The sequence below is a fragment of the Natator depressus genome, chromosome 3 (assembly GCF_965152275.1).
Source record: "Natator depressus isolate rNatDep1 chromosome 3, rNatDep2.hap1, whole genome shotgun sequence".
Classification (NCBI taxonomy): Eukaryota; Metazoa; Chordata; order Testudines; family Cheloniidae; genus Natator; species Natator depressus.
This window is the reverse complement of record NC_134236.1, coordinates 130,235,397-130,357,292: the sequence shown is the minus strand read 5'-3', so window position 1 is coordinate 130,357,292 and position 121,896 is coordinate 130,235,397. Positions and strand designations below refer to the sequence as shown.

The following is a 121,896-nucleotide window of genomic DNA, read 5'->3' as shown; positions in this document are numbered from 1 at the left end:
ATCCTCAAAAGGTATTTAGGCTCCTAACTAAATCAGTGGAAATTAGGAGCCTAAATATCTTTTGAGGATCTGGGTCTTGCTTTTACATTTCTAATTTGCACAAATGAAAATAAGATTTCCCTGCCTAACAGGGGTCTTATGAGGCTTAAGTCATTAATGTATGTCATGTGCTGTGAGAACCTAGGATGAAAGGTGACTTAGAAGTGCCTGAGTCTCTAATATTTAGGGATATTTTCTCTGCAGTATCTGTGCCTTGACATCTCCACCCCCAACCCCCTCTCTCTAGATGGGAAAGTAGAAGATGATCAAGTTGGAAAGCAATGCAAATGGGAATCTTATATTTAGTTTAATCAAAATGTTAAATTGTGGAAATTAATTGAAAATTCTCTCAAGGTAAATTTCATGGGAGATTGAGTTAGCGCAGACCCCTGGTCTGACATAAGTGGGTGGCGTTCTTTAGATGACAGTGCTGAGGTTGTGCATGTGTCTGGGTTTGTGTTAATCAGATTCTGGACTTCATAATTTCCCAAATTAAATTCCTCACTTTATTCAATTAGCATTTTAAAGATTATTTGCACTGCTTCCATCTCTGATGATGCAGAATATTACATGCATCTTTAGCTGATGTCACTGTCAAAAGGTATGTGGAGAACAGAGAACAGGGAAGCATTATGGCTGCTTGGAGAGTTCTCAGATCATGATGGCAAAATGTAAACAAGGGAATTCTGGAAAAATGATCCTTTTCCTAGAGCTGCTCAAGTATGTGAGATAATAGCAACCAAGATTGACTGGCCTAGAAGAAAACGGCTATGCTACCACTGCAGCTAATGGCTATTCCCCTCTAGCACATTAAATGGCCCTACAATTTTCTTTCATGAAAAGAGTTTAACTTCTGTAGAAAATGTTGACTTTGTTTTCACTATTAAAACACCTAAAAACCAAATACTTTTTTGATGCAGAAATGCTGCCATGGTGTCTCATGGCATCATTCTTCTCTATGGGGCATTTTCCCCTGCTGGACTACATCCCTCATGCAGTGTCTTTGCCAGGAGCTCCCATAATTAACCATGGTGGCTCAGCAAGAGGAGAAACTTTAATTCATCATGCGAAATATAGGATAGTCTCTCTGGCTAGACTATAGAGGAGAATGGGGGCATAAGGCACCATGATGGCATTTCCTAATTGAAATGTTCAGTTCTCAGCTAGAAGTTTTTGCTGTTCCCCAGACCCCCCCCTCCCCCAACGTCCCAAGAAGTCAAATTTCTGTGGAAAACTTTGATGAAAATTAAACTTTTCCAATGTTTTGAATTTTCCCATGGGGGGAGGGGGTGGGGGAGTGCAGAATTCTGACTAGCTTTACTGCTAAGCTAGTGACCTCACAGAGAGGCATGAACCTTCACGTCAGCCCAACAAGGGAGAGGTGAGGAGCTAGTGACATTACATAAGCTTTGAGGGATGAAGCGCAGCCTGTTACTGTACTTTGTATGGGACAAACCTTCTGTACAGTAGTAAGGCAATCAGGAGTATGGGGACAAAATAAAATCTTCCTTCATGGATTAGAATTCCATATAGATGTAGGAGCTCAGGATTTGGCCCTTGTCCACAGTCTAATCACCATCTCCATGCATTTTTCTTCCTGAGTTGTCTCCTGCATGGGGGGAGAAGCAGGGGTTCCGCTCTTTGTGGGACGGTGTGTGGAGCTGGCCCACGCGTCCTGAGGATCCCAGGCAGTGGGATACTTGGGCTGTCTGTATGGAAGCTGTGTGCCATTGCTGCTTCCTTAATCCCAGCGTTCTGGTACCCGAAGACATGCTGACACAGGGCTCATGCAGTCAGTGGTGGCCCTTGGTGCTCCTCTTAAAGGGAAGTTGTGGTAGCTGGTGTTCAATGATAATACAGATGAGCTAGTATTTTTCCATGAAAAAAATCTGGGGGGGTAGTGAGGAGACAATGTGAGTCCCTCTGTTCCCTTGTTTCCTTCTCAGGTCCTTGGATGTCAGGGAAAGTCCTTGGGACAGCGGGAAAATGAGGCTGTGGAGATGGCCAAGTCCCCTTCCCATGGAAGAGGGGTGCGATCTTTGTGCAGGCCTCTAGGGAATGATTAGGCCCTCTGTTACTCATCTCTTTCTCAGGTAAAGATCCCATGGAGTTCAGTGAGTTTTGCCTGAGCAAAGACTGAATAAGGATGTCAGGCTTTGGGTCATAATCATTTTAAAGTGAGAGCATGGAGTACGGCTGGTGGGATTCTGTTGATCACCTTTCAAATAGGAGACAGGAAATGCTACCAACTGTTTCCATCTCTTTCCCTGCCCCCCCCCCAAACCATTAAAGAATGAGGCACAAAGAAGCAGCCAGTAATATTTTGACTGTATTTCAAAGTTGCTGATTGTAAACAAACTTTGTTGAAGAAATAAAATCACATGACAAGATTTCAGAGTGAGACTATAAATCCAATTTGTTGTTGTTGCCACACTTCACATTTTGGACCTCAGAATTTAGCTCATGGTGTACAAAATTTGTAAAAACTTATTGCAAGCATGCCTTTGTGTAGAACAAAAACCATTGTCACAAAAATAGTTTCCCGCCACACTGAGAAATGCAGCTGTGGGCCTTACCATGCATAGGGGCCACACACACGTTGTCTGAAAGATGTGTCTATTATAAAATTGCTCTGAGAAGTTTCAAACCAAAGAGAACAAACCACGCTGTATGTTTAATCAACGGTCTTTACAGTTTCAACAGAACTCTAGTTTTGGGAGAAAATGGAAGTTTGCAACTAAAATGCAATCGTTTGTGAGCACAGCCTGACAACAGTGGTGTACCAACTGCACTTACAGAACTATGGACTATCCTTGTGTTCTGTACAGTCACTTCATTTGATGGAATGTAAGTTGCACAGGTTAAAAAAAAAATACCAATAAGGAATTATAGCTTGAAGGACTCCCTTGAAGAATCTCTATTGTTCCCATTACTACAATGTTGTTGTTCTTAATTCTCATCTTCAAACTATCCTAAGAGACTCAGTGGTGTTGTGACTCTGAGACCTATAATCGCTCTGCCTTTCTAGTCCAAACAGAGGCATAGAGTGCCACCCCTGATGGCGTCATTGTAGCTAGAGCAGCTGGATGCCTGGCTGTGTCAGAGAGATGAATCCCTGGCTTTTCTATTTAAATATGGGAGCGATAATGGGGTTGGGAAAGGGCCACAATATAAAACAGAAGGGTAGGTCATAGAGCTGAACAGCTGGGATCTCTCTGCCCTCCCAGCCTCTAATCCTTTCATCTGATCTCCTCCCAATGCAGCAATGGGCTGCTTGTATTGCTTTTCACATCATTCTTTCTGGATTCTATTGATGATTTCCCTATAGGGGGAGCCAGATCCATCCTAGGTGTGACTCCATCGTTGACATCAGTAGCCCTACAACAGGCGATGAGTTGAGCCTAACGCTTTTAGTGTGCCCTTTTTTTTTCTTTAATAGTCAACATTTCTTCTCACTCTACTAATGTATTTTTATCTCTGTATTCCCCCTACCAGATTCAAAGTTAGCTGGTAAATTGGAGAGTATGACCCAAGAATAACTAAACCAAGTTGTAAAATTAATTCCAACTGAATAATCAAGTCACGTGCAACTTGTTGACCATCAAATAAGTAACGTCCCTCAGTGTTGTGGTAAGGTGTGAGCTGCTCTTTAATCACTTTTTGCACATACTTGGACACAGATTAATTGGAGGACAACACCACAAAGTTACTTTGACAGCAAGTGGGTTGGGATTTGGGATAGATGACCCCAGTGTGACTGTCTTGACTCCAAGACAAGTCAAGCTCCAACTTGACTGTCTTGAGGCTTTTTGTTCTTTGCCCTTTGAGACCCGTGAATACAGGACAAAATGATCTGCATAAAACTGTTTATTCAGGAGGAGTCTGAACACTCTCACATGTGGAGATAGATGCAGCAGAAATGTTGAACCTCTGAGCCTCTTGGAATACCCATGGCCTCACACTGGCCTCGTCTGTCCCCCTGTCCTTGTAGGACTGAGTGTGACTCCTTCTAGAGCACCTGGCATGGCCAGGACATGACACGGGTTTGAGTGTCACTAGGCACCCTTCCACCACCTGCTAATCCAGGAAGCTTGGAACCCCAACACTGATCTCTCGGTTCCTTGTTCCCTCCACCAGTTACCATGTCCTCCTTTAGACCAGCAAGCTCCAGGAGTTAGATTTCTTACGTCTACAATCAGGTTGTCCATCCCAATCCCATACTTTTTAACAAAGGGCCGTGTTCACAGTAACACTAAATGACTAATTCTGCAGAGTGATGTTTACATTGTGACATTTTGACACTACACATTGTATGAACCACCTTGACATCTAATACAAGTGGTTATTACTCCATAAGAGTGCTATTGATATATTACCTTTTTGATCTTGTTACGATAGTTTCAATAGAGCTGCTGAGGACTACATGGGCGTACAACAGACTATGTCAAGGTCCCATCTGGCAGCAGTCATATTTATGGGAAATACTGCTGCCTCAAAAAGTGCATTGGTGGATGTGATCCCTCTGATCTCTCTCTTGTCTTGGGAAGCACTGTTGGAGCTAGGCAGGCAGTACCTTCCCAGTGACTGTGGTAAGTATGGTCTTTGCCAATTTTTTTAAAAAGATCAAAGTAAAACAGGGTATCATTTGCAAAGTAACATAATAAAAACATAGATGGTCAACTCTGTCTGGCCTCTCACCTTCCAGAATTAACTACTGCTCTAGAGAGGTGTATATCAAGAACTAGTAGGATGATTTAATGTGATCCAAGGGCATATAACAGCTGAAATGAAGAAAAGTCTCTCTTTATTTTCTTATCAGGAAAAGCTTCCTAATGGGAGCTCTGTTAGCATACAGACCAGTTTCCCAAGCAACAAGGAGGAAACCCTAATGACTGGAACATTTTAAAATTAGATCAGCTAAAGTGCACCAATTCTACACTGTTCCCCAAGGAATAGATGATCTAACAGGGCCTTTCCATCTCTAGGTTTTAATGATCCCATGAACAAAAAACAGGGAGGGCTAAGGTTAGGTTAAGGTTTAAGGTTACATCCTAACCTGGACAAGGAGAAATGTAGTAAGGAGAACTGTAAATAGGATTACATCTGAGCAGATGATAGACTGATATTTGCAAAGATCCCTATTCAAAGGCAGGCCAAATATATACATATTTTAAGCTACAACAAAGCTGCTTTGCTCTGTAAATGTTGTTGGCTCTTTGGAGCTCAGACTTAGATGAGCTTTTGGCTCCATGGGAATTCCATAGCAGAGAAGGATGGGAGATTTATTTAACCTAGACTTTTTTTATTTTTTACTAGAGATAATTGTTAGTAACTGTTTCTATTATTGGCTGGGTTGCACTACATTGTACGTTGTTCACTGGATTACAGACCCTCTCTTTCTCTCCCTGCTCTGGGCTCCCCCAGTCAAGTCAGTAGGTTTCCTCCAAAGTTCATTGAATTCAATGGGAATCTTTCCAGTGACTGCAGTGGGCTTTGGCTGAGGCTTACAATGCATTGTGAGAAATGAAATGAGTAAGGTGACTGAGTCATGTGGTCTCTACTCCAGAGGGGAAGGCCGGTTTTGTTAAGTTCCTTTCATTTATTTTTCTAGTTTAGAAAAATACATCTAGTTTGACCTCTGGGCCTATGAATAAAAACTATAAATCTCTTTAAAAATCACATGCAGTCCTAAGGACTGGGAGTTGGGAGAATCACCTCCACTTCCCAGCTCTACCACAGACTTTCTCGTGTGACTGTGGGTAAATCACTTACCCTCTCTGTGTCTGTTTTCCCCATTTGTAAATGGGGGGTGTTGATACTTCTTGCCCCCTTCACAGGGGTTCAGTGAGGGCTAATTAATGTTCATATTCTAAAGTACTTCAAGATCCTTAGATGGAAGGCATTACAGAAGTGCAAAATGTTATTACAGTGCAATATATTCCCGAAACCACCACTAAAATCAGCTCCTGACATGACCCATATCTAAAGGAAGCATAGAATTGCCCTAAGAGAGGCCTCATTACCTGCCAACTCAAGAAAGCACCCATTAGGTAGATGTTAGAAGAACAAACCTCTGTCCTAAAAGGAGCAAAGTAAGGGTTGCTGGAGGTCAGGAATGAAAATGCTGGTTTTGAGTCAGTGCCTTTGTGTAACCGTGGAAACAGAGAAATGTCTTTCTGTCCTTTGTGAGATGTATAAGAAACTAAAAATGATATCACTGAATCAATTATTTAGTGACACTGAGAAATCTGGGTTCTTAAAATATCTGTTAATGAAAAAGAGAGAGAGACCGGGATTAAGAGAGATACTTAGACAGAACGTAGCCAGAACCACTGAGCAAAAAAGAAAACGGGAGAGATGTCTTTAAATCTTTCCTTTTCTTTTCAAGTGCACAAACGGGCTGAGATAAAAAGCAATCGGGTCAGAGTTCCAGTGAGCCCTTACAATATTTTTCCACGGTGGCACAAGCTATAATACAACACTATTTGACACTGGCTTTTAGCTTCAGTGAACGTTATATAAATGTTGCACGCTGTAATGAGCCTTTTTTCAAATACTTGTCTTGACAGGACATGAAAACTCCTTGGAAGAGGTGCTGTGCATAGAATGTTGTCTGCATATCCCACTGTCTGACTTTAATTCTTTGAAGCAGTCTGCATACTGCGGTGAACAAAGAATTTCCAATGCTAGGAATTGCACACTGAATGAAAACAAATTTAACAGAAGAGGGACAACTTTCCCTCCCCTGATTTGCTCCACTTTCAATGTCCCCTTCTGAGAGGTAGAGAGAAGCTGATCTCAGGTAGTTTGCATTTCCCTCAGTTTTTAATTAATGCTGAGCTTTAAGGTCTTTACCCAGAATGGCTTGAGGATACTTAACCATACCCAATCTCATGGTACAAGCCATCACACAAACCATGTTTACACAATGTCACTGGCATCCCATGCTCGTACAAGGTCGTCAACAGTGTTCTTGTAATACTCTGACACTTAGCCCTTTGCTTTTATTGATTTCTGAAACTAAGGAACAGCCATGTATTTCTGTGGTCGGGTGCGGGAAATTGCAAAATCTAATATACAGCAAGACTATGAGGTCTGAACTGCTGTGGACACTAAATTGTTTTAACCAAGAAAAGGTTTTTGTAATATTTAAAGAGAAACTGTGAGATGCTTTTTAACAACAACAAAACCCCACAATATTCCCCATCCTTCCTCCTGCCAGATAAATATAATGGGAAAGATATTGTGGATCGGTCATTTTATTGGCATAGGCTAAGTTTTACTTTGGTGAATTTTGCTTGTAGGCTGTGAAACCTAGCTTTTAGTCATTTTATACAGGGTTGGGTGGGGGTATTTTGTTTTGGGTTTTTTTTTTTTTTGGCTTATTCTTTTATTGAACGTCTAGGCATCTTAAGGAAGCCAGTTCAAGGTCGTGGGAGATGCTTAGGGGAGGGAGTGGGGGACTGAAACTCATTGCAAAGCAATACTTTGCTTCTGTCTGTTTCCCTCCTTTATGCAGGAGGGGAAAAAAATATAATTCCCTATAATAATCAGCTAGCCACTGTGTAATCGGTCCGTCAACACCAAATCAAGGGAGAACTACTCAGGAGCCAATCCCTGAGGTAAAACTAGTACCTGGTAAAATTTTGGCTCATGCAATCTGTATCGTGAGCAGAACAAACCTGTGGAAAACTATTTTCCAACTATTTATTTATTTATTTATTTAAAAAGGTAGTTTCTGTAGTAGATGGGCCTGATCCACTGAAGTCACTGGAAAGACTGATGGTTTTGCATCAGACCCTGTGTTAGGCCCAAGCTCTGAGAGAATAGATGTAACGCATCTAGTTGGTCTGGGGCTTACTACTATAAAGTGCTGAGGACCTCCTGTGAGGTGCGGAAATCCCTTAGCTACCACTGATATCAGTGAGAGTTGGGAAGCTCAGATCCTTATGGGAGATACTCAGCATGTTGCAGATGACACTAAACTGGGAGGAGAGGTAGATACGCTGGAGGGTAGGGATAGGATACAGAAGGCCCTAGACAAATTAGAGGATTGGGCCAAAAGAAATCTGATGAGGTTCAACAAGGACAAGTGCGGAGTCCTGCACTTAGAACGGAAGAATCCCATGCACCGCTACAAACTAGGGACCGAATGGCTCGGCAGCAGTTCTGCAAAAAAGGACCGAGGGGTTACAGTGGATGAGAAGCTGGATATGAGTCAACAGTGTGCCCTTGTTGCCAAGAAGGCCAATGGCATTTTGGGATGTATATGTAGGGGCATTGCAAGCAGATTGAGGGACATGATCATTCCCCTCCATTTGACATTGGTGAGGCCTCATCTGGAGTACTGTGTCCAGTTTTGGGCCCCACACTACAAGAAGGATGTGGAAAAATTGGAAAACGTCCAGCAGAGGGCAACAAAAATGATTAGGTGACTGGAACACATGACTTATGAGGAGAGGCTGAGGGAACTAGGATTGTTTAGTCTACAGAAGAGAAGAATGAGGGGGGATTTGATAGCTGCTTTCAACTACCTGAAAGGGGGTTCCAAAGAGGATGGCTCTAGGCTGTTCTCAGTGGTAGCAGATGACAGAACGAGGAGTAATGGTCTCAAGTTGCAGTGGGGGAGGTTTAGGTTGGATATTAGGAAAAACTTTTTCACTAGGAGGGTGGTGAAACACTGGAATGAGTTACCTAGGGAGGTGGAGGAATCTCCTTCCTTAGAAGTCTTTAAGATCAGGCTTGACAAAGCCCTGGCTAGGATGATGTAGTTGGGGATTGGTCTCTTTGAGCAGGGGATTGGACCAGATGACCTCCTGAGGTCCCTTCCAACCCTGATATTCTATGTTGGAGGATTGAGCCCATCCTTTCTCAGCAATGTTCTTACACTGCAGACAAAGGAAGGAAGGTTGCTCTGATCAGACGGTTGCTATGGGAAAGCTGTCTGTTTATGAAAGTTCCAACCAGATCTCATCCCCATGTTCTTTCCTTGGTAATTCTAGCTATGTAACTAGCACCAACTCTTCAGAATAAATTTTGGCAAAATTTTGAAGTTACAGGGCACAATGAGCATGTCAACTACTCTTTACATGATCATTTAGCCAACCATGTTCGAAAAATGTTGGCCTAAAGTCAGGCATCACGATGAGGGGCTGGATTTTCAGAGGTTGAGAGTGGTGGGTTCTGAGCACTTCTGAAAATTTATTTCTGTGCTGTGCTTTAGGCAACCTATTTGAATATTTTGGTCTTTGAGATAGATTGATAGAGTGCTAATAAATACCACCTATTTCTGCCAACTACGGCGTAGTATTAGGTAAACCGACTACCTCAATTTCTATGGGGCTAAGCCTGGTTTCCCTGCAAACAAAACAGGTCTTAATCTCTTTGGGGGTCTACAACCAACAGTACCACATGATGGTGCTCTGATGTGATAACACTAGAAAGCAAATTCATGCTGTGACACACAGATGTTTTTGCTGCTATGTGATGAAACTGTTAAAACCACTGCACTTTGAAAGGCCATATGTAAAGCCAATGTTGTAATGTAAATGTAGGGTTGTGCTGACAATGAGTAGGGAATGAAGTGGCACCACTGGGCATGGCCTGTCATATCACAAAACTCTTACTACTGTTAGATTGAAATACAGTGCCAGCCTGGATCAGACCCAAGGTCCATCTAGTCCAGTAGCCTGTCCCTGGTAGTAGACAATACCAGATGTCTCAGAGCAAAGTGTAAGAACCCCATAGTAAGAAAACATGGGATAATCTAATTTCCATTAAGATTTCATCCTAATCCTTAATTAGAGATTGGTGTAAAGCCTGAGCATGAGGTTCTATATCCCTTCCAATACTCTTTTTGTTTGCATTAACTTTTCTACCTCTATATTCTTGTCTTATCCCTGAGCATCCAATTGCTCCTTTGTTCCATTTTATTACATAGAAAATGCATGGTCTTGTGTTATGATGTCCCTATACAACACAGGAACTAATTGGTCCAGTGTGGCTCTAGGCCTGATAATGAAGAGGAATGTTCTGCTAAAAACTTTTGGATGCAGGTGACTCTCCATGTGCAGATCTTCCTCCTACACAGACCTGGGCATGTGTCTGTCTTCCCAGAGGGCTGAGAGTGGATTTAGAGATCACCGTGAGGAGGGGGAGGATAATGGGGGGACATGCATTTTCCCCTTTCAGCCCCATAGGGCTTCCATGCAAAAAGCAGAATGCCTTTTTGTAAGGTCCCCACACCTGTTAGCAACCCCTTTCATGGTGGGGTGGGAGAGGAGCATGTGTGAGAAATATCCTCACAGCATTGATCTACTGGACTCGCATAGCCTGGTAGTTGGAAAGGGGGAGGAATTGAGGAGGTCTCAGAGGCTAGGCACACATCTGGTGAGGTCTGGATGCCAAGCATCCTGCTGCGTTTGAGGGTTGGGTGGGAAAAAGCAAACTCCACTATGCAGTGGAAGAATTTGGCAGAAACAGACAGTTTCACCCCCCAGCCCAAGGGAATGATCTTGTCCATATTTGGCTTCTAAATTGTATCACCCCGCCCCTGCTAGAGCCTTACTAACCATTTATTGCTTCTTATAACCTTGCTGGCAATTATGGGGCACAAGCAAGATAACTCAGTTTCAAAATTCTTCTACGTCTCTCGGAATGCCAGGGGGAAAGAAGTGTTTTCCAATTGACGTTTATCTTTCCCCATTTATGCCCCATGGACAGTGAATTTAGGCTGTTCAAACCCACATTCTCTTTATGGCCTGTTTCACTGAAAGGGTCTCCTATACTAGGAGGAGGCAGTTGTGTTCTGGGACACAAATAGTGGAAAATTAAAAACAAACCCTTCTGAACTAATGAAAACCTCTCTCCGGTCAAGTAAAGTTTGTGTGAAACTCCCCCCGCCCCAAATCCAAATTTTGGAACAACTACTTGTGCCCCATAAAAAAACGAGCAATGACTAGCACATAAAACTCCCATCAAAGTCAGAGAGCTTTTCTATTGCCTTCAGTGGGAGTTGGCCCAAACCATCCACAAAGAGAAGTTGCATATTATTTGTACCCTGTAAATTAGTGCATTCCCATATGTTCTACCATACTAAAGTTTTAACTGTAGTATGTCTTCTAGTTTACTGGGTTGTGGGTTTAATCAGTCGATAATAATGTGATGAAGAAAGAGCAGTATTTTACTCCAGTGCTGGGGTTTTGCCTCCTGCTATCAGATCTTTCTCTCCTTTTGCTTTCCCCATTGAAGTGTCCTGGTGGCAGCGAACCCAGTATTGTGTTGAAAACATTCAGCCAAGCAGTCTTGTCAATACTGGGCATTGGCACCAGGCTGCACTAATTCTTAACAGTTCTAGCTTCCAGAGAGTCCCTCAGAACAAGGAAAGCATTTGGGTTTTGTTCTGCTTCAGTGAGGTCAATGTCTGGTTGCACCTGAACTGTTTTTTACAATGACACACTATTTTTCTAAACATATAATTTGCAAAACTACAGCTACTGTGACGCATCTCAAATTCTAAGAAGGATTCCTACAGAACACCCAACAGTGAAAACACAAAACGCACTGCTATCGGTGAACAATTTTTTCTTGCCAAAAGTGTGTTAATAGGAAATGAAGAACTAAGATGAAAAATGTCTTGATATTTAAAAAAAAAAAAAGGGGGGGGGGAATGAAAAATATCCATAGAAATTTAAGTAAAACAGTCCATTAAGGTAGATCTTAAGCAACACTTAGAAGAACCTGAAGCTACAACTGAAATGAAGGAAAATCTAGTTGTTTTAGTTGTTACACTCTGAGATGTCTCACCCTGCACGCAATATGGAAGCTATGGTGGCAGTCAGTATGATCATTTATTTGTGAAACTTTATGTATCAATTCAGCTTTCCCCATGATTTTTAAAATTTCACTCAGACCTTTTTTTAAAAGGTTTGCCAATATGATTAATTTTCCCCTAAACTTTTTATTCCTGTACTGCAATCTGATTGCCTTAACACTTATTTAAAAAAAAAAAAAAAAAAAAAAAAAAAAAAAAAAAAAAAGCTCTTAACTGTTACTCAGTCTTGGCTGTCTTTGCTTGTTACAGGTCAATCTGTCAATATGTGTGTGAAGAACATATAAATCTGTTTCTCTTTAACCATGTCATGATTCCTTACAAGGTGTCAGACACTGTCATCCATGACACATAGCTTGTCCCAGAGTTAAAGAACTCCAGACAAGGCAGAGTTTTTGTAATGCCCACCTAGGACCACTGAGCTACATCCCTTTGTGGCAAGCTCGTGGTGAGCCCTATGGAAGCCTTACGAGATGACCCTGTTCAACAGATATGGCAGACAAATGGCTACTAACTTAAATCTTTTTGGATGGACAGGTACTCGCAGAGCATTCACAGATGCAGTTGTGTGTTGACTTTTCCTGTGGCTCTCTCTGTAGGACACTCAACAATCAGCTGCTACTTTTAACAACGTCTCCACCCCTCTACTGGCATCACTGTCATTTTCCTATAGGGAGCGGCATTGGTGATGTCATGACATATCCTGCTTTGACATTCCAGAGCTGTGGTCTCCTCTTCTGCTCCCCCTCCACCCCAGTCCTAAGCCACAAGGAATAATGCATCAATGAGAAGGTGAGGTGTCCTCCAAGCCCAGCAGCTCCTTTATAAGTCTCTCGCCAAACTGTGCCCGGCTGTACCTTTTCACATGATAGGCATCTGACATTTTGTACAGGATGTAGGCATTGTTTATGGCAATGCTGATGGTAAACCAGAACACTTGTTGCCAGGTCTTGTTTGGTTTATGAGAAATGAAATACCTATGAAAGGAGGAGAGAGGGAAGAGATAATCAACATTCAAACCCTTCTACGTGTGTCCTGCTGGGAGGTAAGAAAAGTGACCTCAGACATTCTGCAGGCCCAGGAGCTCTCATTGGGACACTATGCCAGCTGTTCATTGTTACTGTCTTAAGGGACATGTTCAACAATATGTTTGATAACTCTTTGTTGTAGTAGTTATGAGAGTCTCTAGTCTCCCTTTTTGATGCAATGTTTGGTTGTCTGTCTTGCATTTTTCTGCCCTCATCAGAAAGTCCCAACTCTAGGGTTGCCAATAGATCACATCATCAGGGCAAAAATGCACAATGGAAAAGGATGGAAAAGGCCTGTTTTGGTCACCTAGCAGTGCAGGATTGGTCACTTCAGTACCTTCAGTCTCCATCCAGTTTTCAGTGTGCCAAGTGGTGGAGCTTCCACCACTTCCCCTGGCAACCTATGCTGTAGCCAAATATATCTCACTTGCTGGAAACTTTTCCTGAGATTTAGCCTAAATTTCCCCTCAGTTAACTTCATACCATCAATCCTACTTCATTCCCTTGTACCACCCCAAATACTCATACACTGATGTTCACATCCTTCCCATACTTGTAGACTTGTGACTCCCACCCCATTATTCATTGGCTTGCCAATTTGTATTAACGAATCCGGTTAATCCCTCTGTCCCAATGATTTCTCTTCTCTAAACTTCCTCCAGTTGCTCAATATCTTTCTGGCAATGAGATGCCCCAAATGGAGTCCACTATTGCAGTAATATACAATATGGCAATATAAAGTTTGCCCCTCTCTCCCAAACAAGTTCCCCAAATAGTGCTCAGCAGGCAGCTCTTCCCCTTACAATACTCCACAATGAGGCATTTGGTCTAGATCCTCAAAGATATTTAGGTGCCGAACTCCCACTGAAATCAGTGGGAGTTAAGCACCTCAGTACCTGCTGTCCTAACTGCCAGAGAAAGTGGGTAAAGCTCTAAGAGCCGTGTTCTGGTTACAGTTTTCAAAACTGCTTCAGGTTCAGCACCAAATCACAACCAGGTCCACCAGCTAAAACAGCAAAAGCCAGAGGTCCAGATTTGCTGTACAGCACCAGCTGCTGTGAGCCTGGGGAAAGCTTATGGCTTAGTAAGCATTCTTTTCTTTGTTGAACCAAACCATGATGCAATTTGAATTTATCCAGAACCCATTTCCTTTGTTTTAAAAATGGCACATTTTACTGACTTCCTGTCTACTGAGAATCTGCATGTGTATTTGGAAGCAACAGACCTTAGGGATGGGGGGAGGGCCCAGTCAGTCACCTTGCGCATTGTCGTCTTTGTGCAGAACTGTTTCCTTAACCCTTATATTACTGAGACCTAATGCTAGGCTGGCGGTTGTATACAGCGATTAGGGGTGAGCTCCACAAAGGGACTTTGGTATTGCAACATCGAACACTATGGCATCTAACTTCTGGGCACCTAGAAAATCAGTGGAACAACCCTGTGATCCGCAAAACTGAGTTAAGCGCCTAGGCTCCCTATAAAAGGAATGGGGAGAGACCGGTGCCTAAGAATGTGATCCACAAAGCCAGCATGCTAGGTGGGGAATGGCCTAAGCTAGCCATTGGGAGATGCCAAGGGCAGGGGTGTGTGCTAAGCCTCAGGCAGAGGAGGGAATTGAATGTGGGGGTCTGATCTCCCAGGGGCATACTCTAACTACTGAACTAAAAGTTACAAGCTCACCGCCTCTTTCTTTGGCCGGATTTTGAATGGGACCCAATCCAATCGTGCTCAGAGGCTACCTATCCGATCAGGTCTCTCACATGACTTAGATGGCTGAACACTTGTCTTTCCCTGGTTTGTGACTTACTCTAGGGCTTAGGCAGATGCCTAGAGGAAGGTACCGGCCTGCATGCCCAGAGGCAGAAATTTAGGCGCCAATTGAGTTTAGGCATCTACAAGGTTCAGTGGAAGTTTTGTGGATGGCAGTGGACCCAAGACTGGGACTTAGCCAGCTCAACCTGCGACTTAAGCACCTAACGCCTTTCATGGATCCCACCCCATGTATAGATGTAATAAAATATAGCTCATAAAATGGCTGCCATAACTGTGCTTCACTGAATGCTATCTGCCAAAATACACCTGTGATCCAGTGTACGACCAGAAAGGAAATACATGGAAATGTCTATTTAGGGTCATCATCCAAGCTGAGCAAAAAGCGCTAACCAAACCGCCTAAATCGTGAAAAGTTTATTTTTAAAGAAATTTCACGTAGTCATGCAGCCTTAGCAAAATGGTCATGTAAATTTGCCAAGTGAGGCACAAAACCTACTCACGTACTCTTGCCATTAGGATTATCGGGGCAAAAAAAATGTTGCGAACCCACAGGAAGACAGCTACTTGTCCATGGCAAGAAAGCTTGTGTACAGCTGATTAAGGTGCTCTTAGCAGCACAGGTAAGGAACAGGATTTTTTAATGGCCTTTTAGGCAAATAATATCCCTTAAAAATCAAGAATACAAAAACAACCCCAGATAGGCAAGGAGGAAATTAAGAATCTGTGAAAGGACCTGCCCAGCTCCAGGGAAAGTGCAGAGGCTGCTAATTATGGAGAGTCCTGCAGCTGATGCTCACTAAGGGTAGACCTAGAGAAGGCAGCTATAGCAAAGAAACAGAATCTCTCTTGCTCTTGTAGTTATGACCTGGATCAAAGCTGCTGTAACTGGTGCCTGGGAGCAGCTGGATTATAGCATGGTGAAGCTGGTGACTGACAGGGTACTAGAAGGCAGTAGAAACACCTGGTAGTCTTAGGCTATGTCTACACTACCACTTATATCGCACATGGGTGTGAATATTCCACCCACTGGGCAACACAAGTTACACTGACCTAAGCGCTAGTGTGTCTCCCACCAACATAGCTTCTGCTGCTTGTGGAGGTGGTTTTATTATGCCAACAGGAGAACTCTCTCCCGTGAGCACTGAGTGTTCACCAGACGCGCTGGTTTGGCCCTAAACCCAAACTTTAGCCTAAACCTAATGTGGATCCACCACCACCTTGGTTCTTCTCTCTCAAATGGCTCTCCAGCTATGTCATTTAAATACTCCAAGGATGCAATTCTCCTGGTGTTTTGCCTGACGAATGGACAGACAGGAGTATTGCAGTGCTGTTTTGGATCTGGTCCAGCTTTGCTGAATTATGCAAGATGTGAAGCGGGGAGGAAAGGATATTCTGAGTTTAATCAGTACTGTTGTTCATGTCTAACTCCTACACAAATTCCCAAGATAATGGTCAGCAGTGCAGCTTGCTCCCCTTAGGAAAATCATATGCAAAGAAATAGAGCCTGCTTCCACTTGTTCTGAAGTCTGAGAGTTTTGCCATTGAATTTAATGAGGGCAGGATCGTGCTCCTAGTCTCTCCTCAAAATCCAAGAAAGGTTCAAATGTTCCAGTAACAGGGGATTCACCCACACACCATCCCACCCACTTACTTGCTGTATTTGTCGTCATATTTGCAGATATAGCTAAGATGAGCAGCAAAAGCTTCTACTGCCAACGGGCATGGGATCTCGCCACTTTTTCTCTTAATTATAACTCCTGCATCAATTACAAAAAACAAAACACAGCCGTTGAGTCTTAACTGTTGTGTTAGCATCAGTGTTACCCCCGATAATACCCTGTGTCTGAAAAGGGGATCTGAGATCAGCTACTTAGTCTGCCAGCACGAGCAAGACTCCATTAATCGTTAGAACTTCTATGCCGAAAATAAACCTTGTGGATCCTGAATTTGCTTTCCTTCTCCCACCCCTCTTCTCAGTCCAACTGGCACCTGGAAGATTGTATCATATACCTTGCTAGTAGTGTGCATGCCAAAGCAGCTGTGTGGAAGATGCAAGACAGGTTGGTTTAAAAAAAAAAAAGGGTCAAAACACAAACTTGAACTCTTTCCAGAGCTCCAACTATGGGCCCTTCATGGTGGGGCACCTGTTGGTCAGACTTCATGTGGTGGTGATTGCTTCTTGATGCACCATTATCTTGCTTCAGAGTAACAGCCGTGTTAGTCTGTATTCGTAAAAAGAAAAAAGAAAAGGAGTACTTGTGGCACCTTAGAGACTAACCAGTTTATTTGAGCATGAGCTTTCGTGAGCTACAGCTCACTTCATCGGAGTGAGCTGTAGCTCACGAAAGCTCATGCTCAAATAAACTGGTTAGTCTCTAAGGTGCCACAAGTACTCCTTTTCCATTATCTTGCTGACATGCTAAATCCGAACTTGCAAAAGTTCAGCTTTGATTCACTGGGACAGAATGCTGTGGGTTTGGATTCTGGTGTGTACTGTTTGTCTAGCCCTTCTTCATGGACTGTGACACTAGCAGGTACTGAAGAGCAATGGTTACCATGGGATGTGATGATCACCTCTGTTGCAGTTGTAAGCCTTAAGGTAGTGGGGTCTACAGGGAGCACTGCAAGCCAAGCAGCTGGTGCCAGACACAGCTGCAAACTGTCTTAGGCTGGTGTTATATGCTGCAGATACCACCTGCTCACCATGATTCATCCTTAGGGTGAGACACTTCCCCTCTTCCCAGCTGTACTGCCTCCACACTGTCTTTGCTACTGCATTTGTATCCAGATCTCTCTCACTCCTGCAAGGAAACTGATGAGACCAGTGGTCTGGAGAAGGGAAAGGTTCATGAAGCATGGTTAGAAGTCCAGTCCAAGCCTGCCTGGTGTGATGGGGTGAAGAGTCAGAGAAGCATTTGTAATTAATTTCCAGATGTCTTGTATGAAGTTTCTGCCGGAGGCACTTGTCTGTGCTCTGTTACCACTCCGTGCCCAAGGAAATGGGACTTGTGCTCATTTTGTAAATAAACCATACTAAGAAAATACTGGACTCCACGTCACTGAGTTCTGCTTCAAACAGGGACACTGACGCACCTGTTGCTGCTCAGCAAAGGGGCAATACAATTTGCCAGACAGCAGTAGGTTTGGGGGCCTCAAAGGTCATTTTCCTGTTTGTGTCAGATTTCTGCTCCAGAGTCTGGTATTTTCTCCATATACATTTAGGGTGGGATCCACAGAGGGACTAGGGTGTTGCAATCCTCAGCATCATGGCACCTAGAAAAAAATCACAGGAACACCACCATGCTCCATAAAGCTGAGGTAGGCGTTTATCTCACCCCATTCATTACACAGGGAGCCTAGGCACCTAAGAATGTGATCCACAAAAGCCAGCATGCTAGGTGGGGTGCAGTCTAAGTTAGCTAATGGGAAATACCAATGAGGGCTGGGTGCGAATCCCCGCCCCTCTCTTGGAGATAGGGGCCTCTATATGGACTGCAAGGAGCTGCCTAGCTCTGCTTCAGGATCCATGAACGGTAACCAGCCACCTCAAGTCAGGCGGCTTAGGCACCTAACTAATTTCTTGTGAGAATGAGGTAGGCGCCTGCCTCACTCCACACACAACACCCAGTGGTGGTAATGCCACCACCTACCCCATAATCTTTAGCCCAATGGTTAGAGCAGAGATGTGAGGAAAACCCAGGTTCAATTCCCCACTCCCTGCCAGAGGAGGAGAGAAGATTTGAACAGGGGTTTCCTGCCTCTCAGGAGCATTTGTAAACTACTGGCCTATTTGAACATGGGGCTCCCCCAATCTCAACCTGTTAAGGCTGTTTCACTGTGACTAAAGAATGATTAGAGGCAGGGGACGGGGCCTGGGGTCTCCTGCCTCCCAGGTGGATGCCTTAACCACTAGACTACACAACCATTCCCCCTCTTGTGTTCTCTCTGGCCCAATGATCGTTCCACTCTGGATAAATACTTAAATAGTCATGGGGCCAGAGAGTGAGAGCCTGGGTGTGAGTGAGGGAATGACTCTGTAGCCCTTTGCTTAGGGTACCCACCTGGGAGGTGGGGCTTCAAAGCCTGAGCCGTAACTTCCAAGCACTATCTACACAGCTATTACTACAGTGCTATCATGAGCTTCACTAGCACGGTCACTCTGGGCTGGGAGGCTCACTGCTGTGGGCTGCTTAGACATAACCCCAGCGACTCCAGGGACTAATGTCATCAGGCAGCTTTTTTCAGTTTTCACTCTGGCCGGACTAGCCCCTATGTTGACTGGCTGTTTGTTCCATCTCCCTCCCTCCCAGTCATGTCACCCTCACACCACCTTGCCTCCATGCTCCCCTTCTTCCTGCCTTCTCCCTGTCTTTGTCTTTCTGTTTAAATGTATCCCCTCCTAACTAAAATCCTCCCAAGGACCCACTTTTAAATCAAGATAGGATGTTTTGCTAAAAGGTCTGCTCTAGGAATGATTGTGGGGAAGTTCTCTGGCCTGTGCTATACAGGAAGTCAGACTGGATGATCAAAATGCTCCCTTCTGGCCTTGGAATCTATGAATCGCTCCTTGGGGGGAAAACTGTGGCACTAACATGCTGTTTGCAAACCATCATTCTGTTCTCTCTGCAGGTGTTTTCTATTCTTTTCCCTTAGGCTTTGTCTTTCTGGTGTATTTAAACTGTAAACTCTTCGAAGCAGGGACTGTCTCTCTCACTCTGTATGGTGCCTAGCACAATGGAACCCTGTTCTTCACTGTGTCCTAGGCACTATCCTAATTCCTCCTGGAAGGCAGCTCAGCTTGGCTGAGGTTACTGAGACACATAGGATTAAGGTGCCTTGTGCTTGGTCCCACTTTTAGTCACTGTCTCAGTTTGGATGAGATCCCAGAATCCTCCTGGCTCTCTGGTCTTTCCTGAATCTTCTAAACCATTAAATTACTTCATAAGACATCCAGACCAAAATCGTTACTCATGTTTTGATTACAGGCTTGAGAATTAAATTGCTTTGGCTAGAAGTCCAGTTCCCTCCATTGTCTTTGACAAGTCCCTTATGACACCCTACTTGGCAGGCCCTGTTTTGAATGTAAGACTCACAGCACATACTAGGTGTCATATTTATGACTGATCCATATGACTATTTATTTGAAGTCTTTGAGTGACAGATTTTAATGAGTCCCAAATGTTGTTAGAGCAGAGTATGAGGCATAATAAGTGTAAATATAACATGGGGACAAAGGAGGGAAAAATCCTTAAAGCTGACAAAACCAATATTTCTTATTGCCCTCAACATACCCAGTAAGGGTGTTTTAATTTTCTTTGATGGAATAGTCCTTAAAGATCTGACTGTGTGAAGACAAGACTGTCTTTCCCCTAGTAGGTCTGGAAAGTATAAGATCTGTTTAGTGCAGGTGTTTTTGGTGAAACTTTTTTTGGATTTTAGAATTTCCTTTGATTCGCTTTCCACCATTCACTTTCACTAAAAATGTGTGATTACAGCTACATGGGCACCATGTACTCCATCTTATTTTCCATTATAGACTGCTTAAGTGTTTCTATTTCTAGAATGTGAATAGGTTTATCTTCTAGCACAGAGGTGGGCAAACGTTTTGGGCCGAGGGCCACATCTGAGTGGGGAAATTGTATGCAGGTTGGGATGTGGGAGGGGTTGGGATGTGGGAGGGGTGCGGTGTACAGGAATGGGCTCAGGGCAAGAGATTGGGGCAGAGGAGGGGTGCGGGGTGTATGAGGGGGCTCAGGGAAGGGGGTTGGGGTGCGAGGTACAGCAGGGGGCTCAGGGCGGGGAGTTGAGGGGAGGGGTGCAGGAGGGATTCGGGCTCTGGCCTGGCACCGCTTACCTAAAGTGGCTCAAGGGTGGCAGCCTGCCCTGGCCCCATGCCGCGCTGCTCTGGGAAGCGGCTGGCACCACGTCCCTGCGTGGCCCCTGGGTGCGGGGAGCACAGGGCTCTGTGTGCTGCCCTTGCTGCACCGTCAGGTACCTCCCCCGAAGTGCCTATTGGCCACGGTTCCCTGTTCCCAGCCAATGGGAGCTGCGGGGGGGGGGGGGGCGGTGCCTGGATGCAAGGAAAACGCACGCAGCCCTCTGCCCCCCCGCGCCACGGTGCTAGCCGCTTCTGAGAGCGGCACGGGGCCTGCGGCACCACAGGGGACAATCCCACGGGCTGGATCCAAAGTCCTGAGGGGCTGGATCCGGCCCACAGGCTGTAATTTGCCCACCCCTGTTCTAGCACTTCACAAGCTTGGTTCAAGCCATTGGTAGGAGGGGGCCTAGCAAAGTTCTCCAGAAGGAGGCTGGGGTGGCACAAATTGCTCAAAACTTTGGCACTGCCTTGGGAATCCCTCTGGTCAACAATGCTCCAGTAGATAGCCCTGGCTGGGAGGTGGCATGGCCAGGATACATGATGATGTGCTCATTCAGCAGACCCCCATAAGGTGTCTTTGCTAACAGGGCTCCTATATAGCCCTTCCCCTGGTGGAGCTCCCAGGGAAGTACTGTGTTGCAAACCCTGCTTGATCTTTCCTGGGTTGTGGAGAGAGGTGGGCAGTGCTGCTAACTCTTGTGATTTTTTTTTTTTTAAATCGCAACTCTTATGATAGTGTGTGTGGTGGTTTTCCCTTAATGCTCCAGCTCCTGGCATCATGTGATTGTGAGAATCTCAGCTTTTATTGGAGGGGGGGGAAGTGAGCCACGGTTACAGAGAAGCTTGAAAATGTGACCCAAGCGCATGCTAAAGCTTCAGCCACCAGAAGGCAAATAAAACCATCCAAAATGTTGGGTTTTTTTGTTTTTAAATTATGACTTTAAGCCAATCCCTGACTCGCGATTTTTTGAACAGTAGGGTTGGTAATACTAGGAGCAGCTTTCATCTTCTGTGGTGTGCAGGGGCTGCTGTTGGGGTGTGTGCACCAAGAGGGGTGAACAGAGCACTGCAGGTTTGAAGTTCTGTACGGATATCATCTAATAAATCCTCAAAGTCCCATGATGTAAGGCAATGCGTAGACCTGAATTTCCATAGTTTTAAAAGGTCTGAAGTATAATTCTACTGCAACGCCTTCCCCCATCAGACCCATCAGTGAATTCTCGTAAAGGGCATTTGGAAGTTTAGGGCCAAAATCCTCAACTAGTATAAATTGCTGAAGTCATTCAGTTTGTTTTATAATAAATTATTCTGCTTCCCTCCAGACTTTCAGGTTCTGGCCCTTTTATGAGCTAAACATTTCAGAGAACTAATTCAACGTAAGCAGCGAGGGCTGCTCCTCTGCACAGCACCCTCTGGGCCCAGAACTGAGCAGGAAAGAGCCTACTTTGGGGGCACTAGTACCCATGCAGTGACTTTTTCCTCCTCTGCCCACTCCCATTTGTGTGGCATTTGGGAAAGGAGGGAAGACACTGCAAGAGGGAGCCAGCCAAAGACTCACGCCAGCAGGAGAAGCTGTTAGAAGGAGCCTCACAGTGAGTGCTGGGCTACTTCCACAGTTTTGACGCTGGTCGTTCTCTGCCCTGTACTGATTGGCTGTTTGCCCCAACCCCTCCTGCCCCCTCCCATGGTCTGGTCACCTCAGCCTCACTCCCTCTGCCTTCCACATTCCTCAATTTCATCTCCCCTGCCCCTTCCCCCTCTCTTCAATGATTCCTCTCTTTATCTGTTTAGTTAACCCCCCAAATACCTAAACACCACCCAAAGTTACACCCATAATCACCCCCCCCACAAATTGTGGCACTAACATGTCATTTGCACCCCATCACTCTGTTCCCTCTGTTTTGTGTTCTATCCCTTTCCCCCGCTGTTTGTCTGTCTGGTCTATTTAGGTTGTATGCTCTCCAGAGCTGGGACTGTTTAGTACATAGGCATGACCATAATACAGACAGTAAATTTTTTAACTTCTTCCCTTAAACTACTTGTTTAAGAAAACAGAATTTTGTTTTGTTTCTTAATGTGGAGACAACACTTAATGTTTGATAGCAGAATACGCAAGTTACTTATTTGTGCAGTACTGTAAACGAAAGGCTTTCAGTCTTTAGCATTCATGAGGATGTATTCTGACAAACTGGTTCAAAACTTTCATAATTCACATGCTACATCTAAAAATGGGATTCGTAGATTGGTTTTGACGAGCACTTCTCTGCAATGCCTCTCCACAGACTTGAGTGGAGTTTGTAGTCAGGACACAGGTGAGATTCCCTTTCTCTGTTTTTATTTTATGTAAAGTAAGTAACTAGGTCACTACTTGTTGCCTCCACCTTTGCTGAAATCCTCATCCATGCCTCAACTCGCTCTTGTCCTCACTATAGCAACTTCCTTCTCATGTCCCCCTGGGTATAGTAAGCTGCTGCCTATTTTAGAGGCAAAAAGCTGTGACACCATGGCTCCATTCTCAGACTGTTCCACTGGCCCCCATTCACCTCATGCTTCAGTTCAAAGCTGCCTTCCGTTTGCTTATTCCAGTCTACATCACTGACTTGTCTCTCCCCTCTTCCTTCCCCACTCAATCCACGTGCTCACCAATGGCTTTGCTACAGTCTTGCCACACTTTGTGTGAAAGACTTCTCTTCTGTGCTCCTGACATTGGGAAGAGACTTCTTGGGCCACATCCTTAGTTGGCATAAACTGGCATTGCTCCGTTCACTTCAACTGAGAGATGCCAATTTACACCACCTGGCAATTTGACCCTCTACCAGTCTCACTAAGTCTCTCTCCTTTTTCAAATCTCAACTGAAGCCTTTATCTTTTCTCCCTAGCCTACATCTCACATTGTTTTCTCTCAATCTGCTACAATTCGTTCATGCATCCGATGAAGTGAGCTGTAGCTCACGAAAGCTTATGCTCAAATAAATTGGTTAGTCTCTAAGGTGCCACAAGTACTCCTTTTCTTTTTGCGAATTCGTTTAATGTTCTTTATCAAGAACCCCTGTGAAGCATTTTGGTGAATATGTACTTCAAAGATCTTGCATACCATACAGGCTAAACTTTGTAAACCATGATCATGTTCTGTAAATGTAACTACATGAGTTTATACTGGCTGAGGTTCTGGCCTCATCTATGTACCAGTGTGAGACTTTACACTGAGATGGGTCCTAAACATGTGCAGATTTTCACACCCATGCATAAAATTTGTTGCCTGTGTCTGCTCTGCTTCTGTTAAAGGGACATTCAACCAGTTTATTTGTAAAGGTGGTGGTGACTGTTAAGCTTTATAAATAGATTTTTCTTTTCTGAAACTTGTTTTTAGTAATTGTAGCCGAAGACAGCAGCTTTGTGCTAGTGCATGAGAACCAGGTGATGCTCATTGACTTGACTTCGGTTTAATTACTCCAGTTGCATTGTCCAAATATGCAAAAAGCAAAGATAATAATGACCATAAATTAGCTTGTTGAACTTAATTCAATTTAAATGTAAGGTCTTGTTAGAAAGGCTCTAATTCTGTACTGAGGGTGTCTTGGAGTCTGAGTCTGAAAATATACAGTAACTTTATTTAATTCCAATCGAACTACTCATGTGTAACTTCTTTCTCATGTGTGTTTTTAGAATCAGGCCCTAAGACACCAACCCTTTCAAGTTATCTGCTTCTCTTTTTAGTTAAATAAATGTTCTCTTGTGACATATAATAGCATTCAAAGTAGTTACCAGTTCCCTAGCTCATTCTATTAAGGTTAGGATGTGTGGTGAGTTCTGATAAATGAACCCCCAATTCCTGTGAGATTTAGCCATATGGTGTGGCTATGCAACACTTAACTACTGTGACTGGCACCTGAATACCCTAAATTCTGTGCAAGTTTTTGCGAATGAGGGTTAAGCACCAAGTTACCTTTTGTAAGCAGTAGCACCGTAAATTTGTAAACATTTAACATTCTTTCAACTATAATTTTGCTTTTTGTATTTTACTCACTTTGGGCAATAGAACTACAAGAGACTTTAAATGGACGAACTACTCTCTAAAAATGTCCTTTCATGTTGGATTTTGTAAATATTTTTTCAAAACCTATACTATGCCTAAAGATCTTTGAGTCCCTTAAAAAACCCCTCCCCTATTAAGATCAATTTCAGCTGAGTCTTCAAGAAACTACTCACAAGCTAAACTACTCCGAAATATATCTTTGGCTGTTCTGGTTTTCTTTTTAGCAGCTGCACCATCAGTTGAGTATGCAACGGGAAGACTCTTGACAAAAGCCATTTGTATGTGACAAATGCCTTTTAAATCCATAGGAAAAACTAATTGTAGAATCTGGTCAAAGAGTTTTAATACTTGGTATGGTTCTTATTGGTCCAAATTTTTTATGCATTTAGGAGTTACTCTTTACAAAGACTTATCATGCAATTATCCCACGAGACACCTTGTTACATATAGTATTTTAACCTCCGTTACAACTCTCTACACCAGCACAGGTCAGCTGGGATATGTATAACACCAAAAAGGAACAGCTCTCTACTGTGCCAGCTAAAGGAGTAACTATTGGCTGGTAGCATTACTAAACTTTTTTAACCTTTATGCAGAGAAGACATCAGTTGCAGACAGAACACTTTTAGCCAGGGCTAATGTAGATTAACTAGTACTTTACGGACAAGAGCAAACCCAATGGAAATAAATTGTAGCATTAATGATCATCTAGGATAATTATCAAGCTTCTTGTCTGGCATTATCAAACTTACTAAGTGTCGTATCTTGCCTTGTCACCTATTTTGAAAAACTTGGTCACAGTACTTGCAGGGATACTGCTGACTGCTCACCTTGTTGAACTGGAGAATAGGCATTAGTGAGAAAACGAAAATGCCCTTTGTTGTACCAGCAGATCAGGGACATGTTTCCCTTCATCTTTATTCTGTACTGCCCTCTGGACTGAGGAGCATCTGGGTTATGCAGCATTGATGGAGGTAGGCCTGTGCAGTCACTTTTCCTGGAACTCAGCAACCCGCAGCAATAAATTTCTGCACATGAAAGAGAATAAATTCTCATCAGCACACAATCCTATAGGTTTAGACAGAAATGACAGTGGGGCTGTCTGACCTATTTGACTGGAGGAAGAACTGGTCCTAAAACTAAGCCAGTAGATACATAGGTTGGCCAATGGCCGAGGATTTCCCTGTGATATCCGGGACTACTCTTTCTTTTCAGGCTCCAGGAAGAAATGCATTCAATACACAAGTCCAGAGAGCCAGTTCTCCAGGTGATTAATATGATACACAGGGGTTTAATTAAAACGAAACTAAAAGGGAGAATATAGACTGAGTAGCTGAACTTCCCAACAGTGAGATCTATTAGGTTGTGAAATCTCCTCCCAGGGAGGAGGTCACATTGCTTGGGGCATTTAGCATTAGACTGGACAAAGTAGTGGAGGACATGCTCTCTTCCATGTTTAACGATGCTGACAAATTGGAAAAAAGGCTTTGGCCTCCTTAAGTTGTCCGAAATGACCCCCATGGTGCCTTTAATCCTAGTGGCTGACAGCTTTTGGTGCTAGCAGATGACAATTTCCTAGCAGTACAATCTTGTCAACGCTCATCAATTCTACCCTCCTTCAACCATGACAAAGGGACTAATGAGTAAATTCATATGTTGTGAAACCCAGACACACGTCTCACTCTAGCAATCAATGCAGCTACGTGAGAATAACCAAAGCATTTAACGCACATTAATAACAACAGTGCCTGCCTTGTGTTGAGTATGTGATAAGAAAAATATCAGAGGGTTAAATCTTCCATTCATCTGATTAATGTAAAGAGCATAGAGTAATAGAATTTCTTGCTATCAGAAGAGAGAAACTCTGCACAGGAAATTTAGTCAAAGAAATCCCCAAATCAAACAGCTGATCAACTGGATTAAAGGATCAAATCTAGCTTTGGTCAAGAGTCAAATCTTTCAGTATTGAGATACTCTATAATCTGAAGCAATGCCCTCTTCCTGATGTGAGCTTTACAAAATTCAGGAAATCTTAAATCCAAATCTCCTTACTGTCTCTCTAGGCTTTGTTTTGACTATATGGAGGGAATCAGAGTACACACATCTGTGTGTATATTATACTTAGACTGATCCACTTAGGTTTGTGTATTCCACTTAAACTAAACCAAAGCTGCTATTTCAGGTAAAACAAACTAGGTCTGTCAACTGAGAACACTGACCTAAATTTTAGAGTCTAAAATCTACTTATTGAACTATCCTCCTTCAGCAAATAAAGAATATTAAAAATCAGATCACTTGTTCAAGGGGAATAGAGGCTGTTACATACTATGCATGCATCCGATGAAGTGAGCTGTAGCTCACAAAAGCTTATGCTCAAATAAATTTGTTAGGACTTGTGGCACCTTAGAGACTCCTTTTCTTTTTGCGGATACAGGCTACTCTGCTGTACTCTGAAACCTGTCTTCTGCCCTTGTTGTTCTGGTATTCTGTACGCTCTTTGGAGCAGGGGCAGTCTTTCGTGGGGGGAGGCGGTTCTGTTTGTATAGCACCTAGTGCGGTGGGGTCCTGGTCCTTCACTAGGGCTATATTCACTAGGGCCGAATATATTTCGGAGTAGGTGCTATGGTAATACAAAATAATCAACTGTGCTCATGAATTGATTGAAAGAGCAGCAAACAATTGGCAACTGGTTCTTGAGATTTCCCAAACAGTGCTTTATAAAACCAGAAAAACACAGGCTGGGAGACCACAGAAATATAATTTTTTTAAAAAAATTACAGCTGTATTACATTTTTACATAAAAATATAATTGTTCCTGTTGTCCCAATAGTAAGAATGGAGCAGTGGCTCTTCGATTAGAAGACGTGAGCTTTTTAAATGTCAGAATGGAAAACCAACATATCAACTTAGCTATTTGATTTTAGGGGAGGAGCTGTCTAACGGATCCTGTGGTCTGCCAGTTCTGATCTCTCAACCACTGGACCTTCAAATAATAGAAATGGCTGGAAGGGATCTGAAGAGAGAGATCTCTGCACTGAGGTGGGACAAGGATACATATGATATACATAAAATATGTGCTAAAAATCCTCTTACTACCACCATATCTGAAACTTTCTTTAACAAGTCTGTGACCACCTAGGATTTTAGTTGTCACTATGTGCCATTGAGAATGTCACTGCAGCAGCAGGATTAGAACAATGATCCTCCTGCTCCAAAAGCACAATCCCTTAACCGAGAGAAGAATTTCCTTTAGCTGTTACAATATAGGGTCTATGACTCACTGAATGGCCATTTTAATTCTCTTCAGCAGAGGGCAGTAGTACACAGCCGCTCGAGCCAGTACATTACTGTTCTTAGGATTGCTGACGTAAGCTTGCAAAAGACTCAAGCAGCTGTTTTGCTCTTTTCACAAGAGAATGGGAACCATCTTGCACATCTCTCAGGAAAAAATAATGAAGCACCTCCTTACATAACACAAAGTGGTGACAACTATGGTAGCTGCAGATTTACTATCACCACTTGCAGAGGATGGCGTATGAAATTTGTGAAGGTTTTTAAAAGCTATAATTTAAACAACCAGTTGCTATGGTAATAGCAGCAATAAAAATTAAGCCCATCTGGCACAATGGTGTGGTCCAAAATTAATTAAATGCTTAACATGTTTTATTAAAGTCCAGAAGAAAATGAAGTTTTACAGAATTCAAAAGAAGTCTGATTGAATGGGCCCTAGTCCTGCTCTCATAAGTAGGGCCCCACCAATTTCACAGCTGTGAAAAAACATGTCACAGATTGTGAAATAAGGCTTTCCCTGTGAAATCTGACCTCCCCCTTGCTGCAAGTCCCCGCCGGGCTAGGGAGGGACAGGACTTGTCCTTCCCCTGCATGGCCGCTCTTGGGGGTAGATCAGACCCACCTCCGAGTGCCTTCCCCTGCTACAGGGCAGCAGCTCTGGAGGTTCCTGCAGCTGGAGGCGGCTTGTGGAGGTGGATCTGATCTTCCCCTGCCGCTGAAAGCGCCCGAGCCAGGAGCCTCCTAACTACGAGTCTCCACTGGCCTGGGGACGGATGGGACTTGTCCTTCCCCTGCAGGGCTGCTGTGGGGGAGAAATGGGGCAGATCAGACCCACCACTAGGTACCTTTTGGGTTGGGACTGCCACAGTTACAATGTTGTGAAATTTCAGATGTAAACAGCTGAAAACTTGAAATTGATCAATTTAAAAACACTCTGTCAAATTGATCAAAATGGACTGTGAATTTGGTAGGGCCCTACTCATAAGTTAATGGTAACATTCTTTCTTCAGAGGGAAATGTAAGAGGATGCTGGAACAATTTTTATAGTGGGGGTGCTGAGAGCCATTGAACCCAACTGTAAACCCTCACTATGATGGAAACCACTTCAAACCAGGGGGTGCGGCAACACCCACAGCACCCCCAGTTCCAGCACGTATGGGCTTCATTCATACAGGGCCCATTCCAACTGTCATTTCTATTTCAAACTAAAAAAGCAGCCCACAAAGTCTGTGCTTAGATGGGGAATCTCAAGCAGCTCAGTGGTTCAGCTCACAAACAGAGGCATCTAAACTTCATGAGTGAGCTTGAATCTCACCAGGGCAGGCTCTCATATAACATTTCTGGTATTTCTACTTCCAGTCACACCTGAAACGCCTCGCAGAATTGCATTTCCTGTGCCATTTCAGTGCTTGGTTCCTTTTCTACTTGGAAACCAGAAAATTATATATCTACCTTTATGACCATGGAGCATAAAATAGACTTACATCAAGTTCTTTTATAGAAACGGTCAGAGAGGATGTTCTTATTTTTCAGAAGACGCCCATGGTTGAAATCTAGTGAGTTCTTGGGAACTGAGTGTTGCAGACATCCTTTTATATTTCCAGAAACACTTTGTGGTGATACAATTAAGGTTATTACTAATTTCAGAACAGTAACATTGTAGTTGTGAAACAGAGAGAGGGGAGGTAATTTTATAGTGAAGGCTCCACAAAAGCCTTGACCAAAGATTTCCAAAAGTGAACAGTGGTTTCTTGATTGATTGGTGCCTATACTCTGGATTCCAATGGCAGGGACTCTTAAAGGCCCTGACTTTGAGGACAGGAGACGAGCACTTTCAGAAAAATCAGGCCTTTTTAAGGTGTCAGTTCAGGCACCCAACTACTAAGGTGCTTAATAACTAGTTTTTGTTTTGTTTTGTTTTTTTGTTAAAAAGTCTTGGTTCAAATCTTTCCCCACTGCCCATGTTAAAAAAACAACTATGAAAGCATTGCAAAGATGGATGAATGGAAATTCCTTTGACTCAAATATTTGTGAATTTTTTTTTCTCCACCTCTATTCATTCAGCTCTAGCCCAGGAACTATAATTTCCCTAGAACAACAAAAGTTAATCCAATACGTTAGGAATGTGTCTTAATTTTGCAAGGTTGCTCTCATCCTCTATAGCGAAGCAGGTTCCTCAGGTTTTCTCATGAGGCTCTCATCCTTAGTTGCATTTTATCCTTGTGTGGCTTTAATTCCCCAGCTAAGCATTACTACTGGCTAACAGATCACTGATCAACCTGATGCCACTGTTCGGCCTGAATGCATGAAATTGGCACACACCAGGAGAATTGTTTTCTATGGGGGATGCTAGGCCTTCCACTGGCAAATCTCTGCTCTGCTCCAAATTCACAGCTAATGCTGCGGGGTAACAGCAAGTGCTGACTATAGTACATTACCTTTGGCTCTGTGGGTAGGGTCGGAATGCACAATCTCCTCCAAGGCTCTTGATTGACTTCACCACTGTTATGACATGTCAAAGGTCTGATTTCCCTGAGTGTCCCATAAGCCTTCCAATTCAATATGCCATGCCAAGCCCGTGAGCTAGCCTTTATCACCCAAAACATAAAAGCCAAATAACCCAATGTCCCTGTTTAACACAAACAGTGTGTTAATGTCCCCACTGCAACCTGCTTTGTAAGGAGTACCCAAGCTACTTACCAAAAAGCTAGTAAATCTGCTCTGAGTCTCCCAAAATTAAATTCCCAATTCAATACCCACGATCATTTCTGCTAGTGAATGGAATGCAGAGGAAGCAGTTGTCATGGATCACAAAATCGCATGGAGCCACATAACAAAACATGAACCAGGAACTGAAAACGCTGCATAGGGTTTTCATTTTTGATCAGATAATGTACCTAACTTTGAATCTCTAGAAGGCATTTAGTGTGTCTGCTACCTGTTAACAGTTGGTAATCTGAGTTCTCTTCAGTGCAAGGCCCGTGAGTAGTTAATTACTGTAGCTAATCTGAGTTACCTGTGAGAGAGAGATACTGTGGTGGTTCAGTAGCCAGGATTCTCCTCTACTGCGATTCCAGAGACAAAATGGAGAATATTATCCCCTTCTTTCTCTTTCACAAATCTGTCAGCACAAAGGATCATTTTCCAAAAGTCTCAGTTTTAGGTCTAAGGATCTAGTAATCCCTTATTTCAACTGAAATGGCTTAAGTGTTTATCTACAAAGGAAATTCTTCTTGATGCTAGAAATTCAAATCTTGTTTACAAGGGAAGACCCTGGTGACTGGAGAACTAGTGGAAAAAGTTGCATCACTGGAGAAGAATTTAAGCTGACCAGTTCATGGGGGAGTGGATGTTCACTAACTGTTTTAAAATCTTTGGGTTTGATTTTCAGAGTGGGAACATCTACGACTACAACTGCAGTCAATGGGAGCTGTGAATGCTCAGCACATCTGAAATTCAGATCAGTTGTACAACACCTATTTAACACCACGGATTAATGGGCACTTGGGTCTAACTCTAGTCTATACCTATGTCTGTACTGGTACATGGACAAACCCTTCTAGTGTAGGTGCAGCTTGTATGGGCAAAGAGTGCTTTGCTATCAACTGTCTCTCCCATAGGGCTTGTACATTAAAAAATAAAATGGCTCCCCACCTGACACTATACTGGCAAAAGTTTCTGGGGTAGACCTTGCCTTAAAGGCTCAGCACATCTCCCCCTCACCCACACCCCTTTCACAAGTAAGAACTCCCACACATATAGAAGACCCCCAAGAAGTCCTTCAGGAAAAAAACCCAGGAATAACCAGAGTCTAAATTCCTAAGGTAAAAGAGAAAAAAAAATCAGAGCCCTCTATTCTCCCCCCCACTTTTTTTTTTTTTTTTTAAAGTAGCCTTCTTTCTACATGATGAAGACTCAAAGGAAAGCTCAAGATCAGCTTAAATAACCTCTGCAGGTCCCCTTGTAATGAACAGACTAAGTTACCGTCAGGATTTCTCATGGCTATGCGAGGAGATAAAGCCTCAATCAAAAACACTTCTGGGTTATTTGCTGACTTCTGGCAGCAGGATAGTCACAAGCCTGTCAGCATGAGCAGTCAGTGGATCAGCTGTCACAAACCTTGCTTCTCAAACTCTTCAAAAAGGTTCAGGCTGGTAATGCTAGGGCCAGTGAAGATGATGTAGTTTTTTCCTGATGCATTCTGACAAAGGCTCTTGGCCACCATACTGTGGAGTTGGGGCTTGTTCTTCAAAGCATCTAGTCCGTCAGCACCGCCTCCTTCTTTTAGATGGACATAAATCTTAATGAGCAAGTAGAAACAAGAAGACAAGGCAATGTGGTTAGAATGAGTCCGGCAGGAGCAATGCAGTTGCCAAACCCCTTGCTTGGCTTTCACTGGAGAGGAGTTGAAAAATTAAGGCAGTAGATACCTGTTTAAAATGTAACCCTTAATAACCTTTTATGACTGTTTGCCTTTAAATGACTTTGGAATAGCTGGGGCAGGTCTGGAATTTTCTGCTGGGGCAGCTATTGGGAGATACAGATCTATGCCTAAGATTAAGGGCTGCTTGAGGTTGCTGTTGCTATTATGTAGCTGGAAAAGCATTTGTCTGGCAGCAATAAACCATGACTCCTAAAGAAAACTGTATGTTGTGTTGATCCTACATAGACTTCATTGGTGTCAGTAAAGGGAGAACTTGGGACCTTCTGCTCCGAAAACACAGGCCTCTACCAGACGACCAGAAGGAATCTGTCTGCTGGCTTTACTGTAATGGCGTTCAGCTGTATATTCTCTGGCAGCAGACACTAAAGGGTGACATGACCACGCTGATGCCAGCATGACACTTTCTCCAGTACAAGCCAGTGGTGCCCTTACATACCAACCCTACGTTCTACCTGGAATATTCAGGGAATCACTCTAAGCCCTGGTCTATACTGCGGGGAGGGAGGGGTCGATCTAAGTTATGCAACTTCAGCTACATGAATAACGTAGCTGAAGTCGACGTACTTAGATCGACTTACCATGATGTCTTCACCGCAGTGAGTCGACTGCTGCCGCTCCCCCATCGACTCCGCCTGTGCCTCTTGCAGCGGTGGAGTACAGGAGTTGACGGGAGAGCGCTTGGGGATCGATTTATCGCGTCTAGTCTAGATGCGATAAATCGACCCCCGCTGGATCGATTGCTGCCCGCCGATCCAGTGGGTAGTGTAGACAGACATACCCTAACCCTCAGCATTTTTGTCCAGTTCATGACTTAGAGACAACCCATCAAAACAGACTGAACAAGGGAAAAAGGGTGCATTAAACTGGCTTTAACAGTCTTAAGCATCTGGCTCCTTTCTAGCTGGCTGCAATCCTTATGGATACTGTATTACTGCCGTAGCATCTTAAAGCTAACAGCTACCATTGTTCAGGCAATGTTCCTTCTGTCCTTCATAATACTCGGTCACCATCCACACAAGGCCATTTAAGTGGATATGCAATGGCAGGAATGGTTTGCCTCTGGTTAAATGAGTTGCTGATGACCTTAGTCCGATTTGCAAGTGGACAAGTATGTATAGCACAACTGGCCTGCTTGTTGAGAGGTGGAGGATTGAAATGGCACAGAGGCCAGACCAGTGCCTCACTCTGCAGATGGTCACTCTGGGAATGGTTATGACACGTTAGTTGGGCACTAGGGGAAAACTAACAATGGAGGTAAGCTATCAGGCAGCAGCAGAGACAAAAAAAAATTTCAAATACTATACAGTGCCTGTATTGCATCTTAAAGATAGGCACATCTGGGCTGCAGGTCCCCACTCTCCCCACCTACTCCCTCATGGCCCGGGGCAGCTACTTACAGGTAGGAGGCAGTAAACAATGTTTTCCTCCTCCCTGCCCCAGGCTGAGAGGGAGACAAACTTGCAAGCTCAGAGCCGGGGAAAGAAACTTCCTGAACTGCTACTGAAACCTGTCCTGGAGCGTAAGCTGCTGGAGCTGGAGCCTGAGCTCCTGCCTGCATGTTACACTCTGGAGGAGCAGCTCAGTTTTAAAGGGCCACAGCCTGCACCACGTGCCCACTGACACTGCAGTGCCCCAGGGTGCCTTACTCATCACCCTTGCAGCCAGGGAGCTAGAATCAGCTGCCTGTCCCCACCCTCACTCGCCTGGCAGCCCTGCAGAGCTGTGAGCCCTTGCTCTGCGCAGTTCACCCCGAGGAGCACCCCACAGTGTCTTGTTCAGAGTTATGAACAACCTCCATTCCCAAGGTGTCCGTAACTCTGAGGTCCTACAGTAAACAGGGGCCTTCGGTCTTGAAAGCTGTCACACCAGCACTTCCACCACTGCTAAACTTATATGGGCCATTTACTTAATTCAAAAAAGCATATCCGGCAGAAATCAGTTCCCAGCAGACTCTGCTCAGCAATGGAAAGCACAGGAAAGACAGACTTTTCAAAGGTGGTGGTGATGAAACCAGGTGTGGCTATATTCAATGGGCTATTCATTTGTATCTGAGGTTGCAGGAAGATATAATTTGCGTTGTAAAAATTCTCAATGGAGTGTGTGGGGGAGAGGCAGCATGGACCCCACAGCCAGCAGGGAAAAGGACCTTTAGCTGGGGATATATTTCAGAAGACTATAACGAAAGGGAGTGAACCTCTAGGTTACCTTTCACCCGAGGAGACCTGGAAAACAGGTGCCTTTGACTCTGTGGGGATCCTGGCTAAGAGGTAATCAGGAAAGTTACGACTGATGAGGAAGCTACTTTGAACAAAGTCTGTAGCTTGTTAAGTTAGGTCTCAGCCATTAGAAAGTATATTTTTACTATTGTTTGTTTGTAGCCATTTCTATCTTTATCCCTTCTATTTGGTATCACTTAACATGTGTCCTTTTGTTAATGCACTTGTTTTATTTTAAACCAAGTCAGTGCTATGTTTGAAGGAAGGGGTGTGTATACCCTAGTTAAGTTAATAAACTGTAATGTACTGACTCTTTAAAAGAACAGCAAACTTAATATCTTCTGCAAATGTACAGTGGCAGCGGCTGTGCATTGCAAAGATACACCTCTGAACAGTTCAGAGGCTGGAATTCACAGATTGTTACCTGCTAGGTGAGGTTTCGGCCAGGAAAGCCTTGAGGAGTTTTCTGGGGAGAAAGACAGACTAGTGTGGCAGGGAGCTGACACACACAGTCTAATCACCAGCAAAGCTCACTCTTGCTGGAGGCAGAGAGGTAACACGGCTGTGGGTACCCCAGCAGAATGTTACACCCATGCATTCCCATGGGAAACTACATTATCTCTGTGCGTCAATCTATTTCCAGAAGCAAGTCTAGTCTAAAGCACAGGCACTCTTACAAAGACCGTGGAAGTGATATTTCTCAAGTCTCTGGAAAATTCATTTTACTGTGTGACATTTTTCAGTAGCTATGGATCAGTTGCCACTGCAATTAACCACTGCAGTTTTTCATAGCACAGTCTGCTGCAGAGACTATAGTCCAACAGCCATCTCCATCTTGAGGAGCAGCCACCGGCTGTTAAGTATCTATTTCTGCAGCCATTGTACCCCCAGCTGCTGGAAGGGAGAAGGAGCTTTCTCTAGTCTTCCTTCTCCCACCAGAGTCTCCTGAGATTTGTTTGGGAACTTGGTAGGCTCCACTTCTTTTCCTTTCTCCCAGTCTCCGCTATTTATATCCTCTTCCCTCATGAAAAGCTCTGGTGCCTGCTTTAGTACGCCGAGTAAACCTGGCATGACTCTTCTCAGTGAAACTGCTGCCCATATGGTTGTGAACAGCATCAGTAAAACTAAGAATCACATTACTTTCACTTTGCTGTTGCGCAGGAAAACCATGAGCAGCAGCAGAGACACTGGAACTGGGTGAAGTCTCAGGAAAAAAGCACTGTCTTGGTTCATGTTTTGAAGGTTATTTTCCCAGCCCTGAGCTAGAAACAATTAAAATGTAAATTCTGCAGAAATTGCCTCCGAAAACTTCCCTCCCACTTGACAGTGGTGAGTGGATTGTTTTTTTAAACCCTAGCTTAATTAACATTTGGAATACACTTTGAGATCCTCAGGTGAAGATGCTATAGAACTGCAAGCAGTGTTGTTAATGACCAAGGTTAATTGAAACTGAGAGAATCTTTTGGGAGGCTATGGAAAAAAGTTGCTGGAGCATTCTCTGAGTAAAAATGCACACAAATGAAACTGCCCAACTTCATGGGCTTTCTTTCTGATCTAAGAACTGAGCTTGAGAATATATTTAATGAGACTCCTTGCATTTGTGCATTCTAACTGCCAGTTATTAGAAAAAATATGATGCAAACAAGGCACTGCTTTAAAAAAAAAATCTAACAAACCTCTAAACAGAATTTAAATATGATGGAAAACTAACTTTTTTTTTTTTAGCTGCCTGATCAACAAATGGACAGACAGTTAACTCTCCTGTAACTTGGCCCTTGAAATATAAATTCACCCCATGTTTTTTTTCCCTCCCTCTTTCAAAGTAAAGCTGGTAAATCAATTACAGCTTAATGAGAGAGAGAAGCTTGTTCTATGAGATATTTTTGTGTGATAGTGAAGTGATACAAATTCTTCAGTACACCTTCCCAATTTCCTTTAATACAGATTTTTAAGGGTACTGGAAATAGTTCCAGTTTTTTAATATTATGAAGAGTTTGAGCCAATTGTATAGACCAGAGGTGGAATCAGAACTGGACAGCAGCATTTAACATAACCTTTTATATTGTAGAAAAATCCCACATACAACTAATGTGAGATGCTATAACAATTGAAGAAATATCAAGGCAGGGGAGGCAACAGGATCTAGTGGGTGAGGCACTAGACGCAGGAGGGGTGTGTTCTAGTCGCAACTCTGCTATTGACCTGCTGCATGATTTTAGGCAAGTCACTTCATCTCTGTGCTTGTTTTTTGTTTTGTCTACTTAGATTGTAAGCTCTTCAGGGCAAGAATTGTCTCTTATCCTAACACAGTGGAGCACTCCAGTACAAATAATTAATAGTAATAATAGGTTAGTAATGTAGAAAGGAAACCCATCTGGGTTGGACGACTCTGGGCTAGCGGTAAACAATTTTTTCTCTCTTAATCTTTGATGTTTTCTCAGACTCATTTCTCCCATGATGAGCAGTTAAAAATGGGAGCTCAAATACAGAACCAACACAAGGGACTAAATGACTTAATATATCTGGAATCAGTGAAATTTCAGATGGCCATTAATGAAAATGAAACACACTGTTTTGCTAGTGAACGTTCTGCCAGTGAGTGAAATGAAATGGGAAACCAAGAAAGTCTGGAAAAAAAACAGATGGCTCATGGCAAACTCAGGGAACACATTTAATCCCATAGAACTTGAGTGCATATGGACTCAGAATAGACTATTAATCAGCATATTGTGGAATAGCATAGCCCTCAGATGCCAGAGCAATATGCTGATCTAGTACAAAAACCAATAGCCCCTTCCCCTGCCACCTCCAAAAAAAAAAAAAAACCCCCAACCACATTCTGGAAATGCTGGGCTCACGTGATGAGAGATTTATTGGAAAACACATTACAGTTTGAGAGGCATTTCACATGGTGGCAAGAGAATGGGAATTCAGCCACTTGATTGTCACCAGGGGCTTGTCTACATTTGAAATGCTAGAGGAGCACAGCTTCAGCTGTACACATTGAAGCACTACAGTGGCCCACTACCCATGCTGATGGGAGGGGTTCTCCCTTTGGCTAGGTAATCTACCCCCCCCTCCCCAAGTGGGGGTAGCTCGGTAGAAGGAAGAATTCCTCCGTGGATTTTTCACACCCCTCAGTGATGTAGCTAAGTCAACAACTTTTTCCATGTAGACCAGGCCTCAAAAATTCCCAAGCAAATATGTTTGGCTGAGAAAACAATGCAGACTGTTAAACGGCTACTGGGGAAAGAAAGACCGTGAGAGATGAGATGCCGCTGCCACCACCACGGCTTTAGGGTCTTGGAATAGACATTAGCACTATAGGCCAATAATGTTCCCCAGCACTTGTGCTGATGATTTTACCTTGTGGAAACTCATTCATGCAAAGGATACATAGGGTCTCACTAGAAGTTGGGGAGCAAAAATATACAGCCAGGACAAAAAGCTACATTATGACAGATCTGTAAAGTTCCCTAGAAGCTAAATATAAGTGATTCTGTTGATATACAAAGCTCCGATGGCAAATGTGAAGCTGCAAATTCCACGTTTGTACAGAATTGAAACACCCCAGGGTACAATTCTCAGATGAAATACATGACATCTGAAAAGAGCAATGGAAGAAGTAATGAAGAGGAGACAAGATTATGACTGTCATGGGCTGTTCACTAGCTCCCAGTATGCATCCCCACACCCCGCCCCCGTGAGAGTACAGAGCAGGACTCCACAGGTACGTATGGAAGCCTGGCTCATCAATAGCTTCTACAAGAGACACTGCAACTGTCAACAGTGGCTGTTTCCCAAGTCTATCCCTTCCCCCTTCTCTCTCTCTCTCTCTCTCTCTCATGGTCCCCCGAACACGTGCTGGTTGTATGGAGAGGTTTCAGTGGAGAGAGGAAGGCGTATGCTGACCTGGGGAGGCAGCATGATCCAGTGAATAGAACACAAGCCTGGGCACAGAAAGACCTGGCTTCTGGCCCTCATCCTGCCTCTGACTCACTGTATGATCTTGAGCAAGCCACTTAACTTCAGTGCCTCAGTTTCCCCATCTGTAAAATGGGGATAATAAAAACATTTGTCTGCATTGGTAAAGCACTTAGAGATCTACAGAAAAAAGTGCTATATGAGAGCTAAATGTCACTTATTAATAACTTTTCCCCCTCCCCTCCTTTAAGTAGTTACTGACCAAGTTCAGCTGGCATTTGTACTTGGTCATCCCCTTTGAGACGTCTAGCAAAAGGAATGACAGAGCCTGAAGTGTCCTAGCATGATGAAAAGCTTCAACAGCTCTGTTTTGAATCCTTTAGTAGCAGGGCTGCAACTAGGGTGGCCTGAGCGGGGCAGCCGCCCAGGATACAGAGCTACCGGGGGTGTAAAAATGGGGCAGCACACAGGATCAAAGGCCCAGTGGTGTCAGCCCCCACCCTTGCAGGATCAGGCCCAGTGGTGTCCGGCCAGAGCCCAGGGTGCTCCGGGCTTCCCTCCCTGCTGGATCGTGGGGCAAGTGACCAAAACCGGAGCAGGTTCCCCAGCACTAAGACCCTGGTGGGATGGCAGGCAAGCAGGATGCTGAGTGCCAGCTTGGCTCCTACTGAGCATGCTCATTGCTCAGTGACATCTACTAAAGCTGCTGCCCTTGCTGAGAATTAAAGTTAAAGGGAGGCAAACGGGGGGGGAATGGGCAGGGTCTGACCAGGGGGTGGAAACTGACTGGGCTGGGGGTAGTTGGGGGGTGTCAAACAGCAGGAGGCAGGGACAGGAGAGGGACTGAGGAGCAAAATTTTGGGTTGGAGCCGAAGTTCAGGCCAGGGTTGAGGTGCTGCCAGATGGTGGCAGAGAGGGTAATGGTTAGCCCAATGGGATGAGCCACCTACCCTGTTTGCAAAAATGCAGGGCTGGGGGGGGAGACAGAATGGTTTCCGTGCTTAGGAGGAAGTGTTCGGAGAGGAAAAATTAAGAATTCCTGGGTTGCTTGCAATTTACAGCTAGGGGAAGCCACGGTAGAAACAAAGAAGTAAACATTGCACAAGTAAAACATGCCTTTTTAGTCAATAGTCAGTAGGGATAAAACACGTCCTGCTCCCTGCTTTAGCTGCGTTTTCCTGTTTCTCTGACCTACCCTTACTTGTTGCTGCCCCAGCCTCAGTCAATCCTTGTTAGAGAGAGCAGAATAAGGAGCCTCCCTCTGATCCATCGTTATAATGCTCCAATAACTGGCCAGCCAGGTACACTCACACATTGGGGAACTGACACCTTCATGGCACACTGGCCCTGGATGCCGAACACAACTGGGCTTTTCTTTTAAAAGGTCTCTAATTTTGGGCTAGGGACAATTTTCAGTTGTGTCCAAACAGACAATAATACAAACCATTTACTGTACAGGTGAAGAGAGCAATAGGGAAATCTGCATTGGCTGCAGATCTGGATTGGGGCTGCTGGCAAGATATGCACTGGCGAAGCATGCATCTGATGAAGTGGGTTCTGACCCATGAAAGCTTAAGCCCAAATAAATTTGTTAGTCTCTAAAGTGCCACAAAGACTCCTCGTTATTTTAGCATGTCTACTGTGACCTGTGCTTGTTGCATTCTGGGCTGTGACCCAGCTAGTCTGTTCCTGGCACTCTTTACGGATTGGGGTCATCACCTCAGTGATATGTTCATCCAATCACTGTAACCATGGCATTGGCACTCTCTCATGCTGAAGTACAGCATAATCTGATTTCACAATCACCACAGCTGTCATAAAATAAAGGGAAGGCTAACCACTTTTAAATCCCTCCTGGCCGGAGGAAAAACCCTTTCACCTGTAAAGGGTTAAGAAGCTAAAGATAACTTCGCTGGCACCTGACCAAAATGACCAATGAGGAGACAAGATACTTTCAAAGCTGGAGAGGGGGGGAAGAAAGGGTTCTCTCTGTCTGTATGGTTTTTTTTTTTTTTTTTTTGCCCGGACCAGAGCAGGAATGCAGCTTATAACTCCTGTAAAGGGCTAATAAGCAATCTAGTTAGATATGCGTTAGATTCTGTTTTGTTTAAATGGCTGATAAAATAAGTTGTGCTGAATGGAATGGATAGTCCTGTTTTTGTGTCTTAAGGTTTTGCCTAGAGGGATTCTCTGTGTTTTGAATCTGATTACCCTGTAAGGTATTTACCATCCTGATTTTACAGAGGTGATTCTTTTACTTTTTCTTCAATTAAAATTCTTCTTTTAAGAACCTGATTGCTTTTTCATTGTTCTTAAGATCCAGGGTTTGGGTCTGTGTTCACCTATGCAAATTGGTGAGGATTTTTATCAAGCCTTCCCCAGGAAAGGGGGTGTAGGGTTTGGGAGGATTGGGGATGGGGGGAGATGTTTCCAAGCGGGCTCTTTCCCTGTTATATATTTGTTAGACGCTTGGTGGTGGCAGCAATAAAGTCCAAGGGCAAAAGGTAAAATAGTTTGTACCTTGGGGAAGTTTTAACCTAAGCTGGTAAAAATAAGCTTAGGGGGGTTTTTATGCAGATCCCCACATCTGTACCCTAGAGTTCAGAGTGGGGAAGGAACCTTGACATGGTGGCAGAGCGGTGGGATTAACTTGAAATCATTTTGAGATTTTTTGAACCAGAAGCACAGATTTTAAAAGGAATTTTTTTTTCCTTTGGGCTGCTGGAAAGCAGGTTTTAAGCTGAAAGCAGTTAGAGTTTTTTTTTGTCTCTGCTTGGGGGCCAGAGCAAAGACAAAAGGGAATTGTCTTTTGTGAGCTGGGGTTTTCTCTACCTAAAGGCAGGGTAGTTAACCTCCTGCAGGGAAATTCACAAGTCTTCACAGACCTGAAGTTGTTGTTTTTTACCTACAAAAAGCAACTAGAGGGGTTTTCTGTTTATTTGCCTGGAGACAAAGGTGTTAGATTTTTTTTTTTAAGGATTTTTCTTTAGGCTGACAATCACTATCCGAGAACATAGGTATCCAGTTACAGCACTATATATATATAGAGAGAGAACCTCCAATTCTCTCCTGTGGGCAGCCTCTTTGGCTGTTCCTGCCTTGGGCTCTGTCAAGTTTGCCTCTCTGTTTTTCACTAACTTTACACTCGAGAGTTAAAAATCAAACAAACAAACAAACAAAAAAAAACTTGGCTTGTCAAAAAAAATTTTTTTTGACAAGCCAAGTTTGTTTGATTTCTAACTCTCGGGTGTAAAGTTAGTGAAAAACAGAGAGGCAAACTTGACAGAGCCCAAGGCAGGAACAGCCAAAGAGGCTGCCCACAGGAGAGAACTGGAGGCAGCGAGAGAGACAGAAGAAAAAACTCAAGAGGCTGCCCACAGGAGAGCTATGGAGGCAAAGGAAAAAAAAATGGAGGCAAGGGAAAAAGAGAGGAAGCATGAACTGGAGTTGAAGAAGGTAAGGGCTGAGCGGAATCTACTGGATAACCCTAACAATCCTTCCCCAACAGTCCACAAACGGGAGCGACTATGCCCACAGTATGATGAATCTAGTGATATTGCTGAATATTTTCTCACCTTTTGAGAGACTGTGCACTCTCCATAAAATTCCTGAAGCTCACAAGATGACCACATTAGTCGCAAAATTAACTGGAAGAGCTCTGGACATATTCTGTAAGATGCCTATTGATGAGGCTTCTGACTATAGTAAGTTCAAGGATTTGGTTTTAAAGCAATTTCAAATTACATCTGAAACATACAGAGTAAAATTTCGAACCCTTAAGAGAGGGCCTGGACTAAGTAATGTGGCTTATCTAAACCAGATGAAGGATCTGTTAGAAAAATGGGTCCAAGGAAGGGGTGTCACTAGCTTTGACGGAATGTGTGATTTGATAGCTCAGGAGCAATTCCTGAATATGTCCAAGGAAGAAATAAAACAGTGTTTATGGGATAAGGAAATGGACTCAGCAGAAAGTCTTGCTTCTTATGCTGATCGATACGAGCAGTCCCAGACCACCAGAGAGGCGGGGCAAGCCGGAACAAAATGGGTGGAGGGAGGAGAGAGGAACAACCCTGGATGCAGTTGGAGCAGATACCAGAAGGGACACCCTCAGACCACACCCTACTACCGGGGGCAGCCCAAGGCCCCAACTACACACCAAGAAATACTCCAGACACTTTATTGTCCTGCCACACCGTTCTCCAGCAACCCACCTCGTCCCAGTGACCCGTCAGCTGGACGATGTTTTAAATGTAACGAGCCGGGGCATGCGAAGGCCAACTGCCCCAAGAACCCCAACAGATTAATTCATTGCACCGGAATCACACCAGAGGTCCTCAGGCCCAGATACCTCCCAGATACCCTCAGAGCAGAGGGAACCTGTGAGTGTGGGCGGGAAGAAGGTCACCGCATGGAGGGACACCGGAGCACAAGTGTTAGCTATCCATGCTTCCTTAGTGGACCCAAATTTAATCGACCCAGAGATCCAAGTGACAATTCAACCCTTCAAGTCCAACTCTTTCAATTTGCCTACAGCCAAGTTGCCTGTCCAGTACAAGGACTAGTCAGGAACATGGACTTTTGCAGTCTATGATGATTATCCCATCTCCATGCTGTTGGGGGAAGACTTGGCCAATCATGTGAAGCTAGCCAAGAGGGTGGGAATGGTCACCCACAGCCAGGCTAAGCAAGCCGTCCTGCCTAGCTCTGTTCTGGAAACTTCTACCAGGACCCAGTCAGAGGTGATGGACCCAGACCCCATGCCAACGTCTGCAACAGCAGTAGTGGATCCAGTCCTAGAGACCCAGACAGAGCCAGTCCCGAAACAGGCAGCAGACGATAACCCTACACAAGAGGCTCAGCCGGAGCCTGAACCCCAACATAGTGCACCAGCGGAGAGCAGTTCACAGTCATCGGAAACAGCCCCATCCCCTACATCGCTTTGAGAGGAACCAAGCCTAGGTCCACAATCCAATGAGGAACTAATGTCTCCAGCATCAAGGGAACAGTTCCAGACCGAACAGGAAGCAGATGAAAGCCTCCAGAGAGCTTGGACGGCGGCCCGGAGCAACCCACCGCCTCTCAGCTCTTCTAATCGATCCAGGCTTGTTGTAGAAAGAGGACTTTTATACAAGAAAACTCTTTCTGGTGGACACCAGGAAGAATGGCATCCTCCGAGACCGTTGGTAGTTCCAACTAAGTACCTGGTACTTGAGCTTGGCCCATGATCATCCTAGTGGCCATGCTGGGGTGAACAGGACAAAAGATCGTTTGGGGCAGCAATATATGTTCCTCTGCCTCCACACTTAGGTGTGAGAGGATACTATAGGGATGTTAAACGATTGTGTGAAAAGTAATGTGGCAACTAAAAGTATCATATTGTAGCTTTTATTGTCTACATACTGTACTAATATGCAAAAATAAATGCATTATCATTACTCTAATATTCTAACTCATTATCTAAAAAACCCCATAGAGGGCACAAATATGCTTGCTCCACTCGCCCAGGGTGCTAAAATGCCTAGTGACAGCTCTGGTAGTTCCAACAGTCTGCAGTGAGCAGATGGGGGTGTAGTTAGCACTATTGAGTGACCTATTAATCACTTACATTTACACAGATCTGTTAAATAAAGCATTCCAGAATGTTGGTGAGGGAGAAATCAAGAGAGAGTGAAATCAAAAGGCACGTCTAGGGTTTTGATTTAAACAGTGTCAGCAAATGCTCTCAGAAAGAAGAAAACCCTTCCACCACAGGACTGTAGCCAGAAAACTGCACTTAAAGTCTTGGCTTAAAAAGCACCTCAACAGCAATAAATACATCGGGAAATATATTGGAAAAACAGCCTGCTGGCTCTGCTTGTAGGACAGACAGCAGGCCCAAGTTCAAACCCAACCTCAGTGTTCCTTCTGTAAATTTGGCATTCCCTAGAGGAGGCAAATCCAATCTGCAATGCCTGTAGTAGTGCTGCTAATAATTCACACTTCAAGTGCTTTCCACCTGCGCTCTCCATGCACTTTACAAACATTCATTTATCTGCAGCAACTGTGAGGGAAAAGTCCAGCAATGTAAGAAACTAACTAGTGTGTGCACGCACCAATCTGAACTACTTAGCTCTGTCTCATCAGCCGTTTACGGCTGATAGCTTTTGGTGCAGAAGAACCTGCAATGTAGGGCTTCAGTTATCCTGAAGGAAGTTGCCCTGGAATGCAGTACATCTTTTTGCAGGACATCAAGAAACCAGATCATGATGACTGGGAGAATGGGTTGACAGCAATGGAGTGTGCTTTGCACCTGGAAAAGAATGTGAACCAGTCACTCCTTGACCTGCACAAGCTGGCAACTAACAAGAATGACCCTCATTTGTGTGACTTCATTGATGTAATGATGTAATCCTGGTTTTACAGATGGAGAAACTAGGCATCTCACTTAAACTCTTTGCCTTAAAGTGACAGCGTAAACCCAAAGCTCTTGTCTCCCACACTTTAACCGAAAGACCCAACTTTCCGAAGTGAGCTGTAGCTCACAAAAGCTTATGCTCTAATAAATCTGTTAGTCTCTAAGGTGACACAAGTACTCCTTTTCTTTGCAGCTAGCTATCAAATGAGTTAATTTTGCAAAGAACAGAACTGTTCTGCCTCACTTACCTAAATAGGCTAAATGTATTGATACTAATGATGGGAGAATGTTAAAAGGATCATCAGATTGGAGGCTGTGCAGTGGTTGCAATTCTGTATGGCCACTGCATGGCTAAAGCAAAGAGTAGCTCTTTTCCCAGTACAGCAACTCTAATGGAAGAAAATACAAGCGCACTAAACATTGCTTTTAGCACTCAATATATAATATTCATAACATGGAATGAAAAATGGAGTAGGGAAGTAGAAAATGAGAGAGACATTTTAAACCTCCAGAAAGCTTTTATTTGAGTTCTTTTGTCCAAAGTGGGTTTGCCTATGCTTAGCTCATAATCTTACTTGTTTTAGCTGAATGGCTGAGCTACACGAGAAAGACATTAGTAACTAAGAGGTGGTGCTTTGCTTAGGAAGTTCTGAGGCAGACGTGGTACAAAATGGAAATTCATCCGAAAGCAAGGACCTGAATTGCCAACTCTGGAATCAAGTTATTCATAGCACAGGAGAGACAGCTGGGCCAATACTGTAACATAAATGAATGTGCTCTGAGTGTCTTTAAGCACCTTTTTATGTTCCATTAAGTTTCTAATGAATTAGTTTGCTGGCAGGAATATTACCCTGACAGCAAACTATGAAAGCATATTGTAGAATATTCATAGAGAATGAATGTAGAACTTGTAAATATGAATATTTGTTTACATTAAAATCTGATTCAGAGTTCTGCTCATCCAATCAGGGAGCAGACCAAAACCACATGATCATTCTGAACAGCTCAAATTTCAAATACTGAATGCTAGCAACAAACTCATCGGTGAGCTACACACCAAGAATTGTTCACAGAAATGATTCAGTGAATAACTTCAAAAAACAAATGTAAGCAAGTTGACCTGTTTGTAGCTCGGTCCTCCTCTGCTTACAGGGGCCCAATTAGTTGAATTACATTAAATTTCCTCAAAAAGAAAAGGAGTACTTGTGGCACCTTAGAGACTATTTTAGTCTCTAAGGTGCCACAAGTGCTCCTTTTCTTTTTGCGGCTACAGACTAACACAGCTGCTACTCTGAAACCTGTCATTAAATTTCCTGTATACAATATGTATAGTGCCAAATTCTGCCCACAAGCAAGTGACCATTGTTCCCACTGAGATCACTGTACACGTATGTGTCAGAGTGGAATTTGGCCCCTTGGTGTTACAGGATTTTGTGCTGCATTTGCCTGCATATGGGAGCTTCTTTTTTGCGAACACATAGGAGGAAGCTTGGTCACTCATTATCTATCAACATGCTTTTATGTTGACAGACTTGCAGGATGGGCGTGGTGATGTGGTGGGAGGGAGACGTAGAACTTTGCTCTTATCTGGATCTATGATCTTTTTATATGAAACTCAGCTAAAAACCTTTTTTTGGTACATTAAAAAAAATACTGTTTTACTCCTTCACAGAACAGCAGGCAGTCACCAAATAAGTGTTTGGCTTCTGCAAGGCCTCTGTGACTGTGCTGGAGAGCTGGGTGATAGTGCTGACCTTTGGTACTTAAAGTCTGTAGTTGATACTGTAATTGGCAAAATCCTGTACGTTTTCTATTTTGGAATGAATGTTCATGCTTCTCAGTGTTCACTCTCACCTATTCCTAAGGGCTCTCTCACCCAGCCATTTTAATATGATGATGATGAATGAGTCACATAATGGAAAGGACCTAAAGGCCATTAAGAAGATGCTGGTTGTTGTTTGGATGCAAGTCAGGCATGAGTGTCAACTTCATAATTGTGAGAGAGCATCTGGGTCTGATCCTGTGAGGTGCCGACGTCCTCTGCTTCCACTGACTCATCCATTTAAAGAGTGCATTAGTGGAGAAGACTGTAAGATAAAATCTAATTACAGCTCAGCGTATCTGAAATCTGTGGCATGGCTGCTGTCTTGTCAGGTCTTTTGGATAGATCTGTGAGCTTTATTCTTCTGTCTCTGTCCCTATTATCCTTCAATAATACCCTGCATGTACGAGAAGGAGAGGTCTCCTTGGAGACTAAGTACACTACTGCTGTACTGCATTTTGCCTTCCAAAAGCTAGTGAGTGCAAACTTCCAAGCTTGCTACACAATGTTAGCAGCCCCAGGCAAGGAACCACGCAGCTGCTGACACGGTACAGGAGCATCATGGGAATTGTAGTTCCATGTGTGAAGGGTCGTTCCCTCTCTCTCTCCTCTATGGGGCCCCTCAGAGCCTGGGAACACAGGCAAAAGGCAACCCCCCCCCATCCACTCTCACACATACACATTTCCCCTGCTTGAGTCCCCCCCACTCGCAGCTTCTCTGCCACCCGGTCTCTCCCCAGCCTGCCGTCGGAGCTTGGCCACCTTTCAGCCATGCCAATCAGGGCAGCGGGGGTGGGTGGTTGGACGGGACAGGGAGCCCTTGCCTGGGGCTGCTGGGACAGAGAAAGCTGCTGCTGACAAAGCTGACAGGGGGAAGTATATGATTCTAGTTTTCTCCCCATTCCTTTGTCAGGCTATTGCACCACTGAAAATGCAGACCTTTATTTCCAGCTAACCTGTCTTATAGAATAAAATTCTTTCTTGGAGAGCTATCCATATAGCGTACACCATTGGTGACGTGGGCCAGAGTTTTCAAAAGTGCTCAGCACTCACAACTGGGGCCATTCCCTCATCATCTAGGCACCAAAATAAGTGGCTCTGCCGAAAAATCTAGCTCAAAATGTTTTATAAAACATACCCATCCAGAAGACTTAAAATTTACTTACATTCAAGCTCTTATATCGTCATCTTCAGGTAATGTCAGATTTTCTTTCTTGGAGGGCTAGGAGGGGGAACCTAATATATTGGCCACAGAATGCAGGCCATCAGGATGCTACACCTTGACTAATTCTATTGCATATATGGATACAACTTGAACTGTCTGATATATGCAGTATTATGCTTGGAGGAAAAAATTATTCAATTAAAGAACAGGAGAGATCCCTCATATCTTTGGGATGGCAAGATTCCCTATTGCTTTGGCTTGGCTTGGCTTTATTTATTTATTTTTTTTAATTATTATAATGCATTTAAGGCTGGTAGCCAGTTGGATAGCTCCAGAAACAGAAACCCTCTATTTAGCCACAGAACAGGTATAGCATGGGCAGTGGCCGTACAAGCTTCCTTTGAGGGTACTAGAAACGGTATTAGAAACCGTACTAATCCATCTGGAGGTACCATCTGCAGGGGTCAGAGAGGCCTGGTTCAGTCTCCAGAGCCCATTTAATCCTCAGCCTCTGCTGAGACTGCCAGCAAAGCTGGCAATTCTGATGAGTCTTGTGCACACACCTGTCTGCTAGAAATTGCACTGAGACCAACCTACCTGACAGATGAAACCAGTAGATGAGCACTGCCGAACCCACAGGCTGAATTTCCGCTTTTTCCTTTTGCGTAGCTCCCGCTCTGTGCATGTGGCAATGAAAACTGGGTCCTCATCGATCAGCGGTTCATGTAGCACCTATGATCAAAATAAGTACATTAAAGTACTGTTATTTCTAAACAAAGTAAAGTTTCCTGAGGCAACGCTATCTCTCTGTGTCATGATTGCACTTTTGCTCAGTTGCACTTCTCATCTAGCAGAAGCACCATGGCCCATCACCACAAGCCAAAATGCTCTCTTGAGCATGGAGGACTATGTGAAAGAAGTGAAGTGCTTAGGAGTCTATCCCTGAGTCTATCCACCCTAATTTTAATTATCCCCAATGTTGACATTGGACTGCATTCATGTCTTCCTCGTCACAATGTTATATGCCTCTCCAGGTGATTTATAATGTGAAACTATCCCATGAGCACTTCAAACACATGCTTATTCATAAAAAAACGTTATTTTATTTTGCAGAATGTTTTTCGTGTCAATTATATCCTACTGTATTTTGCAGGTTTACATGACATAGTTATTGAGCAAGGAATAACAAACAGCAGAGGGGGAGAGAAATTAAAGAGGTACTCAAGGGAGATAAAGATGCTTTCTGAGGCTACTTGAGAAGAGATGGAGATGAAGGAATTTTGTTCCCGATTCCAGGAGCTGCAGAGGAGAAGGCTCTTGCACCAGTAGCAGTGAGATTCTGTGAAAGGACAGACAGGAAGCTGGGGCTAGATGAGCTGAGAGAGCAGGGACAGGAATATAAAGAGGTAAGTTCTACGATGCAGACTGGAGCAAGTCCATGGAGTGTTTAAAAATGGGGCAATTTTGTACCAGCAATATAGCATGAATGGGGAGCCAGCAGAACTATCTGAGGATGTGGATTATATAGTTTGTGCTTCTTTAAGTGTGCGTGAATAACAGCAGCAGCAGCAGCATTCTGCGCGTGCTGGGATGTGGTAATGCCGTAAAACCGAAGGCACAGTATCATGCTGAGTGGAAAAGAAGACATGAAGGTGGGACACTTTCAAAGATTTGTACTGGTTGCAAATGGCTTCTATTAAATAAGACCATAGACGTTTCCATACTGGAACAAGATAACTGATCTATCTGACAGTGGCTAGTCCTGGAGGCCTCAGAGAAAGGTGGAACAGGCCTGACAGTCAACCTTAATTCCAGCGCTTCCTACCTCAAATGTTTGACTCGGCAATCTTAATATTCTTTTAACATAATATTTTTGTGTGGAATTCTTTACAAAGGTGGAGTTCCTTTAGTGTTCCAGGAGTTACTTACAGAGGAGTGTTCCTATCACTCCTATTGCCTTGTGGGCCACCACTGTGGGTATGCACAGTTGTGTAGTGTGAGGACATAAACGTAAAGAGCCATGCTGTAAGCAGTAACTATAGAAATCCATGACTGGGAAGTCCCTCTTTTATTAAGCACACCCTGGAATACATCCTGGTCCCCTCTGGTACCTGTGGAGGATCCGGAACTCTATAACCACTCCATATCTCCCTTTCCTGATGATAAAAAATAAATAAAACCAATTATCAACTGTGTGGGTCTTATATATATATTTTGAATTGTATGTGCACACAAAATAAACTTCAATTTAACAGGTGTATTCATCTGTATGTGTCTAATTATAAAAAAAAATAAATCAGGGCACTTTCTTGCAATTCCACTCCTGCATTAAACATGCGGTGTGTGTGGAGATGTGGCACACCCCTCGGTAAAGCCACCTCACAGGTAGCCATTTGTCTCTCAAATATTGAAGTTAAGACATCCATTCCTTCAATCCAGAAGAGAGAGAGACGTTCTCAGTCCCGTGGCTGCTGCATGCCTTCATTTAGACACACTCCAGGTTTTAATGACTCATAAAACATTCACGGCACCATCTGAAAGCACTCTTGCAAAATGTACAGTTTACCTACAGAAATATAGATGAAGATGTGAGGAGGCATGCAAATTCTCCTGGCTGTTGGGGAAGCTGCAGTTGCCAGCCCACCTAGTGCCAGTTATCCCCAAAACGACTGAACCTTCTTCTTCCTTTAGGATCGAGTCAAATAACTTATAATTTAAGTTTGCACAACACTTTGAGATCCTCAAATGAAAAGTTGCTACAAATGTGCAAAGCACACTGCAAATATTAATTCTCTCAACACTCCCTTGGGGTGGATATTTATACGTATTTTGCAAATGGGGAAACTGAGGTACAGAGAGGTTGTGACTTGCCCAACATCTCTCACTTAAACATCTGGTACAAATCTATATTCAGTCATAAGCCTTCCTAAAAAAGGAAAAAACAAGAAAAAGGGGGGTTGGTCAGTTATTTATTTCCCTTTCTCTAGTTTCTTAAACTGGCTATTGTTTAGTACTTCAATGTGTGGGTGGGTGGGGTGTACAATGTACACACACATCCTCTACTGGACGGAATCTGCACTGCATAACAGCACCCCAGGTCCTATACTGGTAACAGCTAACACAGATATCCTTGTAGAGAAAGTGGCCAGGTAAGCCTCTGTGCCTGTGCAGCAGAGGCTTCGGAGATCTGACCCTGTTGTCACCAGAAAGTTCTGAGGGACCATGGTATGTGACATAGCAACAAATGCTGCAGGCCTAGGCACCCATGGATTTGTTATAATACAGTCTCTTAGAACTCCTATCAGAACATCCTTCTGCCGTCAAGCTTCCAACCTGATACAATCTTCAGTAAAGCAAATAGTACCCAAGTGGCAACAGATGAAGCATTGTCCCCAGTAGTTGAGCCTCAAAACCCCCTTCCCGCTGGCTTTTCCAGGTAAAGACAGTGATTTCTTTACATGCGTTTGTTGGGGAGGGATGGGATACTAAGGAAATTCTCCTGTCCTAAACAATGTGATCCAGATTCTCAGCTGCTTTAAAATCTGTGTAATTGAAGCTAATGGAGTGACAACAGGATCTGGCTCTCTGTTAATTGGTTCTGTACTTTCAACAACTTCCCAGCCTGGGGCAGGGGGTATTATTTCCTCTATGTACATTTCTGTTTGCATTATCATACGCTAAATATACCATAATACAGGGGTAATCAACTAGTTTTTGTCAAGGTCCAAATTTCTTGTCAAAGTCCAGACTCCAGAGAGAAGAATACAAAAAACAATAACAATAATAAGTAAATAAGACTTCTATGCATGTTCAAAAGCATTTGGGGGTCTAGATTTGGCCCACGGTCCACCTGTTGACTACTCCTGCCACAGTACCATGCTCTGTTTACCTCATTCTTCAACTTTGGATATTAGCTTTCCATCCCCTTGTACAAAAGGAGTTCACAAAATCCCCAAGTGTGATGTCTTCTGTAGCATATGCACCTCAAAAGAGAGCATGCAAAAGTTTAGCATTCATTTAAAAATATCTGATGTGGATTTTGGGATAGGAGACAGGAATTTGTGTCTCTGAAAAATGGTAAGCTGCCCCAATAACACATGTAATATGATGCCCCTGGATAGGTTATCATCAGCAGGAACTGAAGGCAGGACCTCAAGCATGAGCCTTTACTGCCGGAGCTAAAGAACCCAGGCTTCATAACTCCAAGGCTATACCAGACTCACAAACCTCCTGTGGACTAGCAACAAGAAAGTGACAAGCACCACAACCTTAGCATTGATTACACAAACCATCCAATCAAGATAACAAAAAGGAATTGAAAGGCAAGAATACACCTCTGTTGGGGAGGCAGGGGTGGGGGGAGAGGACTGACAGGAGATGGGCCTGTGCCAAAACCCCTAATTTGGGGACCACAAGATTTGAGGATACTATAAATCCAGATAGATAAGAAGGCTGCAGCTTGGGTACCAAAACCTTTTTTTTTTTTTTTTTTTAAATCCAGCCAGTAAAAACATATTGGTGGACACACAATTACCTTGGCTGCCTTAGGAAATGTTAACTGAAACTGTCCAGAAACAAGTGACAGAATAGAAACCTCTACACACAAAATAGCACCCCCCAAAGTTCTCCAAAAATCCCTGGGTCAGAGAAAAAGGGGGGTTTTCCACAACATAATTGCCATAGCTAAAAAACAGGACACATCCAACAGCCTATCAGAATGAGCTCTTTCTTGCCATTTCCCCTTGTATCTGTTCAACAGGATTAGTATTTATGTTTTCGCTTGGCCTTTAATTCTGGATCTGATACTTAACCTTATTATACCATCTGCACCCTGGGCAATTCCCAGTTAGAGGGGTTTTTTTTCCCCCTCTTGCTTCAAGCTGGTGGAGCCCCAGTCCCTCAGGATGTTGGGTATACAATTCCTGTTGACGCCACAGGGAGCTAGAGCACTCAGCCCCTTGCAGGATCAGGTCTGGATTGTACTCCAGTATGATACTTATTCTTGTGATTGTCTTATTATTTTTAAGAATGGACTTAAAACCTCTTTCTCATGTCTAATTTTTTTGATGCAATGTTGTGGTGTTTGATGTTCAGCTTGATACGGCTGAAGGGTGTTTTATAAAATCAACACACATGTTGACAAGGGAGCCTAGGGGTGGGGGAAATGGGAGCGAAGAATGGCTGTTACCTTAAAAAAAAAAAAAAAAAAAAGAGAGAGAGAAAAGAGTCTCCGTACAAAACATAGCACAAATATACAGACTGCGTGCAGAGATTCAGACACTTAGTCATCGCAAATGTGGTACAGGGGATTCTATTGATTAAGTTTTCAGACCTAGTATGGGGGGGCGGTATATGTGGGAATCACATTACTCGCTAATGGGATTTGTGCTTTTCAAATGTCCCACAGGAATCCAGCGTTTCGAGCATTTACAAACACGGTGATCAAGCTTCTAAGCCCTTGATTTTTGCACCCACTGAAGTCAATGGGTGGGATGCCCTGTCCTTGGAATGTTTTCTGTGTTTGATTTGCTGTTTTGCCTTGGCATCAGAGACAGCACCTTGCCAGTGACGCCTAACATGAAGAGTTCTGTCTTGTGGCTCCTACCTCAAACTGATTAATGTCTGGACCATGAGTTGCTGCACTGTCCTGAATTTTAAAGCCACAATGTTTGGCTGGTATCTCTCTCTTCTCCTACGAAACAGGCCAATTTCCGTTATTTACTACTCAGCTCTATTTATTTTTAGCCACACTTCAATGGCAAAATATTTGAGATAAGACTTGCCATACCGGGTCAGGTCACACATCCACCTAGTCTGGTATCTTCTCTCTGATCATAGCCAATACCCAATGCTCCAGAGGAGGGCAAACACTCCTCTTTTTGCAATACTATAGCACAGGAGACAGACAAGAAAGAATGTCCTTTTGCTGCTCTCCACAATAGATCAGCTTTGCACGCTGAAAGCATGACCTTGATTAAAAGGTATTTCAAGTAGAACATTTTGAATTACATTTGTTTTATTATTTTCCTAAACTCCTGAAGGTGGGAAATAGAATCGTCCACAGAGTTGTTTGCCATATTTAACATTTTGTGCTGTGGATGGAAGAGTGAATGATATAGGTTGCGGGTATTTTAAGTTACATTTCCTTGATTTTGGTTTATTTGGTTACTTATCAGCTTGTGTGGCAATAATCAGATAAGTAACGGTAACGATAATAGCACAAGTTTCCATGTTTGATTTCTCAATGTCTTATATTAAACTTGCTCAGTTTACAAGCCTGAAGTTTCCCCCCAAACTGCAACCTGAACCTGGGATCTCCAGCTGGGTTCTATCTGCCTTCTACACCAGCACCAATAATAAAGAGTCCACAGTTAGAACCTGGTTGACATTTTTGTCGGCATGCAGGCAATAAGATCCATCGCTGTGGGGCCAACAGCGGTGAAAGCATGTTTTGATCAGTAAGGCAAAGAGACATGGCTCAAAAGACAGAGCCAAACCCTAAGTGGCTGGGCACCTGCAACTTCTACTGTTTTGAGAGTTGCAAGCCTCTCGGATTCTTGCTCAAGAGAGCACATGCTCAGAGCTAAAAGGTGCCACTTATACTCAGTCATAGTCACACTGCATTGTGTCTTCATACTGTAATATCTAGCTCTCTCTACAGGCAACTCTGCAGTTTCGGTATTAATGGTCATTGGTAAATAACCTAGAGTATGTAGTAAGCTAAGATTTCAACTGCTAATAAGTTAACTCTTACCTGGGTTTGGGAAGGCCTAAAAGCAGAGTCAAAGCCATACTGCAGAGAGTCCAGAAAAGGCTGAATTTTGTAGAGGCCATGTGTCATCTGGCTGGAACGGAAGGCCACAATGTGGAAGTACTTCAGGATTTTCTCAAACCGCGGCTGTGTCATGATCAGCGCTATGCTCCTGTTGCTGTAGAAGCCACTGCTCCAAATGCTGAGGACGGACTCGCAGTGGTGAATGCTTGTTGAGATCATGTAGCCTAGGAAGGCTTTCATTTCTGTTAGAGTGACATCCATCCAGGCATCATCTTTGCCAAATCTCTCCTGGTACTTCTTGGCATACATGTTGGTTTGTACCACCATGTTCTTTAGTACATTGTCAGGGACAAAGAGCTGAAAAAAGTCCATGGCACTGGCAGTTTGGGGCATTTTACGGGTTGGACCTAGAACAAAAGTGGGGAAAAAACAAGCTCATTTCTGATGAACTATTCATCATAGTGGTTAGTTAGATTGATAACTAACAACTATTAGATGATCCAGTCCCTTGCAGGAGAGTTTCCTACAGTACATTGTCTAGTCTACACAAGTCCCAAGTGATGGGATTTGGGCCACTTCCTTTGTTAGACTATCCCACTGAATAACCGATCTGTGTCAGAAATTTTTTCCTAATATTCAACCTTAGTTTCATATAATTTTTTCTGGTTACACCCCATATATCACTCTAAATAATTCCTCTCCCTCTTCAGTATTTATGCCCTTCAGCTAGTTATAGACTGTCACATTCCCTCCTAGGCCTAGTCTACACTTAAAATTTAGGTCAACATAGCTACAGCACTCAGGGATGTGAAAAATCCACACCCCTGAGCAATGCCAATCTAACCCCCAGTGTAAATGCGGCGAGATCAATGGAAGAATGCTTCCGTTGACCTAGCTACCATTGCTTGAGAAGATGGTGCCCCTACAGCAGAAAAACCCCTTCCATCACTGAAAGCTGTGTCTACACTACAGGGTTATGCTGGCATAGCTGTAGTTATATTGCTATAGTCCCCGTAGTGGACACATGGCCTTAGTCTCTAAGCCAAGCTATACATATTTAGCCGTCTTAATCTTTCCCCATATATCAGTCTTTCCAGCCCCTAATTGTTGTCATTGCTCCTCTCTGAATTCTCTCCAGTTTGTCTATCTTCTAAATAAGATGGTACCACAAATGCAATATTCTAGGATCAGGCACATGACAGCCATATTGAGAGAGATTCTTGCCTCCATGCAAGGTGACATAATTCCCCGGCAGTCAAAACTTGAATGGCTTTTTTTTGCTCCTGTACTGCATTTCAAGCTCCTGTCGAATTTGCTGTCCATTATCAGCCCTCTGTCTTTTTCCATGTTCTCTCTTGGATGCTATTACCACCACCTTGCTGGTTACTACATACACATTGGTGCAACATTACATAAATCACCACAGTATCTAGGCCATGGTATCTGTGAATCTGATTCGGTACCCTCTGAAATCTATGGAATTTTTGTCACTGACTGCAATCAGAGCAAGATCAGGCCTTTGTAGAACAAACTAAAACACCATATGGACAAGCTTTTCTATCTTGCATTATATATGATTCTTGTTGAGATATGTTCCTTATTTAGCACATCACCCACATAACGAAGGAGATGCATTTCCTCCCTTTAGTTTGTTTTTTGACTGAACTGCAGAGAAAATGGAAGTTTTCAAGCCTTTATTTTATTCTAACAGGAAAAAAAAATACAGTGAACACTGAATTAGTCTCTAAGGTGCCACAAATACTCCTTTTCTTTTTTTGAAAGCATACTGATTACTGTTATGAGCCTTAGGTTCTTACTTCAGTACCATGTCTCCTACACCCTAAGCATGTGTACAGGTTCCTGTCCCTTTAATGACTTTTGAGCAGACATTAGCATTTGAAATTCTGGTTAATAACAGGAAAGTGTTTTCCTTGCAGTACGTGACTACTTGGGTCCTGATACAGCTTGAATGTCAAAGGCTTGAAGAAGAGAAGTGTGAAATCCTGTGGCTTTGTATCAGAAAGATTCATTAAAACCTCTTTTGGTTTTGGACTGCCTGGTTTGTACTCCCTGGATTTCTCCTTGAGGGCTTCCTCTTAACTTGGCAATAACAAAGTGATCACGGGCTAACTTGGCATCAAATTGTGTTTGCTTTACATACCTTGTTTCGGCTGCAGTCTCTGTTAAGCTCAAGCTATTTAGTTATTGCCTAGTAAACAAGAAGAACCTTTAGGATATTCTAACTCCATCAAAAATGACACACAGAATGTTAAGGTTGCAAAATTAAGCTATCAATAGTCAGGAAATGCCGGGGGGGGGGGGGGAAGAGAACTTCTTTTATGAAAAAAGCTAATAATACAGGTAGAATTTTATATTCTAGTAAGTGATTATATTCTATGCAAAATAGTGCAGACTTAAAAGCAGCTGAACTGTTATACACTTTACCAAAACAGGAAAAAAAACCACTGTGCAGAGTGCAAGTGGAAAGTTTCATCATAAATAATACACGTTTTTCAGATGTAACTGAGAACAAGGAGTTATAATGGATACATTTACGTAGCCCAGACTATAACTGTTGTTGCTGTTCCTTTTATCATCATAAAGCCTGTTACAGAGGAGTTCTCTTCTTACTATCAAAGTTCTGTATACCTGCTCGCCCAAACCAGAGTGAAACGATTTCTGCAAGGCAAATTGGCTTACAAAGGATCATGTAGTACAAGTCACAGAGCACAGTGCCATAGGGTGACTGAACGCACCCCTGTATTCAATCATACATATCACTGTAATAATCTTTGTACAAAATATGCCTTGAGGTATCATTTGAAAATTGGTAGTCTGGTGGTCTACAAATTGGTGGTAGAATCTCCTTCCTTAGAGGTTTTTTTAAGGTCAGGCTTGACAAAGCCCTGGCTGGGATGATTTAACTGGGAATTGTTTCATTGGACTGCACTCCAGAACGTGATACTCAGGAATTACCTGCAGGCTGATGTTCAGGACAGCTGCAAAGGAAGGGCAGCACCAAGCAGCTGGGAGAGACAAAAGGGATCAGTGCCATGTTATGAAAACGTTTACATTTTCTTTTGGATATCACTTGACTAAGCTTCACTGTTGCCCACTAGATATGGCTCTTTGATAACATGACTTATATAAGTAGTCTTGCCTAGTTATACTCCTGGGAGAATTCTGTGCCACTGTGCAAGTGCAGAATTAATATGTCCTGCAGCATAAGTGATTCTGATGGGGAGGTAAAGGGAAGTTGCATTTACACCTTTTGCCCATTAGGAGGCACCAGAAGAGAGAGCAGCAGGCTCAGGGGCCCAAGCAGCCAGCCTCAGAGAGGGAGGGCAGAGCCTGCTTTATTCACTGTGCCCTGGCAGCAGGGCCAGGTGAGGAGGCACAAGATATGGGGGGGAAAGACAAAGTGGGGCACACGGTGTTGCTGAGGTGTCACACAGACTAGGGTTCAGAAGGAATAGTCGGGAAGACTGGGGTGGGGGTACAGGAGCTAGTGGGGTAACAGCATTGAGCCCGGGGCTGAATGGGAGTGGGAGTGAAGGGCCACATGAGGACAGAAGAGAGTGTGGGGGTTCAAGGACACATGGGGACATGCAGGGACATCCTTAGGCATATGCAGCATGTACAGAGCAAAAATTTGGAGCATCCCTGGGTCTTCGTGTCCACCCTCCCACCTCTTCCTATCCTGTTCTGACCCTTCCTGCAGGCTCCCACCAGAGCTGGCTGCTGCAGCCTGATGAATCATAGAATCATAGAATATCAGGGTTGGAAGGGACCCCAGAAGGTCATCTAGTCCAACCCCCTGCTCGAAGCAGGACCAATTCCCAGTTTCAAATTACTTTATGAAGGCTTAAGAGTACATTTAAAATACAAAATCAGCTTAGAAATACTGATTAATAAAATGTAAAACAGAGAAGAGCTGCATCATGTATTCCAGAATATTTAATGTTGTATTCAGCAGGACAGCTGACTTGCCCTTACTACAAAGTTTTTGCAAATAAATCTCTGACAAACTTCAGCATATATCAAAAAACCTGTGATTGACATTTTTTATTTCCAAATTTAGTGCTTTTAATTAGGTACCTTCTGCATGTCCAGTCTTCACCATCTGGCATGCAGTGGAAAACATGCTCCATTTTCTTTAGAAAGAAATTGCAGAAGAATGTTTTTTTCAAAATGTCATTTGCTTCATTTGGGTTCAGGGATTTGGCTGGAAGCGGGTGAGCAGGAAGGGCGAGGGAAAAGAGGAGGGAGACAGTGGGGAGAGGAGGGGCCTGGGGCCGAGCAGGGGTGGAATATGGGCGGGGGCCACAGGCAGAAGAGGTGGGCTAGGGAGCTAGCCTCCAGAAGCGGCAGCTTCACCCACTGCCCATGACAGCAGGTAAGAGCGGGTCGGCTCCCGCACACCCAGCGCATGCTGCAGTGTCCTTAGGCAGGGGCTGTATTCACAGAGCCAAGTGCGCCAGCGCCGCGCATTTTGCGTGAGGGAGAGGGTACGGGGTCTCTGCAGGGAACTGGACTCTCTGCCACTGTGAGGCAGGCCGGGTGACTCGGTATCCTTTGCTGCCTCGTCCCTCCCTCCACCCGCCCCCGGGCTGTGAGCTCCCTCGTCCCTCCCTCCACCCGTCCCCGGGCTGCCGTCGGGCATAGGGGCACCAGTTTAATAATACTGCGTAGGGCCCCATAAATCCTAAGGACGGCCCTAGGGACATGTGCCTGACTTAATGGGAGAGGCTAGAGGTCAGCCTGGGTCTGCATGCGAGAGGCTCCCCAACTCTCAAACAATCGCCGCTCTGCAAAAAAAAAAAACAACCCCAAACAACCCTGTTCCATATTTCTCCCTCCCATACCCAACAACCCTCCAGGTTCACGGCCAGGCTCCTTCCCTCTCCCTCAGCTACTCCATTCCCCCAAGCCTTTGCTCTGCTTCTGAGCAGTGGGGGAAAATACAGTTCTGCATTGTAGTGTAAATGAATTATTACTCAAAGTTCTGTATTAATATGCCTAGTAAGAAATGTCAAAAAACATTTCCTGTATTTTTTTTTTTTTGCTATCTGTATTGTTACAGGCATACTTGCTACTAGGTATTTTGAAATAAATTACCAAAATAATTGAAGCTGGCATGATTATATTATGTTATTTTGACAAAGAAAATATGCAAAATTTTAAAATATTGTGTGCAGAATTTTTAGGTGTGGAATTCCCCCCTAGAGTACTAGTTACTGCATTCAGCACTAGGACCTTGGCACCCTACAGGGGGTGACGAGGGAGGCAATTTTGTAATCCCTGCCCTTAGGAGAAGCAGGCTGGGAGCAGGGGCAACAGGTATGTTCATATGGTAGACGGCTTTATGAAGGTGAAATATTCTGTTCCTGAGACATTGGGATATTGACAGTATGTAGATATTGGGCTTCATTTTCAGAAAGCTGGTTATGCAGTCAGGAGCACAAAACAGTCAATTTTGTGTGTAATTACATTTTCAGTAGCTGTCACTTAAAGTGCGGTTCTGCCTTGAAACGTGATTATGTAAAAGCAACACCATTTTACTCAACAGATCTGCTCTCTGTGCTCATACAGAGTCCTATTTGCTTTCTTTGGTGACAAAAAATAAGATTCTACTACTGTCAGCCATGCAGAACCCACGCAGCTACGGAAGAATTAACTAAATTCATTTCTGGCTTGCACGTCAACATAGTTGTTGACTAAATGTCATTTGCAAGGCCATCTGTCCAACTCTATTGTCTTTAAAAAAAAAATCATTTGTCATATTTTACCAATGAAAATATGGAACCTGACAAGGATGCTTTTAGAGGGTGTGTTGTTTTTTTAAGCACAACTGTACTTTAACAACACAAAACCTGTTACATGCTGAAATGACCAGCCTAAGATAAGTGGGCAAGCTTCTTTAGTTAATTGTTGCCACACGAAAAATGTAGCACATGTATTTTCCACAGAGGGAGCAAACTGTGCAATAAGCCTTGATTAGTGGATTTGCACCTTTAAGTAATTACAAGTTATAGTAGAACCTCATTTACTTGAGCCACACACTTATCCAAAAGTTATCTTTTGCACTGAGGAGTCCCTATTTATCCAAAATCTTATTTAGCTGAAAAATTATAAATCTTCTATTATCTTTGAATAAATGGGACTTTATTACACTGAAAAGAGTCCTGGACTAGGTATTTAGAGTGCATATTAGGAAACAATTATGGACAGATACATGTCCATTTGCAAACTCAATCTTAAAATTATTTTCAAATACACTGGCACCGCCATTGCACCAATGGTTTTTTGGTTTGTTTTTTGAGGCAGGGGGGCATTCCTGAGTCTATAGCTACACAGGTAAATTTAAGGAACGGGGTTTGAAACAGTTTCAGATTACACCTGAAACCTACGGGGTTAAATTCAGGAGTCTTAAGAAGCAATCTGGACTGAGCAATGTGGTTTATGTAAATGAAATGAGAGATTTGGTAGATAAGTGGGTGAGGGGGAAATGCATTACAAGCGTTGAAGGAATGTGTGATTTGGTTACTCAGGAACAATTCCTGAATATGTGCAGTGATGATGTAAAACAGTATTTGTGGGACAAAAAGGTGAGTGCAGCGGGTGGATTGGCTGGGTTTGCAGACTCTTCTGAGCAGTCACAAGCTGCAATTAAGCACAAACCGCAGGCAGAGGGGTGCAGGGGCGGGTGGAAAGCAGCATCACCGTTTTCCCTCTGGGGAAAAGGAGGCGGGGCATTCATCTCCTGTCAGGGTTCTCTCCCCACTCTGAACTCTGGGGTACAGAGGTGGGGACCCGCATGAAAGACCCCCTAAGCTTATTCTTACCAGCTTAGGTTAAAAAACTTCCTCAAGGTACAAACTTTGCCTTGTCCTTGAACCCTATGCTGCCACCACCAAGCGTGTTAAACAAAGAACAGGGAAAGAGCCCACTTGGAGACGTCTTCCCCCCAAAACATCCCCCCAAGACCAACACACCCCCTTTCCTGGGGAGGTTTGAGAATAATATCCTAACCAATTGGTTACAAAATCATCAACGACCCAAACCCCTAGATCTTGGAGCAATGGAGAAATCAGTCAGGTTCTTAAAAGAAGGATTTTATTAAAATAAAGAAAGGTAAAAGAATCACCTCTGTAAATCAAGATGGAAAATACTTTACAGGGTATTCAAGATTCAAAACACAGAGGATCCCCCTCTGGGCAAAACCTTAAAGTTACAGAAAACAGGAATAAACCTCCCTCTTAACACAGGGAAAATTCACATAAAACAGAAGATAAACTAATCCGCCTTGCCTGGCTTACCTATACTGGTTGCAATATTGGAGACTTGGATTAGGATGGGATGGAGAAAATGGATTTCTGTCTGGCCTCTCTCAGTCCCAAGAGAGAACAACCAAGTAAACAAAGAGCACAAACAAAAACCTTCCCCCCCCCCCCCCCCCAAGATTTGAAAGTATCTTGTCCCCTTATTGGTCCTTTGGGTCAGGTGCCAGCCAGGTTAGCTGAGCTTCTTAACCCTTTACAGGTAACAGGATGTTGCCTCTGTCCAGGAGGAATTTTATAGCACTGTATACAGAAAGGTGGTTACCCTTCCCTTTATATTTATGACACTTTCCCCATTCCCGTTACTCGTCCCAAATCTCCTGTACAAGCAGAGGAGCCCAAGAAGTCCACTAAGCACCTGAGGAATAATTGCCCTTGGCTAAGAGGGAACAGGCAGCAGGTAACACATGAAGCTTCTACTTCTCAGAGCCAGGCTGCTGCCTCTTTCCACACAGGATTTGTAAAGGTTGCTTCTACACAACCAAGCAGTGAGCATATGCATGCTGTTAAACTTAATGGGAAAGTACTCGTTGGTTTAAGGGACATGGGAGCAGAGATTTCTGTGGTCAGGAGGGACCTGATCCAGGAGAAGGATTTGTTGCCAGGGAAAATAGCAGAATTAGAACTGGTGGGAGGTAAAGTCCTTGCACCTTTAGCTAAGGTGCACATGGAAACTGGTTGTTTGCAGGCTGAGCTAACTGTTGCAACAGTGGCACACATTTCTACTGGGAAATGATTTCTCTGATGTGGCAGAATCTGTCACAGGGTTGGTAAGCAGCGAGAAGGAAACTTGCGCTAAAAGCCCCAGCATGGGGGTAAAGTCACATGGACTGCTGGGGGAATAGGAGGGTGTCTCTTAAATTCCTCAGTAGCAGTGAAAAATGCAGCTTTGGGGGCAGCAATTGTCCTAACCAGTTCCTGTAGCCCCGGGGCTCAAGGTAAGTCCCAGATGGAGGGGCTGGACGAAACCAGCTCCTGTCCCGTGATCATCTGCCTGGGGGAGGGGAATGTTCCACCTTGTAGCAGGGAGGCCATCCCGGCTGTTGACTGCCAGGAAGTTGCAGGTCAACAGGGGACTGGGCCTGCTCTGGAGCGCACAGAGACATGTGTCCCGAAGGTGGAAGTCGGGGCCCTGGTGACCGCGGTGGTGGGAACGGACCCCAACGACTCTAGCTGGAAGCAAGCCCAACCTGAGTGAAAGGGGAAAAATTTTTCTGGCCAGTGTAGGGTCTGTCATAGCTGGTAGCTGTGAGCCCACAGCTGGACCAGGGTCACCTTCCCTTTTGGGGGACACAGGAGTGTCTGGCCCAGTGGGGGGGCCCAAAAAGGGAAGTCCAGATGGAAGGTGAGGGGAGACCGGAGGGTCTGCCCACCTTTTGTAGGAAGGCTCTTTCCCAGGAGGAGGGTGAAAAATCTCCATTTAAAATGCCAGACCCCTCTCCTGTGGATCAGGTTTTAAGGGAAGACTGGGGGTCAGATCTCCTGGAGGGGGGAGTCCATCCAGCTAACCTGTTGGGGGCAAAGAGTGGGGTGGCCGATGGGGATCTTACCGATCCAAAGCACTCCATTAAAGAATGTTATTCCTTCCACCCTTGTAAAAAATAACAGTCTCTTCAAGGCTGGGGGAAGAAGAACTCTGTTCTTGGGAAGCTCCACAAGGGGGTGGTGTCGGACCCAAAGAAATTCCAGAGGGAGGGGCTGAGGGCAGGCATGGTTGCAGTACACCCTTTCCTTGCCAAAGCCTCAAACACATGTCTGAATTAAAAGCCTTCTCCAAAGAGGCAGAAGAATCTGCACCGGGGCACCTACCAGGGTACACAAAGAAATTGGGAAATGCAATAGACACTAAACAAGCTAAGTTGTGTAAACAAAGCCTGTCCGCTGTAGATTTGCTGTTAATCTTGTGTCTTTTGCTACTTCATCTATGAGTCAAGACGAAGGAGTTAATACTAGTGGTAAACGCTTTAAAAAAGTGGGACGTACATGAGTTGTGGAAGAAACTGTTATACATGCTAGGGATGGTGACAAGACAGCCCCACAAGCATGTTACTTTTCAGCTTATACCTGTAAACAGGCTGGAAGCTTGGCACAGCAGCAAAAGCATAATGGGCCCACACTGCTGTGTGGAAGGGGAAACTAAGGCACACCGCCTCATGGCATTGGTGGCTAAATGTCAAGACATCTACACTTTAACAGATATTGCTGTCTGCATTCTGTTAGCAATACTACACCCCAACCTGTTTCAGGCACCAGGGGACCAGGAACCCCAAACCTTGCTCGAACACCTATAGATGACATATGGTTTAAAGGTACTAAAAAGGAGAGTGACCAGAGGATTTTACATGTACTGCCTCCACCATGGACAGTGTCCAGGTCTCTGGCAGTAAGTTCAGGAGGAGGGTGTGACATTGTGCCCCATAATGCTTTTTGGGAATATGCTTATAAATTTATATATGACATAACTGGAATAGGTTTTATCCTACATATGCCATTTAACGTATCTCTGTAAAGGTTATGATCTACTAAATATATTCCTCCTATTTGTATGCATGTATCATTTTTGTATGCAAAGTTATCAATATTGGCTATGTACTTGTTTAATTTTAAGTAGCCTCAATGAAGCAGTTGGTCAGCCTCCTGAGAAAAGACTATTCTCAGTAAGTAACCAATCAAGAAACACTTAAGCTAACAATGAACTTGGAGATGCCAGTCCACATCAGAGCTTTCCCAGGAATGTGGCCTGGCTGGTGAGGAACTCAAGTCATGCATGGACATGTGACTCCAAAACTCCATCTTGGAGCTGAATTCTGGATAGGAGAGGGTCTCCACCCACAAGAGAGTCTATTTAAGCCCCTGGGAGACCCTTCCATTTTGTCTTCAGCTGGCTCAAGAGATAGCCTCTCCGCTCCCAAAGGATACCTGAAAGAAACTGGAACAAAGGACAGTAACCACAGGGTGTGAGTGATTGCTGGACCTAGACTAGAAGGAGGCTAGTCTATAAAAGAATCTTACTGGAACATCTCTGAGGGTGAGATTTCATCTGTATTCAGTTTCTTACTGTATTAGGTTTAGACTTGCGTATTTTATTTTATTTTGCTTGGTAATTCACTTTGTTCTGTCTGTTATTACTTGGAACCACTTAAATCGTACTTTTGTATTTAATAAAATCACTTTTTACTTATTAATTAACCCAGAGTATGTATTAATACCTGGGGGGGCAAACAGCTCCGCATATCTCTCTATCAGAGTTATAGAGGGCAAACAATTTATGAGTTTATCCTGTATAAGCTTTATACAGGGTAAAACGGATTTATTTGGGGTTTGGACACCACTGGGAGCTGAGCATCTGGGTGTTGGTGACAGGAACACTTCTTAAGCTATTTTCAGTTAAGCCTGCAGCTTGTGTGGGACGTGATTCAGACCTGGGTCTGTGCTTGTAGCAGGCTAGTGTGTCTGGCACAACCAGGTAGGGTTCTGAAGTCCCAAGCTGCCAGGAAAAACGAGCTTAGAGGTAGTCCCAGCACATCAGATGGCAGTCCCAAGGGGGTTTTCTGTGATCCAACCTGTCACAGGTACCACATGAAATCCGCTGCAGATGGCTGAAACAGCAATAACTTTCAGGACAAGTTGGCTTAATTTTATACTTTGCATGCGGAAGCAATGTCTATCTCAAAGTCAAACAACAGGGCAATGGCCCCTTAATCACAGGGGGATGGGGGGGTGGAAAAATCAGTCATGAAGACAGTGAGGAAGCAAAGGCAGAGAAAGCTACACTGGAAACCTGATTCAGGAGTAGATATGAGACCCTAGCCCTTATACTGTGTGCACTAAAAAGAGTGAGCTCTGGCTTTAATAATGCTTACTGCAGCTGCCTGCAAGCAAGAAATAATTTGTAAAAATGGTAAAGCATCCAAGGAGGCTTAGGAAAACAAATAAAAAAAAAGAAACAATTTAGGTCTTGATCTTACAAATGAGAATAGCAGACATGGTTCCCTGCATCTTCATGGAGCCCCACTCAGTATATGCAGGTGCTTCACTGGGGCTCAGTACAGGACTGGGCCCTTAACAATCAGCCCCCCAGCACTGCCACACAAATGACATTCAGCAGATAATTCATTTGAATTTCACATTTTGAATAAATTACTTTTTTCTCTATTTGCTTAGTTAATAAGGCTGGGAAAGCAATGTGCTTAGACTAACAATGAATTTCATACATGCAAAATTAATATTTGACATCATTCCCCCAGTTATCATTACCTTCCCACCATTAATAACTCACCAACAGAGTTTATAGATTGAGAGCAAGAGATTTGATAAAGTACATGTCACAGGGCACTTCTTCAGCTACCCGATGAGCAGCACTGCCTACACTGCTTACAAACACACACAATCTGTTTTTTTTCCACCACATGCACCTCAAACCAGGAGAGGCCATAACATGGGTACATAGCAGAAGAAGCCTTTCACAGAGCTTCTTTCCTTCACCCTCCCCTTTACTTCCTGTTCTTCCCATTACAAAGCCAATTGCCTCATTAGCTCAACAACTGCCACCAACTGTCAGTAATTCATCCCCACCAGAGTAACAGGTTGATTGATTCCAAGTAAGCCTGCAGCTCAGTGACCAGGGTGTTACAAATAGCACCCTGTCACAGTATATTGCTAGGCACTGATGGGATCCCAAACTCTCGCCACCTTTGAAGCTTAAATAATGGATGAAAAATTATGCTGGTGTTTGACAGAAGAGCATGTGATTTGTAAAGACAAGAACAAATCCCTATTTGGGCTCTTACATAATAGGTTTCCTGTTCTCATATAGCACATAGCATACAGCAAACTTTGAAATGTCAGAATTTCCTGTGGAACAGAAATTCAGTTTTCCAACCAACCCTGCTCCCCGTAGCTTGAGAGGAGTTCACCATGAGTCCATTCATCCATTTGTAACTCTGACATTATCAGGTAATGGGAAATTTAATTTGCAGGACTATAGATTATAAACACTAAAGAGTGTTTTTTTCTTCTGCTGCATTTCACTCTACTGTATTTCAGAGGTTTCTCCCATTCTCTTGAGACTAAGCAGCAGTATGTCCAAATCTGTTTGGTTTTTGGAATATAATGCTGGATATTTTATAAACATGGAGCCAGATCCTCAGCTGGCGAAAATTCATGTAGTTCTATTGAACTGGCAGATCTTTCCTCTGCCAGAAACTATGCTAGATTAATTTCCTTCTGGAAATTCTTATTTTATATCCTTGCAGTTCCAATCCAATCTCTTTTAAAGGGAGAGCACCCTGCCACAATATACTTTTGGTTTTAAATTTGTTTTCAGGTTAGTTTGTTCCAAACTACTTAGTGAAATATGACGTGACTGCATCTGCTAAAACTCCAAAAGTAAATGGCTCTCTGACACAATGCTTCCATTCCGCATCTGTAATGGCATCATAAAGAACTGTTCAGAGCATATTCCAGTGAATTGCCTCCCTCCCTTGCCCCACAGCATTAAACCTGATTGTTTCCTTTATAGCGCTAGCAATAAAGTGATCCATACATGGCATCCTGAGTATTACCCATAAAAAGAATTTAGAGCTGGTTGTTGTGGGCCAAAGCTGAATGCAAAACTGCATGTTTAGATTCTCTAGCTCCCCCTGAAAGATAACATTGCACCAAGGTACGGACAGCATTGGTTCAGTTCTAAAGATTGCTACATTTCAGCCTCTTACCACCGCAGCAGAGTGAAATAATCTAGGATGTGTTAGATTAAATAACTTACTACAATGAATGCTGGTTCTTTGCCAAACATTATGACCTGATTCTCCTTTCACTTATGCCAGTATAAAATAGGACTGATTCTACTGAAGTCTAAACTGTAAACCTGGCATCGGTAAGAGGAGAATCAGACCCCTACTATGTAGCTCACAAAGAGAGTGGTCTTGATGGCTTATAATTTTTTTCTTTACTGAATGCACTGCATGTGTGTGAGAGCCCTATTTAACCCCACAGGTAATGGTAAAACCAGCTTCCCCAACTCACCAGTGAGCCTCCATGCTGCCCATTCCTTGCTTAGCCTCACTAAGAACTAGACTTAGAACACCAGCTCCATTCAGATGGGCCAACAAACATCCAGCTGCGGTCTGCTGCTGCACCCAGTGAAGTCAACGGGAACAAGACTGGGCTGCTAAGGGTAACAGCTTTTAGCTCTCAGTCAAAAAGTTGCCATCGGTTGTGTGCTACGCTATATGCCACCAAATGGTCTTAGCATGAGGGACGGAGATAAGGGTGCTCTGTGGCAGCCTTTCATATAACTATTTTCTTTTGTGGATTTAAGCCAGAACTTAAACATTTAATTAAATATATTTCCTTGTGTTTATTATTTTAAAAACAAACTAAATCTTCATGCTGTGACCAGTGAGTTGGAAGGAACAAAAAGCCCACAGCTGATAATGCTGATGTCTTTAATTATATGTATAGCTTATTTCTAGTGGGAGATCTGCCAATCAGTATTATCAGCACCCAAACAGGATCTATCCTCCCGCCACCTGTGCACAAGGATTTATGGGTAACATTATACAAACAAAGCTTAAGGCAGCACGGCTGACATTAAAACCAATACTATATGTGTCAGCTTACATCTTATACTGTACTTTGTGCATTTATTTATCATTTGGATACAGGACTAGGAAAATATACTCCTTGTCAACTAAGCTTCAGCTTTATTTTTTCACTGTTCCACTGCTGAATGATCCATTCCACCTTTTTGTATTGCTGTATTTTTTTTTTAATCGACACCGCACTGCACTCCAACATCAGGACACATCTGCTGCATCTGACAGTCCAGCGGACATAATCTGTCGGAATGTACCTAACAGGTTAGGGGCAGCTTTCAAAAGGTTAACTTCATACAGTAGCTCTACTACTGTGTTCAGTAGACCACAGAGCGGTTCCACAGCTGCACCTACAGCCTGATTTGCGGAGGTTTATGTGGCGTATATCTTCAAAGCAGCACAGAGACATTTTAGAGCAGCGTCACTCCCATTACGATTAAAGGGACTCACAGCTAAATCCCCAGCATATATTGTTTTGGATTGGAAATATCCCTTTATGGGAAGGATCTAATCTGTGAGCACTTACTGAGATAAAGTACCTTCAGGCTTGTTATTCCTGGGCAAAATATGAATCAAGAAGCAATATATTCAATTCTATTGCTCACCCTTCACTGGAATCATTAAAACCTGTCACTTACTAATACTCTGTAACTATTAAAAAAGAATCCGCCCAATCAGCCATTCCCAGCTCATTATTAGGACCCTGCTTACAAAGGAGAGATTTGTGTGTGAAGATGGGAAATGGCACACTATGTCTTCCATGCCAAGGACCAGGACGTTTAATTTGTCATTCATAAATAAAAGTCAATGAGGGAGTGACCCATGTAATGAGATGCTGAAAGCTTTGAGGTTAACGCCTACATTTACATGCAAAACACACATGCCACAGGACCTATTGCTGTTAGTTAATCTCATGAGAGACTTGCATGGGGCTTTGTTCACAAACTGATTTTTAAAAAACTCAATGCAAATCACCTGGAGTAAAAAAGTAAAATCAATTGAAAATCCAGACAGCTCAGCAGTAGTTTAACTAGAGCTGGGGTTTCTACCTTTTTAAGCAACAGTACTAGTTAGCCATACTTAGGGCTTGTCTACACTACAAAATTAATTTGACTTAAGTTAGGTTGACCTACAGCCACTGCAGTAATTAAGTTGGCTATTGGTGTCCACACTACCATCCTTCTGCTGTGGTACACGTCCTCATCAGGAGTTCTTGCACTGTCTGAAGTGGGGCATTGTGGGGCACTGACAAGCAGAGTGTGGGGGTACTGACAGCTACATGGGGCTCACAGCTCCCAGGCCCCGGGGTAACAGCCCGATCTGTGAGCCCAGCCAGTGGCTCAGTTTCACAGTAGGGAGCCTACCAGCAGTGAAATTGACATTCTTGTGTGTTTCAAAGAGGCTATTGTCTCTGCTGGGGACTTACAGCTGGAGCTGTGCAACTGACAAGAATGTCAATTTCACGGCTGGTAGGTTCCTGTGCTGTGAAATTGAGCTCAGCTCACAGCTCAGGTTGTCACCCCAGGGCAGGTGGGCTTCAGCGGTGAGCCCCAGTGCCAGGCTGACAGCTGCTGGGGAGTGGGGGGACACTGCTGTGAGCCTGGCACTCAAACTATCAGCACCGGGGCAGGTGGGGAGGGGGACCCAGCTGTGAGCCCAGCACCCAGCTCACAGCTGGGGGAGGTGGAGGGGGGGCTAGCTGTCAGCCCCATTTAGGGCTGACAGCCAACAGCCAATGTAAGTAACACAGTGAGTACACAGACACCATGTTGCCCTAACAACACTGACGTAAGTGCTACGCCTCTCATGCAGGTGGAGTTATTATGCCAGTGTAGCAGGCCACTTACTTTGGCAGAAGCAGCATTGTAATGTAGACGTTGACATAATTAGGTAGACATAAGCTGCCTTACATCAACCTAACTGTGTAGTGTAGACCAAGCCTCAGATCTCCGTAGTACCTGTCAGCACTCCCTCTCAATTTTACATGCTCTGATGTGGGTTGGAATGTGACTTTCACAATAGTGAGACATGGATTTGAAGCAGTGCAAGCACCAATCACGTGTTAGAACTAGATGAGGGCCTGAATCAAAACCTCAGTTCCAAACATCCTCCAAACACTGGATTTTGCTACTCTGTGTAGTAAAACTGAGGAAATTCCAAACCTAGCACAGAAATCAGAGGATGAGGCTTCTCTTGGAACTCAAATATTGCCTACAGGATGGGGAAGGGGGAGACATTATAGGGCTCTCTCTTCTCTTGAAAACTCATAAGTATAAAATACATTCATCCAATGCTCGAACCTCTGGGACCCTCAGCTGACGACTGAACAGTCTCTGCTGTAAGCCTCTCTAACTAAGGTCATGAGATTTTCTGTAGTTCTAAATCCATGATTTTTCCTACAGGGGAATCAAGTCAAAGATATTTGTCTAGCTAAAGAGAAGCTTGTGTGTGCACTCTCTGTTAGGGAAAGAAAAGTAATCATCTCTGCAATCAGATAAACGAACGCCACACTGGAGATGAAAGGGTTAAGGAGCAGCTCTTGGCCCAGGTAACCCCACCCTGTTGCACCTGCAAAGCCTGCTCTATGTACTCTGTGCATACATGTGTGTATTCTCCCTGTCCCTGCTCCTTTTCTCCTCCCCCATCTCTAGATGCATTTTTCATTGGGTATGCTCTCTGCTGTATTTTTGCCCTATTCTTCCCATTGGATTTTCCACCTCTCTCTGTTGCTTTTCCCATTCTCCCTTTGGCAGAACACAAACCCAGCCATGTGGGTTGTTTGAACTTCTGAACCCACAATCCCGAGTGGCCAAACAGGTTTGCCAATCCCTCCTATATACCATGCATGTAAACATTCTTAATCCTTTTACCACATGGAATGCACCCTGAGTCATGCACAGCTGACTGCTTAGTCTTTCCACTAAGCCTGCTAAATGCTAAATTAATCATTCCTCAATAAGAGGCAACAGTCTTTCTTCAATGGTTTTTTAAATGTACAAGAGGTGCAATTATCAGTGCAGAAGCACTCCTGCACCCAGTGAGCGGCAGCCTACACTTCTGGCATGCACATGGTAAATCCATGGTGAAGTGTGCATGCAGTTACATTTCCGGGGGAGGCTTTTGGGGAGTTGCAATTGCACAGAGAGAGGAAAACACAAATCACTGACAAACAATATGGTGAAGACAGAGCGGTGTCTAGAAATAGCATCCGATTCTCTCAGCAACAGAACACCACCTCTGCAACCTCTTTCCAGTGCCCGTGTGCAGGAGGCATAACTGATCAGCACCTGTCATGGCGCTTCTGTCAAGAGTCTGCGGCTGCACTGCAAAGCTGTCACAGGGCCATCAGAGTGGGGGCTGGACCATGGCAACAAGCTCATGAGGAGTGGAAATCTTATAGTACCCTCAATGACCTCTCTTATGAGGGATGGTTTGTCATTTCAGACCCACAGTCTGCTCCCTCCCACCCATTTTCAATGATTCTACATTGCTGAGCTCGGAAAAGGAAATCAAGTCACTCACAAAACATGCAGTTTATGCAACAGCCATGAACATCCCCATGAACATTTGCTTAAGTACAGTGCTGGTGATGGGCTCAGGCTTGACAAGCCTGGAGTGCCAAGAAGCACAGGATAGGCAGCACCAGGGCAAGTTTCCCCACACTGCCCTGCCGATATGTTCCAACTCTGAGATCACGTCAACTGAGATTCAAATTCCATGTCCATTCAGTGTTTTCCTGCTCTGCTTAGACTACCAACACTGTGACCAATTCATGCCCCAAACCCACATTGTTTGAAACTCCCTATGCTCCTTTTGGATCCGCAACAGCAGGAACTGTAATGTCCTGCAGCTTGTAAAAGAAGGAAGCAATACACATCCCTCATTATGAGTGTCGTAGTAGTTACAGAAATAACATATGTACCAGAGCAGTGGCTCTCAACCTTTCCAGACTACTGTACCCTTTCAGGAGTCTGATTTGTCTTGCATACCCCCAAATTACCCCTCACTTAAAAACTACTTGCTTACAAAATCAGACAAAAATGTCACAGCACGCTGTTACTGAAAAATTGCTTCCTTCCTCATTTTTACCATATATTTATAAAATAAATCAATTGAAATATAAATATTGTACTTTCATTTCAGTGTACAGTATATAGAGCAGTATAAACAAATCATTGTCTGTGAAATGTTAGTTTGTACTGACTTGGCTAGTGCTTTTTATGTAACCTGTTGCAAAACTAGGCAAATATCTAAGTGAGCTGACGTACCCCCTGAAAGACCGCTAAGTACACCCTGCTTGAGAACCACTGTATTAGAGATTTCCAAGCACTTCATGAAATAGGCACATTAAAATGAGAGATTTGAGGGAACTCCTTAAAGTGCTTAATTCAGTGACTGTCTCCCAGTAGGAAGGAGAGAAGGCATTTAAGAGGCTGAAGGAAGTAGAGCCAAGAGCATGGCAAGCATCTTTTTTGCCCCTATAAACATACTGGAACCAAAGCTTCATTTCCTTTGGCCTGTGATGGTAAAATGGCATGTGTTATATCAGCAGCTAGAGCAGGGGTGGGCAAACTTTTTGGCCCGAGGGCCACATCTGGGTATGGAAATTGTATGGTGGGCCATGAACGCTCACGAAATTGGGGGTTGGAGTGCGAGAGGGGGTGAGGGCTCAGGGTGGGGCCAGAAATGAGTTATTCATGGTGTGGCAGGGGGCTCCAGGCTGGGGTAGGGGGTTGGGGTGAGGGGGGATCGGTGAGGACTCCGTCTGGTGGTACATGTTCTGGGGTGGGGCTGGGGATGAGGGGTTGAGGGTGCAGGAGGGTGCTCCGGGCTGGGACCAAGTGGTTCAGAGGGTGGGAGGGGGATCAGGGCTGGGGCACGGGGTTGGGATGCAGGAGGGGGTCAGGGGTGCAGGCTCCAGGCAGTGCTTACCTCAAGCAGCTCCCGGAAGCAGCAGCATGTTCCCCCTCCGGCTCCTACGTGGAGGCGCAGCCAGGCAGCTGGGCCCGCTGCCCCATCTGCAAGTGCCGCCCCTTCAGCTCCCATTGGCCATCAGAGGCGGCGCTTGGGGCGGGAGCAGCGTGCAGAGCCTCCTGGCTGCCCTTATGCATAGGAGCCGGAGGAAGGACATGCTGCTGCTTCCGGGAGCTGCATGGAGCCACAGCACGCAGGGAGGGGGCAAGCCCCCGGCTCAGGTGCCGGAGCAGGGCAAGCCCCGGACCCTGCTCCCCGGCAGGAACTCAAGGGCCAGATTAAAATGTCTGAAGGGGCGGATGCGGCCCCCGGGCTGTAGTTTGCCCACCCCTGAGCTAGACAAATTTAGATTAGGAAGTCTTTTATTGTAAAATATTCAGAGCAGAAATTCCATGTGTTTGGACAGTGCCTTCCACAAAAGGGAACCCTGAGCCTTAGTGAGGCTATTAATAATTAATAGTAATTTCCTTCTCTATATCCACAGGTTTATGGCATCTGCAGATGGAAACGCATGTGACAGAAGGTCAGCATGTACTGGCTGCATCCTTCTCTTACAACTGGTAAGTACCCATTGTGTTTTTCTCCAGTTTTCCCTTTGTTATTGCTCAGGAGAGGACACACTCACACAGATGTAAAGATGAAAATTCTTAGGGATGCACCCAAACTGAACCTCCAGATATGAATTCTGCAGAAATTCCCCTCTTGATTCACACCTGAACTTTAACCCTCTCTCTCTAGTGAGTTGAGTTAAACTTTGGAGAAATTTGAATAAAAATTTCGTGACTTGGACTCCATCTCTCAAAATTATATAAGGGTCAAGGCCAACATTAATGGAATGTTAAGATGAAATTTTAATTACACAAAAATATGGAAATTTCAGATTTAAGGTTCTGAATCTGGTATTCACGGCAGAAATATTGATTTGAATGTCCTGAACTTTTGAGAAAGTAAAATGTTCGCCTTAATCATGAAAATGGTGTAGTGGCATTTGTTTTCTTAATTGTATTTACAGTTTGGGTGTCTTAAAGAAGAAATCTTAAAATTTTTCCCTTGTTAAGGCTTATTTACTCAGCGTGAAGTAATATCCTGGAAGTTTTATGATTAGGAGATAGTACACCATGCAATTCTGATCACCACCTAGAAAGCAAGCAATGTCTTTCTCTTGGGTAGTGCATGAAATCAGCTGATGCTTTCTTTGGAACTGCCTGAACACCAATGAATGCAAATATGCAGTTAGAACAGGGGACTGGGAGTTTGAGCTACTTGGTTTTTTACTCTGCCACTGACTTCCTGCATGAGAGGAGGCAAGTCCCATTTTCATTGGGGTTTCAGTTTATCCTTTTCCCAAATGAGTGATAATAGGATTTGCCTCTCTTTCTTCCTCTTCCAGCCATCCACCTTCCTCACTTTTCTCTTCTTCTACCATCTGGTTCTTATCCTCTCCCTGACTTGTCTTCGCTAGATTTTCGTTTTCCTTGCTTTCTCATCCCCTCTATTCTCTATCCCCTTTCTCCCTTCTCCAACACTGCATTTTGCAAAGGCTGCCACACTTTGTTGGAAGCCTCCATTCTCTAGTAAGCATCATTCCCTTAAGTGTTATTTCAGTGATGGGGAGCACAGGCGACTTAGGCTTATACTCGTAAGAGTCAATCTTGAAACGGATGCTTTCATGGTTCTTGCTTTGAATCAAATGTTTACTCTCAGATAAATGGATGGTCAGCCCAATTTGTGCTGAGTGACTGTAACATCCAGTGACCAGTAGGAGAAACGCTCTTCTGTGCAAATCACAGGGAATATGGACTTAGGTGCCTAAATACCCTTGAGGACTAGAGCCTAACTCCCATTGAATCAATGGAAGTTTAGGCACCTAAAAACCTTTGAGGACCTGGGCCCTAGATCTCATTTCTGATCTTTATGTTTGCAGTAGCTCAAAAACAATGCAAGATACCAACTCCCCCTTATGTCCACAATGAGTATCCTAAGTCTGTAATGTTAACACACTAGTGATTTTGTGTGTTTGTGTTCCTACTTAAATATACCAGTTTTCTGAAGATTGGGGGTTTGTGCCAAACAACCAGTAGAAAGACACACACACACACACACACACACACACACACACACACAAAGCAGAAAAAGTCAAACTACCTGTGGCTGAATTACATAATTGAAAGAGAGAAATTTTATTGGAAATATCCCCATTATTTTCTGTTTCAAAGTCTACATTATACTTCATGACAAGATAAAAGGTTTCACCCCTCACTTCTTTTCCAACAACGGAGTATACAGCTGACTGTACCACAAGTAAACAAGCTGCACTCAGCATACAATACTAAAGACTACATCAGTCATGAAATATTTAATGTAATTTTGATGGCTTTAAAAAAACATAGTAGAACCTACTTGTGGAAGTGGATGAGGGAGAAAATGTATGTGTTTAAGTTGTTTAGTCCAATAAAACAATATTTTATCTTATGGCAGAGATGTGTGATGCCTGATGTTGATAAACTGCAGATTTCAATTCAGTTTTTAGTTTTGTCCAGTCTTTACCAATGAGGAATGGCCTGAGAGCTCTTACAGAATTTTGGTTTTTAATGCCACTTGAAAGAATGATTTTCTCATATGCAAGACTATTTCCTCTGCTACATCTTCTCTCTGTTGTAGAGCATCAAACTCACTTTAGAATTTTTCCCATTTAAAACAAAGAGCTTAGGGTTACGTAAGCAGGTGAGTTATTACTCCCACAGTGTAAAAAATTTCCCTTCCTTGTTACCAGCATATATGAACTACTGTAGATCTTCACCATTGTTTGTTCTAAAATTCTGAGAACTCCCCTTCCACCTCCTCATTGTGACACTTTCTTTGTCAAGTCAGTTCCCATCTATCAGAGAAATCCAAGATCCCAAATGCCTGTCCCCTGGAAGTAACAGCAGAATAGGTGGTTGCTGTTCCAGCAAGGATAATGGAGATGCGGTGTCCTCTTTGTTCACAGTGATGAATCCTTGCTTTTTCCCTCTGAGCTGCCTTTCATTTTTTTTGAATTGGTTTTAAATATCTTTTGATCATAGAACTGAAAGGAGCCAGAGACCCAAGCTTCCCTACCCTTGTTAAACATCCCCAGCTCAAGTCAATGTGTGCAGGAATAGCCTGGCAGGGAAGTCATGGTAAATCAATATAAAAGAATACAAAGCTCCACAGGAACTGTCCTGCTTGTATGCCTTGTGAAACTAACCCACTACAGCTCTTTTTATACAATAGCTGAGATTTGTGTCTTTGTGCATTCCCCTCCTTTCTTTCAGCTCCTTAGTGGAATGTTCACAAAGAAATTTCCGGGTTAAGCAACAGTTCTCTAATTTCCTGCCAATGATACTTTTTTTTTTTTTGGCTGACCATTATCCAATTAAAAAAAAAAAAGTGCCTCACCTCAATGCCAACAGCTTGTTCATACATCTTTGATGTGGTTCCCTTGCTTCTTGTTAATTGTGCATTTCCCTGAATAGGTAGCATTTCCTGTGTCACACCAACAAGTGTTTGCATTTATCCTTTCGGGTCTGAATGCCCCAGCTCCCACGATGTTTAGTGGGAGGTGACAACATTGTGCTCCTGGGCAGGGCCAACCCCATGGTCTTCACAGTCGTGTGTCAGCCAGTCCCAAACTTAAGAAACTAGAATATTTCCAGGGTGGGGGCAGGGAGGTGAATTTAGTGATTTTCATCACAGCTAGCCACGACTTCCACACTTGTTAGGGTTTAGGGCAGATAGTCCAGAAGTACCGTATAGAAGTGGTCACTCCGTGTCTGGATTGAGGCACCTTGGTAGGACTGTGTAGGAAAACTTGTGTTATTGCTTCCCACACAGCATCTATTCTGCAATGCAAAACTTTGGTCTCCAAGTCTGTCAATCAAGAACCTTTCATCAGAACTAAATTCTTTTAAATAAAGTAGGGCTGTCAAATGATTAAAAAAATTAATCGCAATTAATTGCACTGTTAAAGAACAGTAGAATACCATTTATTTAAATGTTTTTGGACGTTTTCTACATTTTCAAATATATTGATTTCAACTATGTACAGTGCTCACTTTATATTATTTTATTACAAATATTTGCACAATAAAAAACAAAAGAAATAGTATTTTTCAATTCACCTAATACAAATAATGTAGTGCAACCTCTTTAACATGAAAGTTGAACTTACAAATGTAGAATTATGTACAAAAATATAACTGCACTCAAAAATAAAACACTGTAAAACCTTAGAGCCTACAAGTCCACTCAGTCCTACTTCTTGTTCAGCCAATCGCCCAGACACACACGTTTGTTTACATTTGCAGGAGATAATGCTGCCCCCTTCTTGTTTACAATGTCACCTGAAAGTAACAGGTGTTTGCATGGTACTGTTGTAGCCAGAGTCGCAAGATATTTACGTGCCAGATGCACTAAAGACTCGTATGTCCCTTCATGCTTCAACCACCCTTCCAGAGGACGTGTCCATGCCGATGATGGGTTCTGCTCAACAGCGATCCAAAGCAGTGCGGACCGATGCATATTCATTATCATCTGAATCAGATGCAACCAGCAGAAGGTTGATTTTCTTTTTTAGTGGTTCAGTTCTGTAGTTTCTACATCGGAGTGTTGCTCTTTTAAGATTTCTGAAAGCATGCTCCACACCTCATCCCTCTCAGATTTCAGTCACAAATTTAATTAACGCATTTTTTTAATGAGCGTCAGCAACATAGAAGCATGTCCTCTGGAATGGTGACTGAAGCATGAAGGGGCATATGAATGTTTAGCATATCTGGCACATACATACCTTGCAACACCAGCTACAAAAGTGCTGTGTGAACAGCTGTTCTCACTTTCAGGTGATATTGTAAATAAGAAGCAGCCAGCATTATGTCCCATAAATGTAAACAAACTTATTTGTCTTAGTGATTGGCTGAACAAGAAGTAGGACTGAGTGAACACGTAGGCTCTGAAGTTTTACACAGCACTCAAAAAAACAAAATAGTTATGTTACAAAACGAAAAAAAAAAATCTACATTTCTAAATTGCACTTTCATGATAAAGAAAAGTTGTGAATTGCACTTTCATGATACATGCACTACAGTACTTGTATGAGGTGAATTGAAAAATACTATTTATCGTTTTTACAGTGCAAATATTTGTAATAAAAAATAGTATAAAGTGAGCACTGTACACTTTGTATTCTGTGTTGTAATTGAAACCAACATATTTGAAAATGTAGAAAAACATCCAAAAATATAATAAATTTCAATTGGTATTCTATTGTTTAACAGTGCGATTAAAAGTGTGATTAATTGCGATTAATTTTTTTTAGTTAATCGCATGAGTTAACTGAGATTAATCGACAGCCCTAAAATAAAGGTGTTGTGGGCTAATGAAAGTGGCATAGCAGATTCAATTCAGCAAAGTATTTAAGCATGTACTTATGTCCCATTAGCTCCAGTGAGGCTACAGGCATAAGCACTTTTATATCAGTATAACTGCATCCACACTCGTGGGGTTACCCTACTTTGACTGTAACAGCATAGTTAAACTGGTACAATATTTGTATTTAGAAGAGCATGTCTGTAAATGCTTTCCTGGATCCAATGCCTAACACACTAGAGTAAAATCCCTCAGTATTCAAAATTCAAATTTTAATCTGTGTCATTAAGAAAGAAAATGGGATTTAACAGTTTTCTCTTGGTGCTTTAGTGGAATTCATCCACAACACACAATCACTGTGCAATAGGCTGTCTCATATAACTAAAATAGAATTAGTGATACGTAGACTAGAAAGATAAACTCTGACTTTGCCATTAAACCACCAAACTCTACCTACCACGGTCTTTCCTGCAGTTCCCATTCTTCCCTGGGGTTCTTATGACACTCTTTATCACATCAGTGTATCTTGTTTACTCATCTCAAGCTTAAGTAATCCAATATCTCTCAGTCATGATCTTCAGCAAGCATGAATTTTCTCTCTACAGATTTTCCTTCCGGCTGTAGATCGTGAAATATCAACTCCTCCATTTGCACCCAGACCTTCTACTGAAAGGTGTTACTTTAGACCTTTAAAAATCTAAGGTGATGCCTATAAAAATGCAAATGTTCGAACTGGGACAATAGCCCAAACAGATGTCCATGAGTATTTCACTTAAATTTCTGTTGGTCAAGCCTGTGCCCCTTCCATATTCAGTTTCCATGAACATTTGAACAGATGAGTTTTACTCATACAAATGCATAAGGAGAGAGACAGTGATGGCTCCTTCCTCCCAGGAGTTCGGTGACTGTGGGTATGTCTACACTGCAGCTGGGAGGTGTAATTTCCAGTTTACGCAGATTTACACGTGCTTTGATTGAACCAGTGTGCTAAAAAGAGCAGTGTAGCCACAGTGGCTTATGCTAGCCACCTGAGTACATGCCTAGGATCTTGCGGCACGTCTACATTACCGCTTAAGTCGATCTAACTTACGTCACTCAGGGGTGTTTAAAAGACACCTCCCTGAGTGACGCAAGTTACAGCGACCGAAGGACTGTCCACACTGCCTCTTGCGGAGGTGGAGTAATTATGCTGATGGGAGAGCGCTCTACCGTCAGCATTGAGAGTCTTTACCAGACGTGCTACAGCAGTATAGCTGTATCGGTGCAGTTCACTGATGTAGCGCTTCTAGTGTAGACCTCCCTGTGATGGTCTCCCATAAGGCTTTTTGGAAATATGCTTATGAATGTATATATGACATAACTAGAATATGTTTTATGCTACATATGCCATGTAACATATCTTTGTAAAGGTTATGATCTACTGAATCTATTAATCCCATTTGTATGCATGTATCATTTTTGTATTCATAGTTATGAATACTGGCTTGATTTCTAAGCAGCCCTAGTAGAGCATTTGGTCAGCTTCAGGAGAAAGGACAGTGCAAATTAGATACCCAATCAAGAAACACTTAAAGGACAATTCATCTTGGAATGCTCCAATCCACAAAAGAAGTCTACCTGAGGACATTCAAGGAAGCATGTGAACCATGGCTGCTACCCTGTAAGTTCTGAGTCATGCAGAGACATGTGACTTGCCCATGTGACTCCAAAACTCCATCTTGGAGCTGGACTTCACATGTGGGTGGAGACCCCCTCCTCTCTCCTAAGAGTCAGTTTAAGCCCATGGGAGACCCCTCCATTTTGTCTTCAGCTGGCTAAAGAGAGCCTCTCCACCCCCAAGGATATCTGAAAGAAACTGGAACAAAGGACAGTAACTACAGGGGGTATGAGTGATTGCTGGACCCAGACTAGAAGGAGGCTAGTCTGTAAAAGGAAGCTACCTGGGTTAGGATTTTATCTATACTATCTATAGTTTTATTACTGTACTAGACTTAGAGACTTGCTTGTTTTATTTTATTTTGCTTGGTAATTCACTTTGTTCTGGCTGCTACTACTTGGAACCACTTAAATCCTACTTTCTGTATTTAATAAAAATCACTTTTTACTTCTTAATTAACCCAGAGTATGTATTAATACCTGGGGAAGGGGGGGCAAACAGCTGTGCATCAGCATTATAGAGGGCAAACTCATTGTATAACCTTTATCCAGGGTAAAACGTATGTATTTGGGATTTGGACCCCATTGGGAGTTGGGCATTGAGTGTTAAAGACAGGAACACTTCTTAAGTTGCTTTCAGTTAAGTCTGCAGCTTTGGGGCACATGGTTCAGATCCTGGGTCTGTGTTGGAGCAGACTGGTGTGTCTGGCTCAAGACAGGGTGCTGGAGTCTCAAGCTGGCACGGAAAGCAGGGGCAGAAGTAGACTTGGTACATCAGCTGGCAACCAGGGGGTTTCTGTGATCCAACCCGTCACTGTCCCCTTGGACAGGATTGTACTCAGTTAGTCCGAGCCACTGCAGCTATGTTATTTTTAGTGCATTAACTGAAAATCAAAGCTATCATGTGTAAGACTGTCTCCACAAGCTGGAAATCACTTCCCCTGGCTGCAGCATAGACATATCCTGTAAGTGGAGCCAGGGGATGTCTTCCTTTGTGTTTGCACACTTACGGTTGGCTTTTCAACTAAGCATACTACACAAACTGGGCAAACAGGGGCTCGCATAAAGGTTCAAACCAGACCGGGAAAAAACAGAATGTGATTTATCCTGGTTTTTAGATCTCATGACATTTTTTGGTCCGACATGATTTTTGAACACAAGAGGTTGGCAACACTGAGTGAATCATTCTGCAGTTCTATGCTCTGCTTCAGTAAGAAGCTTTCAGCGTGACTGTTCCCAGAAACAGACGTGGATTGAGAAAGAACTTCCACTCCTTGACAAAACTGATCTGTTTTCCTTTGTGATTATTAGTTTGGCCGGTCTTTATCTTTGACAGGTTTACTTTAATTGTCTTTGCAGTTTTGATCAATTCATGCTGATTAGCAGGAAACTCCAAAATACATGCATGGGAGCCTAAGTTCAATTTCTTCTTCAGTATTTTTTTCCCCTTGTCTCTTGAGTAACAGAGGAATCTTCCTTGATATCACATTTCCAGGCACTGTTAGCAGTAATAACAGCATCACTTACTTTCTCATATATTTCTATTGCTTTTGCTTAAAAGGACACCAACTGAGAAAAAAAATTCACACATCTGCCTGAAATTTTTTTTTACCTGCTATTATTGCAAATAACCTCTAAGGTTACTGTAGTTGGAGAATAGAGGGGGAAAAATCCTGGTTTTTTGAGAGGAAGGATAGACTCATGGCTAAGATTCTGATGTACTACTCAGAAGATCCAGGTTAAATTGTTGGCAGTGCCACAGACCTCCTTTCTGATCTTGGGCAAGTCACTTAGGCCCTGATCCAGTAAAGCACATGCTTAACTTTAAGCACGTGAATGGGACTACTCTTACCCTAAAATTAAGCACCTACTTGAATGCTTTGCTGGATTGGGGCCTATGTCTCTGTGCCTATAAAGTGGGGATGCTAATCATACTTCCCTACCTCACAGTGTTGAGGATAAACTCTTTAATTTTTGCAAGGCACTCAGACCTAGAGTGATGAGATCATAAGAACCTAAACTGTCTCATTTTGTTCCCTATGCGCATTAGCCAGCACTTGGTGTATAATCATTTTCACTGTTTCCCTTGTGTGGTCGTCAGTTTCTCTTTGTTTGGGTGGGTTTTTTCCACAGAGAAACAGGGAAGAGAAAAGCATTTTAAATACGAGAATGTGATAGTAAAACCACAAAGCCTGTCAGGGGAATTAATGGCAGCCGATGACTAGATTTACCAGTTCAAGATTCACACCACAGAATCCCACTATCAGGGTCAGTTAGACCAGGAGAAGCACAGCCTGACCCATTTCCTGCTAGAGTACAGAGTAAGGCGGGGCCCAATTCACTGTTACTTGGCACCTTGTGCAGCCATTCACACCAGTGCACAGTGAAAGGAAATGGGTGTAAAACACTAGCATCTGGTAGCTTCTCACACCTGCTTTCCACCAGTGTAAGTGACTACACAAGACGCAGGGTGACAGAGAATCAACCAGCTCCACAAATGAAGGAGAGAGAAAGGAAAGTAACAGAAACACCAGCACTGCTTGGAGAAATACTGGTGCCCACTTATTTTTGCTCCCCTCTTCCTTTCTCAGGGACTATAATTTCGTGACTCTGAAGGAGGTTGTATAGAGCAGGTCAGGGGGCAAAAGCCAGAAAGAAAATTAAGAGTGACTAGAAGATCCAGCCCAAAGAGAAGAGTATTACTCAGAAATCATGGTCCAAATTCTTGGCTCAGTCATCTTAATTACACGTAATTGGTTTCTCTGTAGGCTGGGTATCTTCTTTCACTTGTTTTCCCTCTCTTCTGCAGCCCCAGGATATATATTTTTATGATCTTTCTACCTCTGCAGAGAGATTTGGGACAGGATTTTTTCCATACAACTCAAATTTAGATGCTGATTAAACACTTCTTTGTATCCCTACATATTTTTTAAAATGCCCAATCCATTCACGACTCACCTAGCACCAGATCAAAGGTGCACGATAAAGTGCATTTATCACATGGCCATCTCCTCCACATATGTGGCAATTTCTTATTTAAGCATCAGTGTGCTTTGTACTGTAAATGAAACAAAAATACACACAGTCTCTACCCCAAAAACCTTACAGTCTAAATAAGACAGACAAAGACCACAGGAATTAAAGACTAGGATAATTTAATATCTCATTTTACATACAAAATGTGTTAAAAGAACATTGCAACCTTAATAAGGTCAGGCACTCAAAAGTTTGGAAAGGCCAGAATTAAGGTCACAATTTGGCCCCACTACGTATATGCATTATGATACAGTCTTTAATTATATAATTACATACTATTTTTTCCTCCTCTACACTGCCTGGGCCCAGCAGAGGGGTCACTGAGAGCACAGGAGAGACAGGCTTCCAACTCTCAGTTCAGGTGCCAGAACCAGGGCCCAGAGCTTCAATTGCAAAGCAAGTCCTGCTCAGCCGCAGGCTGGAACGTGCCCGGTGCAGAATATTCAGGGTATTTAGCTGATAAAATCCAAGCAGTCTTTACTGAGCAGGTGTGAGCTGCAATTTTTCCAGTGGCTTATAACTTGGCCAAAAATGGGTGGATTTTCACCGGCACAGCAAAAGGCACATCCCTAACACAAAGGCCACTCCCCAGCCAAATTTAAAGCCTTTGCACCAAAGCATGGGGCAGGGGAGCCAGTGCTTTTCAAAGAAAAGGTCACCACTATTTTCACATGGACAAAACAATGTCTTCTTCCCTAGCCTCATTCTCAGAAATGGCAGAATTGTTTTAGCTGAAATATAAAAAACCCAAACAAACAACCCCAACCCTGAGGCAGACATCTGACATGGAAAATTTCAGCCCAAACAGTTAAAGTATAACAAAAAAGTTATAAGCAAGTGAAAGCAGGGTATTATAGTGGGAAGTGTCAGGCAACGTTAACAACAGGTACTGCTATCCCCTCACCACACACGCACACACCCCCCCTGATATAAGTTATTTTAGTAAGTATAAGATATAAACATTCCCTTGGAAGCCAGTCTGGAGCATTCTAAGAAGTGAAGTGCTATTAGACAACAAACTAAATCCTGTAGCATAATCAGACAGGTTAGGGAAAAGCCATAGCACTGATTAAAAGGAGTCAGTGGATACAGATAACTTTGAAGTAAAGGTTAGCACAATTTTGGTGGTGTTCTTGCTTCATGCTCCATTCCAGATCAAAAATATTGTGCTTAGGAGTTTTTCACCAGCCAGTCTCAGCATAAAAGAAATGGATTTCTATCTTTGTCTTTTTTTAATCTTAGGGAAAAATGATGTATTAGAGCAATTGGTGATCCCCTGCTTGAAGTCAGCCCATTTCAGGTCAATATCCAACTGTCTCCCTTTGTACCAATCTTTCAAAAAAGGTAGATGTGGAAAAAAGAGCTATCAATAAGTCAAAAGGCACGTTCAGTCTGTATCCCACAATTTCAACATATACCCACAAAATGCTATCAGATCCTTCCCCTTAAAGTAGGGGACTACCTTCTGATGTCTAAACTTTTTATTGTTAAACTAAGATTTCTTTCATTGATTAAAAAGGCACACAGTCTGGTCCTTAAAAAAATACTAATGGTGAATTCAGTGGTGGTCCAGTTTAGGCAGCAGCATTAGCAGCTTCAAGGATTTATTTCATATTCATTATGTATATGCCTAAAAACCCCTCATTGCCTGCTATTGGTTTCATGACACAAAAATGCTTTATTGCACACTATTTTGGACCGACAGTCTGTCCCCAAAAGCAAACTCCTCTATCAGGTTAGTGGATACAAAGTTCAAAATCAGTGAAATGGCTTGCATCTTCCTCTCTAGAGGTTTGTGAGTAGTCGGCTTTCCTTATGCAACTCTGGAGATGCCTATCTTCCCCCATACCCCACCACCACTTCATCACTGGTTCATTCTGGAGCCACCATTCTTTTGGTTAATGTTCATGTGGAAGAGCCTCTCACCAATTGTCATGAGAGGTGAAATGCACCAGCACAGGGCCTATGCATCACTTAAGCCCTATTTTGAAGGCTTAAGTGGGTCTAAAGAGCATGGTTGCCAGGCCCCTAAGCATTCATAAAATACTGAGACAGGGCTGCCAAAGTCTTGAGATTGGCTTAAAAATCATGAAATAAAAATTAGATTTCGGTTGCTTTTTATTTGCCCTTTGATTTGAGAATGTAGGGTGCCCATGGGTCATTTTCAAACATTTCTCTGAAAACATGAAGGCTAGAAGCTTACTGTTTTTTAAATGAAAACTGGGATTCTGATGTAATCACTTGAATCTGAGCACTGGGGCATTAAGAAACCCCCCCACCTAAATTTTCACAAGACTTGTGATAAAAATTGCAAGAGTTGACAACAGTAAGGGGCACATAAGCCTTATACTGGCTCTCTACACAGGGGAACTTTGCCCTAATGGAACAGAAAGACTTCTACTTTGAGGTCGGACCAGATGATCAGAGCAATCTCTTCTGGCCTTGTAATCTACAAATCTACTGAGCATGTAAGAGACTCTTTTCAGAGGCTGTGCACATTACTTCCTCGCTGTTCCCAATCCAGGGGAGCAAAAGTTATATAGACTGAATGGCATGGTACTGCAAACACTACAGCTTGGAATCACACTACTTTCCCAATGCTTGCATTTTACCTTAAAATGCAGAATCTGTGTACTACATTTAGAAAATACAGCAGTGCAGATACAGCTGCGATCCCAGATCCCTCCCAAAATGGCAGAGTAAAAAATCCAAACCGGGATCTGAATCTCACAAATGAGCCTTTACCAGTTTAATGGACCAAACTAAAACCCCACGTTGGCAGCCATGAACCCTGAGGCGTTTCCAATGTGAATGCTGTGGCTTCAGCCCGCCTCTAAATGCAACACAGAGGAAGATTCTGTTAGGGGAGCAGAACAGAGACTACTTTAAATAAATAGAAGGCTTGGCTATGCAACCTGTACTTTTAGAGAGATACCAGGCCAGACCCTCTGATGGTGTAAATCAGGGTAGCTCCATTGATTTCAAAGAGCAATAATGACGCAAAATCCCTTTGGGGCACTCTCACCACAGAATGAATCTGTTATATCAGGTGTTCTTGCACTGCTGTCTCTATTACATGGCGGGGGGGCGGGCAGGGTATTTCTTATGGAGCATTTTGGTCCACAGAGGCACTTTTGTCATAGTTATTTCTTCTGCAGTAATGCACTGAGGCCTCATTGTGCTAAACTCTGCACACACAATGAAGAGATTACAGTCTAAACATCTGATGAAAGGCAACATGTGGATACAAACAGCAATGGAAAGCACAAGCTACCAGAAATGCAGTAACACTATTTCCTGCTAATTATAGGCCACTACATAACACTTCTAGGGTATCTAGAAGGCTTCTCTCAACCCCTCCCCTGCAAAAAAACAAAACACCAGTACTTTGCACAGCTGCTTCATGCCTTTCTTTGTCAAGTATTTCTCTAATGTAAATTCAGCCATGGTCAGCTTTGCAGATGTCCCCCACACTGAAAAGGCAGCAAATGAATGAGAAGACAGGATGAAACCACAAAGCAAGCTGAAAGGATTCTAGCAATGCAGGCATCAGGAGAGGCCTACGGCCAAGGAAAGCAAATAGACAGCACAGATGGCAATCTAACCAAGCAGCAACACCCTGTTATTTTTCATCTTTTCAATGCTGTCCTCTCTGATGCAAGCAAGAACAATTGCTGCTGCACAGGTGGTGTGTAATCAGTGTGGGAAGGATTGGTAGTTCTTTTCAAGCAACTGAAAATGCTTAAAAGTTTGAGAATCCTTGTCTTAGATTGCTACTAAGGCTACGATTATGTCACGGAGGTCATGGAATCTGTGACTTCCAGAGACCTCCATGATATTTTCCACTTCAGCCCCACAGCAGTGGGGCTGGAGCTCTCAGCTGGCAGCCCTGCAGCTCCTAGATGCCAGGCAGCAGAGGGACCCCACAGCTCCCAGCCGGGGATAGGAGTCCCCCAGAGCTCCCAGCCGCTGAATGTGGCGGGGGGGACCCCCAGCAGCTGCCCAGCCCCCGACCTCTCAGCTGCCGTGGGGGGGACCCTGCAAATCCCAGCTGCCACAGGTGGCGGGGGGAACCCCGGAACCCCAGCAGCTGTGGGTGCGGGACCCTCCTCCCTCCCCATTTTGTCAGGGATATTTTTAATATAAGTCAGGGACAAGTCATGGGCTTCCATGAATTTTTGTTTATTGCCCATGACCTGTCCATGACTTTTACTAAAAATACCCGTAACAAAATCTTAGCCTTAACTGTTACTAGAGATGACACCAGACAGCGAGTAAGTGCCCAGTGATATAGAAATAGGTGGAGCAGATTTTGTCTTGGAAGAGGGTCATTCCTTATTACTCTCATGCACACTGCATACCCAGCTACTGTCAGATGGAGAAAGCAGGATGTGACTCACTTTAGAGCAGTGGTTCCCAAACTTTAACAACCTGTGAACCCCTTTCACTAAAATGTTAAGTGTTGCGAACCCCCTCCTAAAAATGAATATTTCCAGAGATTTTCTCCTTTACCTGGAGTATAAATTATAAAAGCAGTGATCTTGGAAATATAAAATTAGTTTTTAGGACATGCTTATTACATACTATTATTATTATTTATCATGACAGTATTTTTACTACATTATGAAAATGGCAACACGCTTCCAAGATCTCACTTTCATCGCTTGTATCACTTTGAATAAGCCTGTTATAAGACAAGGCTCCTATGTTTCATCAAAGAGTGTCAGACGTGAAACAGCATGAAGGTTTTTAAGAAGCCGACGCAAAGAGTTCCTCCTACACAAGCATTCAGGTCTTGAGCAGTCCAGGCAAACACCACATGTTACAACAAAGCTTAAACTTGTTCTTCATAATAATTTTTAAAACAATACCAGCTGCCTATTTAATTTTAAAAACAGCAAAAAATATCCACCTCCCTTTCCATTTCTTATAAGGAGCCTTGAATTTAAATCTCATCAGTGTGATAGATATGCTTTCTTTGATCTGCTTAGCTCTTAGAAGTTTAGGGGCTCTGAGCTGCTGGCCCCTGCTGCCCCCGGGATCCCTAGGGACAGCTCTGTCCGCCATTAGGGAATTTTTTCCCCCCCCCGAGAACCCCCTGTAACATTTTGTGAAGCCCCAGGGGAAACCATGTGCAAGTTAGCACCATATAGGTTGCTACTGGTCACTGTCTCTTCCTCAGTAACCCCAACTCAGGGGAGCAAGCTGCAGGGAATGAGAAGGCAGAACCCAAATGCATACAGCCCCAAGGCATTGCATTTGTTGCTTCCCAAAGGATAAGATTTGTTATACCTTAAGTTTACAAATAAGGCAAATAGAAGTATTTAATATGACAGGTTTATGTGTAGAAATCAACCACACTACTGAATTAATGGAGAACTTGAGTTTGTTTGGTTTTCTTTAGTGAGCCTATCAAGTGACAAACAGTCCAGCAACCCAGAAACAACTGGGATACGTGGCAACAACATTGAAAGTTTGATTTGGGATTTATCCACAACCATACAACATATTCAGCAGTATTGGGTCCGAAACCCCTCTGGTTTTCCAGGCTCAGCTCATCTGAATCTTTTGTTTTGATTCAATGTAAAAATAATTCTATTGATAATGGGCCCAGCAGAACTTAATTTCAAGCCTTAAGGAACAGCATCCTTCCTTCTGGAGAAGTTTAGATGTCTTCTCCTCTTTCAACCCTTGTGAACTGTGTGTTATACAGAGGAAACTGAATATGCAAAAAACCAAAGAAATGAACAAACAAACAAACAAACACCACACCACACTGTCACTGGGAAAGGGTTCAGAGTCTGGGAAAGTAAAGTTAGACACGCCATATAAGATTATTAATTTATCTAGTCTGGCATCCTGGTTCTAGCAGTGGCCAGTATCTAACACAGCAGAAGGAAGTGATCATAGAATATCAGGGTTGGTAGGGACCTCAGGAGGTCATCTAGTCCAACCCCCTGCTCAAAGCAGGGCCGATCCCCAACTAAATCATCCCAGCCAGGAATTTGTCAAGCCTGACCTTAAAAACTTCTAAGGAAGGAGATTCCCCCACCTCCCTAGGTAACGCATTCCAGTGTTTCACTACCCTCCTAGTGAAAGTTTTTCTTAATATCCAACCTAAACCTCCCCCACTGCAACTGGAGACCATTACTCCTTGTTCTGCCATCTGCTACCACTGAGAACAGTCTAGATCCATCCTCTTTGGACCCCCCTTTTAGGTAGCTGAAAGCAGCTATCAAATCCCCCCTCATTCTTCTCTTCCGCAGATGAAACAATCCCAGTTCCCTCAGCCTCTGATCTCCCCATTCCCAAATGCATCTAGCCATTTACACAATGAAATACATGGAAAAAGTTGTGCATCTGGAATCACCGTTACAGAAAGTCAATTTATGCCCTGAAACATAAAAGTTGATTATCTCATCTAGGGCCTAACTCAGCAAGGCCCTTGAGTATGTGGGTAGAAAGGTAAGCAGCAGGATACGGACCCTGGACTTCAGGAAAGCAGACTTTGACTCCCTCAGGGAGCGGATGGGTAGGATCCCCTGGGGGACTAACATGAAGGGGAAAGGAGTCCAGGAGAGCTGGCTGTATTTCAAGGAATCCCTGTTGAGGTTACAGGGACAAACCATCCTGATGAGTCGAAAGAATAGTAAATATGGCAGGCGACCAGCTTGGCTTAATGGTGAAATCCTAGTGGATCTTAAACATAAAAAAGAAGCTTACAAGAAGTGGAAGGTTGGACATATGACCAGGGAAGAGTATAAAAATATTGCTCAGGCATATAGGAATGAAATCAGGAGGGCCAAATCGCACCTGGAGCTGCAGCTAGCAAGAGATGTCAAGAGTAACAAGAAGGGTTTCTTCAGGTATGTTGGCAACAAGAAGAAAGCCAAGGAAAGTGTGGGCCCCTTACTGAATGAGGGAGGCAACCTAGTGACAGAGGATGTGGAAAAAGCTAATGTGCTCAATGCTTTTTTTGCCTCTGTCTTCACGAACAAGGACAGCTCCCAGACTGCTGCGCTGGGCATCGCAACATGGGGAGGAGATGGCCAGCCCTCTGTGGAGAAAGAGGTGGTTAGGGACTATTTAGAGAAGCTGGACGTGCACAAGTCTATGGGGCCGGACGAGTTGCATCCGAGAGTGCTAAAGGAATTGGCGGATGTGATTGCAGAGCCATTGGCCATTATCTTTGAAAACTCATGGCGAATGGGGGAAGTCCCAGATGACTGGAAAAAGGCTAATGTAGTGCCAATCTTTAAAAAAGGGAAGAAGGAGGATCCTGGGAACTACAGGCCAGTCAGCCTCACCTCAGTCCCCGGAAAAATCATGGAGCAGGTCCTCAAGGAATCAATCCTGAAGCACTTACACGAGAGTAAAGTGATCAGGAACAGTCAGCATGGATTCACCAGGGGAAGGTCATGGCTGACTAATCTAATCGCCTTCTATGATGAGATTACTGATTCTGTGGATGAAGGGAAAGCAGTGGATGTATTGTTTCTTGACTTTAGCAAAGCTTTTGACATGGTCTCCCACAGTATTCTTGTCAGCAAGTTAAAGAAGTATGGGCTGGATGAATGTACTATAAGGTGGGTAGAAAGTTGGCTAGATTGTCGGGCTCAACGGGTAGTGATCAATGGCTCCATGTCTAGTTGGCAGCCGGTGTCAAGTGGAGTGCCCCAGGGGTCAGTCCTGGGGCCGGTTTTGTTCAATATCTTCATAAATGATCTGGAGGATGGTGTGGATTGCACTCTTAGCAAATTTGCGGATGATACTAAACTGGGAGGAGTGGTAGATACGTTGGAGGGCAGAGATAGGATACAGAGGGACCTAGACAAATTGGAGGATTGGGCCAAAAGAAACCTGATGAGGTTCAATAAGGATAAGTGCAGGGTCCTGCACTTAGGACGGAAGAACCCAATGCACAGCTACAGACTAGGGACCGAATGGCTAGGCAGCAGTTCTGCGGAAAAGGACCTAGGGGTTACAGTGGACGAGAAGCTGGATATGAGTCAGCAGTGTGCCCTTGTTGCCAAGAAGGCCAATGGCATTTTGGGATGTATAAGTAGGGGCATAGCGAGCAGATCGAGGGACGTGATCGTTCCCCTCTATTCGACATTGGTGAGGCCTCATCTGGAGTACTGTGTCCAGTTTTGGGCCCCACACTACAAGAAGGATGTGGATAAATTGGAGAGAGTCCAGCGAAGGGCAACAAAAATGATTAGGGGTCTGGAACACATGACTTATGAGGAGAGGCTGAGGGAACTGGGATTGTTTAGTCTGCAGAAGAGAAGAATGAGGGGGGATTTGATAGCTGCTTTCAACTACCTGAGAGGTGGTTCCAAAGAGGATGGTTCTAGACTATTCTCAGTGGTAGAAGATGACAGGACAAGGAGTAATGGTCTCAAGTTGCAGTGAGGGAGGTTTAGGTTGGATATTAGGAAAAACTTTTTCACTAGGAGGGTGGTGAAACACTGGAATGCGTTACCTAGGGAGGTGGTAGAATCTCCTTCCTTAGAAGTTTTTAAGGTCAGGCTTGACAAAGCCCTGGCTGGGATGATTTAATTGGGGATTGGTCCTGCTTTGAGCAGGGGGTTGGACTAGATGACCTCCTGAGGTCCCTTCCAACCCTGATATTCTACGATTCTATGATAACTATCTGCATCTGAAAAGTTCCATATACATCGGTGGGACTAATCACATTCTTAAAGCTCCACAGATGCTTTAGTGTCTTGCTGAACATGGGCCCTAGTTTGCACAGCTACAAGAGTTGTTCGTAGTCAGAAAGTTAGCCAGCACTCTTAAAAAATACAATGGTAGTATTTGACTTGACTTTCTGCAACAGTGAGTTCCACAGATAAACTCTAAAAGAGCTTCATAAATGTCTGAGTGGGATAATTTTACAGGTTTGCTTCCAGTGACAGGGGGGTGTGCTCAGTGACTCAAGAGGTACCTTCTGATCCTACAACTTATGTTCCTAAAACTAATGCTTCAGCAGTCACGTTTAGGGGTCAGGAAGGATTCCCACGCCTGCTCCCAGTGTACTTTGTTCCAGCCACATTCCTTTCTTTGAAACAGAGATGGCCACGGCTGGAGATGGAACACCAGACAGGGACAGCCAGTCCTCTGAGGCAGCACATAAGTCTCTTTTTCAAATGCTTGGCTGCTGTGTCTTGCTCACATGCTCAGAGTTATACTGATTGCCATTTTCACGGGCAGGAAGGAATTTTTGCCCCCAGTCAGATTGGCAGGAACCTAGCGGGGTTTTTTTAATCTGTCTTCCTGTGCAGCACAAAGTGCAGGTTGCTTACTAGGATCATCTGGAAAAAGAAAAGGAGGACTTGTGGCACCTTAGAGGCTAACAAATTTATTTGAGCCTAAGCTTTCGTGAGCTACAGCTCACTTCATCGAATGCATGCAGTGGGAAATTCAGTGGGGAGATTTTATATACACAGAGAACATGAAACAATAGGTGTTACCATACACACTAACAAGAGTGATCAGGTAAGGGGGGGCTCATCTGAGTACACCTCACTAAATCAATTCCCTGCAATTGCAGGGGCCCCAGACATTGGTGCATCACAGTCCCTCCTACTGTCTGTCTGTGGCACATAGTAGGTGAAGCCCCATGAGGGCTGTAATACTTCAGCATAATGCAGGTTATTGTGCACAGTAAAGGGTGGGGTTTAGCAGCCTGTGATGTGCAGGATGTCAGACTAGATGATCAGGTGGTCCCTTCTGGCCCTGAACTTTCACTCTGAAAGACAAATCAATACTTTAAATTTGTCTTTCTTTAATTTAATCTACTTGGTATCCATCTGCTTCTGTGCCCTATGCAATCAGAGATCAACCCCTCTTACAACAGCCAGCTGTTAAGTCTCTTGTCTGCTTCTGCTTCACAAGAAACATCATAACGTAATAATCTTTTATACCAATTCTTCCTGTTCAATGTACAACTTTTATTTTTTTCCCCAAGCAAGGCCATGTACAGTATTCTTTGCTTCAACATCTCTCTTGTGTACTCCTGTCTGACATCATTTTCCGTCCTCACAGAGTGCCTCAGTGAACTACATTTAGGGTTGAAAGGGATAAGTTACACATGATCGACAGAGCTTATACAGTCCCCTACTGCAGTACAAACTGTCTAACGGGTTGAAAGAATTCACCTTCCCTATCTGAGGCTGCATTTTCTATCCTGTCAGGAACTCTCCTGCTGTGCCTCCACATTAAGAGTATTGCACATTGATTAGGAATTGTGCAAGTCCTCTTCTGCTTGGCCTAAAAACTTGAAGTGTCTGAGAGGTTCTTTACATGAGTGAAGATCAGCTCCATAGTGAACTGCTCATCCCTCCAGTTCTAGTCTGCAGTCACCTCCTGCTCCTTCTCTCCGATTGTCAAACCAGAGCATCTTCTCTGCTTGTCTTCAGGGTACAGCCTGTACAAGCAATTCCTAGGTCATAGGGTTGCCCAAAGTATATATGGCTGCTCTCTCCCCACTCCTCACCCTTCAGCTACGAATTGATCAGCTACAGCTTTTTATTCTGGTGAATGCAAGCAATGTCTATTCAACTAGAAAATAAGATACAGGAAGGAACATAGTTTTGCGCATTTTATCAATACAAATCATGTGAAATTCTATGCCACATCTGAGGAAGGAGATGTGGAAGGCCGGAGTTGGAAGAATGCTTTAATTAATACACTATTAACATGTGCCTGGAGTTTTCCTGGTCTTCTCCTTAGGAAGCTGCCAGAGACACCACTACTGTGACAAGATATGCTAAGCAACCATCCTAAGCTTGTCCCCCTCCCACCCACACAGAAGATCCACTGTATAACCTGGCCGGTCATGTTGGCTGAGGGGAGAGAAAGTGGATCTAACACCCTCTCCTTTAAGAAATATGAAATGGGAATGATAGATTTGTCTCGGCAAGGATGCTCTCCCTGAGAAGAATGCCATGCCACAAGCAAGTGAAAGAACAGATGAATCGGAGGACTATTATTCGACTTGTCCTTGCACCTACCTTTGGAGCACAGCTATTCTCTATTTTAATGTATTCTGCTTTGACAATACTAACAGTGGGACAAGTTAACCACAGAAGAAATATAATATAGAGTACAACGGGATGTCTTTATTAGTTGGCTTTGATGCCCTGTGCCAAGGGTCCCTAGCAATATTTCAGCAATCACCACACTCACTGGTTTCTGAACGCAGGAAGGACAGATATTATAACAGATCTTCTCGGGGAATCCGATTATATCTATTGTTAACATTCCTTTGAGGTGTGCTTCATACTTCCTTACTGGGGAATCCATATTTGTGCAGGATTCATTGTGTTCCTACTGGATTTGGTGGGATGTTGAGCATGGAAGGAAAAGTTTCAACTGAGTGAAGCCTCCAGCATCTTTCAATTCTGTGCCACCTCGGCAAGTACTTTCTGTGAGCTAAGTCTATACAGACTAACTAAGCTAATCAGTGATTAGTACCCTCAGTCTCAGCAGAAAACTGCATGTACATGGAAAGACCACCCATTCACACCACAAGGTGGTCCCTGCAGTTCAAGTTTGAAGCACATTGACAGGGCACGGCTGTTTCTTATGGTGTTGTATTGTGCAGAGAGAGGACCATACTTCCAAGAGCTGCTCATCCACTACCTTTAAATTACCACTTCATTCACTTTAAAAGGAGATGGGGGATCATTTGGCCACATGCAAGAGATCAATCTGGGAGTAAACATGCTTCTCCTATGCAAAAGGCTACAGATATATTGTGAAGAAGAGCCCTTAATCTGCAGTGTTTACTGACTTTTGGGTATTAAATACAAAGTATGAATGCTTGCCATTTTAAGAGCAGAAAATCTGGTTCTTCTACCCAGTTTAAGTAATGAGCATTTTGCTGCTGAACCTGAACATGAATAGTGCAAAGTGGGGGAAGGGAAACGACAGCTAAATTGCATTACATTTTAAGATCAGCAAGGTTGTCTTGCACTGAAATCAACACTATTAGCAATGATGGATGGAGAGAAATCTGCTTTTGGCCCAATAAAACCTTCAGAAGCAGTTGTTTAGATTTCATAAGATCTAGAAGATACTGAACCTTTGCTAAATAAAGATGTGGATTATGCTAAACACAAAACCTTTTAGATCATCCTATAGACATTTCCTCTGACATCTCAACAGATGCATTCACCATCATTCTGCAATTCTGAGTCCTATTACTGTATTATTTATTATATAACAAACACACCCAGGAAAATACTGAAGAGAATTTATCCAAAAGTGAATGCAAAATTATTTCCTATAAATATTCTACATTTCGAAATAATTTTAGAGTTCACAAGTCAAATAGGCCAATTTCTCTGATGGCCTAAGTAGGCAAAACACCATTGAAGTCAGGGGAGTTTCACCCACATTCACAAGCAAAGAGCTATTTGGGCCAAATTCTACAGCAGAATCTGACACAGATGAATAAGTGATGCTCAAATATTTTTCCACCTTCTGCAGTGTATCTTTCCTGCTATTCTTGAACTGGACCTTTCTTTAGTGATTTTGTGTCACCCAGAATTCCAGATTCTTTTCAAGATTCAGACCAAAATTCCCCTCCTTATTACAAGCCTCTATGAATATGCTGCATCCTACCTTGAGCTCTCTCTCTCTCTACTCCCACCCTGCTCCTCTAGCACTGGCTTCTTCTGCCTTTCCATGTGATCTCACTATCTCTGACTCTCCTCCCTTCTGCACAGTCTTCCTGTAGCTCTCTGCTTAGCAGAGATTCTATTCTTTGAAATCTCAACTAAAAAACCCCTTTCTTTTCTCCTTCAGCTATGTCTCACCGTCGCCCCTTCAGTTACTATTTAACTCCTGTAAAACACATTGGAATACAGGATGTATGAATGATTCCATACTAACTAAATATGTTGTATTACGAGGTTCACTAGAGACTAGATGGAGGGAGCTAAATACATTTTCCTTATTCTTATTTGAAAGGAGCCAAATTCATTTTCTTTATTTGTATAACAGCAGTGCCAAGAGGAATCAATGAAGACTGAAGCCCTATTGTATGAGGCACTATGCAAACATAATAAGAGACAGCCCCCACCTTGAAAAGCTTACCATCTTGTAACCTTCATCCATCCAACTGGAAGATGGTTCATTAACCAGCTACACAAATGCATCTCTCCCCCTCCTCAGCTAACCCAACTTCAGTAAACATTCTTCAGTAAAGTTAAGAATGGAAACTCTAACTTTAATGATCGCATAATCAAGGAGACAGATTGCATGTCTCAGATGTGTTTAGTCAGTGTTTATACTGCTGCTCTGAATAATTTAATCTGAGAAGTGGACACGGCCCAATGTAATATATTTATAATGGAGTAAAGCTGCTTTAATGCACACCTATAAATAATTCTTTTCATTGTTGTTGTTTTTTTGTTGGCCTTTGGTGAACTAGCAGAAAAAGTGAAATGAGAATTCTTTAAAGTAAAATCTCTAATGCTCACCAGTGTGTTTTTTCAGCAATGAGCTGCAGATGCAACTAATATTTAACTGGCTAGCTCCCAAAAGATGTGGCCAGTTAACTGCATTCATCAGAAGCTATCCTTTGCTTCCTGACATGCATATTTAGAGTGTGCTACGCTGCTGCATGCAGTCCTAATTCTCATCTACCCAGCAAAAGTGATTTTCTGCACACAGGGGTCAAGTCACATCTGACAACCACTTTGCGATAAATGAATGTTTCCTATAATCTAACTTTTAGAAAATGTTTTTCCCCACCATAAATGTAGGTTAAACTCTGCCCATGGGCTCAGGGTTTCTGCCCCATTGGAAGCACCAGGGCTCGGGGCCCCAGGATTCAGCCCTACCGCTCCCAGCTTCAGTCCCACATGGGGCGCCGGAGATCAGGGCTTCAGCCCCACACGGGGGCATCGGGAATAGGGGCTTCAGCCCTGCAGCTCCTGGCTTCAGCCCATGGGGGGCACTGGGTTTCAGCTGTGGGGTCCTGTGGCGCCCTTGAAAGGGCTTGCAGACCCCCAGGGGGCTGCAGATCCTTGGTTGAGAAGTGCTGATCCAGTAGATATAGTGTACTTGGACTTTCAGAAAGCTTTTGACAAGGTCCCTCACCAAAGGCTCCTAAACAAAATAGGCAGTCATGGGCAGTCTCATGGATCAGTCCCTGCTAAAAGATATGAAACAAAGGGTAGGAATAAAGGATCAGTTTACAGGGTAGAGAGGTAAATAGCAAGGTCCCACAAGGATCTGTACTGGGACCAGTGCTGTTCAACATATTCATAAATGATCTGGAAAAAGAGGTAAATAGGGAGTTGGCAAAGTCTGCAGATGATACAAAATTACTCAAGATAGTTAAGTCCAAAGCTGACTGTGATGAGTTGCGAAGGGCTCTCACAAAACTGGGTGACTGGGCAAGAAAGTGGCAGATGAAATTCACTGTTGATAAATGCAAAGTAATGCACATTGGAAAACATAATTCCAACTATACATACAAAATGATGGGGTCTAAATTAGCTGTTACCACTCAAGAAAGATCTAGGGGTCATTGTGGATAGTTCTCTGAAAACATCCACTCAATGTGCAGCAGCAGTCAAAAAAGCTAACAATGCTAGGAACCATTAGGAAAGGGATAGATAATAAGACAATAAATATCATAATGCCACTATATAAATCCATGGTACACCCATTGCATGCAATTCTTGTCACCCCATCTCAAAAAAGATATTTAAGAATTGGAAAAAATACAGAGAAGAGCAACAAAAATGATTAGGAGTATGGAACAGCTTCCGTATGAGGAGAGGTTAAAAAGACTGAGACTGTTCAGCTTGGAAAAGAAATGACTGGACAGGGGAGGTTATGACAGAGTTATATAAAACCATGAATGGCCTGGAGAAAGTGATAGGGACGTGTTATTTACCCTTTCACATAACATGAGACTCAGGGGCCACCCAATGAAATTAATAGGCATCAGGTTTAAACAAACATAAGGAAAGTATTTCTTCACACTACACAGTCAACCCGTGGAACTCATTACCAGGGGATGTTGTGAAGGTCAAAAGTATAACTGGGTTCAAAAAAGAATTAGACAAGTTCACGGAGGATAGGTCCACCAATGGCTATTAGCCAAGATGGTCAGGGATGCAATCCCATGCTCTAGGCGCCCCTAAACCTCTGACTGCCAGAAGCTGGGACTGGATGACAGGGGATGGATCACTTTATTATTTGCCCTGTTCTGTTCACTGCCTGAGGTATCTGGCACCAGTCACTGTTGGAAGACAGGATACTGGGCTAGATGGACCATTGGTCTGGCCCAGTATGGCCATTCTTATGTTCTCATTCAACCAAGTTTTTGCCAAAGCTAATCACTATTATAGATACTGTATGCAGGTCATGCCACAAACAGAACAAGAAGCAGCAGAAATCTCTCTCAAATCTACTAGTAGGTGGAAGCAGTCTCTGTATTACCAACTCTCCTCGCTCCAAAGACTTCCGTGTTCACTTCTGTCTCCCACAAATCAAACGCCTTCATTTCTAAGGAAATCTGAACTCATGAGCTAATAGGTCATCAACTTAATTTTCTTTTTTCAAAGAAGCAATGAAAATGTCAATCCCATCTCTATATTAAATGCATATCACTGCTTTAAAGTTACACAAATGTATACACTAGCAAAGGCAAAGAATTTAAATGTTAAGTTATTTCATCCTTACTTAACTCCATGAAAAGTATGGTCCAAATTGTGTCCTCTGATATGCTTGAGAATTAGAGGAATCCAAGATATCCACTGGAGTTCTCTTTAAAGACCCACAAGAGTTTTATATTAGTACATGATGTTTAATATTTTACAGTGCCTAGACAGGGGAGCAGCAGCCTTTCTTGCTTTTGTTAGTTAACACGTCAGTCAAAAATAATGTTACTGTAATATAGTATCTGGAGCTTAACTTCGCTTGGGGGTTCTTTTTACATTAGCTTAAAAAAAATTTACTTCCTCTAGCTCTGTTTTAATCCACAGTGTGGTACAGAGAGGTTTGTTGAAGTGCACATTTTTTTCTTGAATCTTCATGTATTTGTTAAATATAGACTTTTCTCTGATACTTCTCATCAACATTAATGAATTAAGCCTGACAATCAAGAACAGAAACCAGTGGGGTTGGGCTAGCAAATATAAAATTGGACAAGATACCAGTAGCAGAGTATGGTAACATCTCAGAGCTCACATATAAACCTATAATATATAGTATTCTATTTGATTGCTGTATTTTTTACATTCTGCAAGTTTTCTTTACATGACTTTTTTTTTTTGCTACATACACAACGTATCATTAACGCTGTGGACTGATGTTGGAATGACTCCCTATAAACCACTATGACATCTCACACAGATCATTCTATTAAAAATCTCCATACCATGCATTGCCATAATACATCAGATCACTGCAGTGAGCTCTCAACGTTTACTTTATCAAAGACCTGTGTGGCAGTGTGTAGGACTGAAGATGGCTTTGTGGTAAGGACAAGGGTTGAAGAGCAGAGTTCTATTTCCAGGGCTGCCACAGACTTCTTGTGTGATCTTGAGCAAGTCACTTAATCATTCTGGTCCACAGCTTTTTCCAGCTGTAAAGTGGGTATAATAATACTCCCATATCCCTATATCATAGGCCATCTACATGTTAGGACACACAGGCTAAGCAGGATCTCCAGCTTCTAACTCCAGCAAAGCAGCAGAGATTCCCAAGGCTACATTGTATAACCTGCCATGTTGTTCTGAAGATTACAAAATTATCAGGGGAGAAGAAAAAGGACAAAGTGTTCATAATCAGTCACATCCCGCCTTCCATGGGTCTTGTTAGACACCATTTCATCTAAGTCCAGGCAATTATCCAGTTACTGCATAAATACAAGCCATGCCTTATAAGGACTAAGGTATGAAAAAAGCCAGTGCCCTGAAAGAGGGGAGCTATCCTTTATCCTAATTAAATCAAATAAAGCTTTCAGCCGGTGCACAGGAGAGATATTTCTATACTCCGGCCTGAAAGGCAATGATTGAACAGCCAGCCCTACCCTGCTGCTGCTCTTGTGCCGATGCAGCGAGCTCTCACTCTTCCCGAGAAGGGGTTGTTCTCTCCCTCGTGACTAACACGCACGGTACCATCGGCCCGAGGAGCGATTTGTTTAACGAGGCCAAAGCGCAGTCAGGTGCAGGAGTCGGCAGACCGACCGCACTCTCTCAAACTAACCCTGCAGATCCAGCCTCCCCTTCCAGGGGGTTTCGGGCGCCAGGCCAGGGATGAGCAAGTCAGCCTGGCTCTCCCGCACGCTGCTACGCCCGTTCCCCCGCCCGCTAGTTACAGTCGGTGCTCGGGACATCTGGGGCCGAGTCCGGAGCACAGACCGCAGCGGGAGCGAGCTCCGCGCCCTTTGACCTGCACAGGGCTCGGCGGAGCTGAGCGATCCGGGCTCTCTTGCAAGCAGCCGCCCGGGAGTGAGAGCTGCCCCCTTCCCGGCCTCTGACCAAACAGCAGAAGTGCCTCCCCGGCTGCACCCGCCCTCCTGCCCCTCAGCCTCAGGCCCTGGCTGCAGCCCCCACATTAACCTTCCCGCCGGAGCAGGGACTTGCCCCGCTCCTCTCGCCTGTTTGCCGGCCGGGGCCGCCCCTTGAGCATTATCCGCAAAGCCCCGTCCCTCTGCTCCCTGCCCTCCCCGCGGGCAGCAGCCCAGGCCCCCCCGCCCCCAGCCCGCGAGGGAGGGAGGGGGCTCCCCCCTGCAGGCGCCACCCCGCTCCCCAGCCCGCCTGTTACCGAAGCTATCCTTGAAGTCTGGGGGTGGGGCGTCGCGCAGGGTCGGGATCCAGCCTCCCTCCTCCTCCTCCTCCTCTTCCGTGGGGCCGGGGCTGCCGCCGCCGCCGGGAACCTGCTGCCGCTCCGCCGCCACCGCCCTGGGGACACGTCGCCCCCTGCCCCGGGGGCCGGGCCCCTCCTCAGCCGCGAGCTGCTCCTCGTCCTCGTCCTGGGAGGAGGCGGAGCGGGAGTCGGCCGAGGTGCTGTAGAAGGGGTTCCCGCTGCTGTCCTGGCCCGACTCCCCGAACACGTCGTCCGAGATCTGCAGGCTCTCGTAGCGGGAGCGGGCCGCCTCCAGCAGGGACAGCGCCTTCCGCCGCGGCCCCCCGCCGCCGCCCTCCGCCATCATCCCCGCCGCCGACAGCAGCAGCAGCCCCCGCTCCCCGCGGTCCGGCTCCGCCGCCTCGCCCGGCCGCAGGCAGCAGCCCAGCAGCGCGAGCGGCTCGGACAGCGAGGCAGGGAGGCAGGGAGTGGCAGAGGAGCCGCCGCCGCCGCCGCCGCCACCCAGCCCTGCCTCCCTCTGCCGCCCGCGCAACCCACCCCTGTGTGTGTGCAGGGACATGGGGGGAAGGAGCCAGCTCAGCATCTCCAAATACCACATCCAGCCAATTATAGCCGCAGTCCTCACCCAAGAGGTGGGGTTATATGGCCGCCCCGGACGGCCTGGGCCCGCCCACGCCCCACCCCGAAGGGGCGGGTCTCGGCGTATTTAAAATCACAGAGCCTCTTTGGGAGAGCCGCCGCCGGGGGGGCCCGCTGCGCCTCAGGCTCCGTAAGACCCCCGGAGGAGGGGTGGGAGTTCTTCCACTCTTCCCCCGGCAGCGAGCCGCCCTGCAGGAGCTGCGCTGCCTCTCCAACCCCGCGGCGCACGGAGCTGTCCGCGGCCTGGGGTGCTGAAGCCCCCCCGCCCCTGGAGCCCCTCTGCAGCGCGCGCGTCCAACTTGCGGCTGAGACTTCTCAGTGACAATCGGAAGAGACTGAAATCACTCTAGGTCCCCCGGGGTGTGGCGGTGCTTGGTACTTAATGGCTGAGAGCTGGGAGCGGGATTGTGACAAGCAACAGGAACCCGTGGGAGAAATAGGAAGGACACAGAAAAGCACACAGGCCCTTAAACCGAGTTGAGGCGTAGGAGGGTCATAATGATCACTATCCTATCACACCTTCTTCATGCAAAATAGGATGTGCAATCGGTTTTGCTTGCATTAATCTATAGCTGAGGACTGCAAGTCGCTTTCATATTGATGAGAGCCACCTTAATGAAAGATGAGTGCAAACCCTACTGGGCCTAGGGAAAAATGGGAGAAGAGGAAAGGTCACACTATCTATATCAGGTTTCAGAGTAGCAGCCCTGTTAGTCTATGTCTGCAAAAAGAACAGGAGGACTTGTGGCACCTTAGAGACTAACATATTTATTTGAGCATAAGCTTTCGTGAGCTACAGCTCACTTCATCGGATGCATGTAGTGGAAACTACAGTGGGGAGATTTTATATACACGGAGAACATGAAACAATGGGTGTTACCATACATACTGTAAAGAGAGTGATCAGGTAAGGTGAGGTATTACCAGCAGGAAAGAAAGAAAACCTTTTGTAGTGATAATCAAGGTGGGCCATTTCCAGCAGTTGACAAGAACGTGTGAGGAACAGTTGGGGGAGGGGGGAATAAACATAGGGAAATAGTTTTACTTTGTGTAATGACCCATCCACTTCCAGTCTTTATTCAATCCTAATTTAATGGTGTCCAGTTTGCAAATTAATTCCAATTCAGCAGTCTCTCCTTGGAGTCTGTTTTTGAAGTTTTTTTGTTGAAGAATTGCGACTTTTAGGTCTGTAATCGAGTGTCCAGGGAGGTTGAAATGTTCTCCGACTGATTTTTGAATGTTATAATTCTTGACATCTGATTTGTGTCCATTTATTCTTTTACGTAGAGACTGTGTGATTTGGCCAATGTACATGGCAGAGGGGCATTGCAGGCACATGATGGCATATATGACATTAGTAGATGTGCAGGTGAACGAGCCTCTGATAGTGTGGCTGATGTGATTAGGCCCTATGATGGTGTCCCCTGAATAGATATGTGGACACAGTTGGCAACGGGCTTTGTTGCAAGGATAGGTTCCTGGGTTAGTGTTTTTGTTTTGTGGTGTGTGGTTGCTGGTGAGTATTTGCTTCAGATTGGGGGGCTGTCTGTAAGCAAGGACTGGTCTGTCTCCCAAGATCTGTGAGAGTGATGGGTTGTCTTTCAGGATAGGTTGTAGATCCTTGATGATGTGCTGGAGAGGTTTTAGTTGGGGGCTGAAGGTGATGGCTAGTGGCGTTCTGTTATTTTCTTTCCTGTCCTGTAGTAGGTAACTTCTGGGTACTCTTCTGGCTCTGTCAATCTGTTTCTTCACTTCAGCAGGTGGGTATTGTAGTTGTAAGAATGCTTGATAGAGATCTTGTAGGTGTTTCTCTGTCTGAGGGGTTGGAGCAAATGCGGTTGTATTGTAGAGCTTGGCTGTAGACAATGGATCATGTGATGTGTCCTGGATGGAAGCTGGAGGCATGTAGGTAAGTATAGCGACCAGTAGGTTTCTGGTATAGGGTGGTGTTTATGTGACCATCGCTTATTAGCACTGTAGTGTCCAGGAAGTGGATCTCTTGTGTGGACTGGTCCAGGCTGAGGTTGATGTTGGGATGGAAATTGTTGAAATCATGGTGGAATTCCTCAAGGGCTTCTTTTCCATGGGTCCAGATGATGATGATGTCATCAATGTAGCACAAGTAGAGTAGGGGCATTAGGGGATGAGAGCTGAGGAAGTGTTGTTCTAAGTCAGCCATAAAAATGTTGGCATACCGTGGGGCCATGCGGGTACCCATAGCAGTGCCACTGATTTGAAGGTATACATTGTCCCCAAATGTGAAATAGTTATGGGTGAGGACAAAGTCTCTATGTAAAAGAATAAATGGACACAAATCAGACGTAAAGAATTATAACATTCAAAAACCAGTCAGAGAACACTTCAATCTCTCTGGTCACTTGATTACACACCTAAAAGTCGCACTTCTTCAACAAAAAAACTTCAAAAACAGACTCCAATGAGAGACTGCTGAACTGGAATTAATTTGCAAACTGGACATCATTAAATTAGGCTGGAATAAAGACTGGGAGTGGATAGGTCATTACACAAAGTAAAACTATTTCCCCATGTTTATTCCCACCCCCTACTGTTCCTCACATGTTCTTGTCAACTGCTGGAAATGGCCCATCACTACAAAAGGTTTTTTTTCTCTCCTGCTGGTAATAGCTCACCTTATCTGATCACTCTCGTTACAGTGTGTATGGTAACACCCATTGTTTCATGTTTTCTCTCTATATAAAATCTCCTCATTGTATTTTCCACTACATGCATCCGATGAAGTGAGCTGTAGTTCACGAAAGCTTATGCTCAGATAAATTTGTTAGTCTCTAAGGTGCCACAAATACTCCTTCTCTTTTTACTATCTATATCAGTGGTTCTCAAACTTTTGTACTGGTGACCCCTTTCACATAGCAAGCCTCTGAGTGCAACCCCCCTAATAAATTAAAAATATTTTAAATATATTTAACACCATTATAAATGCTGGAGGCAAAGCGGGGTTTGGGGTGGAGGCTGACAGTTCACGACCCTCCAGGTAATAACCTTGTGATCCCCTGAGGGGTCCCGACCCCCAGTTTGAGAACCCCTGATCTATATTGTGCTCATGTGGGTACCTCAGGGATAGTTTTAGGGGTGTTTAAAAGATACCATTCTGTAGTAGAATATTTCCCACTGACTTACTGGATAATTATGACAGTAAAATCTATACTGGTTGTGTTACAATTTAATATAGCAAGTAATGCATTCTGAGCTGGGCACTAGTAAAACAAAAACTACAAAACTAGCTATAACTAAGGCCTAATACAACAAATGAATGTAAAGGATCACTATGTATAACCAATATTTGGGGCCTGATCCACCTCTCATTGAAGTTAATGGAAGGTTTCCCATTGAATCCAATGAGATTTGGATCCTGGCCATGGTGACTCAAAACCAACTCATCATGATCTCCATCATGTGGGTACACACAGTTAACAATTTTGCAACACTGTAAATTTATTTTTTCACTGATCCAAAACCAGCTGGGATTCAGATTTAAAGAGTTCACAGTGACTAGCTGTCTTGCACAACAGAATGACCACTGAAGAAGAAGTAAACCTATAAGCAGGGGTTTGACTCTGTGGGTATGTCTACACTGCAGCTGGGAGCAAGCCTCCCAGCGTGGGTAGCCAGACTCAAGCTAATAGGGCTAATAGCACACTTAAAATAGTAGTGTGGACATTGAGTCTCTTGCGACTACTTGGGCTAGCCACTTGAGATTAAGCGTAGCGGGTTGGGTGGGCTTGAGTTTGGGAGACTCTGGCCCCAATCCAGCAAAGCACCTATTTTGAATCGTGTGAATAGATCCATTGACTTCAGTGAGACTATGCACACACTTAAAGTTAAGCACATGATTGCTTCCATAATTGCAGGATCAGGGCCAGAATGTTCAGCACCTTGCAGGACTGAGCTTTTAGAATGCTTTTCTTGTGTTTAATGAACAGTCTTGTATAAAGTAGCAGTTGTTCCAACAGGCACATACACACCTACAACCAATTTAAAAAGCAATATGATGGCATAAGATAAAACAAAGTGAAGGAAAATAAATTTAATTGAGATAATCATTTGAAGACTGTAGAGTCACACGGATATATCTGAGGGCATAACTGTATCTGCAAAAACTTTATTACTGGTGATGATTTCTGAGCAGCTTGATTCGCAGAGTCCAGTTTGCTGAGCTGGCAGTTAGGAAATAAAATGTGTATTTCTCTTTACAAATTGAGTCTATATAGAATCCACAAACCACAATAAACATGGTTCCTCTGGATGCTGTTCATACAGAATCACTTTATGTAGTAAAAACATACTTTAAAGGTGTTGGCAGGTTCTGTGTACTAAAGGAATTAGGAATATAGTTTTGTTAGTCAACTTCTTCAAGTGACAAGTCTGATAGGGAAGTTGTTGACCACTACCTTCCATCTTTTGCAATTGTGACAGAGTTTGTGAGGTAGCTGGCTCTTTTTCTTCCTCTTCCTGGTTTGCCTGCAACTGATAGTATGAGCTCTGGAACTGATAGTATGAGCTCTGGAATCAAGTCGCTGTGTGATCAGAAAGCAATGTGTCTGCAGAAAGATGTTATTCTCTTACCTAGGATCTAAAGGAACTGTGCAATTTTCCAGTAGCTGATATTATACAGGATGCCTAGTTACCCACATCACTGCACCCATTAGTTTATTTTACATTGTCCTGCCTGGGTACAAGGCTGTGCTGATTGCCAGTCAGATTACAAGGCTACTTTGTAGATTTAATTATGCAAATTTCCACATCTGGTGGTGAGTTACTAGGGGTAGTGTTTCACACTGACCCCACAACTGTCTTCTGTGAGAAAATGCCGTTGATCCTTTAGGGTTCATAAGTCTTTTCAGAATTCCTTCTGTCAGTGGTTAGGATTGGCTGCTGGTTTATTTAATGGTGGCCTATGCTCACCATGTCCAATATCATCTTTGGGCTTTTGTGGTATTCTATAGGGGCAGCAGTTTCATCTGCTGCTCCGCCATGCCCTGTTAGTACAGGCATCAGATTGTCCATGATTGCTTATTCAACAGGTCTCCCTGCTTATATCAGACCTAGCCTTCACATATGAATGCTGTTCTCCTATACACAACCCATGGATGTACTCAGTAGCAAATGCTGCTGCCTCTGGGAAGGTTACCCAGCCCTGAGTTTTGTTAGTAATATGGAATTCTCAGCACATATAGTACGGACTCTCCCCAGTTAAGAGGGTATGCTTAGGGTCTCTGCAGGATTTGGGAGAGATGAGTGTTGAAGGGGCTTCATGGGGGGGTGTCACCACACCTCCTTGTTAGTAGAACTTGTCAGCAGGAAGGTATGCCAGGGCAGGGGAAGGAAAGGTCTACTAGCCATAGTGGACTCCCCCTGCAGCTGGTGCAGGACAGCAGCTCACAGGATGGAGTAATGTCCATAGAAGAGCTGCTCTGCAAGTTTAAGGATGGAGTTTGCCTCCCAAGCCTTGCCCACTTCACCCAAAGAGCTTACACACAGTGAGAGCTGGATTAAAGTATAGGCACAATAGGCAAGTGCGTAGGGCCTCAGCTCCTAGAGTGCTGTGATGATGTCAGATTTTTAGCTCTCTTTTTAAAAATGTATCTTTTTAGGCCTCGTGGTTGTGGAGGGGAATGTGAGCAGAGCATAAACAATGTAGTGAGGTCTGCATGAGTTTGCCAACAGCCCGAACATTAGCTCTGAGAGGACTGAACTGCTCTATTTACCTTACTGGTGTTAGGCAAAAAGATTCTTTTCCCCAAGAATCAAGCAAGTACAAACAATACTGAAGGGGGTTTATTCACGGTACTGGGAAGACTGACAAGCAGCTTCAAAGATATGGTGCCATAGTGGCCAGTTATATACATTCTCTTATCAATTCATTTGCATTTATCTGTACATACAGAGACAGACATTGTTACAAATCAAGAGAGAACCCTAAATAAAGATAAAAATAAGAACAGTATGTACATATAGAGGTCTCCTATTGCATCAAGCATCTATGGCTACCTTGCGGGGGAAGGAGTGGGGATCGGGATGAGTGCTTACAGATATCTGGTGGGCTGTGAAGGGAGGGTTTGTCCTGTTATAAGAACTGACTTACTGGGTGGGCATTGACCATATAAGCTTATCAATTGTTTATAGTTGTCAGTGTCCTTGCTACTGAATACTTATTGAAACATTCCTGCTTGTTCTGCGGTTTTTGTCTTAGCTGTTAGCTAAATTTTAACTCTTTCGTGACAATGGATTATTAATGCTGAACCCCTCTGTTCTAGAAGGCCCACCCCTCTGCAGCAGATAACTGAGGTTGGGGAGGCTCTGGCCCTTGCTACTGCCAGTCCATCATGATTCTGCTGGGGTGATGTCAACAGTCTCCACCCACTCCTACTTACATACAGAGCTCTTTGCTGGCCTTCCCTCCTCCAGGACAGATGCCAGGCCACCTAAAACCAGGAAATAGTAGCCCTTGGAGAGGAGATAATCCAGCCTGTCCAAAGAGGAGTGTTTGGGGGCCCTTCCCACCAGCAGAGCAGTCAGCTCTTGTGTGAGCGGCCCCTGCACTTACCACTCCAAGTAGGTGTGAGGGTGGGGCCTCAGCTCTGAGGCTGCCTGAGGGGGTTTCCCTGTTGGGATGCCTAGCCTTCTAGCTTGCCTTAATGGGGCCCTGCACACAGCTTTTCTGCATTCCTGTCTCATCACGTGTGCAGACCACTAACTAGATTACTGTGACCTGAAATGGGCAAGTTTAAATACTAGACCTTTCTGAACTGAGTTGTCTGAAGTGTTAGTAGTAGTGTGCTCATATATATATATATATATACACGCACACACACACACCGAGAGGGGAAAGAAAAGGAAAGGCATGTTAGATAGATAAAATAGATCAGGTCAGGCTTTTTAAAAAAAAATGAAGAAAAAATCATCAGGGGTTTCTTTAATTGAACTAACTAAATATAAAAGCCCGATGGAACATTGCAAATAAAGTCCTGCTTTCCTCTGAGTTACTTATACTGGTGTTTAGCTGCTAGGAAAAGACCACTCCAGTAAACTGAACATTGTATCCATGACAACCCACAATTCAGCTTTTAACTCCCCACACATAAAATGTTAGGGTTTATTTTACATTCTTCTATTTTTATTACAATAGCAATAATGATCTCTGGCTGCATTTCCAAAATTTCCCTCACCTTTTTAAACAAGTCATTAAATGTCTAGGAATTTCCCTGTGACCTCCCGACTCTGGCAACATACTCCTTAAATTAAATGATAAAATCTTTTGAGACTCTCACTTATTTCATCAGACAATACAAAGCAGAGTACTGTACACAGAGCAGAGTGACAGTATGTTAAATCACTAACAAATTTATTAGAGCATAAGCTTTCGTGAGCTACAGCTCACAATTTGTTAGTCTCTAAGGTGCCACAAGTACTCCTTTGCTTTTTACGGATACAGACTAACACGGCTGCGACTCTGAAACATGTTAAATCAGACACTCCATTACATTCAGACATTCAGTTTGCACACTTTAGGACCTAATCCTGCTCCAATTACAGTCAGTGGGGGCCTGATCCTACTCTCTTTGAAGGCAAAACTCCCATGGGAGTGGGATCAGGCCCTTATTTTGTTATTCAGTTTGGCTATGTCTACATTGCAAGCTAGCTGTGTGATGCCCCCACTTGTGTACACGTACTCATGCTCTCACCGAGCTAGCTCAAGAATAAATTGCAGTGTCACCACAGAAGCAAGGGTAGCAGCAGTGGAAGCATGGCTGAGTCATGCTGAGTACATTCCCACCGGTTTCAGCTGGGTTTGTACTCAGTACGGCTCAGTCATGCCTCTGGTCTGCTACCCATGCTACCATGGCTACCCTGGTATTTATACTCATGGTAGCTCGAGGAGAGCTAGCACAAGTATGTGTACGTGAGCAGGGGAATTACACCCCTAGTTTGTAGTGTAGAGATGACCATCATTATGTTAAAGGCACCACTTACAATTATCTGTTTCAGTTTATTCTCTAGCTACTGCAGTGGGTCTCCATCTGACGTCCATAGATTACCAGCAATCTGTAGAATATTAGCCTGTGGTCCACAGAGAACTGGCTGGCCACATATTTGTAATTCTCTTTGTATCCATCTGCTAAAAAGCATTAAAGACCGCTAAAAATATATCAGGACTTTCCTAATATTATTTTCCCATGCATCCAAACACTGTTGCTGCCACAGGGATGTTATCCAGTCCTGAATGGGAGGGAAGATAGAGAGATTATCGTGTGGACCTATGAAGATATGCACAAGATAAGACAAGGTTTTAATACTTGATTATGCTTAGAAAAGTGATTCTGTAAAAATGCATAATAAAGCTCTGTATTTACCATCTCTCAGTGACTTCCATTTCATATTTAGGTTGCAGTTTCTTTGGGGCAGCTCTCTTTTTGTTCCGTGTTTCTACAACACCGAACTATGCAGGGTACTTTAAAGTAAATAATAATATTTCTGAGGTTACAAAATATTATTTGTCTAAATTCTCAGATCTGCAAATCCAGCCTAGAATCTGAATTTCAAGCTGAATTCCTGCTGCTTCTCCAATCATCACCAGCAATGCTGGTTGGGAATTTTTTGCTGGAAAATACCAACTTGTTGAAACCAAAACATTTTTCAGGAGCATACACAATGAAACATGTATTTTAATGAAACTTTCACCAGGAAAGATTGCTCAGGTCTAGGATGGAATTTCCAGCCACAGAAAGATACCTTACTCCAGAATAGTCAATAGCCTGGTGGTTAGGGCAGTCATGTGGGATCCAGGAAACCTAGGTCTGAATCAGGGACTTGAAGTTGTTTCTTCTTGAACCTGCAGATTCAAGTCTCTGATTCAGACGGGGTCTCCTACATTCCTGGTGCATCCTCAAATCACCACACTATTCTGGGGCCTCTCTTACTCTTTAGTTTTTCATCAAAACACTTGGAAAGAGCTCAGTTTCATCCTGATGTGGAACAGGGCAATTTTTGAAATATCAAAAATTTTCATGGGATGGGAAATCCATTTTCCACCCAGCTCTAATCACTAGTAGTAATGATTATGCAATCAGAACTTAACAGACAATGTTGGTGGTGATTTATGGAGCAGAACACATTAGAGTCCACACTTTCTTAGCTGTATTGTCTCTGCAGGGACACTTGTAAAACTAACAAAAATATGTTTTATCGGTAAAATGAGTAGCAATGACTCAGAGACACAGGGAATATACATTGAGTCAGAAGGTGCTATTTTTACACATTCACTTTTCTGATCACTTAAGACAGAAATAGAACTACACTGTGGTTAGACCACAAACTCTGAGATCAAGGACCGTATTGTGACTCAGAGTGTCAAAGCAGGATGCCTGGTTCTCTTGTTGCTTCAGGGGGGCATTCTCTGTTTCAGCCCTATACTTGATGCGGTGACATCCCCATCCATACTGGCTCAGCTATGGTGGCTTCCCCTGTCTGCCCACCAGCATGGGATGGGGAATACCAGGCTTGCAGAGGCTGTTCTTCCTCCTTGTGCTGCACTGTGTGCTATAGTTAGCTCATGCAGGAGAGTTGGAGGCACCTTACACCTCCCTGTTGCCCTGTACAGTTGCATAATGTGGGTCACAAAGTGATGTTGAAAATATTTTTCTTTTAGAAACTCCACTTGTTAAACTGATGTAGTTGAAGTGCTTTTGGCCACCATAACTAAGGTTGCTGTAGAAGGTGCATAATTACCAACAATACTGCTTCATGGTAAGGCGAGGTTTTGACATGGTGGGTCCCCACTGAAAGCACAGTCTGGTCCTTCTGTGCCCCTACCCCAAGGGTTTCCAGTTATTCCCTTTAGCACAGAGATTTTGTCACGGTGGAGCCCTTGAACAGTCAAGGCTTTTTCTAGCAGGTCTCTCACCTAGGTGAAACTCCTGGTGGATTAATGGCCTTTCGGAGCAGGTAGGGAACCCCAGGCCCATCCTCTCCACTGAGCTCCAATCTAGAGCCCACTGGCTGGCAGCCACACTTGACACCTTGGGGTGCTAAGCCACCACCTTGCTGTGATGCTCTGTACCTCGGAGGAACACCTTACACCCTCATGTTCATCTTTATAAAATGATTGTGTGGAATCCAATGCAAAGTTTGTCATGCTGGAGGTCTTCGGAAGGCTCATAATGCACTGAGCATGGTTGTTATAGTGTTGTTATAGTAATTATTACAGTAAGGTTATAATTTCATGTATATAGTTATGAGGCTGAAAATGTATCCTCATGGTTTAAAGCAAGCCCATGCAAAAACTCTCCAAGAACAGAGAGGCAGTTCACACCTCGTCAGGGCATGGATGGGACAAACCCAGCCCAGCCTCACAGGAACAATGGACACTGGCTTAGGCAGCAATAAAAGAATCTGTTAGACCCTCGAGGGGGTCATCCCCTTCCTTTGGGCAGTTTGGGACTGCGATTAGGTAATGCTCACCTGACTCTGAAAGGGGGTTGTGGGGGGGAAAGCCAGGAGAAAAGAAAGGACATGATAAAAGGAAGAGACATTTTGCCATGCTCTCTCTCTTCCATCTACATCTACAGGCACCACCACCAACAAGCGACTGAAGCATTGATCAAAGGGGAGAGTCTGGCTGAAGAGCCAGCCTGTCGTGAGAACCATCTAAATTTGTAAGGACATTGAAAGTGTTAAGACCAGCTTAGAATGCGTTTTGCTTTTATTTCATTTGACCAAATCTGACTTGTGATGCTTTGATGTACAATCACTTAAATCTACCTTTATAGTTAATAAATCTGTTTGTTTATTCTACCTGAAGCAGTGCATTTGGTTTGTAGTGTGTCAGAGACTCCCCTTGGGAGAAGAAACCTGGTGCATATCAATTTCTTTGTTAAATTGATGAATTTATATAAGCTTGCAGCATCCAGTGGGCATAACTGTACACTGCAATCCGGAGGTTCCTAGGGCTGTTTCTGGGACTGGAGATATTGGCTAGTGTCATTCGCTTGCAAGTAGCTGGGAGCAGCTTACTTGCCAGAGGCTGTGTGTGAACAGCCCAGGAGTGGGGGGAAGGGGGGTCTCACAGCAGAGTAGGATAAGGCTGGCTCCCAGAGTCAAGGATTGGAGTGGCCTAGCAGATCACTGGTCCAGACAACACCAGAGGGGAACGTTACACCTCCCTGGATCACTTCCTACCCTAAGCTCCTTTTGCTCCGTGGAGTAACTCACTCTAATCAAGTCTCTGGCCTGCAATCTCTCACCTGCCTCTCCTTCATGGATTTACACAGGCCTGCACTGCCAGGTCCCAGCCAAGGAGCACCTGGGTAGTATTTTCCCTTCAGAGCTCAGAACAGCCCTCTGCTCCCTTCTGCTACCTCCTCTGAGCTGCTCTGCTCCTCTTTTTAAAGCCCCACCTCCAACTTGTGTAGGCTTTGCAGGTGTGGCGGGGCAGGGACACCTGGGCCCAGAGCCGTTCCTTAACCTCTTGCTCTTCATTGTGGGGTTTGTATACCTCATCACAGCTGCCTACATATTTCCATTCTAAACCCCTATTTTCAGTCACGCATAACTTTCCAAGCCTTTCATTTCTTGGGCTGAAATTTTACAGGTCTGATCTTTGCCCAAAAGCAACATTAACTGGAATGTTTGAGGAAAAACAGGTCAGCATTTTCAAGTAAGTGGAGAGAGGAAAAAATACATCTTCACCATTATGTAAAAATATATATATATCCTGTGAATTTTTAAACAGACCTAACATTGAAACAGCTGTGGCATGAAAGTTAAAATTTGTCTGAGAAATAGTTCTCCTGGAGGCAAAGTGCCTTGGAATATTTCAGTTATAAATGGTTTTGATTTGGTTGAGTTATAAAAAAAAATTACTTTTTATGCATGCAATGGATATTTTTAACCACAGCAGTATTAACCATGTTTGCCTAACTTTCTGAGGAAGGCAGGGTGTATTGCTCATGCATGCCTGGAAAATTAGCCATGTGGTTATGGAGTGTTTGTAGTGAATGATGCAGGGGTCTGGAGGCTCTCTGCCTCATTCTCTGGGCGTCCTATATGTACATATGCATTGGGCATCACACATACTTTAGAAAGTGTCAACATCGAGGCAGGGCATGAGAATACATAAGGGCAGTACACTCTGTGTTTAGTGTGCATTGAATCAGCCCGTGTTCCATTTATTATGCATTTTAAAGGTGTACATTTTTGAAATGCACCTTTTGTAGAGCACACCTCACCTCACTCATGGAAAACCTTGTTTGGTTCAAGTTCAATAAGGCAAAGTTTTAGAGAATCACTTATCTTGTGCAGTGCAACTCTTTTGAAGTGTGCAGTGATGGAGTCAGGGTTCTGTAAGAGCCTGTATCTCAATCTCTGTGTACCATATGGTGTAAAAACCATCCAGCTCTTAGGTTACATAGGAACAGAGTCTCTACTATGGGAGTTTTCAAGTGCATGGGAATTGGGCTTTCTGGTGGTGTCTGCACTTTCTCTATTTTTTCCCAAACTAGCAAATTCCATTAATAATGCATTAAAAGATCATTAAGATTGTGTGGTTAAATGCTCAAAAGTCAGGAAATGTCAAAGTTAAGGTAGTGATATTGACTCTACCCCCTTGCAAGTCTGAGCTACAATAAAGCCTTTAATTACATGATCATGTGCTATTTTCAAAATAACACATAAAATATATGTTTATTTCTACAGCCTTGTAAGGTGCATCTTGTGTGATATGCAGTGAATGAGGAATGATTTCAGGGTGTGTCTTGTACTATGTTCTTAAGGTCAGTAAATTTGGGCTCTGGTGAACCACAGTTCTACAGTTGGGGACCCTCCAGTGAAAAGCTTCCCTTCCTTAAATGTTCACATCTAGGGACTGTCAGCAAAAGCATCTCATCTGATCTCTGCTGCGTTGGCAGGGAACAGAGAGAGAAGCAATCCACAAGGTATCTAGGTCTCAGATCAGGTACAGCTTTATATGTTTTCTCTAACAGTTAGAATTGTATCAAGAAGCAGAGTGGAAGTTAGTACACTTTGTGGAACATAGTCCAGAATATGCTCACATTAACTCACTCCACTAAGCACACAGGCTGCCACACTGTGCACTAGCTGAGGTTTTCTAATGGTCTTCAAGCCCAGCCCCTGCAGTCACAAAAACAAGGATGACCATGGCAAGATGGATGCCATACATGGAAGACTGCAACCTCCTAGCCAGTCTTCCTGGGACCCTGATTGCTCTGGGGGCCTCTAAGTGATGCTACAATGCAAATAAATAATAATAATTTTAAATGGTATGAGCCACTGCTGCTAAATGGGTCCAAAAGTACCACAAAATTGTGAATGTCTTTTTCAAGGGGTTCACATAGTTCCTCAATAGATGGAGCAATCATAACGCTCATCAGTTCCTCAGGTTGCTTCCCTTTGTCAACCAACATTACCTTCACTTTTGCCTGTTATAATTCCTACTGCTTTTAAGTATTTTGTCTTCTTTTTCTTCCCCCGTCCCATTACCTGGGGCCACCGTATCATGCAAGCATCTGTCATCTTTATCTGTCCGAGGCAGCACAAAGGTCCACCCGCTTACTGTCTTCATTGATGCAATCCATCCATTGCTTCCCCTGCTTGCCTCTGGGCCTCTTTCCTACCACCATCTCTTGGCATGCTTTCCTCACAAGGTCCTCTTCACTCATCCTCTGTATGTGTCCGGGCCAGCAAAGTTTGCACTTCCTGGGTTTTGTCAGCCACATCATTGACTTTAACTTCCATCCTTCTGCGTTCATTTCAAAATCTGTCTCTTCAGGCAAGTCTTTTTAGAGCATCTTTTTACCTTCTAATATATGCCTTTAATCCATTGGGAGCGGTATCCTATTTAGTAGTTGTTAGAAGGACATATTGGTTTGCCTTATCTAAATATGTTTCAGACCATTAACAATTTTTGTTAAACCTTCTCATAGAAAGATATTTCCTTTTTACTTTAACAGCTAATCAAGCAATTAAATCTTATTGAAATAGATAGGCCAGCCAAGTCCTTGCAAAGAAGCACAGGTTAGAGAGGAAACTTCGATTCTGCTACATTTCATCAACTGTGAGTCAGTTTGTATTTTGGTCAATGTCAGCCCTTTCCATTGCATCTTTTTGGGGATCAGACCCTTCTCCAGAGAATGGGAAAAGAGCCTGAAAAACAGAATTACCCACTATTCTGGGTGGTAGAAGAAAAGGCAGTTGCTTAAGAATCTGAAATGGCATCACATTTTCCCCATGTAAGAGGATGAATGTTAGTCATCCCATAAGGCAGATAGACGACTGTTCGTCACCATCAAAAGAGAATTTCTCCATTCTGTTTAGTCAGTACAGACACTGGAGATACTAATCCCCAGATCAGTTCCCCTCAGAAGAAGTCCTTTAGATATCAAGACTTGATCATAAAAAGGAGCAATATTGAAAATGTCTGAGGGTGAGGGGTGATGTGAGAGAAAATGTGTCTTTCCATTAATGAAGATAATTGCTAGCCTCAGAAATGCCTTTTATGTGCTAATTTGCCCTTGTTTTAACCCCGAGGGGCTAAGTACAGTTATTTTCAAGTAGAAGATGAAACATCACAAAAAATATAGGGTCAGTTCTTTAGGATTATTGAACATCTGCAGCTCTCATTGAAGTGACTGAGGTCTGCAGATGCTTGAACATCTCTCAGGATTTGTCCTATAGAATGAATCCTTCCAGGGAATTTCAGTGATTATTAACTCAGCGTGCTTACCGATTTCTATTCTGAGATGAACCAATGGAAGCTACCAAAATTCCTGGAGCTGTGATATTTAAAGAGCTTGAAATGCTGTAAGGAAGCAGTATACTATTTTAGAGCTGACATCTGGAAGTAAATTCCTGTGATTCTTTAGAGGAGATCATTTATATAAATCCAAGGGTTTTTAAAATAAACCCTGTAATCAGGATGCACAACAGCAATATTTTGCAGGGACACTGTCAAGATATAAATCAGGGGTCCCGATCCTATAGTATGAAGAGAAGGATTGAGTTCCATACATGTTGTTTCTATTCTCTGCATTAAAAATGAAAGAATTTTAAAAATGAGAGGCACTTTTCACCATTTATACCCTTTCTTGTACTTCACTCAGCTTGGACAATGAATTCAATTTCACTTTTTATTTATAGTCAGTTTCCTTTTGCTTTTTCAGGAGCTAGCATGTTGGGCTGCTTTGTTGCACTGGGATTCTGTTGTATGTGGGTTGCTAGAATTTCAAGGAGAATGTTAAAATTGCCTTAAAAGCTGTTTTACTACATTAAAAAATAGTGGAAACATTTCTAATTGGCTCAGATCCTGCACGTGCATCCACGGATGCACGTGGCCAGAGAGGCATTGGAAGCAGTGCAGGGCGAGGGACTGGCTGCAGGGAACTCACAGATGGGCACACTGTAACCTCCATACAGCTCAGAGCACTGCTGTGTGAGGGATCATTCCTACCACCATTCGGGGAGGGCGTGTGTGAAGGCAAACCAAGGAGGGAACTGTTGCACATGGTGGACACATAACTAAGTAGATCCACTGATTAAAGCCTCCATATGGGGTTGGGGAGGCAGGAATGTGCCAGTTACAGCTGCTATTGTATCTCAGCTGGCAATGGCTACCAGACGTTAAGGCCTGTCCTAGTGGCTGTGGAGCTGCTTGCTGATCACTGAAGTTTCATAGTGGAGGATTCAATCCTCTGACCTCAACAGTGTACCCTTGGCACTTGTGCTCAGGGTCAGGAGTTTTTCCATTAGGTTTTGTAAATCCTCCCCTTTTTAAATATGGAGAGATCATTTTAGGGGTGAGGGGATACTTCAGTCTTGATGCCCCTACTGCCAGTGACCTCTCTTCCAAGACTTCCAGGTTGTGGTATGGACACCTATCCACTGGGAACTGGACTGAGACCACCAACTGATTTCACTGAGGTTGTCAAAACAGCCATCAGATGGAAACCACATTCAACTGTCACCAACTTGGGCTGGATTTGAACAGGCAGCTACCTGTACTTCCTATTACCAGTCCCCCAAACCACCTGATCCCTCCAGACAGGGAACAAGAATGAGTTTCTTTAATTTTTAAGCTGGCAGTAGTGTAAATAGAGCCAAAAATCTTTTAGAACATATTGTGCTGCCCAGAATTTCTTTTGGCAAAGTTATATATGCTGGAAATAGCAGTGCATAATGGAAGAACTGACCCAAGCTTAGCTACCACTGTAAATCTGACACGATGCTTCATATGTCATTTGCCAGTCTGCATGCTTTCATGAAGTAAACAAGAAAATGCTAGAGTGTAAAGTCAATAAAAAAGAAAAGGAGTACTTGTGGCACCTTAGAGACTAACCAGTTTATTTGAGCATGAGCTTTCGTGAGCTACAGCTCACTTCATCGGATGCATAGCATATCGTGGAAACTGCAGAAGACATTATATACACACAGAGACCATGAAACAAAACTTCCTCCCACCCCACTCTCCTGCTGCAGGAGAGTGCTGCTGCAGGAGAGTGGGGTGGGAGGAAGTTTTGTTTCATGGTCTCTGTGTGTATATAATGTCTTCTGCAGTTTCCATGATATGCTATGCATCCGATGAAGTGAGCTGTAGCTCACGAAAGCTCATGCTCAAATAAACTGGTTAGTCTCTAAGGTGCCACAAGTACTCCTTTTCTTTTTTCTTTTTACGAATACAGACTAACACGGCTGTTACTCTGAAACCTGTAAAGTCAATGGATCTTTGGTAAATTCTGGAATTATATTGACATTTACCAGGTATTATTTAAGATTTTCTGCCTGGTAATTACTCCATAACATATAGCTTCTCAAAAAACAAAAACAATCTTTTTTGAGACCCAAACTAATAATTTACTGCAGTTTAAAATAAATATTATGTATCACTTTCTGGCCTCATGCCATGGGATCACTCATTTGGTCTCTGCAGTCTGCCCTCTTAGGTGTTCTATCTTCGGTCACTTACCTTTCCATAGTCCATACACTAAGACTAGTCCCAGGAAGAGGTTATGTAGATGTAGGATGCAAATTTAGCATCGCCATCATGATTTACACCAGGTCTGCATCAAGGTTTATTTACACCCCCGGAAACAGCACATTTCTCTCTGGGGTCTAATTTAGGCACAGTTGACTGCTTTAGTCCTCAGATCCCTTTACATGCACTCATGTCATTTACACAATCCCTAAATTTGTCCTTGATTTCACTCAGACCAATCCTGTTTCCATTAAAGTCAGTGGGAATTTTGTCATTCACTTAACTAAGAGTAGGCTCAGGGCCAGTACTGCTTTTATAAGGGTGCAGTGAGTGTACTGTCATTTCCAAGATTCTTTCCTCAGAGTGTTGTGCTGTACAGTGTTCTTTACAAATTCCCTTTGTCTCTCAATATTCATACAATAAAATTGCTGATCAGTATTGCAGCATGCTGTCTATTATGAGACTGTATCAAAGCAAAACCAGTACATTATGTCTAATTCACTTTATCATAAACATTTCTTGCAGATTCCTGGTTCATAGGTAGCCCTCACCTCCAAAAAAGGTACAGGTAACCATGGTTTATTTCTACACTCTTGTTATTCCTATTGGTGAATTGCAATCATTGCAGTGAATATGTTATGTTCTTGGTAGGTATCCTCCGCCTATCCTGCTCTAAACACAGGTGACACAGGCTAGGGTTTGATTTTATTCACGAACAAAAAATGAAACTATGTAAAATCCAGCCCATGCTTTTGCTCTCCCTGCCCCCACCGGCTGATCCCGGCTTTCCTCTCTGCTCAGCCCAAATCCTAGGTTCTGTCTTCTCAAGAGAAACATCCCCACCTCCCTTATACCATGGACTTTTGCAGCACTATCAACACCTGCTAACATGGTCGGTCGGGTGTATCAGACAAACACTGCCAGCCTCTGACATATCTCTCCTCCAAAGACAATTACTGTTATCTGTCCTTAAAGACGAGTATGTTAATTACATTTCTCTGCAAACTTTAAAGTTCAAGTAAAATAGACATTAACTGTAGTTAACTGTCCAAGCTGCAATACAAGTGATTCCAATTTATTTGGTGTAGATTAATAATTTGATATAGCTGGACATTTGATAGGGTTATTTTTTAGTTTTTTAATCAATTTTCAGCCATCAAACATACCGTACAATGAACATAGTTGGATTTATACTTTAAAGTCAGCCTTGCTGCATTTCAACTCCCTTTTCCAAGCAGCTGCTATCTGAAGATGAACAGAGGTCAAATCATCAGCTGTTGGCTATAATACTGTTCCCTTTCTGCTAGTTCAATGAGCTCAAATCCCATATATCTCTCTGATCTTGGAATTCACACAAAAGCAGGCTGAAAGATAAAAAAGAATCATGAGCATTTATCCATCTTGCAAACATATTTTCTGTAAGATTTATGCAGCAAAGCTTGTTCAACTGATATGTCCAACTGTGGGTACCTTTCATCTGGTAGTTTAAATAAAGAGACATTGATTCCACTGTGACAGAAGAATAGCTGAAGGCTGCAAAGAAATTAACAGACCACACAACATTGCTTTTTCAAAAATAAGGACATAAACCTGTGCAATCTTACTTTAATGTAATTGTTGTAAGCTTGTTGGGATTTTAACAAAAGCAACCAGCTAGTACATCATCTCGTGACTGTTCCTTATTTATCACTGGCCACATAAAATGGTTTGCTGTTATTTCATAGGAGTTGTATGATTGTGGCAGCTACCCAGTGGGGCTAAGCCGGGAGTTGTAGCTGGCTGGTTCAAATAATGTTTTGGCTCAGTTAGAGTCCATCTGGCCATAAGATGTATCCTGCCGGTGTTTGGAAGATTTTTTCCCCTCACTGGCCTATACCTGTGTCTGCAACCTGCCTGCTCATCCGTCTATGCATAAATCAGGAGAAGGGCAGGAATCCCAGTTCTTCTAGATGATTTCATTGTTTCTTCCTTCTGTGAAACTATAGGGTGGGATTTTCAGAAGTGCTCAGCATTGGCTTAGCATTCTCTCATTAAAGTCAGTGGTAAAATTCCCATCAGCTTCAGTGGAAGCGGAGTTAGACCAGTGATGACTCAGCAACTTACAAACTTGTAAAAAGCCGAGAAGGTAACATCTCTGTCCCTCAGACAGCTAGGACACACAGGTCAAAAATTTAAGTGAAAGAATTAAACACAGTTGAGATGGATCAACATTGGGGTGTCCACGAAAGAGCTGGGTTGTCAGGAAGAATTTAAAGGAGAAAAGGAGGGAACTTGTGCACATAAAGTGGGAGGCTGTGTGCAGTGGCAGGGCCATGAAAGGAGTCACAAAGCTGTATGTAGGAGAAGATAAAGAATTCTGTCAGGAGAGAGGATGGGGAAGAGTATAAGGAGTGGGCAGAGGAGTAGGAGAAAATGAGTGAAGAAACATAGGTGGGAGCTAATTCATGCACAGCGTTGAACCTGAGGACAAGGTATTCAAATCTAATGTGGAATTAGAAAGGAAGCTATGCAAAAGATTCACGGATTGGGGAGATTATGATGAGATCAGAACAACAGAAGAGGAAGCTTTTCTCAGTCCAGTCTTTAGGAGGGATTAGAATTTAGATATAGGAAGGCCAGAGAGGAGAAAGTTGCAGTAGCTGAGGTAAAAGATAATCAAGCTATGGACCACAGCAGCCAGGGTTTTAGCATTTGGGATGAAGAGGAATGGATTGATTTTTAGAGATATTATAGATGAATAAGCAACAGGATTTATGAGAGCCTTGATGAGGAGAGGTAAGATTTGAAT

The 121,896-nt window shown here is 43.6% G+C and overlaps 1 protein-coding gene across 1 annotated transcript; it reads right to left on the bottom strand.

The window, feature by feature from the left end:
* Positions 1 to 2,370: 2,370 nt before the first annotated feature.
* PGBD5 (piggyBac transposable element derived 5) lies at positions 2,371 to 101,809 on the bottom strand. The gene is made up of 7 exons (XM_074948818.1): positions 101,405 to 101,809; positions 54,595 to 55,022; positions 48,438 to 48,572; positions 31,995 to 32,175; positions 25,415 to 25,612; positions 16,322 to 16,427; positions 2,371 to 12,846 (listed from the first exon to the last, which is right to left on the bottom strand). The coding sequence occupies exons 1-7, from the start codon at positions 101,790 to 101,792 to the stop codon at positions 12,651 to 12,653; spliced, it is 1,632 nt and encodes a 543-aa protein (XP_074804919.1). The 5' UTR covers positions 101,793 to 101,809; the 3' UTR covers positions 2,371 to 12,650.
* Between the last annotated feature and the right edge of the window lie 20,087 nt (positions 101,810 to 121,896).

Coding starts and splice junctions, on each gene's coding strand:
- PGBD5 (XM_074948818.1), bottom strand. CDS start 101,792: ATGATGGCGGAGGGCGGCGGCGGGGGGCCGCGGCGGAAGGCGCTGTCC. Junction 16,428..25,414: donor CTATTCTCCAGTTCAACAAG/GTGAGCAGTCAG, acceptor TAATTGATGCAG/GAGTTATAATTAAGAGAAAA. Junction 12,847..16,321: donor TATGACGACAAATACAGCAA/GTAAGTGGGTGG, acceptor CTCCTTTCATAG/GTATTTCATTTCTCATAAAC.